The sequence below is a fragment of the Macrosteles quadrilineatus genome, unplaced genomic scaffold (assembly GCF_028750875.1).
Source record: "Macrosteles quadrilineatus isolate MER2022 unplaced genomic scaffold, UCM_ALF_1.0 Scaffold_32__1_contigs__length_1466915, whole genome shotgun sequence".
Taxonomy (NCBI): domain Eukaryota; kingdom Metazoa; phylum Arthropoda; class Insecta; order Hemiptera; family Cicadellidae; genus Macrosteles; species Macrosteles quadrilineatus.
In genome coordinates this window covers 235073-379251 of record NW_026542625.1, presented here as the reverse complement: position 1 = coordinate 379251, position 144179 = coordinate 235073, and the positions used below count along the sequence as shown (strand labels likewise).

At 34.3% G+C, this 144179-nt stretch overlaps 2 protein-coding genes across 8 annotated transcripts; both read left to right on the top strand.

The window, feature by feature from the left end:
- Positions 1 to 81236: 81236 nt before the first annotated feature.
- Positions 81237 to 88455, top strand: LOC129005768 (uncharacterized). Its single transcript, XM_054434778.1, has 6 exons — positions 81237 to 81371; positions 82293 to 82331; positions 83274 to 83330; positions 84193 to 84225; positions 87653 to 87886; positions 88390 to 88455. The coding sequence occupies exons 2-6, from the start codon at positions 82329 to 82331 to the stop codon at positions 88453 to 88455; spliced, it is 393 nt and encodes a 130-aa protein (XP_054290753.1). The 5' UTR covers positions 81237 to 81371; positions 82293 to 82328.
- Positions 88456 to 89344: 889 nt separating this feature from the next.
- LOC129005765 (uncharacterized) lies at positions 89345 to 143290 on the top strand. 7 transcript variants are annotated; one of them, XM_054434774.1, is made up of 21 exons: positions 89345 to 89383; positions 91892 to 91960; positions 93090 to 93178; positions 93740 to 93998; positions 100494 to 100637; positions 102817 to 102885; positions 111098 to 111186; positions 112286 to 112538; positions 113163 to 113306; positions 117761 to 117829; positions 123553 to 123641; positions 124420 to 124642; positions 125195 to 125338; positions 130361 to 130429; positions 132127 to 132215; positions 136770 to 137037; positions 137624 to 137767; positions 138674 to 138700; positions 139084 to 139119; positions 139830 to 139895; positions 143130 to 143290. In XM_054434774.1, exons 1-20 carry the CDS (start codon positions 89369 to 89371, stop codon positions 139845 to 139847), a joined length of 2307 nt encoding a protein of 768 aa, XP_054290749.1. In that variant the 5' UTR covers positions 89345 to 89368; the 3' UTR covers positions 139848 to 139895; positions 143130 to 143290. The 7 variants fall into 7 exon arrangements, with proteins under 7 accessions (XP_054290749.1, XP_054290746.1, XP_054290748.1 ...); XM_054434771.1 differs by having other exon boundaries at positions 139084 to 139128; XM_054434773.1 differs by lacking the exon at positions 139830 to 139895 and having other exon boundaries at positions 143133 to 143290.
- Positions 143291 to 144179: the final 889 nt, after the last annotated feature.

The window sequence follows — 144179 nt, the reverse complement described above, 5'->3', positions numbered from 1 at the left end:
GATTAACATGGGAGGCCTGTCTTAGAATGACTGGTATAAAATTACAATTATTTCAAGATATTGACATGCATTTGTTCATAGAAAGTGCGATTAGAGGAGGAGTCAGTATGATTTCCACACATTACGCTAAAGCAAATAATAGATATATGGGTGAACACTATGATTCCAATCAAGAGAGTGTCTATTTAATATATTTAGACTGTAACTCACTATACTCTACAGCAATGTGCGAGCCACTGCCTGTGGATGGATTTTGTTGGACGAATGAGATAGACTACAAATACAATCAAAATGATGAGTTTGGATACATTTTAGAAGTTGATTTAAAATATGATAAAAGTTTACATGATTTACATAATGACTATCCATTAGCACCTGAGAAAATGAATGGCAAATTAATACCAAATTTAAATGACAAAACTAAATATATGTTACATTATAAAGCATTACAAAAATATGAGGAATTGGGTTTGATTGTTACAAAATACCACAGAATTTTAAAATTTAGACAGTCTAAATGGCTTGCGCCCTATATTGATTTTAATATTGAAAAACGCAAATGGGCTAAACATGATTTTGAAAAAGACTTTTACAAATTGTTAAATAATAGTCTCTTTGGTCGAACAATTATGAATCAACGAAAGTTTCGTGACATTTATCTCAAGGATGAGTCACTATTAACAAAATATGTCACTAATCCAAGGTTTGATTGTAGCAAAAAGTTCGATAACAATTTACATGCTATACATTTAAATAAATTAGTTGTTAAGTTTAATAAACCAATATATTTAGGCATGACAATTTTGGATATAAGTAAAGTAATAATGTATGATTTCCACTATAATTATATGTCAAAATTTAAGAACAAAAGATTTCTAATGACAGACACTGATTCTTTAATGTATTCTATAGTTACAGAGGACTTTTACAAGGAAATAGAATGTGACTTGCACTATTTTGATACCTCTGGATATAGTAAAGACCATTTCTTATACTCTGATAAAAATAAAAAAGTCACAGGCAAGTTTAAAGACGAATTAGATGGTCATATTATGTATGAATATTGTGGTTTAAGACCAAAGTTATATTCTTACATTCCTCTAAAATGGTTATATGAAGAAGACAAGCAAGCTTTAGAGGTGAAGAAAGCTAAAGGAGCTGATGGTGCCACAGTTAAACATCTCCTAAGACATCAACATTATTTGAACTGTCTTGCAACTGGGCAAGATTACTATGAGAATGTGACAAGAATTAAATCTACAAATCATCATCTTCAGACCTTAACCATGAACAAGAAAGTATTATCCTTTGACGATGACAAGAGGTTTATTCTGGAAGATGGCATCAATACTCTTGCGCTTGGTCATTATAAAATTGATCAAACATGAATTGTATGTGTAGATATATAATAAATGCAAATGTTAAAAAACTCCAGTCTTTTATTTATTTACCCTTACCATCCTCGTGATAGAATTGGTCAAACATAAATCTATATTTGCCATTATTCTTTGACCTTTCTTTGTCTATTACAAAAAAGCCATATTTTGTTTTATCCCAACATTGATGACAGAGATTTTTAAATTGGTCAAATGAAAAGTCATTACCAACATGATTGTGATATACATGTTTTAAATTTAAATCATCTTGTTTGAATAATATTAGGAAATTTACATTATCGCGTAAATGTTTGTGTACTTTGCTGTAAGATTGACACAAGTAAAAACAGTTAATATTTTTATGTCGACCCATTGAGAAAAAATTGTGTAATATTTGGACTATTTATGTCATCAAATACAACAACTGACTGTGATTTTACATCATTTGGTGTGATTTCACAGTCAGTAAACGTGTGTAATTTCACTTCATCACACAAACTAAATATTTCAATTATTTTTTTATATTTTTCTTGTTCTAATGATTTAGATATTAAATATAAGTTTGTAAATTTTAATCCTTCCTTTCTTACAATTAAGTTATAAATTACAACCGTCTTCCCACTTCCACTTGGACCACAAATAACACATCGAATATTGGTAGGAAATAGACCCAACTTCTTTGGTATATTTTCCTTAGTATGTACTATTTTAAATTTATGTTTTTGTTGAATAAAATACATTTTTTATATAATAAAAATGGTAAGAAATGATAATAAGAAAACATGTAAAAAGGGCAAAGGTTTATTCCTAAAGCCTTACAGGGGTCGAGGGTTATTGAATACTCTTATAAGTAACCTTCCATTTCCACTTCACATACCATCTTATCAGTACTGTGGACCTGGGAAGAATGTACGTGAGAATTTAGCTAAAAATGTACCTCCAAAAAATAAACTAGACTCTTATTGTAAAGAGCATGACATATTCTACATGAATAATCCCGATTCCGCTGCTCGGAACAGAGCAGACATGAGATTAGCAGACTTAGCTTGGACTAGAGTAACGGCCAAGGACGCAAGTCTTGCTGAAAGAGCAGCTGCTTATGCCGTGACAAATTTGATGAAGGCAAAAGCAAAAATGGGAATGGGATTAAAATTTAATAAAAAAGATGGACAACTACCAGCTGTTAGAGGCCGCAAAAGACGTGCCTCACTTCAGGGGAGTGTACCTAAAAAGCGAGCTAAAAAATCTAACACCAAGAGTAAAAGAGTGCGGAATAGTTAATTTAGATAGCTCATCTGGCACACATTGGACAGCATATCGTAAAAATAAAGATATTGTAATTTATTTTGACCCATTTGGAATCCAACCTCCAAAAGAAGTAATTAAATATTTTGAGGGATATAAAAACTACTATACAACCGATCAAATACAAGATTTAAATAGTTCAATTTGTGGAATTTTATGTTTATCATTCATAAAAAATATTTCTTTATAAAAATGGATTCATTTACTATAACATTTTCGGGTACAGAGCCAGAGCTAAAGTCAGTGTTCTTTCCTCCCATAGAATTAAATGATGATTATGTAATTGGATTAGTAGATTTTCAAAGTTATAATTCTATATTTAATGTTAAAAAACCTCTAAATACTTTAACATATTACAAAGTAGAGAAAAAAACATTACCAAAGGGAGAGGTCTCAGTTGATGATTTAAACCAGTTATTAAATGGTAAACTTAAAGTTATAATAGATAAAAATGGAGAAGCATTAATTAATACTAAATCCAAACTTTTATTCAAAGGGCTTATTCCAAAATTAAATCAACTTAAAGGCAACAAATTAACCATTGGAGAAGGTGATGATGTTTTCTATTATGATCACAATGCTCCAGTTACAATAGAAATTTCTGAAGGAACATATGAGGTGGTTGAGCTTGCAAAGGAAATTCAAAAGCAAATCCCAGACTTTTTCCTTACAGCTAATAATAAAACTATGAAAGCGACATTACTTTCTAGCCACGTGTTTGATTTTACAAAACCATGTTTAGGGTCTGTTTTATTGGGATTTAAAGGTATTTCTACTCCTGGTGTTCAGTTTGAATCTACAAATAAAATAAACATTAATAATGTAAATGTGATTAGAGTAAAATGTAATATTGCAAACGGGTCCTATTTAAACGGCAACAAATCACACACCATACATAGCTTTTATCCAGAAGCTCCTCCTGGCTACAAAATTATTGAAGTTCCAAGAAATATTATATATTTTCCTGTAAATAAGAGAAGTTTAGATGTTGTCAGTATTACATTTGCCGATCAACACGACAAGGCAATTGACTTTAACGGAGAAGAAACTACAATTACTTGTCATATAAAAAAGATATGAGAATTTATAACAATTTATCTATAAGTGTACAAAATGCTAGGTTCCTAAAATCAATAGGACTAAAGTTAAAATTTTCTATTAATAAAAATGGAAAATTTTTAGACGTTACAGGGAAATCCCAATTCAACGATAGTGTGGTTAAAATTACAAATCACTCCTATGTTCCCCACAACACTTTAGCAATAAATAATTCTGATGAAATTCGAATATGTATTAATAATCAAGATTTGCTAACTCTCCCATGTAGAAGTTATCTGTATATTAAGGGAGAAATTGAGAATCATGATAAAGGTCATTTTATAAATAATGCATTTGCGTTCTTATTTGATGAAATTAGATACGAAGTCGCAGGTAAAGAAATAGACATTGTAAGAAACCCAGGAATTTCTAGTCTTATGAAAATATTGAGCTCTTACAATAAAACAACTAAATTGTCAAATGTAGCATTTGATTCTGACACAAATTTAAAAGAGTTCCATAAAGGTGGCAAGTTTAGTACATGTTTGCCATTAGAGCTGTTAATGGGTGTATTCGAGGATTTTAATAAGGTATTAGTAAATGTCAAACAAGAATTGGTATTGAAAAGATCCAAAAATGATTTAAATTGTATATTAACAACCACTAGTGCTCCAGCTAGTGGCACTGCTGATATGATTCCCAAAATTACTCAATTCAATGGGTGATGCCACACGTAATACCATCAGATGGGGAGAAGTTACAATTACAAAAGATGTTATTGCAAAATAAAAATTTGCAAATTGCATTTAGAAGTTTAGAGCTGCATGAACTTCCATCATATCCCAATACCACAAGACATACATGGTCAGTAAAGACATCTTCAAGTTTAGAGAAGCCTAGGTATATTATATTTGGTTTCCAAACAGCTAGGGATAATAGTGCACGAAAAAGAACTGATGAATTTGATCACTGTAAATTAAAAAATCTCAAAGTACTTCTTAACTCTGAATATTATCCTTATAGTGATTTAAATCTCGACTTTGAAAATGGAGATGTCTCTAAAGCTTATGAGATGTTTATGAGGTTTAGAGAGACTTACTATAATACTATCCCAGATCCTATGATTAGTAGGGCTGAGTTTATGAAGAAATATCCACTAATTGTAATAGACTGTTCTAGACAGAACGAAACAGTGAAGGAAGGAATTGTTGATATTAAATTAGAGATTGAAACTGCAGAAAATGTGCCAGCAAATACATCTGCATATTGTTTGATAATACATGATAAAGTGTTTGAGTACAATCCTTTGTCAAATGAGATAAATAAAATGTAAATAAAAGATGAAAAACATTCAACAAGAATTAGTTGACTCTGCAAATCAAATACGAGAGAAATATAGAGCTTTAAAACGTGGCAAGTTTCTAGAGGCTGAAGAGAGGTTCCAAACATTCCAACCTTTAATAGAGCCATTACAAGAATTAAAGAAAATCACATCAGAGAGGCCTCGAATGGAGATACTCCCAATGACTCCATCTAGAATATCAATGATACCAAGATTACAACCATTACAGCAATCCACTCCACAGAAATTAGATTTTGGTCTTTTAGCATCAGACTATTTAGGAAATTACCTCAGTAAAAGTAGTATGACAGACACTACATATGGTATTAGACGAGAAGCAAATAAATTTTTTATTGGAAATAAGGAAGTTGATATTGCCAATGATGATGTTACAGTTGCAAATAAAACCTACAAGGGGACAAAAGGCTTGTGGCAGTTGTTAACTTTAAAAGAACCTGATGATTATACTCAGGCTGATTTGCAAAATTATAAAGACATTTTGGAAGCTACAAATGGGCATTTAAAGAGTTACAAAGACGGTGCACCAATTTCAAGTAATAGACATATTAAATATCTTAATATAATTAAACCTCTATTTAAATCTGTTGGTGAAGGTTTGAGACAAGTGACTGGCAATAAAATAGACTATATTTATTGGGATGATCCTAATGAGCTTGTAGATAGGTTAAGACTTCTTTGGCTAAGTCGCCAAGCCGGTAACTCAGGAGTGGATAATGAAATAGATTCCATTATTGAGGAATTGAGAGAAAGTGGTATTATTTATTAAATAAAAATATGTTTATAGATAAATTTTATCGTTTATATAATCCATATAATAAGCCTGCAGAACCCAGGGCTAGTCATGAACCTACTTTAAATTTAAAAGACGATAGTTGGAATTGTTTAAACCGTAAAATTGGTAATGTTAAAGATGGGGAGTTTGTAGATGATGTATCAACTTTGGGTCAGACATTAACTAGAAAAGGTGATGTATTTTTACAAGGTAAAACTAAATATGAATTTTTAGAATCTAAGAATAAAAATTGGAATGCTAAAAAACAGAAAATTACTAGTGTGGAAAAGGGTGAAAGTTTAGATGATGTGCCCACTTTACAACAGACTTTAATACGAAAAGAAGATGGTAAATTTGTACAAGACAATAATAATTATGAATTTTTAGAATCAGAAAATGGTGTTTGGAATGCTAAGAAACGGAAAATTACTAATGTGGAAAAGGGTGAAAGTTTAAATGATGTGCCCACTTTACAACAGACTTTAATACGAAAAGAAGATGGTAAATTTGTACAAGACGATAATAATTATGAATTTTTAGAATCAGAGAATGGTGTTTGGAATGCTAAGAAACAGAAACTTAGCGATTTGATGGAAGGTACAGATAGTAAAGATGCTGTGAATGTTTCACAAGTTCCAAAAATGGAAGCAGGCTATTGGGATTTTAATAATAAAAGGTTAGTATGTGTTAAACCTGCCATTGATGACACTGACTGTGTTACAAAAGAACAGACTATAACTTTTGATAATAAAGAAAAATGTTGGGATGCCAAAAAACAATATATAAGAAATCTACCAATGGGGGAATATTTAGATGATATTTGTTTAATGTCACAAGCTATGTATTATGATGGATCAAAATTTGTATATGCAGGAAGAAAATTTAATTTGATGGAATACAATCCTGATTTATTAGTTGCCGACCCTACATCTTTGAGCGGATTTAAGTATATAGATAATAGACCATATATACCAGAAAACTATGTATTTAAAAGAATGGAAGATAATCTATTGATTGGGGCTAATGGTAATATATTTACAGTACAAGGAAAGAGTGATGTTATAAAAAATGAATGAAATTGCATACGAACTTCATAAGCCTGCAAGAAAGAATTTCATTAGAAGGTCTTTTAAAGTATTAGGTATAAACGAAACTGTACAAATAGATTTAATTGATATGCAAAACTATGCTAGAGAGAATTCTGGCAATAAATATATTTTAACTTTAATAGATACATTTTCTAAAAAAAGCTTATGCTGCTCCACTAAAGAATAAGACGGGTTTGGTGGTTACAGAAGCCATTAAAACCATTCTACCAAAGGGGGTTAAAAACATTCAATCTGACAATGGAAAAGAATTTTTTAATCAATATTTTAGCAAACTAATGAAACAATTAAATATTAATCACTATCACACATTTTCTACAACTAAGGTTGCAATTGTGGAGAGGTTTCAAAGAACTTTAAAGAATTGGTTATATAGAGAATTTAGTGCTCAGGGGAGTTATAAATGGTTGGATTTACTCCCAAAGTTAATTCAAAAATATAATAATAAAGTGCATAGATCTATAGGAATGAAGCCTAACCAAGTGAATATTAAGAACAGTAAATATGTGCATGAGAGGTTGACTTCTAAAGTAGTGCAAGTTAAAAAGCCAAGATATAAGGTAGGTGATAGTGTGAGAATTTCCAAGTATAAACATGTTTTTAGTAAAGGATATACCCCGAATTGGACAGGGGAGCTATTTACAATAGCAGAAGTAAAGAATACAAAGCCTGTGACTTATATCTTGAAAGATGAAAATAGTAATATAATCAGGGGAGGCTTCTATACAGAGGAATTGTTAAAGACCAAATATAAAGACATGTATTTGATAGAAAAGGTTATTAGGAGAAAAGGTGATTTATTATATGTCAAATGGCTTGGGTTCCCAAGTAGCCAGAATTCATGGATTTCCACTAAGGATGTCCAAGGGAGCGCGCCATGAGTCGGGAGCGCGCACAAGTTCGCGTGCAAACCTCGCTCGATTTTGTGAATGGATGTGGATTTGAAATTGTAATAGTGTTATACAATGGTATTGAACATTTATATAGGCTTGTATAGGCCGAGAGCTGGATTTTTTAAAAAGTGGCTAAAAAAAGCTCACCATGTTATTCTTATGGGGAAAACGTGCCTAAAGTGTCATAGGACCCGTATATTGCCACTATGAAGTATACTTAGAAGTTGATCATATTTAGATGTGTTCACTAAGGATATATCTCAATGGTAAACCAGACATAATTGAACAACTTATTTCCATATTTTCGATTACAAGGCAAAACGCAAACAAAAACAAACACCACAAGACCACTAATTAATACTGAGGCAAAATGAGCCATTTTGAGTTACATCTGAGGAATCACATGCAACTCAAGAATGCTCGTTTTGCCTCATTTGGATATTGTAAAAAAAGGCATTTACCACTAGAATCGTAAAGGGAAAGTTCTAGAAAGTGAAAAAGAAAGTAATTTGGTTTTATTGAGACTATCGTCTTTGTTATAGGCCTCTGTAACTGCGTTTATGTCTGAAATAAAGAAGGACGCGATTCTTAAACGAGTTGTTTAGAAATGTACCAGCACGTCAATGAGTATTTTGTCCCTACAAAGTGTTTAGATTTTTTATTTAATATAATGTGATATAATTGTAGGTTAAAATATACTATGAGATTAAACTAAGTAGTGAACAAAATAGGTTTCAAAGGTGATAAATATATTTTTTGAAATAACTATTTTTTTTAGACAACCACCAAAAAATCAAATTTTGGAAAAATAAATGAATTTAATTCAGTTTTCAACGAAAAACAAACTGTCCTTTTATTTATGTTATGGATGAAGCTTTCTTGCAGAATTTTTTAGATGCTTAGCAGGCTACAATCTTATGAAGGAGTTAATCTGCTGCCATCTGATAATAATAAGAATAAGAAATATACATATGAACAACTCTTCGAACTCAGTGCTTTATCCATATGTAACATGTAAATTTACGAAAAAGTCAAGAAACTCATCTTTGTTTACAATATTTAACAATGTTTTTCTTGATCAAGCTAAATGCACTACTCAAGTATTACTTTAGTACTTGGAAGGTAATTTCTTTGTTTGAAAACTAGAACAGGTATCTGATCTACAACATCTAGGGTTCTGATGTTTACTGTACACCTAGAGAGAGGTAATCTAAAAATAATATTTTATCAATAGACCAAACGACCGCACTTTTTTACTTCTCAGCTCTAAAAAACACATAATGGTAATAATGTAAAGGTTTGTTAAACTTATGACAAATTGGATCCATTCTAGCCTATTCAAACCAAAATGGTTGTAATAAATTATGTAAACGCATGTCTTATGTTTTTTTACATTAGCCTGAACTAATTCATGTTTTTACATTTTTCTAAATATTTTTAATGCAAAGGTACCTGAGGATGAATGATTTCTAATTAAAAGGGCGATTTAAGAGGTGAATTTATATTGAGCTTAACCCTTTCTCTGGATAAATAAAGTTAACATTTTTTAAATTCTTTAATTAGGTCAATATTAGGACCAAGAATTTAAACGGATTTATAAGATCGGCTGAGTCTGACTGTATTTTTCAAAGTTATATTTGAATGTTGGTGATCATCTCTCCTCAATCTAGGCGCTTCACTGTAGTACAAGTGTACAAGCCACACAGTTTGTGGAAGTTACTTGAAAATCAATTGTGTTGTCACCTCTTCTGTCAGTCACTGTGTTTGGTTTGGATTAAAACATTAATTGCTACAGTAAACTAAGGCATTACCACAATAAATTAACCTTCATTTACACTAGACAGTATTAAACATAAAGCAAACGGGGGTTTTAAGGGAAGGCTTTTAAACGTTGATTTATAATGATTTACATAAACGAAGTATAATAACCAAACCTATCAACCTTAACCAAACTTACATACAAGCGTGTATTAATTTTTTAATTCACTGTTTGGACAGGTCAGGTAATGAAAACATTATTTAATTAACTAATTTATGTTCAAATAGAGTGAATTAATCCACTATTTACCGTTAACAATTATAATTAATTGAATTTTAAATATGAATTTATTATTGTTTACTTCTACGTTTTATTTAATTTAATGGTTTTTAACACCAATACCAAACGAATTCATTCAATAATATAAATTTTGAAAATAGTGTAGGTACCATAACATTGTTTTACTTAATACTAAGATATTTTATATATATTTTCTGAAAAATGTTGGTTGGTATTTTTCTAAAGTAATTTATGGCATAGCCACAAAATATATATCAAACCCGTGAAATGTTTCAATAGCTTTTTGCTGTTCTTAAAGACAGTCAATACATAAACAAAACTTTTAAGTGAAGTATTTCCATTCGAGTAATTATCTAATTTCCACTTTACTTTGTACATTTCCTGTCCACACTTGTTATAAACTTGGCTTTTTGTTTTCTATTGATACAAGCTTGATAACCTTAATATGGGTTTGCATCAGGCAAATCTATTTTCAATTAGTAGTTGAAACAATTAATACTCTTTCGTTTCTATTAGATTTTTATTTCAAATCATTTCATTCTCGAATATAAATAGGTTTACAAACTACATGAATGTGATAAAATTGAGTTATATTTAATTGGCATTGTTGTTAATAATACAGCTTGTGTATAATTCTCTATTAAACTATACAGAAATCATTCTAGCTTTAATGATTTGTGTTAAATATTTTTTGTGAATGGAGCCAATGTATTATCTCTTTAATAACCGTGTCTGGAATTTCAGATATTAAAATAATTGCCATGAAACTATACAATAAAAGATTACCGGAACTGTCAACAATAGGCTTTTCGCCTTTTGTTTATACGCACGCGATCCACCACGCACACGCTTTTACAAAACAAAGTAGTAGCAGTTGCATGGACTTAAACTAATCAAATTTCATTTGTTTGTTTTCGTACAGCAAATGCTTTGTCAATGAGGTTATGATTACTTGTTCCGTATATTTCATACACAAAGAGTCCTTTGTTATTGGTTCCCTAGCTACAGTTTGTATTATTCAGACAATTAATGTATAAAGATATTTTGTTTTTGGAAAGCCTTACTGTACGTATTGATTGAATTTTAATAAACTGTCATGCGCCCAGTTTGAACGAATAATTTACAACAAATAAAATGTTCAATAATTAAAATTACGAATAAAAACAAAAAGTAAAGATTGTTTGTTTCTTTAAATATTGTAATAATTCTCAAAAGGTCATGTTGGGACTTGAGGTGGATTCAGATGGACCGGAGTAAAGGTAAGTTATGAAAAATAGAAGAAAGGAAATCATGATTACCAAATTGGACCAGTCGCACATAGAGCAAGAATAAACTATAATAATTTTACTGTACAGTGCAGTTAAATTGTATTGGGAATATGAATTGAATATTAAAATGATCATAATGAATTATTTTATTTTTTGATGATAACTTTGTGATTCAAATATTTCCGTCTTAAATAATACAATAATTGGATTTTACATGCCTCCGTACAATTCTCCGTCAATTTGCTTACAGCTTAACGTTTGGTTGCGAAGAAAACATTTTCAAAACTTGAAACTCGTCAAAAACAAATGACAAGATTTACTATTAATATATACTATATTAATAGTCAATGCTAATACAGTACAGGTTTAATGTTTGTAACTTGACCAAAACTTTAAATCGTGTCCATGGCTAAAGAATACTTATTTCCAAATAAAGAATCTGTTATGACCCTCTCAATTATCATTGAAATATGAATGTTAAAATAAACACTTACCTACAATGCGCTGACATTTGTCTCTATATAAATATTTAACTAAATAACAAAGAGAACTTAACAATGCATGAACGCAAAACTGTCATTATTAAATACATAAGATAAATAGGAAATGTTTTGAATAGATGCATTCGCTTGGTTTATGACCGTCATGAACACGTACATCATGGCAGTCATAAACGTGCTGTGTTTAAGTACAATGACTTCCCCGAGAAATTATGTACTGATATTATCTGAGATGCAATCAAATAAATGATGAGCCATATATTAGTGCGATTAATATCTCAGTTATGCATAGTATATCATAGCAGAGCGTGTTATTGTTTTTTCTTTGTAAGTTTCGGGGACTAAAGAAAAATACCTTCAGCCTAAATCAGAGAAACACGTTATATTATTTTTGAATATATATAAGATCTACAATATTTACTTATTTTACTGTTTAAATTTGATAGGCTAACTTCTAATAATATTTCTAAGGATTTCACTTCTTGAAATTTAATTTGTATATATATTTTTAGTGGTCAACATTGAAGAAGTCACAGAAACTAGCAAAACATATATTTGAATTCAACGTATTTGAAACTTCTATTGAAGCAGTTCAAGTTTTTTACGGATGAAACTTATTCACTTTGCAATCCAGTTGGCAAAGTCGAGGAAATCAAATTAGACTAATGGCTTGCACAAGGATTGCCACTAACTTAGCTTATCTCCAAGGTTGACATTATCTGCATAATCAAGGTCGTCTAGGCCTTATATGGGATACGTAATTGGTTGATTGGGTACTGAGTGATCAACTGATACAATTATATATACCTAATTGATTTTGAGTGTTAAAATTGAGGTAACATTCAAGAAAGAAAACATATTAGTAGGCCTACACTATACAAATACTTTATTACACAGGATTGTTTGTCCTTATAAGCAAAATATTGAATAAGAAAAATATGTGTGAATGTAATGAAATTAAATTAAACCATACATTAAATGCTTTATTTCGCGGTGATGTAATGTTTACGGTTTAAATATTTTGCAGTATAATTTCTTTTACTGAGGAATAACACCAGCTGAGTTGGTATACAAATCATAAAAAACCTGCATTGTAATAACTATTTTGTTGATCAATATATTTGATACGTACCATATTAAATATACGCCAGCTTAATTAAATACATTGCTCGTATAATATAATTCACTGTCCATTTAGGATATCTTCTGAAATATGAATCCTAAATCGTACTCACTTTCTACGTAGCTAATGAATAATGTGTAAGCCCGTATTGAAACCAAACGGGAATCCAAATATTCAATTATATTGCCAATGCCAAATCAGTTTAATGATGCACAACATTTTTTATAACGATTTCAATAGCAAGTAATCCTGAAAGAATTGTGATAACTATATTCAATACAGAGATATTAGTATTCATATATTACATTATTGGAACATTAGCATTATCCATATAATTAATACACTACATGAAACTTTGTCGGTTGAACTCCTTCGCAATTTCTCAACCGATTTTATCCATTGACGTCTCATTGGAAAGAGCGTGTCGCGTAGATTTGCAAACTGACCTTAAATTTTTGGAAAGTATCTCTGCCCCAGTGGCTGTTAAAGTTCCCATGTTATCTTTATGAAGAACATGATTGTTTACATTTTGATCAGCTGTATATTTAAGTTGCTGTTATTTTTCATTTCAAAGTCTTTTAAACACTTAGAAATTATGATGACTTTTATTTGTTTTTAAATAGCTACTTTACTTCTTTGCAATTGCTCGATTTCGAACAACGTGTTTACTAGTGTCGTATTACCACACGACGTACCTATATAACTTATTGTTGTGATACAACCACATTTAATCTGTTAAGTCGATCCCGCTATTTCATACTTACCGTCAGCAAAACTACTGAAACTTTGAATTTAAGATGGATAAACGTGTATCAGGACTTTAGTGAGAATTCTGTTTATAAATATTCCAACGAGGTTTACTCTAAAACTAAATAGTTTAAAAGTGTCTTTTGCATTAGATTTACATCAAAAACCTAAACAAATCGTCTCACTATGATTCGTTTATGAATTACATAGTGTAAATTAGCTGAGGTATATTTTGTTTCAACAGTTGAAGGTCATTCATTACAGTTTGCAAACGAAAGGGGCAAGGAAGTAACATGTTATACATTATAAGGGTTAATTGGCAATCAAGAGGAACCCACAGTCGGGTCACTTCCTCTCTTGACATCTTTGCCTCCAGCAGAAACTTATCGATTTTATCCCTCTTAATGACTTTAAAATTAGCTGGACATTTGTGAAAATTCTTTAAAAACAAATATCTTCACCGCAGCAAGCCTGCAGACTAAGTAAATGCACATTTACATGGTTAAACTTCAAACAAAAATATTCTCTTAAAAGTGTCAGATCTTTTATGTTTGACATTACTTTTAATGAGTACTTAGGTTTGCTGCTACGGGAAAGCTAATACAGTGATTTATAGCTTAGTATGAAATTAACGATTTTGCCGAATTCGGTCAAAGTATTCAACTAAACTAGACCAACTTATTTATTCTTAATATCATGCAGATTTTGAATTTACAGTATTTTGAATTGTTCCCATAACCATTAGTCATACAATAACACTTCAATATTCTGAATTATTTATTTTTAAGACCTCCAAAATAGATTGTTGGAAAGAAATTACAAACAAAATGTTATGTTTATGGAATTAAAATGTGGAAAGACCCTTTTCCCTTAGTCCCCCCCCCCCCATATACCGCCTGTTAGAAGTTCTCTCTGAATGCCTTGTCTGAATACTATATACTGCCTGCCTTTTGTGCATAAATCATATGTTTTATTATATTGTTAATACTCTATTTACATTTTGATCAGTTCTTAGAAAATTATGTTCATTAAACCATCTCTTGAATTTTATCTTTTTTATTGTATCAATTTTACTATCTATCATTAACACCGCCATTACCATAGTCCGTTTACACGTCTGTGTCGGATGGTGTTTTTTTACATTAGGGAATTTAAAACGAAAACTGAAATAGGTCCCGGATCTGTCTTTCTATAAGACCTATGTTAATGATATATTATGCATTTAATAAATTCACTAAAATATAGACTTTGGTAAAAGAATATCAATTTGCATTTTCTTGCGAGTGAATCCCTGATTCGTTTCTCCTATCACGTTATTTTGTGTATTTTTAGACAAGAAACTTGTAGAGTATTATTTTATACTGGTTTGATTCACAATTTGGGACACGTAATGTAAATCTTAATTATTAATTAAGAAATATAAAATATTTTAAAACTTAAAAGTAATTTAAACTATATAGTATAATCCGTGAAAGCTTTTGCAGAGTTATTTATCTGCCGTTCAATATAAAGCGTTGCATCTATTGTTTGAGAATAAATAATACACACTTTTAAACCTCTTTGATAATTTATCATCAAATAATTATAGAACACAAAACGGTTATGACTACGATGTTTATATTCTATATGCATGCACTGATACAGTCCCAGTAATTAGGCTATTCAACACTATGAGCTTCATTTGCATCATATGAAGGTGATATGTTGAATTTAATCTCCATATTGTACCTGTTTGTTGTACAGGCACAGTTTAAGTTATAGTGTACAAACAGTATTTAAAAATAAAATTTTGAATTACGTTTCGTACAATATCAGGTTGTGAGTAGGTAAGCAGCAAATTGAAATGTTTTCCCCTCCAAATGACGCAGTGAAATACTTTGAAATTTTTATGTTTACGTTTGTAAATTAGAATTTGCCAGATTAAATATTGATATAAATAATTTTATATCATGACTAAAAATTATTTGAAACTGTTATTAAAATATCTAAACAGTACATTAAAACAATATTTTCAGATTCTTCTCTAATTGTTGTTATTTGAATTATTTGGTAAACGGATTAATTAGTTTTTTGAAATAACTAGTTCGCAAGAGTACTATTTAAGATGCATGAATTAGTCATAATGGAAATGAAACTGGATAAGCTAATCTCTATGGGACTTACAACTAAACTAATTTCAGTCTAAACAATGTTTTACTCACAGTCAGTGAAATATTTGGCAGCTTTCGTCAACAGTAATCGATCTTCGTTGAAGAAAGAAACAGAAAGATAGAATAAAGTGTTGCCTTAGAATTTCTTGACAGTGTGAATAATGATAGAAGAGCCAAGGCTTAAGTTATAAGCAACTGGATTAAACAGAAAATCCCCTTCTGGTAATTAAATATTATATGAACGACCTTTCTTTTTACATTTAACGAGGTGTTAGCCCGTCCTACGTACGGGAATTCAGAAGTCAGTTAAAACCGTGTACAATTCAGATCAGCTAGTTTACACATATAAAGACAACGATTCTTGCAGTTGTGAACAATCATCTTGTAAACAAATGTTGTGTGACCAAATATGTTTTTATTCCATCATAGGCCTATACGATATGCATTTTAAATCCGATAATTTTACAATAAAACAGCAATTCTGCAATTTTTACGATGTGAAAAGCGTTGAAGTGAGATTTGCAGCCGATTCGCACAGACCAACGATCACAGACGCACACTGATTATAAGTAGCCTGCAGTAGAGAGAGTAATAGTCAATTGAGAAGTGTATAGACCTAGTCAACGATACCACCTTCCATAGCATACCTGCCTCTTCCATAATTATAATCACCACAATACAACTACTATACACAATTTCCAGTAGGTATGAATAGAAACGACCTAAAATAAAACGATAATATCCAATAAAATTCACAGTACACATAATTTAACTTTGGTGTCCTAACATCAAAACTAATCGTCACACCTATCCTTTATATCAATTTCACTGCATTAGTTGCTAAGTAAATAAGTGTAAACAAAGAAAAGTAAAAACAATAACAGTTTGTTTTGAAACATCTGTTTGATTAAAATAACATCCATTTGAAAAAAAGAACTGGTCACATGTAGCAGTAATATAAAAAGTAAACACGCTAGTAAAGCTAATGACGTAATTGTCAATGTTTATTATCCATACCGTTATCAGTTCTATCCTTGATAATTACCCACCCTCATTGAATAAATGTACATCGTAATTTTCATATTAGTTAATTTAAACTACGATATATTCATAGTTGAAATAAAGTGATATTTTCACGTTTGGGGTGCCTATATGAGCGCCCCCAAACGTAACCACAACTGAACACGATTTCATAAAAGGATGGTTTGTCTAATTGCAGTATTCTAGGTCAATGTTGACGTTGTGTTCAATCTATGTCATCCATCCGTCTATCGTTGTATAAAACCCGGCTGAGGTTGTGGTGGTAATTTAAAATCGTGATTCCTGATTATTCTTGATCTTCTTTTTATGACATCAATATTTCCGGGCCTAATCCAAACAAAGTTAAAGCAGACAAACATTAATTGTAAACAAAAAGCTACCATGAAGAATTAAAACATGTAAACATTGTTATTTTTCTAATCTTTCCTTGAAAAGTGGAGCAGTAAAATAATTTGCATTTATCCCTTTTTATTAAGACTCGTGTACAGAGCCTCGATTTGTACTGTGGTTTAACTAATTTTGGTTAAAACTGTGGTCTAATTATCTCTACTAATCTTACTTTCCCTATAATCAATGGCAAAAATAAAATAACCTCATAGTTCCATAGTTCATATTTAACCAGCTGTTAGTTAAAACAAATTATAAAGCTCTAAAACAAATCGAAGATTACAAAGATTGCTTTAAAAAATAATTTGAACATCCTAGTATTGTACTATGTATATTTAATTAATCTGTCATCCTCTTACAGAAGAATTTAACGTATCAATGATTAGCATTACACATAGTATAAATAAGTCAACCCTAAGTATGTCTTTACATTTTTATTCAAATGCTGAATTTGTAACACAAAAGCTGAATGTTTACAACTGTTATGTTAAGCAAATTATTTTATGCCAAAAGCTAGTTTAGAATCTTAGCGTCGGCTGCTAGACTTTAAAAAAATTAAAACTTAACTTGTAAAAAACTGGGACCCTAAACTAAAATTATGGCTTCGACATTCCCTAGTTCTCAAAATTATCTTTCTTTCAACACAAAAATCATGAAAATCCGTCGAGTGGTTGATTCAGAATCGTGAAATAAAAAAACACTGTTTCGTTTTAATATTATAGATTGTGTCCTTTAGGTTTGAGTGGTATGTAAATATCAAATAGGTTTTCATTAGGACACACAGTTGTGAAATATAATATTTATCCACCAGGTGTACTAATTTGTTTTCTACCAAGCTTATTTTATCATCAGCATTTGAGAACCGAAATAAATAATAGTTCATAATGAAAATAAAACAATTAATTAATCTTCACAGGACGTAAACATTTTTGGAGATTTTTTTTCAAAATTGAATTAATAGAACCCAACATGCTAAATGTTTGGTGAAACCAGTAAATTAAATTAATTAGTCTTTGTCTCAGGGGTTGGATCCACCCTTAATAATACGTAAATTTCAACTCATGATCAAAAAGCCTAATTAGTACTAACTATTAGATTCGGTCTGGTCAAACTAAAACTGTTGTCATAAACAAACATGTTCCACGCTTTCCTTGAATTCCCATAATAGATTCCATCTTCAATTTTAAATGAAAACCTACTTGCGTATACCAGAAGGTTTCACGTGTAGTTAGTTTCTTTCATGCTGTACATTTTAAGCTTATTACAACTCATCTTGAGAAGCATGCATTAAACTCGAAACATGTACAGCATGAAAAATTTGACACCTCCTGGCATACATAAGTAGATTTTAATGTATAATTGAATATTTAGGGTGTCAAGGCTTTTAAATTTGAGATTCCATCTTGTAAATTACCCTATACAATACTTCATGCATAAGTGGTAGATGAAAATAGTACATTGGTAATGAGAACCATTTAAAGGGCGATTCCGTATTAAGGTCTGTGAGTTTAACCCTTAACTATTCATCCAGGGTGGATTTTTAAAAACTTGCTTCTTTATTTATGTGAAAAACAGCAATAGATCAAAATATGCAGTTTATGATAATCGTCTATTGACGTAGGGACCCCAATAGGTATCTATGACGATCTGTAAATACAGTAATACGATCTGTATTACTGTTCGCTGTAGTTTGCGGGTTACTTCTAGAAAAACAATTACTTCGTAGGTAAGAACTTTTAATAATGAACAGTACAGTTGAAACGCACTGCATATTTCTATCTATTGCAGTTTTTACATAAATAAGGAAGTAAGTAAAAAAAAAAACAAAAAAAAAAACACTCTGAATATTAAAATTGGATACCGGTATGTATTGTTTTTCGTGTATTTTTCGTATTTTTCCAATCTGTATATACGTAGGTGATTATTTCCCTTCAATTACTCTGTGCCTGCGCTCCACCGAACAAGCAACAGGAAATGATGTGTTTACATTGATTGTGGAAATCACTGAAGATATTTTGCTGTTACCTATTCAGTCCAATAGCATGTTCAATTGAGATTCAAACTATTATTGCTACAGTAAACCAAATAACCATCTCATTAAATTGAGCTAGCTATACAATACAAACTGTTAGACAGGAAATGTGTGCTTTTAAAAGATATCTATTTAAGGATTTAAATAAAAAAATCTAAAATGTATTAGTTCGAGAATCCCTACTGTAACAATATATTTAAAAACATCCTTTTACATATACATTTAATATTACTTTAGCAATTATTGTATCTTTGTACACGTCAGAGAAATGAGAGAAAATAAAAAAATAATTCATATTAAAATGGCGCCAGTAAATCTAATACAGTATATGTTAGTTACAATAATAACTGAATTGTAAGTATTTACGTATACTGTAAATATTTTTAATTCATATACTAAAACAACCATGTTTAAATTCGTAATAATCTATAATATTAAAACGTAACAGGGTTTTTTTATTTCACGATTCTGAATCAACCATTTAACGGAATTCATGATTTTTGTGTTTAAAAAAAGATAATTTTGAGAACTAGGGAATGTCGAAGCCATAATTTTAGTTTAGGGTTTCAGTTTTTCAGAAAATAGCCTAAGTTTAAAATTTTGTAAAGTCAAGCAGCCGACGCTATCATATTACACTAGCTTTTGGTATAAAATCATTTGCTTAACGTAACAGCTGTAAACATTAAGCGTGTATGTGACACAAATTCAGCATTTGGATAAAATTAAAAGACATACTAAGGGTTGACCTATTTATAATATGTGTAATGCTAATCATTGATAAGTAGATATAAGAGGATGACAGTTAAATATACATAGTAAAATACTAGAATGTTCCAAGGATTCTTAAAATAAATCTTTGTAATCTTCGGTTTGTTTTAGTGTAATATAATTTTCTTTTAACTAACAGCTGGTTAAATATAAAAGTGCTCTCTAGAATTATGAGGTTATTTTATTTACTCTGATTTTGTCATTGATTATAGGAAATAAGTAAGATTAATAGACCACCGAGATAAGTAACACAATCGATGTATCATACAAGTCGAGGCTCTGTACACGAGTCTTAAAAAAAGGATATGCAAATTATTTTACTGCTCAACCTTTTTAGGAAACGGTAGGAAAATCCATTTTTACAAGTTTTAATTCATCTTGGTAGCTTTTTGTTTACAATCAATGTTTTTGAATGCTTAAACTTTATAAGAATAAGAATAAGAATATATTTATTGTCATTAAATACAAACAAAAGTACAATAGACAACGTCAAAATAAATACAAACTTTCTATGGATTAGGTAAATTGTGTGAAAGAAAATAAGTTACAGCAGGAATTGAAAAGGGGAAAAACAATGAACTATATATTATGTATTTGGTATTCTAAAAATTCTTTTACTGAAAAAAAAAAAAACTTCTGTCAAGAAGCCAAACAGCCAATTTATTTTAAAATTTATTAAAGCTAAGCTTTTGAAACGATACAGGTAGCTTATTAAAGAGCTGTATTTGGAGGAATTTGTGGCTATTAGTTGATTTTGATAATCTTACTATCGGAATATCTAGGTGGTTACTTTTTCTAGTATTATAACTGTGAAATTCATTACGTTTTGGGAATGATAAAAGATTTTCTTTAACAAATAGCAAATTTTGAAAAATAAATATACACGGTAGAGTCATTATTCTGTGTTTGCTAAAAAAAGGTTTGCTGGTCGTTCTGCGTGGTATTTCAAAAATTATTCTCAGTGCTTTTTTCTGCCATGAGAAAACCTTTCTGGCTCCAGCGCTATTACCCCACAGAATGTTTCCGTACAGAAGATGAGAGTGGAAGAAACTATAATAAGCAGTAATGAGCATAGGCCTACTATCCGAGACGCAACTCGTAAGTCTTCTCAACAAAAAGCAGACTCGGGAGATCTTAGACACAACATGCGTAGTGTGGCGTTGCTAGGTAAGCTTTGCATCCAAATGTATGCCTACAAGTTTCACTGTTGACGGGATAGTTGAACCTTCTAAGTGTTTTAGCGAAAAGCAAATCCGCTCAGTTTTACCATGATTTAAGGTAAGAGAGTTTGCATTAAACCAATTAGAAGATAAAGTAATTGCGTTATTGACTGTAGCTTCAGACTCAGTAAAACTACAACTTGAGGAAAAGAAAGTGGTATCATCGGCATATAAGAGTGATCGGCAAGATAGGTTACTAGGTAAGTCGTTAATCATTAACAGAAACAGAATAGGCCCTAACACTGACCCTTGAGGGACTCCCGCTAGAATTTCCTCAAACTTTGTTTGGATTAGGCCCGGAAATAGTGATGTCATAAAGAAGGAGATCAAGAACCCTCAGGCATACGATTTTAAATTACCACCACAACCTCAGACGGGTTTTATCCAAAGATATACAGATGAATGACATTTTTAGATTGAGCACAACATCATCATTGACCTATACTGCAATTAGACTAACAATCTTTTTATGAAATCTAAAAAGTTGTTTGGCGTGTGTTTAGTTGTGGTTACGTCTGGTGGCTCTGTTGAATATTTTATAGTTTAAATAAATGAATATGGGAATTAAGGTGTACATTGATTCAATGAGGGTGGTTTAATTATTAAGGATATTAGAACTGACAACGGAATGGATAATAAACATAGACAATTAATTACGTCACTAGCTTTACTAGCGTGTTTACGGTTTAAGTTCCTTCAACATGTAACAAGTTCTTTTGTTCAAATGAATATTATTTTGTTTTTGACTCAGCTGTTTACCAAAACAAACTATATGTTGTTGTTTTTACTTTTCTTTGTTTACACTTATTTATTTAGCAATTGATGCAGTGAAATTGATATAAAGGATATCTGTGGACGATTCGTTTAATGATGTCAGGACACCAAAGTTATAATTATGTGTACTGTGAATTTTATTGAATGTTTTCGTTTTATTTTAGGGAGTTTCTATTCAGACCTACTGGAAATTGTGTATAGTATGAGTTATTGTTTTGTGGTGATATTGATTATGGAAGAGGCAGGTATGCGATGGAATTTGAAGGTGATATCGTTGACTAGGCCTATACACTTAATTCTCAATTGATAATTACTCTTTCTACCGTAGGCTGCAATAAAATTTGTCTTCATACGTGTAAGCTAGCTGTTCTGAATTATACACAGTTTTAACTGACTACTCCCGTACGTCGGACGGGCTAACACCTCGTTATTATTATTTAAATTTAACAACATTTTGTGCTATAGTTCAGTTTTACTATATATAACAATCTACTAAAATATGCCATGGTTGTAGTCAATGGCAAACTTGTTGTGTTTCACTTAACTATGTATATTTTTATACAGTGTGTAAATTAAGTATTGAAACAAATCTGTATTTTTTAAACCGAAATAGATAGAAATATTCTGTTTTTGGCATTGATTCTTATCAAAGGTTCCGCAATTTTTTTTTACCAAAAAAGATGTTTCGCCCCTTTAACAGGGTAGGGGGTAGGGGGTGACTTTTTTTTTCAAATAGCAACCCCTATTGAGTGACCCCTCATTTTGAAGGGCTTGTCAAAAGAAACACAATGACGCAAACCTGAAAGTAATATCTCACCCCTAGCCAAAATGGCAGGTATTCCAAAATGGGTGCTTTTTCACATAAATCAAATTTTGGAATACCCGCCATTTAGGCTAGGGATGAAATATCTACCTCAGGTTTGCTATATACTCAATAGGGGTTGCTGTTTGAAAAAAATAAGTCACCCCCTACCCCTACCCTGTTAAAGGGGTGGAAACATTTTTTTGGTGTAAAAAATTGCGGAACCTTTGTTAAGAATCAATGCCACAAACAGAATATTTCTATCTATTTCGGTTTAAGAAATACAGATTTGTTTCAATACTTAATTTACACACTGTATTTTCACCTATAATGTTTGTTGGCAATTTCTTAAGAATAAAATTGAAGGCCTATTCGCAAAGACACAGAAGAAATATAACAGTAGTTAAAAGTGTAAATGGCTTTTTGTTGTTCTTAAGGAAGTTAATGAATCCACAAAACTTTAAAGTGGAGTATTTCCAGTCGATTAACCATCTAATTTCCACCTTACTTTGTAAGAAGCCTGCTTAAACTAGTTTTAAACTTAGCTTTTAGTTCTCTATTGATACAATATTTTACCATCAAAACTCATTGCAGAAGCAAACTAGTTTTAAATACACAAGTGACTAAGACAAGTCTGTGGTACCAATACGTTACTACCTAATATTTATTTCTATTGATTATAATTGAATTACATAACTTATACCATTGACTAAATGTACACTATATAATCTCTATGAATATATGATTTCTCAAATTTGGTATCATTAGGATTGTAAGAAAATTGTGTAAATCAAACGTAAATATAAATATTTGGGTTACCTTAGTCTATTTTATGTTAGTTAAGTTTAAAGATTTTTGGCCGCCTTTTTGAAACTACACATGAAAAAGCAATATTTTACCTGACCAAGCAGGCTTCCTTGCACTGATTAAAGCACAACAAAGTAGAAAGTTTCTGAATTTACCTTTGCTGCACTTATGTCGCATTTCAGTAATACAACCCACAACACAGTAATACAACCCACAACACAGTAATACAACCCACAACACAGTAATACAACCCACACACAGTAATACAACCCACAACACAGTAATACAACCCACAACACAGTAATACAACCCACAACACAGTAATACAACCCACAACACAGTAATACAACCCACAACACAGTAATACAACCCACAACACAGTAATACAAGCCACAACACAGTAATGCAACCCACAACACAGTAATACAACCCACAACACAGTAATACAACCCACAACACAGTAATGCAACCCACAACACAGTAATACAACCCACAACACAGTAATACAACCCACAACACAGTAATACAACCCACAACACAGTAATACAACCCACAACACAGTAATACAACCCACAACACAGTAATACAACCCACAACACAGTAATACAACCCAAAACACAGTAATACAACCCACAACACAGTAATACAACCCACAACACAGTAATACAACCCAAAACACAGTAATACAACCCACAACACAGTAATACAACCCACAACACAGTAATACAACCCACCACACAGTAATACAACCCACCACACAGTAATACAACCCACAACACAGTAATGCAACCCACAACACAGTAATACAACCCACCACACAGTAATACAACCCACAACACAGTAATGCAACCCACAACACAGTAATACAACCCACAACACAGTAATACAACCCACAACACAGTAATACAACCCACAACACAAAGGAGTGTGCTTTTATGGACACGTAATACGTGTACACTTAAAAATAAGTTACACAACACCGTATACATAGTACGAATACGATCAGCTTGTGCAGCGTTTCACAGCCTTCAGATTTAATAATACAACCTAACTTGTGTGTCGTGTTAACATTCCCATTTCGTTCAACGCTCTTTAACCTAACCTAAATCGTGATGTTTAATGATTGAAAGACTAATTATTCATATACTTTATAGTAACTGTATGAAACATATAATGCCTAAAGCGAGTGTACGGTGCCTCTTCGTGCACAAGTTACACGAATAACTATTTCTCAGTCTTTGCCTATCCATCCATGCGCCTAATTTAAATTTACTAGTTTCATGAAATAGTTTAATAAAAAACTTCATCTACGCGAGTAGTTTTTGAGTTTTGGGAATTTTAATAAGGTATTTATATTTGTCTGTGCCTTTGTGGTTGAGGTGGATACCTTGAAAGGTGTTAAAAATAAAATGTATTGCTTAAATTCAAATTTCTGTGCAGAATAACTAAAAAAAAACTCTAATAAAATTATGCTCTCTAATAACATATATTACTGTAGTATAATAATCACATCATATTAAATAGTACAGATTTGGTTTTTAAATTACAGGTTTGGGTTAAATTAAGTAGAAATTACCCTAGTTTTCAAAGAGTATAGGCTAATTTTATTCGTAAGTTTACAAAACTAGATCAATGACATGAGTTTAGCCCATGTATTAACACTACAACAACTGGGTCTAGAATTTCAGAAATCAGAACAACTGTCATGCAGCTATACAATAAAGGATTACCGGAACTGTCAACAATAGGCTTTTCGACTTTTGTTTACACATTTACGCACTTAATCCACCAAACACACACGTTTTTACATGGACAAATTATTGTAGCAGTAGCATGAGTGTAAAGTAATAATAGTATAGTTCGTACCTAGGGCCGAAAATGAGGTTTTGCCGGCTCGAGATAGTTTTTAGTTTTTTTTTTTATCGATCGAGAGCTGCAAAACCATTTCGGTCCGTGGTACGAACGCTATTTTTCACCACACTATACCCTACAACACAACTAAAACTTTAAGGTTATGTGAAGAAATAATTTGAGGAATCAGCAAAAATAAAAATAAATAGTTGCTAGGCAACGGTGACAATAACACAATTCTATTGCAATGCTATGGATTTTGATTGTGTATTTAAAATGCATTCATGTTTTAAGTAAGTAAGCGGACAGCTGATTTTGCGGCCCCGGGCTGTAAAAACCTGCTGGGTCCCCAAATTACGATGACAGGTGGCATGGCCATTAAAACGTAACTTTAAGCCACCAATTAACGTATGTAATACAGCCAAAAACATCATAGTGTGGTGAAATAGTATATTTCGTACCTAGGGCCGAAAATGAGGTTTTGCCGGCTCGAGATAGTTTTTAAGTTCGAGACGAAGTCGAGAACTTAAATCGATCGAGAGCCGCAAAACCATTTCGGTCCGTGGTACGAACGCTATTTTTCACCACACTATACCCTATTACCACTATTCACCACAATAATAATGCACACTGATAGTCAACACAACTACAACTTTAAGGTTATGTGAAGAAATAATTTGAGGAATCAGCAAAAATAAAAATATATAGTTGCTAGGCAACGGTGACAATAACACAATTCTATTGAAATGCTATGGATTTTGATTATGTATTTAAAATGCATTTATGTTTTAAGTAAGTAAGCGGACAGCTGATTTTGCGGCCCCGGCCTGTAAAAACCTGCTCGGTCCCCAAATTATGGACAGCTGGCATCGCCAGCAAAACCTAACTTTCGGCCACCAATTAACGTATGTAATACAGCCAAAAACATGATAGTGTGGTGAAAAAGATTTTTTGTTGATTTTTGTGTACAAAAGTCTTTGTCTACCTGGCCATTATTATTATTACTTCCTCAGTATACAGGGTGTCATCAAACTCTCTACCAAATCGTTCAGGTATTATAAGGTAGTAAATACTCCTGAAAAAAAAAACTAAAATTTCACGAAAAATTTTCAATCCTCAAAAGTAACCTATACAGTCAGCATTATATTTTTCCGAAAAAATATTTTATATTAAATTTGGTTCCTAACTATACAGTACTACTGCAAAGACACAATTATTTTTAAAATCATAATTTTAATCATGTCTAGTTTCAAATTTTAGGTAATCTATATCTATTACTTATTTGTAATACGCAAGCAGGATTTTTGTGACAATTACTCCTCCGAAACTACTGAACCGATTGACATGTTTTTGGTGTCATTGGAAAGAGCGTAACGTGAAATTGTGCAGGAAACTTTCTTTTTAGGTAAATAATTAGAGAGTGAGGCCCTGGGGCCCTTTAAAGTTTCGTATTTCTCCATAAGATTAACATGGGAAACAAACATTGTTTTGAAACTCCAGCTGTTGTCAGAAATTAAATCTATATAATTAATACGCTACATGAAACTTTGTCGGTTGAACTCCTCCGCCATTTCTTAACCGATTTTATCCATTGACGTCTCATTGGAAAGAGCGTGTCGCGTAGATTTGCAAACTGGTCTAACATTTTTGAAAAAGTCCCTTGGGCTCTGCCCCAGTGGCTTTGAAAGTTCCCATGTTATCCTTATGAAGAACATAATTGTTTACATTTTGATCAGCTGTATAATTTAATTGCTGTTATTTATTTTTAAATTCAATGAAACATATTGAGTACATTTATTTACTATTTGAGTTTGTGTAAAGATAACCCCCAAGACGGATCATGTTAGTATGGTTGTATCTTAAATTTGTGTATTTATCGTTGTTTTGTGTCGCTATGACGGATCGTGTTAGCATGATTTTAACTTAAATTTGTGCATTTATCATTGTTTTGTGTAGCTATATTTTTTTGTATTTTCTTTTAAATGCCTCCGACGCGACGACAACGAAACAATTTGTTCCAGGATTGTTTTATTACAGGAGGCGTAATCGTGATAACGACCGCAGCTACAGAACAGTGGTGTGTAATATGCTTAACTCATCACAGTCAGCACTTGACCCTGGACAATCTCAACTATTAGGTTGCAAATGCGCCCTAACACTACCCCAAAACGACTTTTCGTTCTCAATTGGCAATCTATCAATGACCTGTGTTGCCTGTACAGCGAGGCATTTTGAGAAGGAGAAAACCGGCCGGAATGCTTTTAGGTTTATCAATAACGAAGATAAACATGGACAACCTTATATGGCTAAAAGTCAGGAAATGTTTGTAGAAAACATTACAAAGCAATACCAGGTTATGAAATACGCTACAATATTGACAGGAAATGTTGATTAGTTATATACATCGTGAGTATCTCCATGAGTTACACACCGGTAATCTTTGAGTTGACTCTTTTAAACTCATTGAAAATATGACTATTATTCAATTTGAAATAACTCCTGTAATACTTTGCAATTGCTCGAATTCGAGCAACATGTACACTAGTACTTATTTAATACGCAAGCAGGATTTTTGTGACAATTACTCCTCCGAAACTACTGAATCGATTGTCATGTTTTTGGTGTCATTGGAAAGATCATAGCGTGAAGTTGTGCAGGAAACTTTCTTTTTAGGGAAATAATGAAAGAGTGAGGCCCTGGAGCCCTTTAAAGTTTCGTATTTCTCCATAAGATTAACATTGGAAACAAAAGTTGTTATGAAACTACAGCTGTTGTCAGAAATCAAAAGTGAGAAGAAGAGCATAGGTTAATCCTAAACAGTCAATAAGTTTGCTAATATAGTATTATAATAGTTTGCTACAAATATTTACTTAGCAATTGCTCGAATTCGAGCAACAGGGACACTAGTTTAAAGTTATTATCTGAAATTGCATACGAAAAACTACTTCGATAAACAAAACTACTTTTATATTGTTTTATTGAGACATTTGTATAAACATTCCTACGGCACTAAATTTAAGATAATCTGTATATAAATAAAGGGGGAAATTCATTTTTGGATACTGTGTACCATCAACATCTGCGTTCACTGGATAACATCACTGCTAAATACCCCCGCCGCAGCAAACCTGCAGACTTAGCGAACTTCCATTTGCCTGATTGGATTTACACTAAAATGTCTCCTTAAAAATATTACATTTGTTCCCTATTTAAACAGAATTATAGTTAGCGAGTACTTAGGTTTGCTGCAACAGGGAAGGTAAACAAGTTGTTTTTAAATGTAAAATGTTAAAAGGTACTGTAGTTTAGTAAAAAATAATGTATTTTCCAAATGTTATCCAAATATGTTCATAAACAAGCAAACTAGAACAGTTGACTTATTCCCCGTAAAAATAACGTGGGAATTTTAAAATTACAATCTTTTTGAATTTTCTCCGTAACAATTAGGCGCATAATAACGCTTCAATATACTAAATTATTTGTTTTTTAAGCTCTACAAAATGGTTTGGAAAGAAATTGTGAAATGTTGTGTTTTTAGGGTCAAAAATGGGAAAACCTATTTTTACCCCATAAAACCCCCCATAAACCCCCGTTCCTATGTCCGATCCTGCTGGTTCGCGAACTCATTCAAGTTTATCCCGCCTTACACCTTCAAACCAAATTTTATCAAAATCGGACAAAAGTTACTCAAGTTATCGTGCGGATAGACACACACACACATATATATCTATATATCTATATATAGATATATACAAATTTAAACGAATGGTGTTTTTGGCCTCTGGGGACGTCAAAATGAAAATGTAAATCGGTCCCGGGCCTAGGTCATACCATGAGACCTACGGTAATAGCTACTTCCCTATAGGGAAATTCGCTAATAAAAAGAAGTTGCTGCAGTTCAAGCAATTCATTTTTCCTACGTAAAGTTAAATCGTTGGATATTCAGAGGTCAGCTCAATCTGAAAATCTCATAGGAAAAGATGACTATGTCTGTAAAGTTACCAATTCACTAGGGAGCATACAAAGTTTAACATTTAATTTGCATACCTTAAGCTAGGTTTCTTCAGAGATTGTTTACCAAGTCAATTTCCTGCTGTAAGTTTCTTAATCTCTCACCACAATCTCTTATACCCACGAAACCTTTGCACAAAAATAACTAAATAAATTATATGTATAGAGTTCGGACTACATGACGAATATCAGTATGTGTTTGACTTTAGGTATAATACCTGAAGTAACTTTTTTATTCCCTGCTAAAGCTGTGACAATTTTTGAGTAAAGAGGGATGCCTTACCAATACCAATGACGAGTTGCCCTTGTGAAGCATAGTTCTAACTTTTAAATTCTGCCAAACTTAAAGGAAACCCAGTTTTGATCGAACCATCTGTTATGACTCTCAACTATCATATATATTCTAAATCTATACAAGAGGAAGTATGTATGTATGTACCATATGGACTCTGAAATCACTCGACAGATTGCAATGGAACTTTCAGGCATTATTAAGAATTATTTTAAGGATGGTTTGTGTGAAGTTTGGTGCAGATCTGTCAAAAGGGCCCCACCCCAGTGGCTCTAGAGTTTCCCATGTTACACTTTTGAGTATTGAACTCATATTTAAATGGAACTAGAGGGAGGTCGTCTAGTGGTCGAAGACTCGACCAAAAATATCTAACGTACAGAGTTCTCTATTTGCACTTGACGCTGTAAATAAAACATGTGATTGGAATTTCTTCCAGTTGTTTTGATTTTCTGTTTATATTTCGTTGTTATTCCGTCACCAGCATGGCGAACCATAAGGCTCATGTTAGTTTTCAACAAATTAAACTCCATTTATAAAGGTATTCTGCACATCTACAGGCAAATATCTTTCTTACAGTGGGCGTAAATCTTCCCCGCGGTTCACTCACGCTGAGAAAAAGGGTTTTAAAGAAACATGCTTGCCTTTTAATATATAAATAAAAGAATCTTAACAGCTGTTTCAACCAAACAATATAATTATGTGATGATCAAAAAAATGAAGTGAAAATGAAATGAATGGTGATGAATTAAAAAGTTACAAGGTTCACCAACAGGGTTGAGCATTATAAATTGTTTAAATTTATGACAACAGCTGCTAATTTCAACTAAGCAGCTGTGATAAAAAATTATAATTGTCAAAGTAGGATTGTTTACAGTTATCTTTATGTTTTTAGTTTAATAAATAACGAGATGTTAGCCCGTCCTACGTACGGGAATTCAGTAGTCAGTTAAAACCGTGTACAATTCAGATCAGCTAGTTTACACAAAGACAAAGTTTCTTGCAGTTTTAATGAGAAATCATCTTGTAAACAAATGTTGTGTGACCAAATATGTTTTTATTCCATCATAGGCCTATACGATATGCATTTTAAATCCGATAATTTTACAATAAAACAGCAATTCTGCAATTTTTACGATGTTAAAACCGTTGAAGTGAGATTTGCAGCCGTTTCGCACAGACGCACACTGATTATAAGTAGCCTACAGTAGAGAGAGTAATAGTCAAATGAGAAGTATATAGACCTAGTCAACGATACCACCTTCCATAGCATACCTGCCTCTTCTATAATTATTATCACCACAATACAACTAATATACAAAATTTCCAGTAGGTCTGAATAGAAACTACCTAAAAAAAAAAACGATAATATCCAATAAAATTCACACTACACATAATTTAACTTTGGTGTCCTAACATCAAAACTAATCGTCACACCTATCACTGCATTTATCTATATATATAAAAGGCAAAGCCCTCACTGACTGACTGACTGACTGACTCACTCACTCATCACTAATTCTCCCACTTCCCACTTACCTAGGAGGCTGAAATTTGGTACACTGATTCTTTAGGCATTAAATAGGAAAACTAAGTGGTTTTTATTCTGATCGGACTCTCGGGCTCCGCCCCAGTGGCTCTGGAGTTTCCCATGTTAACCTAATGAGTACTCATATTTAAATGGAATTAATGAATCATAACAGCTGCTTCAATTAAACAAGTTGGTTCTGTTCTGTGATGTTCAATAGCATTAAAATTACAAGGATTACCAACAGAGTGCAGCACTATTATTTTTTTAATTTATGACAACAGTTAATTTGCAACCAAAAGGTGAGTGAGCGTAGCGAACGAACTTCAACCTGGAGGCGAGTTAGCGTAGCGAACGAGCTAACCTGAAGGCAAGTGAGCGCAGCGAACGAGCTAACCTGAAGGCAAGTGAGCGCAGCGAACGAGCTCCAACCGTAAAGGTGAGTGAGCGTAGCGAACGAACTTCAACCAGGACGTGTGAGCGCAGCGTACGAGCTCCAACCTAAAGGTGAGTGAGCGTAGCGAACGAACTTCAACCAGGACGTGATTGAGCCATGCGAACGAGCTCACATATGAAGCTAAACGGGGCAAAGCCCGCGGGTACAGCTAGTTGCTAAATAAATAAGCGTAAACAAAGAAAAATAAAACAATAACAGTTTGTTTTGAAACAGCTGTTTGGTTCAAATAACATCAATTGAAAAAAGAACTGGTCACATGTAGCAGGAATATAAAAAGTAAACACGCTAGTAAAGCTAATGACGAAATTGTCAATGATTATTATCCATACCGTTATCAGTTCTGTCCTTGATAATTACCCACCCTCATTGAATAAATGTACATAGTAATTTCCCATATTAGTTAATTTAAACTACAATATATTCATCGTTGAAATAAAAGTGATATTTTCACGTTTGGGGGCGCTGATATAGGCGCCCCAAACGTAACCACAACTGAACACGATTTCATAAAAGGATGGTTTGTCTAATTGCAGTATCCTAGGTCAATGTTGACGTTTGTTCAATCTATGTCATCCATCTATTTATCTTTGTATAAAACCCGGCTGAGGTTGTGGTGGTATTTTAAAATCGTGATTCCTGATTATTCTTGATCTTCTTTTTATGACATCAATATTTCCGTGCCTAATCCAAACAAAGTTAAACCAGACAAAGATTAATTGTAAACAAAAAGCGTAGCAAAAGTGCTTGAAAAGTGTAGCAGTAAATAATTTGAATTTATCCTTTTTTTATTAAGACTCGTGTGCAGAGCCTCGATTTGTACTGTGGTTTAATCAATTTTTGTTAAAACTGTGGTCTAATTATCTCTTAATCTGGTGGTGGTCTTAATCTTACTTATTTACTATAATCAATGACATAATAAGAGTAAATAAAATAACCTCATAATTCCATAGTTGATATTTAACCAGCTGTTAGTTAAAACAAATTATATTGCTCCAAAACAAATCGAAGATTACAAAGATTGCTTTTAAATATAATTTGAACATCCTAGTATTTTACTATGTATATTTAATTAATCTGTCATCCTCTTACAGAAGAATTGAACGTATCAATGATTAGCATTACACATAGTATAAATAAGTCAACCCTAAGTATGGCTTTACATTTCTATCCAAATGCTGAATTTGTGACACAAAAGCTGAATGTTTACAGCTGTTATGTTAAGCAAATTATTTTATGCCAAAAGCTAGTTTAGAATCTTAGCGTCGGCTGCTAGACTTTTTAAAAATTAAAACTTAATTTCTAAAAATCTGGGGCCCTAAACTAAAATTATGGCTTCAAAATTCCCTAGTTCTCAAAATGATCTTACTTTCAACACAAAAATCATGAAAATCCGTCGAGTGGTTGATTCAGAATCGTGAATTAAAAAAACACTGTTTCGTTTTAATATTATAGATTTTTGACAGTGTAGGAATAAGGTATTTCATTTTGTATGTGCATAGTTCTTAACTTATTGACTTCCTTTATTCACGCTTATACTGTTACTCACAAGACGGTAAATATACAAAAACGATGGTAAGTGGTGATCGATTTCGATTGGACACTCCAATCATCATCAGACCCAATAGGCGAATGACAAGAATCTTGAATGGCGTCCCTACTTATACCCTATTGGCTACCGGAAGCACCGGCCAATACATTTTTATAAGTACAACTGGAATCAAAATGTATTTGTTCATTAATCAACTTATTTCTATTTTTACATTTTTCCTTATAAATATACAATTCTTCCCAAGCATTCATTACATATCCTTTCTTACAATTCTTTAAAATATCTAGACTATCCTCCATTTTTCCTAGTGAGTGCCCATTTTGTAACAGGTGTTGTGCGACATTTGATCTTTCCGGTTTGTTGTTCCTCCACGCAGATATGTGGTTTTTGAAGCGGTTTACGAAGTTCACAGTCTGTCCAATGTAGAAGGTATCACAAGTAGTATAGTTTGTCGCCGCCGTTTTTTGTGGCGCGGGGTTTTTGGGCCAACTCCCCGCCCATGCCTAATTGCTAGTACATTTACCATTCCCCTTTCTAGTTGATGTATTATATTTCTGTCTTATCTTATCTATATATTAGACGTATGAGTTGTTTAATATTGTTAGTATAGTTTGTCGCCGCCGTTTTTTGAGGTTCGACATTTTTGGGCCAACTCCCCCCCCCCCCTCACCCCTCACCCCCTCACCACTCCCCTCTGCCCCATGCACAATTGCTAGTACATCTACCATTCCCCTTTCCAGTTGATATATTATATTTCTATTTCAAAATCATGTATGTGCGAACTCGGCTCATGGCGTGGGCGCGCTCCTGGTCGCGGGCATGCTCCCTTGGACATCCTTAGTGGAAATCCATGAATTCTGGCTACTTGGGAACCCAAGCCATTTGACATACAATAAATCACCTTTTCTCCTAATTACCTTTTCTACTAAATACATGTCTTTATATTTGGTCTTTAACAACTCCTCTGTATAGAAGCCTCCTCTGATTATATTACCATTTTCATCTTTCAAGATATAAGTCACAGGCTTTGTATTCTTAACTTCTGATATTGTAAATAGTTCCCCTGTCCAATTTGGGGTATATCCTTTACTAAAAACATGTTTATACTTGGAAATTCTCACGCTATCACCTACCTTATATCTTGGCTTTTTAACTTGCACTACTTTAGAAGTCCTTTCATGCAACCTCTCATGCACATATTTACTGTTCTTAATATTCACTTGGTTAGGCTTCATTCCTATAGATCTATGCACTTTATTATTATATTTTCGAATTAACTTTGGAAGTAAATCCAAACATTTATAACTCCCCTGAGCACTAAATTCTCTATATAACCAATTCTTTAAAGTTCTCTGAAACCTCTCCACAATTGCAGCCTTAGTTGTAGAAAATGTGTGATAGTGATTAATATTTAATTTTTTCATTAGTTTGCTAAAATATTGATTAAAAAATTCTTTTCCATTGTCGGATTGAATGTTTTTAACCCCCTTTGGTAGAATGGTTTTAATGGCTTCTGTAACCACCAACCCTGTCTTATTCTTTAGTGGAGCAGCATAAGCTTTTTTAGAAAATGTATCTATTAAAGTTAAAATATATTTATTGCTGGACTTTTAACCATTTTGCCATATCTCAAATAGTTTTCAAGATATAAGTATTTAAAATAATATTATGTACTTAGAACATTTTGAGGTGTTTAAAATGTCAAGAGTCTTGACTTTGAAATTTTCGTGATAACTGTAATTTCGCCCATATAAAATAATGCTAAATTTTTTAGGATTTTTTGATATTTTTATGTTGTAATATTGTTTAAAATAAAAAGTTGACACCCACTATGTGTGCCAGAATTTCAACCATTTTGCCGTATCTCAAGCCGTTTTCGAGATATAAGCGTTTTAACAGTTTACGGACTTAGAAAATTTCGAGGTGTGCAAAAATGTCAAAAAGTCTAGACTTTGAAGATTTTTCATAGTAACTTTTATTTGTACCCATATAAAATAATGTTAAAGTATTTTTGGAATTTTAGATTTTTTTTATGTTGTATTATTGTTTATAATCAAAAGTTGACACCCACTATGTGTGCCAGAATTTCAACAGTTTTGTCGTATCTCAAGCAGTTTTCAAGATACAAGCACTTTAAAACTATATTATGGACTTAAACAATTTTAGGTGTGCAAAAATGTTAAAAACACAATGAATAAGAAAGTACTATCTTTTGATGATAACAAGAGGCTTATTCTGGAAGATGACATCAGTACTCTTGCTCGTAGTCATTATAAAATAGATCAAACATAAATCTATATTTGTCATTATTATTTAGCCTTTCCATTTCTATTATGAAAAAACCATTTAGTTTTATTCCAACTTTAGAGGAAGAGATCACTAAATTGGTTAAATGAAACGTCATTGCCAACATGATTGTTATACACATGTTTTAAAACTTAAATCGTCTTGTCTGGATAATATTAGGAAATTTACACTATCACGTAAATGTTTGTGTACTTTGCTGCAAGATTAACACAAGTAAAAGCAGTCAATATTTTTATGTCGACCTTTTGACAAAAATGGTGTAATATTTGGACTATTCATGTTATCAAACACAACAATTGACTGCGGCCTGTGACTGTGATGTGAATTTTTGTGTACTTGTTTACTTCATCACACAAATTTCACACTATTTTCACAAATGTTACATGAATTGTGAATGTGACTGTGACTGTGATGTGAATTTACGTGTATTTCGTCACACACATTTCACACAATTTTTATAAATTTCACACAAATTTCACACAATTTGACACACATTATAAAAATTTGTGTCAAATTGTGTGAAATTTGTGTGAAATTTATAAAAATTGTGTGAAATGTGTGTGACGAAATACACGTAAATTCACATCACAGTCACAGTCACATTCACAATTCATGTAACATTTGTGAAAATAGTGTGAAATTTGTGTGATGAAGTAAACAAGTACACAAAAATTCACATCACAGTCACAGGCCGCAGTCAATTGTTGTGTTTGATAACATGAATAGTCCAAATATTACACCATTTTTGTCAAAAGGTCGACATAAAAATATTGACTGCTTTTACTTGTGTTAATCTTGCAGCAAAGTACACAAACATTTACGTGATAGTGTAAATTTCCTAATATTATCCAGACAAGACGATTTAAGTTTTAAAACATGTGTATAACAATCATGTTGGCAATGACGTTTCATTTAACCAATTTAGTGATCTCTTCCTCTAAAGTTGGAATAAAACTAAATGGTTTTTTCATAATAGAAATGGAAAGGCTAAATAATAATGACAAATATAGATTTATGTTTGATCTATTTTATAATGACTACGAGCAAGAGTACTGATGTCATCTTCCAGAATAAGCCTCTTGTTATCATCAAAAGATAGTACTTTCTTATTCATTGTGTTTTTAACATTTTTGCACACCTAAAATTGTTTAAGTCCATAATATAGTTTTAAAGTGCTTGTATCTTGAAAACTGCTTGAGATACGACAAAACTGTTGAAATTCTGGCACACATAGTGGGTGTCAACTTTTGATTATAAACAATAATACAACATAAAAAAAATCTAAAATTCCAAAAATACTTTAACATTATTTTATATGGGTACAAATAAAAGTTACTATGAAAAATCTTCAAAGTCTAGACTTTTTGACATTTTTGCACACCTCGAAATTTTCTAAGTCCGTAAACTGTTAAAACGCTTATATCTCGAAAACGGCTTGAGATACGGCAAAATGGTTGAAATTCTGGCACACATAGTGGGTGTCAACTTTTTATTTTAAACAATATTACAACATAAAAATATCAAAAAATCCTAAAAAATTTAGCATTATTTTATATGGGCGAAATTACAGTTATCACGAAAATTTCAAAGTCAAGACTCTTGACATTTTAAACACCTCAAAATGTTCTAAGTACATAATATTATTTTAAATACTTATATCTTGAAAACTATTTGAGATATGGCAAAATGGTTAAAAGTCCAGCAATAAATATATTTTAACTTTAATAGATACATTTTCTAAAAAAGCTTATGCTGCTCCACTAAAGAATAAGACAGGGTTGGTGGTTACAGAAGCCATTAAAACCATTCTACCAAAGGGGGTTAAAAACATTCAATCCGACAATGGAAAAGAATTTTTTAATCAATATTTTAGCAAACTAATGAAAAAATTAAATATTAATCACTATCACACATTTTCTACAACTAAGGCTGCAATTGTGGAGAGGTTTCAGAGAACTTTAAAGAATTGGTTATATAGAGAATTTAGTGCTCAGGGGAGTTATAAATGGTTGGATTTACTTCCAAAGTTAATTCGAAAATATAATAATAAAGTGCATAGATCTATAGGAATGAAGCCTAACCAAGTGAATATTAAGAACAGTAAATATGTGCATGAGAGGTTGCATGAAAGGACTTCTAAAGTAGTGCAAGTTAAAAAGCCAAGATATAAGGTAGGTGATAGCGTGAGAATTTCCAAGTATAAACATGTTTTTAGTAAAGGATATACCCCAAATTGGACAGGGGAACTATTTACAATATCAGAAGTTAAGAATACAAAGCCTGTGACTTATATCTTGAAAGATGAAAATGGTAATATAATCAGAGGAGGCTTCTATACAGAGGAGTTGTTAAAGACCAAATATAAAGACATGTATTTAGTAGAAAAGGTAATTAGGAGAAAAGGTGATTTATTGTATGTCAAATGGCTTGGGTTCCCAAGTAGCCAGAATTCATGGATTTCCACTAAGGATGTCCAAGGGAGCATGCCCGCGACCAGGAGCGCGCCCACGCCATGAGCCGAGTTCGCACATACATGATTTTGAAATAGAAATATAATATATCAACTGGAAAGGGGAATGGTAGATGTACTAGCAATTGTGCATGGGGCAGAGGGGAGTGGTGAGGGGGTGAGGGGTGAGGGGGGGGGGGGGGAGTTGGCCCAAAAATGTCGAACCTCAAAAAACGGCGGCGACAAACTATACTAACAATATTAAACAACTCATACGTCTAATATATAGATAAGATAAGACAGAAATATAATACATCAACTAGAAAGGGGAATGGTAAATGTACTAGCAATTAGGCATGGGCGGGGAGTTGGCCCAAAAACCCCGCGCCACAAAAAACGGCGGCGACAAACTATACTACTAATTAGTATTAGTATAGTAGTATAGTTTGTCGCCGCCGTTTTTTGTGGCGCGGGGTTTTTGGGCCAACTCCCCGCCCATGCCTAATTGCTAGTACATTTACCATTCCCCTTTCTAGTTGATGTATTATATTTCTGTCTTATCTTATCTATATATTAGACGTATGAGTTGTTTAATATTGTTAGTATAGTTTGTCGCCGCCGTTTTTTGAGGTTCGACATTTTTGGGCCAACTCCCCCCCCCCCCTCACCCCTCACCCCCTCACCACTCCCCTCTGCCCCATGCACAATTGCTAGTACATCTACCATTCCCCTTTCCAGTTGATATATTATATTTCTATTTCAAAATCATGTATGTGCGAACTCGGCTCATGGCGTGGGCGCGCTCCTGGTCGCGGGCATGCTCCCTTGGACATCCTTAGTGGAAATCCATGAATTCTGGCTACTTGGGAACCCAAGCCATTTGACATACAATAAATCACCTTTTCTCCTAATTACCTTTTCTACTAAATACATGTCTTTATATTTGGTCTTTAACAACTCCTCTGTATAGAAGCCTCCTCTGATTATATTACCATTTTCATCTTTCAAGATATAAGTCACAGGCTTTGTATTCTTAACTTCTGATATTGTAAATAGTTCCCCTGTCCAATTTGGGGTATATCCTTTACTAAAAACATGTTTATACTTGGAAATTCTCACGCTATCACCTACCTTATATCTTGGCTTTTTAACTTGCACTACTTTAGAAGTCCTTTCATGCAACCTCTCATGCACATATTTACTGTTCTTAATATTCACTTGGTTAGGCTTCATTCCTATAGATCTATGCACTTTATTATTATATTTTCGAATTAACTTTGGAAGTAAATCCAACCATTTATAACTCCCCTGAGCACTAAATTCTCTATATAACCAATTCTTTAAAGTTCTCTGAAACCTCTCCACAATTGCAGCCTTAGTTGTAGAAAATGTGTGATAGTGATTAATATTTAATTTTTTCATTAGTTTGCTAAAATATTGATTAAAAAATTCTTTTCCATTGTCGGATTGAATGTTTTTAACCCCCTTTGGTAGAATGGTTTTAATGGCTTCTGTAACCACCAACCCTGTCTTATTCTTTAGTGGAGCAGCATAAGCTTTTTTAGAAAATGTATCTATTAAAGTTAAAATATATTTATTGCTGGACTTTTAACCATTTTGCCATATCTCAAATAGTTTTCAAGATATAAGTATTTAAAATAATATTATGTACTTAGAACATTTTGAGGTGTTTAAAATGTCAAGAGTCTTGACTTTGAAATTTTCGTGATAACTGTAATTTCGCCCATATAAAATAATGCTAAATTTTTTAGGATTTTTTGATATTTTTATGTTGTAATATTGTTTAAAATAAAAAGTTGACACCCACTATGTGTGCCAGAATTTCAACCATTTTGCCGTATCTCAAGCCGTTTTCGAGATATAAGCGTTTTAACAGTTTACGGACTTAGAAAATTTCGAGGTGTGCAAAAATGTCAAAAAGTCTAGACTTTGAAGATTTTTCATAGTAACTTTTATTTGTACCCATATAAAATAATGTTAAAGTATTTTTGGAATTTTAGATTTTTTTTATGTTGTATTATTGTTTATAATCAAAAGTTGACACCCACTATGTGTGCCAGAATTTCAACAGTTTTGTCGTATCTCAAGCAGTTTTCAAGATACAAGCACTTTAAAACTATATTATGGACTTAAACAATTTTAGGTGTGCAAAAATGTTAAAAACACAATGAATAAGAAAGTACTATCTTTTGATGATAACAAGAGGCTTATTCTGGAAGATGACATCAGTACTCTTGCTCGTAGTCATTATAAAATAGATCAAACATAAATCTATATTTGTCATTATTATTTAGCCTTTCCATTTCTATTATGAAAAAACCATTTAGTTTTATTCCAACTTTAGAGGAAGAGATCACTAAATTGGTTAAATGAAACGTCATTGCCAACATGATTGTTATACACATGTTTTAAAACTTAAATCGTCTTGTCTGGATAATATTAGGAAATTTACACTATCACGTAAATGTTTGTGTACTTTGCTGCAAGATTAACACAAGTAAAAGCAGTCAATATTTTTATGTCGACCTTTTGACAAAAATGGTGTAATATTTGGACTATTCATGTTATCAAACACAACAATTGACTGCGGCCTGTGACTGTGATGTGAATTTTTGTGTACTTGTTTACTTCATCACACAAATTTCACACTATTTTCACAAATGTTACATGAATTGTGAATGTGACTGTGACTGTGATGTGAATTTACGTGTATTTCGTCACACACATTTCACACAATTTTTATAAATTTCACACAAATTTCACACAATTTGACACACATTATAAAAATTTGTGTCAAATTGTGTGAAATTTGTGTGAAATTTATAAAAATTGTGTGAAATGTGTGTGACGAAATACACGTAAATTCACATCACAGTCACAGTCACATTCACAATTCATGTAACATTTGTGAAAATAGTGTGAAATTTGTGTGATGAAGTAAACAAGTACACAAAAATTCACATCACAGTCACAGGCCGCAGTCAATTGTTGTGTTTGATAACATGAATAGTCCAAATATTACACCATTTTTGTCAAAAGGTCGACATAAAAATATTGACTGCTTTTACTTGTGTTAATCTTGCAGCAAAGTACACAAACATTTACGTGATAGTGTAAATTTCCTAATATTATCCAGACAAGACGATTTAAGTTTTAAAACATGTGTATAACAATCATGTTGGCAATGACGTTTCATTTAACCAATTTAGTGATCTCTTCCTCTAAAGTTGGAATAAAACTAAATGGTTTTTTCATAATAGAAATGGAAAGGCTAAATAATAATGACAAATATAGATTTATGTTTGATCTATTTTATAATGACTACGAGCAAGAGTACTGATGTCATCTTCCAGAATAAGCCTCTTGTTATCATCAAAAGATAGTACTTTCTTATTCATTGTGTTTTTAACATTTTTGCACACCTAAAATTGTTTAAGTCCATAATATAGTTTTAAAGTGCTTGTATCTTGAAAACTGCTTGAGATACGACAAAACTGTTGAAATTCTGGCACACATAGTGGGTGTCAACTTTTGATTATAAACAATAATACAACATAAAAAAAATCTAAAATTCCAAAAATACTTTAACATTATTTTATATGGGTACAAATAAAAGTTACTATGAAAAATCTTCAAAGTCTAGACTTTTTGACATTTTTGCACACCTCGAAATTTTCTAAGTCCGTAAACTGTTAAAACGCTTATATCTCGAAAACGGCTTGAGATACGGCAAAATGGTTGAAATTCTGGCACACATAGTGGGTGTCAACTTTTTATTTTAAACAATATTACAACATAAAAATATCAAAAAATCCTAAAAAATTTAGCATTATTTTATATGGGCGAAATTACAGTTATCACGAAAATTTCAAAGTCAAGACTCTTGACATTTTAAACACCTCAAAATGTTCTAAGTACATAATATTATTTTAAATACTTATATCTTGAAAACTATTTGAGATATGGCAAAATGGTTAAAAGTCCAGCAATAAATATATTTTAACTTTAATAGATACATTTTCTAAAAAAGCTTATGCTGCTCCACTAAAGAATAAGACAGGGTTGGTGGTTACAGAAGCCATTAAAACCATTCTACCAAAGGGGGTTAAAAACATTCAATCCGACAATGGAAAAGAATTTTTTAATCAATATTTTAGCAAACTAATGAAAAAATTAAATATTAATCACTATCACACATTTTCTACAACTAAGGCTGCAATTGTGGAGAGGTTTCAGAGAACTTTAAAGAATTGGTTATATAGAGAATTTAGTGCTCAGGGGAGTTATAAATGGTTGGATTTACTTCCAAAGTTAATTCGAAAATATAATAATAAAGTGCATAGATCTATAGGAATGAAGCCTAACCAAGTGAATATTAAGAACAGTAAATATGTGCATGAGAGGTTGCATGAAAGGACTTCTAAAGTAGTGCAAGTTAAAAAGCCAAGATATAAGGTAGGTGATAGCGTGAGAATTTCCAAGTATAAACATGTTTTTAGTAAAGGATATACCCCAAATTGGACAGGGGAACTATTTACAATATCAGAAGTTAAGAATACAAAGCCTGTGACTTATATCTTGAAAGATGAAAATGGTAATATAATCAGAGGAGGCTTCTATACAGAGGAGTTGTTAAAGACCAAATATAAAGACATGTATTTAGTAGAAAAGGTAATTAGGAGAAAAGGTGATTTATTGTATGTCAAATGGCTTGGGTTCCCAAGTAGCCAGAATTCATGGATTTCCACTAAGGATGTCCAAGGGAGCATGCCCGCGACCAGGAGCGCGCCCACGCCATGAGCCGAGTTCGCACATACATGATTTTGAAATAGAAATATAATATATCAACTGGAAAGGGGAATGGTAGATGTACTAGCAATTGTGCATGGGGCAGAGGGGAGTGGTGAGGGGGTGAGGGGTGAGGGGGGGGGGGGAGTTGGCCCAAAAATGTCGAACCTCAAAAAACGGCGGCGACAAACTATACTAACAATATTAAACAACTCATACGTCTAATATATAGATAAGATAAGACAGAAATATAATACATCAACTAGAAAGGGGAATGGTAAATGTACTAGCAATTAGGCATGGGCGGGGAGTTGGCCCAAAAACCCCGCGCCACAAAAAACGGCGGCGACAAACTATACTACTATCACAGTCGTTACAATTGATTTTATAGATGCCCGAAGTGTCAAATTCAAGATTCTTGTCATTCGCCTATTGGGTCTAATGATGATTGGAGTGTCCAATCGAAATCGATCACCACTTACCATCGTGTTTGTATATTTACCGTCTTGTGAGTAACAGTATAAGCGTAAATATATGTTTTAAGTGTTATAAGACGTTTCTTTTATTTACTTTCCGTAAATTTAATAATACGTACAATGCTGATCAAGAAGTTATTCCTTTATTCCAAAATGTTTATAAAAACCTATTGTGTTTGAATGGTTTATTCTCCCAAAAATAATGTCAGGGAAAGTAAGTAGCCAGTTAATACTTTTAGTGGATTGCTAAAAGTTTATCTACATACAGCAGACTATGGAATGATAATTATTTTCTGAAGCGTTCTCTTCCCGTTGCAAAGCACGGGTATGGTGGCTAGTATAATATGGAACATAAACCTCAATTCCACCCAACAGAAATTTTGATGATAAATAAACCTTTACTTAGCAATGGACTTACAGCTGGTTCACATATTAAAAGATGCAATTGAATTATGAACAGAAATCATTCATAACAATGCATGGTCGTATTGCTATCATATGTTAGATATGACAATAATATGGAATAATCTGAATAGCTTCCATTCATGCTTGGTTTATGTTTGTCATTTACACGTACATCATGGCTATCATTAACGTGCTTCTGTTGTTTAAGTACAATGACTTCCACGAGAAATGATGTACTGATATTGTCTGAGGTGCAATCAAATAAATGATGAGCCATATCTGGACATTAGAGCTAAATGTACCCCAGTTATGCATAGTATATTATCGTAGTGCTCTTGTTTATTGTTTTTTGTTTGTATGTATAAATTAAAGAGTGAAGGAAGATGAATTTAAGCTACAAAATCGGTTATTGCAAAGTTTTATTGTCAACCAAATAATTGGATCTGTACATAATTGGATCCAATAATTGGATCTGGTATACCGGTAATTGGATCTGGTTTACCGGTAATTGGATCTGGTATACCGGTAATTCATGATAAAAATATTGTAATCATTGTAACATTGCATCAACAACAGTGTGAGACAAAGAAGCTTAATTATAAATGTGAAAGTTTGGGTGATTGTTTGTTTGTTAATTTGTTTGTTTGAAGATCAATCACACATTAACTACTGGTCGGATTGGGCTGAATTTTTATGGTGATAGCTTACATTCCCGATTATAGACAAATTCTTATCTAGAAAATCCTTTCGGGCTCAAACCCAGTGGCTCTGGAGTTTCCCATGTTAACCTTAAGAGTATTTATGTTTAAAAGGAATTAAAGAATTATGCCAGCTGTTTCAACTACACAAGTTGTTATAAATAGGTATTTACCTTCGTCTAAATTTGAGTTGTAGACGAAGGTAAATACCTATTTTAATTACAAACACAGCTTAGGGGCTAAAAATGGATTTTAATACACGAGTTGTTTCTATGCTACTAAATATCATTAAAAAGATATAAGGTTTACCCACAGGACACAGCACTATGATTATTTTTGCATTCATGACAAAAGCTAATTTGAACCAACTAGCGACAAAAAGATGTGATATACAGACATTAATTTACTTTTTTCTATTGTTTAGGTGCAGTGGTAGAACATTATGGCTATGGTAGATGTGCTATAATAGAGCATACCATAAATTAAAAGAACCAATATTTTTTAACCGTGTTCTCTCCCATTGTAAACGCAAAGCACTAAGCATTTTATACTTACACGCCAACCCTGTACGAAGGACGAGTACTCTGCTACGATTCAATATATGTTCACATTTAAACAACATCCATATCATTTGATATAGTTACACACCGGGTGGAATAGACTCGCAATCGCAATATACTTCGTATTTCATTAAACCTTTATTACTCCAAACCATTAACCACATTCCCTTCATATTGCGCCGTTCTGGACGTATAAACTATTTATGTGGCAACAAAAGAGGGAATTATTTATGAATGCACACTTTTATTGTGAAACTATTGTGGAGATGTTTACAATGATTATACCAGAAGAAGTTTGTAGGAAAGAAACTCAAAGGAAAGTTGGTCGAACATCTGAAGCCTTTGTGAAAATGACGTGAATCGATCCAAACAATTACACAAAAATAACGCTAACAAGGACTGAAATAAATCTCTTATTTATTCAGCAATCCTAAGACTTAACCGAATTTATATTTAATTTCAATAATGTTCATCTTATGACGTACAACAATGAACTAATCTGTAAAATAGAATATAATAAGTATAAAAAAAACATGTACATGTTTTTTACGCCTTTTGACGACCTTCGCAAGAAGAGAGAAAATGTTTTGACATCCTGATCGGCCTGATGATGATCCCTATTGTGGATTGAAACCGGTTGCCGTGAGCAACATTGTGGATAACTTTTATGCAGGTATTTAAACCACTTTATTGAAATATTGGTTATCCGGAGGCTAAATCACAATGAAAAAAAAAAACTGATTAAATTAGATGCATGGAAAGAAGTTTACTGTCATTATACTTGTAAAACCGTAGTCTGAACAGCGTCTGAATTACAACAATGGATGAACGGATTGGGGGGTTTTCAGATGGATTGCAAAAAGTCGGTGATTTATATGAACGAGAGCACGCCCCGTGGTCGAAAAATCGACCAAAAGTATGTTTTGTGCAAACTTTTCTCTATTTTCACCCCACACTGTAAATAAAACGTGTGATTGGAATGTCTTCCATTTGTTTTGATTTTCTGTTTATATTTTGTTGTTATTTCGTCATCACCATAGCAACCCATAAGACCCGTGTTAATTTTTTAAAATTTCTAATTCATTTTTTGTGCTTATTTTTGAGCCTATTTTAATTTATAAAGGGATTCTGCACACCTACAGGAAAATAGCTTTCTAACGGTATGCGTAGATTTTCCCTACGATACACACGAGCTGAGAAAAAAGGTTTTAAAGAAACATGCTTGCCTATTAATATATAGATAGATACTAGGTGAAACCCGTCGAAATCGACGGTTATTTTCAAGGATTACACTAATTCATCTAACTGCGATAAATTGAGTGAAATCGTACATATTTTGAGCATTTATTATTGTTTAAAGATTAATAAGTGTAAAAACAATAATGATAGTTACCAAATATGGTTGATCATTCAATGAATAAAATATCTCCCATACTGTACGTCATCGGAGTTATTAGTATATTATCTGGTATCTCATCGTTTGGATTAAACTTTAAATAGTATTAAAATCGTATTGGTGGATCTTTTGTAGTTAAACACTTGCGTGATTTCATCAGTGTAATGCAGATTAATCTATGATTTTATTTGAAAAAATATCTTGTTTGTTGGGAAGACAGGTTCTAACTTCAAAGGGAGATATCCATTACAGTGTAAGTTTGATTTTTCCTTCGTCACGTCGCGTCAGTTCATATCGTACTTCTGTGCTAATAGTCTGGGCGTCGACCCATTGTAATTAACGATGACCTGGAAATTTGGGTGGACAAAGGTTTTTTGACTGATTCTGACTCAGTTTTTTGCGCTGATTACGAATATGCCGGGTGCCACCTTGGCACCCTTGGGCAAACGCCGCCATATTGGAAAAATGGCGGCCAAAACTGGTTTTTCGATAAATACTCGATAACGGTTAGTTTTAGAGATATTTATGTGGAGACATAAAATGTAGAGCGTAAAAAACTACACAGAAATGATACCAACACGTTTTTTGGTAAACCTCACGGTTTTAGCACAATTTTGTGAAATTGAAGTTATTTTTAACATAAAGTTGTAATTTAGTGCCAATACCTATGACATGTTACATTCATTCTTCAAAAAACATAATTATATTATGCATTACACATTTGTACAAGTAACCTTTGATTAAAATAATTGTTAGTTTCATCTAACATCCCTCAGTTACCCACCCCGTGGCCATTATGCTATTTCTGTATGCGAGTCTTTGGCGGGCTCGGTGGCGCGCTCAGCCTTCAATAAAGTTTCAAATACAGTTGTGATAGTTGCTTGTAAGTGGTGTACAAGTGATAACGGTATGTAGTTGGATACTTTGGTTGGAAATTACTAAGGTAAATTATCTAAAAATTAGATTTTTAAGTTATTTCATTTATTTCATTTATTTATTTCCCAACGGATTGCACCTTTTTACAAAATATGTGTATACAATTTAGATGGCATTTGCAATATTACTATCTAGAAAAGTAATAACAATGGTAATAACAAAGTGATAATAAATAGTAATGGCAAGTAATAACAAATAGTGATAACAATAGTAATAACAAATAGTGATAACAATAGTAGTAACAAAGTAATAACAAATATTAATAACAGAAGAATAAACTAAAAAGAGTATCAACAAAGAACATGAACAGCAAGTTTCAGCGATGAGAAGACAAATGTGCAGATGTGCTGGAGTGTGGTTGCTCAAGTGATCAGGGAGACCTTCTTTTTGAACCGGAGGGGCTTCTCGCCGAAGAAATCCAGTTGAGCAGCCGCCGTGCTACCAGCCTTGAGTAGACGGCTAATTCCGCTGTTGTAAGAGTAGTAGGCTGGGAGAAAGCGTCTGCTGAATATAGTCCTGGAGCGGGTGCCTCTGGGCGTGGTAATGTCGATACCACTCAGGATGTTGGGACAATCGACAAACCCGTTAACCAGCTTGTAGAGCATGAATATGTCGGCATGATGACGTCGGAGTGACAAAGGCAGAAGATCGAAGGACTTCTCCACATCGTCAACCGGGGTAGTGCGGTAGGTAAAACCAAGTCTCGGTCCAAGCATCCAAGCATAATGCATTATTGCATTATGTCATTGATTTAACCTGCTTATAAATACCTGCCAACTACATATGCTATTCTAGCTATATAGGACTAGATAAATACGATGATACTATTACATAATTTTTACTCTGTTGGGTATTTAATTGACAAGCTGTAATACTAGTTAGTACAACGTTCTATTATAATATATTATGTATCAATATAGGCCTATACATTAAATTGGCAAATAAAAATGTATCGAATATTAGAACGAATGATTTTCTATTTAAAAGTTTACATTGAAAAAAAATATATATACATGGTGTGGCATAACTTTACCTAGCTCTTCCCCCCAAATACCACCCCCCCGACGAAAAAAAAACCAGATCCGGCACAGTATATGTTTGTGGAACGTCTTTATAAAGTTAATGAAGATTCCAATTGATGTGTTTTGTTCTAGATTGGAACAATGAATTGAATACGATAATGACGGAAAATAGAAGTGTATTAGAGGATGAAAACTTACCTCAAAGGGAAGGGAATATTCTTGCTTTTTAACTGAGGAAAAAATGGAGAGTTAATAAGTGGAGGCCCTGTAAGAGTCTGATCAATTAAATCAGCAAGTATTGAACTACAAGATGAGTTGTTCATATACCTGGATGAAAATTTACTCGATTATTTTCATAAATCTTGTGTGTCCTCTTCCTCATAGATATCAAAGACCCACATTCAGCGTGCATTTAAAACATTAGCCCGCCCGTATTTCCTCCACCTCCCAAGCGTTTGAAAAGATCAGATATAAAGAGCTTTGATTTTAGACTATATTGCCTGTACTGTGGAGAAAAATGTTTGAAAATTTATCTGAAACATCCCGACCAATGGCAACTATATTCCCGAATCCGAACTGTTGGTAGACCGGAGAAGCCCACTCTAAAACAATTAGTTTTAGAAAAATGTGAGTTAAGGCAAGATGAGTTTTCTATTAAATTAAAGTTAGAATCAATGGGGTAATTGGAGATTGAAAACAAAGACCTATTCACAAACACAAATCTTGGTAGTGAAGATACTATTTTGAAATCAATTATTAATATAATGAAAGAAGACCCATCACGCGTTTGGAACTCAATAGAGCTGTTTGAGTTTTCTAAATCCCAGGGGGGGGAGGTCAATTATAACACGCAAAATTCTGGTAAAAACAAAAACACAGACATCGTAGGACCTAGCTTGATTGTGTTATCTTCTCCTGGAAATACTATCATCATCTATTATCATTAAGTTACTGCTAAATAAGAAGAAACTGATCAATGAACTACAAAATTTGGTGTAACCTGTACATACAGTGAGGCTCGGCGGTTTAAAGCATCAGCGGCTGTTGCAGCTAGTAAAAATCCAATGTTAAGGGGTTTAAAAGACCGCAAACATGGATTTATACACGCTGTAGATGACAAGTTCGATACATTCTTATCTACAAATAATTGCTTACGCCAAACCCACAGCATGCCTTTACTAATGACTCAAGCTAAAACCTCAAGTGACTTCTCAGTTATATGTATTAACTCCATTATTTACATTACTTAAATTTAAATCTGTAACTGTACCTGTATTTTTCTTTTACCATCACACCAATAAGTGCTATTGTTGCTTAAAATAAACCAGGAGATTCTCACTGTACCTGCAGATTGGGGGAATACAAGAATTTACAGTGGAATTGTTTAGGGGCGAGTGTGATTTGGAGGGGGGGGGCGGGGGTGGTCTTTGAAGGCACTAATAACAATTATTTTTAACAAAGGTTACTTGTGTATTGCTTATATAATTAAGTTTTTTGAAGAATGGATGTAATATCTCATAGGTATTTGCACTAAATTACAACTTTATGTTAATAATAACTTATTTCACAAAATTGTGCTAAAACCGTGAGGTTTACAAAAAAAGTGTAGATATAATTTCTGTGTAATTTTTTACGCTCTAGATTTTATGTCTCTACATAAATATCTCTAAAACTAACCGTTTTCGAGTATTTATCGAAAAACCAGTTTTGGCCGCCATTTTTCCAATATGGCGGCGTTTGCCCAAGGGTGCCAAGGTGGCACCCGGCATATTCGTAATCAACGCAAAAAACTGAGTCAGAATCAGTCAAAAAACCTTTGTCCACCCAAATTTCCAGGTTCCCCTAGCTGACGCCCAGACTATAATGAATAACCCTCTATCATAGTTTTGAGAAATTTGTTGTGGGGTTACTGTTAAAGCTGGAATTCCTTGACATGGGGGATGTCAGTTATACAATAAAAGGTTAAATTACCTGTGTCCGCCAGTCGATCCTTGTGCTGTGTCCTATTACAGGATATGCATTTCGGCAGAATAAACTGCCATCATCAGTCCTAATATAAGTCCTTGTTCTTCCCCATTGGGTGCGTCTTGAAGTTTTGAAACACGTACACGAACGATATTACACTTAGATACATTACGAATAAAACATAAAACACGGTAGGCCTACTTTTATTTGAGCTATTACGGACATGTAGACGCGCGTCGGTCGTGTGTCAAGTCTCGACACACGACCGACGCGCGTCTACATGTCCGTAATAGCTCAAATAAAAGTAGGCCTACCGTGTTTTATGTTTTATTCGTAATGTATCTAAGTGTAATATCGTTCGTGTACGTGTTTCAAAACTTCAAGACGCACCCAATGGGGAAGAACAAGGACTTATATTAGGACTGATGATGGCAGTTTATTCTGCCGAAATGCATATCCTGTAATAGGACACAGCACAAGGATCGACTGGCGGACACAGGTAATTTAACCTTTTATTGTATGTCTTACCGATCCGGAACAACAACAACATAAAATGAAGATGTCAGTTAGTTGTGTCAGCCATATCAATTACATAAAGTTGTCAATATAATCTCTCTACGGAATGTGAGGTGTAGTGGAATATACTTGAAGTGAAGTTGGCTTTTATTCTTAAACTGTTAGGGGCCTCCTCATTTATATGCGGCTTCATTGACAACAAATAATGCAAATGACATAGCAATGGGACATTTCCAAAAAGCAAAAATACTGTAAATTTGCTGTTACGTAAATATTGACGTTTACATGCATTATTAATCAACGTATCTTATAAAGGATGATGTGATCTAGTTTAAAAGGAATATGACCTTTCTGTCATGACAGTAGCTGCTTAAATATTATTTACTCATTGGGCCATATTTACAGCCAAAATGTTGTGTTATTTTCAATAACATATGAGCAAGTTACATAGATTTTTTTGCTGCTGATCAGTGCACTTTAAGAATATATATTTTGGAGATAAATTAAATGGTTTTTGTTGCAGAGTAGCGCTAGTAAACATGCACAACCCTTTTCGTTAGTCTAATAACATTCAAAGGCTCTCTAAGAATTCAAGTTCTTATTTGTCCTATATATCTATATTATGTTTTCACTAAGCTGAATGAATACATCGAAGTAACCTCTCTGAAAAGTCTGCAGTATATTGCAGTTTTCCAGCTTAATGACTTTATTTATCATGCAAATATTTCTACATAAATATTGTAAAATGTTTTATCCAGTTGCTGTAAACTACTATTAATTTAACAAAATATGGACACGGCTCAAATAGGCACCATGCCCTTCTGCACTTGTAGGCTATTATTTTGTATTGTATTACACAATTTAATATTTTTCCAATGATTGAAAACATGTATGACAATAATCTCATGAACCTATGATGATCTGTCTAGAGCAATATGATAAAAATAAAGAAAAAAATTGTGAAAAGGGCAGTCACCAACCCGTAAAATAGATATAAGGTCAATAAGAAATAATTTTAAGAGTTACTGTTGATAAAAGGATTTTCCACTGATTTCGTCATGGTATATATTGCAAAACATAACATGATACAGAAAAAAAAATAATTTTAAAATCAGAAAATAACATTTTTAGTAACTCCCAATTAATGTGTCTTGTTTAAAATACAACAAGTCATTGATAGAGGGCCAATTGACAACGAAAAGTCGTTTTGGGATGGTTAGGGCGCATTTGTAGCCTAATAGTTGAGATTGTCCAGGGTCAGGTGCTGACTGTGATGAGTTAAGTCTATTACGCGCCCCTGTTCTGTAGCTGCGGTCGTTATCACGATTACGCCTCCTGTCTATGTTTCGTTGTAGTCGCGTCGGAGGCATTTAAAATAAAAAAAAAACAACAAATAAACAAATTATTGCTACACAAAACAACGATAAATGCCCAAATTTAAGTTACCATCATGCTAACACGATCCGTCATAGCGACACAAAACAACGATAAATACACAAATTTAAGATACAACCATACTAACACGATCCGTCTTGGAGGTTATGTTTACACAAACTCAAATAGTAAATAAATGTACTCAATGCGTTTCATTGAATTGAATAATAAATAACAGCAATTAAATTATACAGCTGATCCAAATGTAAACAATTATGTTCTTCATAAGGATAACATGGGAACTTTCAAAGCCACTGGGGCAGAGCCCAGGGGACCTTTTCAAAAATGTAAGGCCAGTTTGCAAATCTACGCGACACGATCTTTCCAATGAGACGTCAATGGATAAAATCGGTTAAGAAATGGTGGAGGAGTTCAACCGACAAAGTTTCATGTAGCGTATTAATTATATAGATTTACAAATTAACAGCTGTTTCATTAAAAAGTATTATCCACATGGCCAAAATGTAAACAAATCTGTAGAGGGATCTTTAAAGGCTTCTGGGGCAGAGCCCTAAGGGAATTTACTTCGTTTTTCTTTTGATAACCCATCTACAGACCAAGACCTTTCTTTTGACACCCCTACCAAGTTTCTACGCCCAGCCGTTCTCTCAAATTAGTTGAGACAAAGTTTCCAAATAAATTTTTAGATTCCCCCATGTTAATCTTATGGGAGAAAATCCAACTTTGATGGAAGATCCTGCCCAAACTAATAAAGAGATCAAAAAACGAAAAACACTTTGCAAAACTACAGATCAGGGCAATTCTTTTGACGTTTTAATCATCAAAATCGGTTTCAAAAATGAGGGAGGAGTTCTGTTCACAAAAATCGGCTTAGCGTATTATATACAGGGTGTTTTTTTAAAAACTTGCATCTTTATTTATGTAAAAACCGCAATAGATAGAAATATGCAGTTTGCGGGAATCATCTATTGACGTAGGGGGCCCAATTGCTTTGAATTCAACGTTACATTCACATTCCCCCCCTTTGCCCCCCTGCCCCCAACTTATTTTTTTTAAATAGCAAGGTCCCGCTTGTAACATATCAAATGAAAGAGCATAAAAAAAGAAAATGTTTGATGAAAAAAAATTAAAAATCGGTTCATAAATTTGCGAGATATTTCCCCCCCCCTTCCCCGGAACTTGATTTTTTTTTTAAAGCAAAGTACCCCTTGTGACATATCAAATGAAAGAGCATGAAAAAAGAAGATTTTTGGTGAAATTTATTTTTCATTTGATATGTCACAAGGGCGGGTACCTTGCTATTAAAAAACAAGTTATGGGTAGGGGAAAAAGGGGGGGATTACCTCACAAATTCATGAGCCGATTTTAAATTTTTTTCCACCAAAAATTTTCTTTTTTCATGCTCTTTAATTTGATATGTCACAAGGGGTACTTTGCTATTAAAAAAATAATCAAGTTCCGGGCAAGGGGGGGGAAATATTTTGCAAATTTATTAACCGATTTTTAATTTTTTTTCATCAAACATTTTCTTTTTTCATGCTCTTTCATTTGATATGTCACAAGGGGTACCTTGCTATTTAAAAAAATAATTTGGGGGCAGGGGGGGAAAAGGGGGGAATGTGAATGTAACGTTGAATTCAAAACAATTGGGCCCCCTACTTCAATAGATGATTCCCGCAAACTGCATATTTCTATCTATTGCGGTTTTTACATAAATAAAGATGCAAGTTTTTAAAAAAACACCCTGTATATAGAAGATAGATTGATCACTAACAAGTATACAATGTTTGTGTGAAGAAATTATTACAAATTTGTAAAATTTGCAGAACAATGTGTAGCCTACATGATTTTAATATTTTTAATGTGTATGTTAACAATGCGTTGTTAAGTACAAGGAAACATTCTACTTTATATTAAAAATATTTACTGACTACTGTAAGGTGGACAAGGTGGTTAGGTGTAACTCAAAGTGAGGAGACTGTCTTCTGATAGCTAATTTGACGTTTTATTAGTTTTTATTGATCATTCATTTAAAATTACCTTCTAACTACACGCTCTCCTACAAAAACAAATAGTGTAGGGCTGAAAACAGTCAAAAAACGCACAGAGAATCGACGTCCATTTAAACTGACTAATGATGTTTCGGTGTAACACATCGGTTTGTTACAGATTCTCAAGACAGTGACACAATTTATCATTGCACAGAATCCGGTAAAGGGGTCGTTTGTAGGTCTAGCTGCTGCTGTCGTTTTTCTATTGATTGATAATGCTTGCTTACAACAAGGCGAAGTCAGTCACCAACCAGATCGGAAGACAAGAGCTCGCGTTAATCATGTAAACACTTATTCATGTTGAACAAGTTAATTCTGGGTCGAATATGTAGAAAGGTGTCCTTCAAAAATCCATTGACCTCTCCTCTTTTAAGAAAAGCGAAAGAATAGAGCAGTTTAAAAAACTGTTAATTATCTTACACTCGTAACACGTATCGAACGATTTATAAATAGAATGTGTTCATTTACATACTCGTATGTTGGTTAAGGTTTCAGCAAGAGTAAATAGCTCGAACCTCTAACGTTATTAGGGATGTAAAACTTATATATTTATTTTTGCCTAATGATTTCCTTACTCTTTCAACATTTTATTTTTAAGGTAACAGTAAAAATTCGAATTTTGTGACATAATCGATATTTATCCCAGATACATTTAAGTATGTTTTAGTTGTTGGTAAGTATAATTAATTCATTTTGCTGTCTTAACTGCTCCTCATTACTATCACATTTTAACGTATTTTGTTCTGGGGCAAACACAAAGATACTTTCAAATAACATTAATTGGTCACTCCGGTTGTCTTAAAGAGAATCCACATACAAACTTGAGTGCACAAATTGGTTTACTCACAATGTGGAGGTGCACTCAGTAAAAATGATAAAATTACTATATTTTACCAAATTTTCTCGTATTTTTTTTTGGCAAAATGAAATTTAAACATGATTATACAGTATTTTATTTCTTGCATGGATGTAAAAATTCCGCACACGAAAATGCTTTTAATTTAAATTGAATTTAAATTTTTTGTTATACATTTTTGTGTAAAAATAATGTTGTACAGTGAAACTGTGTTGTTTGTACCTGAGAGAGTTTTATAGAACATTGCCAAACCTTCAGTTGAACCCGCACAATATTATTAGATTATCTTGAACAAAATCTGAAGAACAACGTAAACCTTGGTCTGTTTCCAGGCTGTATAAATCTTGTTTTCTTGCCAAACAATCTAAATAGAATAACACGGAATATTATTTCGGAATGTATTGCAGCTAAGCTGATAAAAAAGTGGTAAGATAATGATACAAAATATTTACAAGACGTTTTGTTAATAAGGAAAGAATAACAGACAATGTTAAAATAATGTCTTATTATAGCAAACATTGAGTTACTTGTGTTGTTTTATCTGCATCGTTATAGATTCTTAAGGCACGGTTAAACAACATATTTTTCTAAAAGCAGACGTTTAAAAGAATTTGCAATTCGTCCCTCCGCCACATGAAAAGTTTTAAAATGACACCTCAAGGATAAAGATTTGGTTATGTAAAATAACTGGAAAAGTGATAATACAAAAACCCCTTTTTTTATTTAGTATACGTGGATTTCCTACTCCAGTTTGCTGGTGAAAATAGTATAAATAGGAAAAATTTGGAAATTAGTGAGTAGCAAGATGAAACGTGTCTTTAGTTGCCGAATTTTAACGAAAATAATCGTATTACAGTGGTTTAGTTACCTTTACTTTCACTCCAGTTCAAAGTTTTCCTAGACTCGAAAGAGGAGCGCGGAGAGCGGAGAGCGGAGGGCGGAAAAATAGTTAACATAGCGTTCCGCTTCGCTTCTAGGAAAACAGTAACATTAAATTGCCTAAGACAAGAGGAGTCTGCTCTCCGCGTTCCGCTCTCCGCGTTCCGCTCTCCGCGTTCCGCTCTCCGCGTTCCGCTCTCCGCGTTCCGCTCTCCGCGTTCCGCTCTTCGCGCTCCGCTTCCGTGCCTAGGAATACCCAGCTACCTTTGCCATACAAGTTAATTCGGTTAAATGATTAAAGTGAAGTCATTACAATTTATCCTACTTGGTGGCGTTTGAACATAAGTTAACCAGAGTCGTTTTAAAATACAAACAACGTTTATATTCTACCCTTTAGTGTGAAGAGTGTTTGAGGATAAGTTTTCATGAATTAAATCTGAAAAAGCATTAACACTTTGCCCGAGAACGTTTTGTCTGTACGTTGATTCAACTTTCATTAACTTACTTACGTATATTGCCATTAGCTGTATGGGCTATTAATTAACAGCTGTGACTATGGAAAATGTCAGCCTTGGTCGGTAACAAGACTACAGTCATCCTACAATCATCTCCATTCATAATTGCCTTAAAATGCCTACATTCGTACGGTTGCTTTTTCAAAGTTAAGTATAAAGAATTATTCACCCATCTCATTGGCTTATACACAGTTGGGTAACGTTAAAACTATCTTTGATGCGAAGATTTTAAAAATATATTTTTAAATCAAATTCCCAACTAAAAAGTATATATCAGCACATTTAATGCAAATTTAACTAGGCGCAACTGACTGATGAAAACAGGAGAGTGGTTTAGGCAAATTCATCTATGACTCTAGTACCTCATCCATTTATTACACACATTTATTTATGAGTGGTTCATTTATAACACTGCTTCCTGACTGGTATTTGAGATACATTCGACTTTTATATTGAAGCGATCCTTTTGATTTTGAAAACGTAATAAATAAAGTGATTATATGAGACATACAAAGTACAATTTACCGTCAATATCATAAATATAGACTAAAAATGGCTGATTAAGTCTTTTACTAGTGTCCCTGTTGCTCGAATTCGAGCAATTGCTAAGTATGACAGGTGTTATTTTAAAACGAATAACAGTCATAATTTCTCATGATTCGACTCAAAGATTATGGTAATACGGTAATACTCAAGATGTACATAACAGATTATATCAATTTATCCAGGCTCCCTGGCTTTTTTCCATTGTAATATTTTCGCCAACCCGAATTCAAATAGTAAATATTCCATTTCAACCAATTCAGTAAATGTTTATAGCAAACTGTTAAATTAGCAAACTTATTGACTGTTTACAATTAACATATGTTCTTCTTCTCACTTTTAATTTCTGACAACAGCTGGAGTTTCATAACAATTTTTGTTTCCCATGTTAATCTTATGGAGAAATACGAAACTTTAAAGGGCCCCAGGGCCTCACTCTCTAATTATTTCCCTAAAAAGAAAGTTTCCTGCACAACTTCACGTTACGCTCTATCCAATGACACCAAAAACATGTCAATCGGTTCAGTAGTTTCGGAGGAGTAATTGTCACAAAAAACCTGCTTGCGTATTAAATAAGTACTAGTGTCCCTGTTGCTCGAATTCGAGCAATTGCTAAGTATTACAGGCGTTGTTTTAAAACAAATTTCGACCAAGTCAGAAAATATTGGTAGCAAACTGTTAAATTGGCAAACTTATTGACTGTTTACAATTAACATATGCTCTTCTTCTCACTTTTGATTTCTGACAATAGCTGGAGTTTCATAACAATTTTTGTTTCCAATGTTAATCTTATCGAGAAATACGAAACTTTAAAGGGCTCCAGGGCCTTACTCTCTCATTATTTCCCTAAAAAGAAAGTTTCCTGCACAACTTCACGTTACGCTCTTTCCAAAGACACAAAAAACATGACAATCGGTTCAGTAGTTTCGGAGGAGTAATTGTCACAAAAAATCTGCTTGCGTATTATTGATGTGTCCATTCCAAATGTACTGGCTTATACTATATTTGTTAATTTACATATGTTCTGTTCAGTTGTTATTGTTTATATGAGGATTGTGATTAAATAAAGAAAACTTGAGTTACTGCATTAAAATGTTACATTACTAAAATATCTATCATAAGTCCTAGTGTCCCTGTTGCTCGAATTCGAGCAATCGCTAAGTATTACAGGCGTTATTTTAAAACGAATAACAGTCATAATTTCTGATGACTTTAAAAGACTCAACTCAAAGATTATGGAAATATTCAAGATGTACATAACCATAGCCGTCTCTAGAGACGGCTATGACATAACAGGTCGATATAATCAAAATTTCTTGTAAATATTATATCATTTTTCAAAAGCTGATCTTGCTTTTTAGTGTTTTCTACGAATAGCCTTACTCATAGCCGCATTATGTTGTCCATAATAACGATTATAAACTCGAAAAAAAAATGTTTTTATTTCTTCTCCTTGGTAATGTTCTATGACTTTCCTATGTTTCCATAGTTTGCAAATCGGCTTCTTTCTATGATTACTAAGGAATACAGCACAGTTTTAATTCAGTTTTCTTTTTAGTAATCAATCTATCCAGGCTCTTTTGCTTTTTTCCTTTGTAGATGATTTGTTTGATTTGTCGATCAGCTGTTTAGTTTCAAATGAATTAACAATGTCAAAGATTTGTGATTTAAATACATAAATTATTATAGTAAAGTTTTCTAAATCATGGTAACTTGTTCTCCACTAAATTTTACTATTCCCAGCATTAAAATAAAGTAGTAAGATCCATTATGGGTAAACTTTAAGGTACACAATTATTGATTGAAATGTAGTAGGTATACATTAAGAGTCATAATACACAGCAATTATTATGTAGTAGACTTTGACTATTTTCAAGTAACAAACATATGTTTCTGTAAATAAAAATTATCTCCCATGTTATCCTTATGGAGAAATACGAAACTTTAAATGGCTCCAGGGCCTCAATTTCTCGTTATTTCCCTAAAAAGAAAGTTTCCTGCACAACTTCACGTTACCCTCTTTCCAATGACACCAAAAACATGTTAATCGGTTCAGTAGTTTCAGAGGAGTAATTGTCACAAAAAACCTGCTTGCGTATTAAATAAGTACTAGTGTACATTTTGCTCGAAATCGAGCAATTGCAAAGAAGTACAAGAGTTATTTATAAACAAATTACTTGTTTAAAAACTAAGAATAGTCATAATGACTAATGATCCAATGATTTTAAAAGATCCAACTAAAAGATTATTAATCAATGGAAATACTCACAATTTACATAAGAGTCCTATTCCAGTTTAAAGGGTAAATTTTTAACAATCAAACTGCCCATGGACGGGAATCGCTTACAATTTAAGTCAACGTAAAAAAGCTGTCAGCTTTTATAAAGTACCAATTAAGTAAAAATTTAACTAATAACTTATATCATTAAACAGAAGCCAACATCCAAAACTATACACATTTTTAATACAACGTAGATATACACATTGACCGTTTACAATTAACGTATGTTTTTCTTCTTACTATTAATTTTTCCTTCGCAATGGGAAAAATCTGTTTCATAATCATTGAAATAGATTTATAATAAATAATCTATCATAAAGTTTAAGATTAAATAAACCTACCACATAGTTGTTTTAATTTTTTTTATCAGCTGTCTAAAATTGTGAAATAGGCATTTGACAGTTCTGGTTGTTTACATTTAAATGTCAAAGCAAATGTAAACATTGTGAATTTTCTCACGCTTCCATGGAGACCAATTATTAATATTTAATTTCTTACAACAGCTGGAGTTCCATAACAAATTTTGTTTCCAATTATTATCAATTATCAATTATTTAAGATGGGGACGCCACTATGTGCGTATTTTAACCCAAATATGAGTGAAGGATGAGTGTAGGATGAGTGGCGCGATCTTGTAGTCTTGTTAGTGACTAAGGCCGACATGTTCCTTAGACACAGCTGTTAATTAATAGCCCATACAGCTAATGGCAACTAAGGGACCTACAGTTTATTGTGGAATCCGAACCACATTTTTTCCTCGTAATTAACGAATTGGTCTAATTATTTAGGATAGTACATGTTATCCTTATGGAGGAATACGAAACTTTAAAGGGCTCCAGGGCCTCACTCTCTCACTATTTCCCTAAAAAGAAAGTTTCCTGCACAACTTCACGTTACGTTCTATCCAATGACACCAAAAACATGTCAATCGGTTTAGTAGTTTCGGAGGTGTAATTGTCACAAAAAACCTGCTTGCGTATTAAATAAGTACTAGTGTACATTTTGCTCGAATTCGAGCAATTGTAAAGTATTACAGGATTTGCAAACCAATAACAATCATACTAAGCTATCAACATTTCAACAAAAACACACCTACCTTCCCTGTAGCAGCAAACCTAAGTACTCATATTAAAATTAACTTAATGACATCATCTGAATGACACCAAAAACATGTCAATCGGTTCAGTAGTTTCGGAGGAGTAATTGTCACAAAAAACCTGCTTGCGTATTAAATAAGTATAGATATATATTTCCTTTTTGTGATCATATGTTTAAGGTTCAATTATAAGATCTCATGCTATTTACTCGCGAGGGTCAGCCGATACATCGTCGTCTTTATATTTAATATTAGAATTAATACTAGCCTCAGGCTTCACAAGTCTGTGTAAATTTATATCTGTATTAAATTGATCCTTGACGTCAAAATTCAATATTCACACTTGACAAAAATATAGCATTTCAAACCATGAAAAAAACCTGGTTAACTTGGTAGGAAACCTTTGGAACGATGTTGGTAGATTAATCCTATCAAACTATCTCCGGTGTTAAATTGAACGCTTTTATCACACTGCAACATACTACTCTTGGGGTTTCACCATCTTTGTCAATTACTTTTATACTTTATAACAAAATTAACTGACGTTACTTCATATAATTTAGGCTGTTTTAAAATAGACTACCAAATCTTTTGTAGATTGAGCATTTGAAGGTTGTCATTAAACATTTTAAACAGCTGTGAAATCATTCTTTACAAATTACAAACGTACTTATCTTAAAAAAACCTATACAAATAAACAGTAAACTGTATGATGAATTAGATTCAAACAAACGCAACATGTTTGAAACAACACACAGTTGCTTAAGTATTTTCTGAAATAAATTCTAATTACTGAACCTCACAAAGCTATTTGGTCATGTTGTAGTACTACAGTATGATGTTGATCAGGTGTCGCCTTCAAAGGAAGGACACTACATTGAATGCTACACTGGATGTTACACTACTGTTACTGTGGTGGATGTTACTGTGCTACTGTGTGTGTGTGTTGGATGTTACACTGGATCATTGTAGGGATCTGATGATCCACAATAGGAGACGACCTCTTTATCTCCATCCTTTGATGTATTAAGCAACAATAAGTTAAATAAAAACAGCAAACGCCAACAAACATTAAAATGTCCCTCTCTTTATACAATTCTCCTAGTTTTATTATTATAATTAACTAGTGTACCTGTTGCTCGAATTTGAACAATTATACAGGCGTTATTTTAAAATGAATAACCATAATAATTTCTGATGACTCATGACATAAAGTATTCGACTCAAAGATTATGGAAATACTCAAGTTGTACATAACAGATCGATATAATCAACATTTATTGTGTATAGTGTTTTCTACAGATAGCCTTACTCATAGCCTCATTAGGTTTCCAGACACATTATGTGTCCAAATGCCTAACAGAACGACTCCCTTCCCCATACTGCCCTGAGCGATAGGGATCATTGAGATTCGCTCCAACCTTTCCTCTCCCCTTCATGGGAAAATTTTCATTCCTTTCGTTTCTTAGTTTTTTTTTTTTTTTTTTTTTTTTTTTTTTTTTTACGCCTGTATGTATTCCTGGTTTTTCCTATTTCCCTAGCTACTTTTCTAAACGTCTCAATTGTTTCCTTGTCACTCATTATGTTTTATTTTCTAATCTCTAGACCTATCTTAACCGAGACTTATTCCTATTCTCTCCTTTTCTCTCCTGAAGTGAACAATTTATAAATACGTGACTCGTGGTTTTTATTTCTTCACATCTACATACTTCCTCTTCTACCATGTGAAATCTTCACAAATTCGCCTTGAAAATTTCCATGTCCTGTTACAAGCTGCGTTTCATAATGGCCCATCTCCCAATCTTGTTCCAGCCTCTTTCTGATGTTAGGTATACATGTATATCCGAACGTTTACATTTAAAACGTTAACATAAAACACTCTACCCCCAACGCATTTGCCACTTATCTATCTCCTGTCTCTTCTGTTTCCGATGTAGTCCTACCCACCTCATTGTCTTCCAAAATCAACAGCTTATGCAGCGATTATCCAACAGTCCTAAATTGAATGTGAAATCTTCAGGCTGCTGTTGGAAAGCACACTTAAACCCAACACGGAAGGGTTCTTGCTGTATTCGGCTATCTATCAACGACAAGAGTATTATTTGTATTTCGTTCGCGTCTACCAGTTTAAGTTCGTCGGCCTCCTCCTATTGGCCGTCCTGGTTAACGTCAAAGTCTCCATTATGTCAAATGATTTTTTGGCTATATTTTGATTTTGTGCAACATTTTAGTATAACCAGCTGTTTCAAATTTAGAGTCAATTTCAAAGTTTTCATCTGTTCAAATGTAAACAAATATTTTCTCCCTAAGAATGACATAGGAACTTTGAAGGCCACTGGGGCAGAGCCCTGATGGAATTCCAAAGTTATTTTGTTTAATGGCAAAACTAAATGCCATTTAATTACTTTTTCAATTTTAGAAAGTACCTTTCTAACGACACCTTGGACATGGTGATCGGTAGCACCAACACTCCGAAACAATTATGACAAAAATATGCCAAGCGTATTAAATATATAGATAAACTTCGTCCTGGCATAACTGTTTTAAATATCTGCTGCTACGATTATAACACTTTATACTTTTAGTACTGTAATTGTCTTAATTGATAAGGACGTTTCTTATCCGTGAATGATGTCAAAATGTGTAGCGCACCTATTTTACCAACATAATGTAACAATTCATTAATTTTATTAGCTTAAATCCAATCACTCAAAATGACAGCAAATCTTCAGTGCAAAATGTATGTACATGAACCCAATGACAACGCGTATCCCAAATAATGATCTATTTTGTTACATTGGAAACCCATTAGTATTCATGCACGGATGCCAGGATACATAATATTATGCACGTACAACAATGCTTATAGACACACACAAATTACGATTTACATAATCAGAACACTTCCAACAAACCTGATCCCAAACTAAATATTTCGTGTTTAATTACCATAATTATCCATGTTATGAAATTTATTATGTTATAAAATTGTATTGATTTAAACTCCATGTGGGTTTAAACCTTTACTTTAGACAATGTTTTTTTATTAAATTAACTAGCTGGCCCGACAGACGTCGTCCTGTCCTATTGTGGTTTTATGTCACATGCTCGTTCATTTTCAAGATGAGCTCGTTCGCATGGCTCAATCACGTCCTAGGTTGAAGTTCGTTCGCTACGCTCACTCATCTTTAGGTTGAAGCTCGTTCGCTGCGCTCACTTGCCTTCAGGTTAGCTCGTTCGCTACGCTAACTCGCCTCCAGGTTGAAGTTCGTTCGCTACGCTCACTCACCTTTTGGTTGCAAATTAGCTATTCTCATAACTTAAAAAATATAGTGCTGCACCCTGTTGGTAAGCCTATTAACTTTTTAATGTTATTGAACATCACAGAATCAGATAGTTTAGTTGAACCAGCTGTTGATTCTTTAATTCCATTGAAATATGAGTACTCATAAGGTTAACATGGGAAACTCCAGAGCCACTGGGGCGGAGCCCTTTTGACGGATCTGCACCAAACTTCACACAAACCATCCTTGAATAATGCTTAATAATGCCTGAAATCTTCATTACAATCTGTCGAGCGGTTTTGGAGTCCATTAAGGACAAACATACAAACAAACATACATTGGATTTTATAGATATAGACTAGCTGGCCCGACAGACGTCGTCCTGTCCTATGCTTTTATGTCAAATGCTTGTTCATTTTCAAGATCCTGGTTGAAGTTCGTTCGCTACGCTCACTCACCTTTAGGTTGGAGCTCGTTCGCTGTGCTCACTTGCCTTCAGGTTGAAGTTCGTTCGCTACGCTCACTCCCCTTTTGGTTGCAAATTAGCTGTTTTCATAAATTTAAAAAAATATAATTGTGCTGCACCCTGTTGGTAAACTTATTAACTTTTAATGCTATTGAACATCACAGAATCAAATTGCTTAGTTAAACCAGCTGTTAATTTTCTTAATTCCATTTAAATATGAGTACTCATAAGGTTAACATGGGAAACTCCAGAGCCACTGGGGCGGAGCCCTTTTGACCGATCTGCACCAAACTTTACACAAACCATCATTGGATAATGCTTAATATTGCCTGAAAGTTTCATTACAATCTGTCGAGCGGTTTCGGAGTCCATAAAGGACAAACATACATTGGATTTTATATATATAGACTAGCTGGCCCGACAGACGTCGTCCTGTCCTATTGTGGTTTTATGTCACATGCTTGTTCATTTTCAAGATGAGCTCGTTCGCATGGCTCAATCACGTCCTGGTTGAAGTTCGTTCGCTACGCTCACTCACCTTTAGGTTGGAGCTCGTTCGCTGCGCTCACTTGCCTTCAGGTTAGCTCGTTCGCTACGCTAACTCGCCTCCAGGTTGAAGTTCGTTCGCTACGCTCACTCACCTTTTGGTTGCAAATTAGCTATTCTCATAACTTAAAAAATATAGTGCTGCACCCTGTTGGTAAGCCTATTAACTTTTTAATGTTATTGAACATCACAGAATCAGATAGTTTAGTTGAACCAGCTGTTGATTCTTTAATTCCATTGAAATATGAGTACTCATAAGGTTAACATGGGAAACTCCAGAGCCACTGGGGCGGAGCCCTTTTGACGGATCTGCACCAAACTTCACACAAACCATCCTTGAATAATGCTTAATAATGCCTGAAATCTTCATTACAATCTGTCGAGCGGTTTTGGAGTCCATTAAGGACAAACATACAAACAAACATACATTGGATTTTATAGATATAGACTAGCTGGCCCGACAGACGTCGTCCTGTCCTATGCTTTTATGTCAAATGCTTGTTCATTTTCAAGATCCTGGTTGAAGTTCGTTCGCTACGCTCACTCACCTTTAGGTTGGAGCTCGTTCGCTGTGCTCACTTGCCTTCAGGTTGAAGTTCGTTCGCTACGCTCACTCCCCTTTTGGTTGCAAATTAGCTGTTTTCATAAATTTAAAAAAATATAATTGTGCTGCACCCTGTTGGTAAACTTATTAACTTTTAATGCTATTGAACATCACAGAATCAAATTGCTTAGTTAAACCAGCTGTTAATTTTCTTAATTCCATTTAAATATGAGTACTCATAAGGTTAACATGGGAAACTCCAGAGCCACTGGGGCGGAGCCCTTTTGACCGATCTGCACCAAACTTTACACAAACCATCATTGGATAATGCTTAATATTGCCTGAAAGTTTCATTACAATCTGTCGAGCGGTTTCGGAGTCCATAAAGGACAAACATACATTGGATTTTATATATATAGACTAGCTGGCCCGACAGACGTCGTCCTGTCCTATTGTGGTTTTATGTCACATGCTTGTTCATTTTCAAGATGAGCTCGTTCGCATGGCTCAATCACGTCCTGGTTGAAGTTCGTTCGCTACGCTCACTCACCTTTAGGTTGGAGCTCGTTCGCTGCGCTCACTTGCCTTCAGGTTAGCTCGTTCGCTACGCTAACTCGCCTCCAGGTTGAAGTTCGTTCGCTACGCTCACTCACATTTTGGTTGCAAATTAGCTATTCTCATAACTTAAAAAATATAGTGCTGCACCCTGTTGGTAAACCTATTAACTTTTTAATGTTATTGAACATCACAGAATCAGATAGTTTAGTTGAACCAGCTGTTAAGATTCTTTAATTCCATGTAAATATGAGTACTCATAAGGTTAACATGGGAAACTCCAGATCCACTGGGGCGGAGCCCTATTGACGGATCTGCACCAAACTTCACACAAACCATCCTTGAATAATGCTTAATAATGCCTGAAAGTTTCATTACAATCTGTCGAGCGGTTTTGGAGTCCATAAAGGACAAACATACAAATATACAAACATACATTGGATTTTATATATATAGATTAGCAGTCTCGTGCTTTGTATGAAATGTTCAAAGTATTTAAAACGATTTGAATTTACTAGTAATAAAGGAAATCTACGACGTGTTTACATGATTGTGGTAATTTTCGCTTGGCGATATGAAATATTACAATATGCCCATATCAATGACAGTTACATTTAATTTAATCTATATCCAATTTAGTTTAATTTTTAGAAATCTATCAATATCACGAATTGATTGGCCCTCAAGATCCTGTGATCCCACACCATTTATTTCAAAAGATTTCCTCTAATTGAACTTAAACATTCTTTATAAACATTCCATTACAGGGATTTCTAGAAACCAATATTAATTTTCCCCCAAAAACGTTTCATGTAACATATTATTTCAAATCATTGGTGGCCTACGCATAATACTCATTACAACTTCCGACTTTCGTTGCCCCCCTCTAGCCTACTTCACCCCATAACTCCGGGACCTGACTAGCCTTCCATGATTCATCCCACGTCCCACGTCCCACGTCCCACGTCCCACGCACCACGTCCCACGCACCACGTCCCACGCACCACGTCCCACGTCCCACGCCCTAAGTCACATGTTCAATCCCTCTCTCCCCCAATCCCCTTCTTCAATCCCCTTCACTCCTCTCTAACCTACATTTGTAATTTCCACTCCCCGGCTAGCCTAAGCCTAGCATATTCCCCACCCTGTCGTAGTCGGTAGTTCTAAAGAATTGTGCACTACCTTTCAGAGGATAACCCACAAATCCTTCTGGTATTTTCTGTTCATTCAGCAAAAGTGATTAATTGTTTACATTGATCTATAACCTCCTCAATATTACAAACATCAATACACTCCAAAAAACGTTCAGATTTGCTTCTTATAAACGGATGGTTTTTGTTTTAAAATTAGTTTTATGTAATTCTTATGGGAAAAGATCCACCTTTGAGGAAGCGTCGTACCCTTAATGGTAGTGTGTGTCAAAGGCGAGTGTGTCTGAGTACCCCTGATGTAGTATGTGAAAACAAGTTTGATGTGCTCACTGTAAACAATCCTGTTATTTAATGTGACCAGGATAATCTTCAGTATGATTTGAGTAGTGACTCTGAGAGTGAGTCTAGTGTTAATTTAAGTAGGCATAGGCTTAAAGCTAAGAAAAGAGTGTAACATTTGAAAGCTGGGACCACGCCGTCAAGCTGTCCCTCGGAGGTTCGTGAAAGCATGGATGATGAAATGAGTCAGAAGAATAAACAATCCGATTGTTCAGAATCCAAAATAAAATCTAGTTTCAGTAATGTTTTAGTTATAGGTGATTCTATGATCCGTCACGTAGGGCCTGATTTTTTAAATAAAGGAGCCAATATAGAACGTTGTCCAGTTGCTAGCATACAGAGTTCAAAAAAGTTCTGTTGAAATATGTTAACCACAAAGATCTAGATGTAATTCATATCCATGTTTGCACGAACAATCTGAGGAGGGGCTACAGGGGAGGCCCAGGGTACAATGGGGGCCAGGGCAAGCGCGAGGCTCTCCATGACATGGCTGTTTACTGTAAGAACAACATTTCCAAATTCAAAAGTTTATGCCAACAGCATAATAATTCGATCCGACCTTGGGTATAAAGCACTTCATGATTTTAACACACAACTCGATCTTATGTGTAAAAATTTCGGAGTCATGTATGTGGAGGCCAACTGCTGGGTCGCGCGTGGCCATCCTGCCCGTGATGGAAGGCATCTCAATCGAAGGGGTGTGTTGCGTCTTGCTTCCTTGTATGGTGTGGTGATCTCTGGGGCACTACGTATGATAGGGAGGACGTCACAATGCATTCCCCAGCCGGATCCCGTGGCTCTCAAGGCGGATCCGGTGCCGAGCTCTCAATTTTCCCAGGACGAGAGATCAAGGCCGGCCGTCCCTGGGGTTTCGGGAAACGAGCTGGCAGGGGCCTGTGCGTTGCACATTTGAACATGCGCTCGCTCAACACAGGTTTTGAAGAGATGTCTGCACTGACAACTGATTTTGACTTTGATGAACTTGGCGTCACTGAGACTTGGCTTGAGTCAACTACCCCCTCCGATCACTTTGAGATACCTGGCTATACACTCCTTAGAGCCGATCGCACGGTTGGAACTGGTGGTGGTGTCGCTGCCTATATGAAATGTGGTATAGTCTTTGAACAGGTCCCTTTGGCGAGTGTTGATCCAGGCGTTGAATCTATCTCATTGATCCTCAGGGTGAGGGGTGTCAAGCTCTGTGTAGCCTTTGTGTATAGACCCCCGCATGTGAGCTACACCTGTCTTGGCTCCTTGCTTCGGGCATTGTTTGTGGATGTAGCAGTTCAGGTGGACTATGTGGTATGTTTGGGAGACTTTAATATAGATTTATTATCTAACATCTGCCCTCAAGCTAAATTTCTTCGACGACACCTAAGCTTCCATAACAGTATACAGCACATCACTGAACCGACTAGGGTCACTGGCATCTCAAGTACTTTGATTGATCATGTTATTACAAATAAATCATTGGAGTTAAAGAGATGTGACGTTATTGATACTTCAGCTATACTTGACTATAGAAATAAGAATATCACTGACCATAAACTAGTTTATTGTGAATTAGAAGTAAAAAAAGATATGGGGGGTAAACTTCGATATGGTGGACTGTATAAAAAATGAGGGATGTGAGATATATTATGTTAAGATCAGCTTTAGAGACACACTGTGAGCACAAAATAATAAACTTTTAAATAGGAAGAAATGTGATTTGGTACCTTCCTTTTTACTGAAGTGATGTCTAGTAGACCGTTGACGCACTTGATGTTTGCTGGCCAGCTTTCGCGTACGCGACCGGTAGTTGCACCAAGAACATTTTGAATACAGTTTTTAACTATTCAGTTCACTTTTTTGTTAGGTGTGTCACAAATAAATACATAAGATAAACATACGATAATATAAGTTCAATTTATATGCCACAAATAGAGTAGGGGAATATTATAATACAAAACTAGGGAAAATGGCGAGAACATGATGCCGGGTTGAAGAGTACATGAGGAATGGAGGAAATTGCCAGACATCACGTGACAGGGCAAGGGTCAGAACAAAATATGAATGAAGTCTGGATTCACCTAGGTTGCGTAGATGCTTGAATACGGAACATGCCGCCCGCCTTGAACCATACATGGTTCAACAGATTCATAAATTGATTCATTGACTCATAAATGGGCACAAGTAATACAATGTAGATATATATACACAATAGATAATGATGACACACCTAATTATAAGATATGATAAATATGATAATTATAAATATAAATAAACATGAAATAGGACATTGAATAGAAATGTTTTGTGATTAGGGGAGCGGGTACACCTTGGTAGCAGGGCGACAGAAGATTCCTCTCGAAGTCTTGATGGAGACAACTCGAACGATGCCATCTGCTCCAGGTGATGTCTTCACAATGCGACCAAGAGGCCAGAGAAGTGGTGGTGTTTTTGGGTCATGGATAATGACTAAATCGCCTACTTCAAGATTCTTGTTTGGCTTTATCCACTTTTTCCTTTGTTGAAGCTGGTGCAAATACTCTTGGTGCCACCTTCTCCAGAAGCGTTGATGTAGAGCCTGAACTGTTTGCCAATGCTTTAGTCGATTGTCAGGAATATCGGATACATTTACTTCAGGTACTGCAACAAGAGATGTCCCGATGAGAAAATGACCTGGGGTGAGTGCTGTGATGTCAGATGGATCTGCTGATAGAGCTGTTAGTGGACGAGAGTTCAATACTGCTTCCACCTGCGTGACAAGAGTTATCAGCTCCATTAGTGTTAGAATTTGATCTCCAATTACTCTCTTGAGATGGTACTTTGAGCTCTTTATGGCACTCTCCCAAAGGCCTCCTTGGTGAGGCGCGGCTGGTGGTTGGAAATGAAAATTAATTGAATGATCGAGGGCGAAGTTAGTGAGAGCATCTTGAGTATTCCTTTCATCAATGAAATTCTGGAAGGTCTTATTCAGTTGCTTGGAGGCACCGACATAGTTCGTTCCACAATCAGAGTATAGGTGAGCACAAAGTCCACGACGAGAAACAAATCTTTTAAGAGCAGCAATGAATGAGTCCACTGAGAGATCAGTTACAACTTCCAAGTGCACCGCTTTTGTGGTAAAGCAAACAAATAGGCAGAGGTATGACTTAAGCTTTTGAGAATTCCTAGTGGTGTGTACTTTCACTTCAAAGTGACCGCTATAATCCATGCCAGTATGATAGAATGGTCTTACAGGCCGTAGTCGAGTTTCGGGTAAGTCTCCCATAAGTGGAGGTTGATTTGTAGGTTTCAACTTAAAACATCTTTGACATTTAAAGATTACAGATCTGATTACACTACGAGCAGATAATATCCATACTTCTTGAGTGAGGATCGATTGCAGCAACTGAGGGCCTGCGTGTAAATATTTGAGATGATAGTGCATGACCAACAGTTTTACAACATTATGAGATTTAGGTAACAGGATTGGGTATTTGGCATCTTGAGTAAGGTTTGAATGTTTCAACCTACCGCCTACTCTTACCAAACCGTTATCGTCAATGTAAGGTGATAACCGAGCCAGTCTTAAGCTGCACTGAGTGCCCTTTTTCAGAGCTGTGATGTCATCCTTGAAAGATGAAATTTGAATGAGTTTGAAGAGATTCATTTTAGCAGAAGAGATCTCTTTATAACTAAGTTGTCCAGCTAGTCGGGCGTTCCCACAAATATTATGGATGAATCGTAGAACATAAGCAGTGACATTTACAAGTTTTCTAAAGCATGAGAATTTTTCAAGTAAATCAAATCTGTAATTTTCTAACTTTTCAACGTTAACTAGGACATTCAAGGGATTTGGTTTGACTTCAAGAGTGTCTTGATCAGTGATTAAACTGAATTCGGGCTTTGGCCAAAGATCTGATGACAAGTATAACCATTCAGGTCCCTTCCACCACAATTGGTGGCTTAAGAGTTGAGATGGGGAGAGTCCTCGGGTTGCACAATCTGCTGGGTTGTCTAGGGACTTGACGTAATGCCATGATTCAGGAGAAATTAATTCTTGTAGTTCTGAGACACGGTTGGCCACATAGACTTTTAAGCGATAGGGGTGAGTGCGTATCCATGTAAGAACAATGGTAGAGTCACACCAAGCATACATCGAGTCAATCTTAATGTGGGACGAAAGAAGATTTGAACAGTATTGCAGGAGCTTTCCAAGTAGGTGAGCACCGCACAGTTCGAGACGAGGCAGAGATACTCTTTTTAGTGGGGCGACTTTAGATTTGGCCATTATCAGATTAATTTTAACATCATTCGATAAGTTGATCACACGGAGGTAGACTACTGCAGCATATCCTTTCTCCGAAGCATCGCTGAAACCATGAAGTTCTGCAAGCTTATGAGTTGAGGTAAAGATGTAACGTGGGATCCTTAGGTTTTGGATCACGGGTAGTTCTTCTAAAAAGGAAATCCATTTTGTTCTTATCTCATCTTGAATTGGATCATCCCATTTTAGACCTGTGGTCCAAAGATATTGAATGAGTGTTTTAGCCCAAAATATTACAGGTGTGAGAAATCCTGGGAGATCATAGAGTTTAGCGATTGTTGAGAGAATCATTCTCTTGGTTAGCAAGTGGCCTACTTCAACATTCTTCACTTTGTATGAGAGCATGTCTGTCTCTGGGGTCCATCTTAAACCCAATACACTGTAGAAGGCCTCACTACCATCAGTCAACTCCACTGGTGATTCTTTGTGTTCGACTGGAATCTGATCCAAGAGTTGGGGTGCATTACTGATCCACTTACGGAGTTCAAAACCGCCTTTAGACAGCAATGTTTTCAGTTCATTTTGAGCTGACATAGCTTTATCAAGATCTTCAGCTCCAGCTATAATATCATCATAGAAGATAGACTTGGTCAAGATATCAGAAGCTTGTGGGTATGGTTGACCTTCGTCCAAAACTAGCTGGTGCAAGGTTTTGATTGCAATAAAAGGGGAACAATTAAGCCCATATGTAACTGTATTGAGTTTGTACGTTTGGAGTGGATCATCTGGACTAGCACGCCAGTATATCATTTGATAACTTTTGTCCTTATCAGAAACCAAGATCTGACGATACATTTGACGTATGTCACAGGTGAATACAATTTTATGACATCTAAAATACAATAAAACATCACTGATATCATTTTGAAGTTTGGGACCAGGCATGAGAATGTCGTTCAATGATATGCCATTAGTAGTTTTAGCGCTGCCGTCAAAAACAACACGTATTTTTGAATTCGGGGGATTCTCCTTGAAGACACCGTGGTGAGGCAAATAATAGTATTCAGAGGTGGGAGGTTCTTTACAAATAGTCATATGACCTGATTCAATGTAGTCATCCATAAATTCAGAATAGAGCCTTTGTAACTCGGGTTGATTAGAGAATTTCCTTTCCATCGAGCTAAGTCTCAATTGTGCTTTGGTACAAGATTCACCAAGAGGGGAATGATTTGGTTTCTTGGGCAGCTCGATTATGTAACGACCTGAGTCATCACGTCTATGGGTGTTTTCAAAATGTTGTAAACAGAGGGTATCTTCCTCAGTCTGAGCCTTGATCCGTATTGGGGGTTCTTCTAGCGTCCAGAATTTTTGAAGTGAATTATGAAGGTCCAAATCATGAGTTGTCAAGAGTGAGATGGGAAATGTGTTTGATGAGTTTCCTGCTACAGAGGCTACAGGAGCGAGGCCCATCACAACAAAACCAAAAATGGTTCCAAGAGCTTGAGGTAAATTTTGTCCTAATCTATGCTGTTCGCCTGTGAGGGTTAGGGCAAATAAGTCTGCACCGATAAGTAAATCTATCTCTCCAGGCTGATCGAAACAGGGATCGGCTAGGATAAAATGTTTCAAAGATTCCTTAACCTGGTGTGAAACTGGTATCTGAGGCAGGGGTGATGTGATACTACTCAAAACCATACAAGGATGGTTTTTAGCCAAAGGATTTCCATTGATCGCAGACATGTTGACATGTACGATACCTCTAGAATTAATAACTGCACCAGAGATTCCTTTTATTTCATCATGGAGTCGAGTACGTGGGGCGTTGATGAGTTGAATAGCTTTCTCTGATATAAGGGTAAGTTGGGCAGCGGAGTCGAGCACAGCACGGAGTACAGTATGTTGACCATGTTGTGAAGAGACATGAACTAAACATGTACCAAGAAGGATTGTGGTTTTAGTTGGATTGAGTTGACTAGACAATCCTACAAAAGCGTTAACGTTTGTAGAAGCAGTAGGATTAATAGTTGTTGTATTCTTTGAAGATGAATTAGGTGTGTAGGTCTTATTTTGAGGAGACAGCTTAGTTTGATAGCTTGACTGTGCCTGAAGTGAACTACGTGTGGGCTCATGCAATAGAGTATGGTGATGTTTGGAACAAATCTGACACACTTTACTTGAGGGGCAGTTGAGTGTGTTATGAAGATAACCGAGGCAGTTTGTACAAATCCTATTCTTGCGAATAAACTCAGATCTTTCACTCACACTTCTAGCTAGGAAAGCTTGACACTTGTATATGTTGTGATCTGCAGCTTGACAAAATCTACAAGAGTTGGTTGTGGCGACAAGAGCAGTTTTTGTATGGTTGGTGAAATGTGGCTTACTTTCACGCGTAAACTTATTAGGCCTAGTTATGTTTGTAGGACACTTTAGGCCAGTGGAATACTTTGAGGTAGATGGTGAACTGAGACAAATACTAGCACCTTCTAAACGTTTGAATTCCATTTCGAGAAAGGTCATTAAATCATTAACAAGAGGGATCTCGTTGTTTAAGGCGCGAGAGTCTTCAAAAGATTTTCTAATATCAGCTGGGATCTTCTTTAAAAGTGTTAAGACTAACAGGGTGTTTTCAGTTGTAATGTCATGATTTAAGTTTTTCAAGGCTTGAGTATTTTCCTTATATACAGTGAGAAATGATTGTAAGCTCTTAAGCGAACCACTAGTAATGGGCGACAAATCCAGAATTTTTGTAACGAGCTGAGTGACAATACGTCTCTTGTTTTCATAGCGATCCTTGAGAAGTCGAAGGGCTACCACATAGTTTTCAGGAGTAATATTAAGACTCTTAACCAAGTCTAAGGGCTCACCACTCAGGGCACTAAGCAAATACTGAAACTTATTCACTGGGGAGACAGAATTATTCGCATTGACAGAGGCTTCAAAAATATTATAGAAACTAACCCACTCTTCATAGTTACCACTAAATTTAGGCAACTCAAATTTAGGCAGGCGCAGAGAAGCTGGAGGTGGAGTAGGTGTTACAACAGGTTCAACTGGCAAAAGAACTTTAATGTCACTTATAAGGGCTACATACAAGTCAGAAAGTTCATCATGCATTGAAAATGATTCCTCCTCATCACAATCAGAAGCAGGGTCATCAGTCACAACTCTATTAAATAAAGTTTTAAAGTCAGTAAATAGATCTCTGACCTCCTCATTATAATTGTGTAAACGCTGTATATTAGCAGGAGTCAATTCTTGACCTTCAGTTCGAGGAAGTTGGTTTGACAAATATTTATTTATTTTCTGAAACCTGTTTTTAACAAGTTTTGCTTTTCTTTGTAGGGTAGTGAATCTCATCATGAACAAACAAATTAAATAACACACAACAAGAATAGATGAGTTTTCATAAAATAGCCCAATATCTTAAATTAATAATGATCTCATAAATCTAGGCCTACTGAAGTGCATAAATCAATTTGCAATTCAACTTCAATAGTAAAGTGAAGTCGATTATCAATTTGTTATTATCACCAATAATCTCTGTTGACAATAATATTTACAATAATGAATAAAGAGAGTATAGCAATAACAATAATTACCAGTTTTCTCCAGTTCAAGACCCTTTTCGATTAGTATTTGATTAAATAAATAATGTCTTCATTTTTCAACAACATAAACAAACTTGCAGGTTATGTTGATATGTTTCAATTCAATATCGGGTTATATTTAAACAAACAGCTGATGTAGATGAACAGAGTTTTGATGAGTTGAGTTTTCAGTTTAATAGCAGACAGGTGATTGGTTCGTCCTCAGTTCCACCGTTTCACTAATCTTGCAGGTTATTGGTTGCCATGTAGCGCAGAGCGATCTGTTGGCGAAGTTGAGAACTACCAACTACCAAGGTGTATCGCAAAGGACAGAACGTTGTTACAAAATGGCGGACAATGGGATAGAATATTTCAGGGAAATAACTACTAACTAACTTTGCAGTTTTATTTATAAACCCAAATAATAAGACTGAATTGATTGTGAGACCTTATTATTTAAAAGGATTTTATGGATGAGATGTGAATAAATATTCAATCCTACAAATTTTCTACGCTTGATTTATTTCAAGACAAACTAGGTAGGCCTAACTTGACGTGATTTAGGTGGCAGTGACAAAATTGAACATGAAAATAATTGTCTGGTATGAAACAGGAATGGACATTAAAATTGTTCGTAATAATGTTTCACAAGACAAAATATTACCAGTTAGGGATGTGACACTGATCATAAACATTCATTTGAGAAATAAATTATTGTACTGTAGCAATTATATTTTAATTGGCAAATGTAGTCCGGGTCGACAGGACCAGCGAATGGGGGGTAAACTTCGATATGGTGGACTGTATAAAAAATGAGGGATGTGAGATATATTATGTTAAGATCAGCTTTAGAGACACACTGTGAGCACAAAATAATAAACTTTTAAATAGGAAGAAATGTGATTTGGTACCTTCCTTTTTACTGAAGTGATGTCTAGTAGACCGTTGACGCACTTGATGTTTGCTGGCCAGCTTTCGCGTACGCGACCGGTAGTTGCACCAAGAACATTTTGAATACAGTTTTTAACTATTCAGTTCACTTTTTTGTTAGGTGTGTCACAAATAAATACATAAGATAAACATACGATAATATAAGTTCAATTTATATGCCACAAATAGAGTAGGGGAATATTATAATACAAAACTAGGGAAAATGGCGAGAACATGATGCCGGGTTGAAGAGTACATGAGGAATGGAGGAAATTGCCAGACATCACGTGACAGGGCAAGGGTCAGAACAAAATATGAATGAAGTCTGGATTCACCTAGGTTGCGTAGATGCTTGAATACGGAACAAGATAAATCTATGATTAAGTTCGTAACATACAGAGACTTTTCAAATTTTAACACAGAAGACGCAATTTCAATGTTACAGACTATCGAATCGGAAGTAGTAATGAACATGACCAACGCTAGTCAAATAAATTCTTTCATTTGCTCTGCTATAAAAAATATTTATGATAAACATGCGCCGCTAGTAACAAAGAGAGTGACAAAGAAAAAAGCACCTTTAAGAAATAATGAAATCATTATGTTAACAAAAATGAAAAATAAATTAAGGAGGAAATTTTCAAACTTGGGACAGAATGTAGACTGGGTAGATTATAAAAAGTTAGAAACAAACTGAATGGAAAGCAAAAATAATTTTTTTCTCAGAAAAACTGGCAGACTGTAAAGATACGAGAACTTTTTGGAAATGCCTTAAAAAGAGTGATATAATAGCAGGAAAGAGCAGAAATAATTTAACATAAGTCCCTAAAAAGCTCAAATGTAAAACAACTTTTTGCAATACCGGCATTTAAACAAACTCAGAATAACATTATCTATGTGTCAGAATAGGCATCCCTACACCATATCTTTTGTGTAAAAACTAGTTTGTTGTTCTTCTTTGTTTGCTTTTGTTGATGTCATTTTCAATAAATAATTTGAATCACTCCAGTCAGTGGTTTAACATGAAAAGGCAGCAAACATGTAATTGTTTGTGAATAAATACTGGTTTACTAAGGTAGCTTTGGTCTTGTGGTTAATGAGGATAAATAAAAGCTTCCCTGTTTGGAATTTTAAAAATTCATTGGAGGTTCGCCTTCAGATGAATTGAAAACGCCTGCAATTTCATCTGCAGTAGGCTTATTATACCTACGACGACCCATATTTATCCTGTCTACAAACCTAAGTTCTAATTCACTGTCACATTGTACAACCATTTCTTCCGAAGCTCTTTTGTAAATTTGTGCAAATGGATTTTCTAATAGAATTTCAGCTAGTTTTGACAATATTTCAGGTTTTAAGTCACTATTTTCTCGACGCCTTTGACGAATTTCTGTTGCTGTTGATGTGTCAATAATGTACAATTGGCCATACACGGGGTCTTCATCATGTTGAGGCAGCAAATCTGAGATTGAACGATAAATCTGTCCTTGAATTTTAAACAGTATGGTCCTTTTCCTGGAATATCTTTCTTACTGGCTGAAAAATAAGCAAAAGCCATCGCACTGTTGCATTGTCGAATGAGTTTATACAGTTGTGGGCTCTCTTCAAACAAACTTTTAAGTTCTACATTAGTTTTTGACTGAGGAAGGTTAATAAGTCCATTATGGCAACATGTCATAAAATGATTATTCGTTAGTTCTTCTCTAAAATGAAGAGCACTGCATTGAATGCACTCTTGGTCCAATAATCCTGCATCATGGATCTTTACATTTCTCTCGTCTACCATGGGTCTCATAAAAAGGGGTTATAACATATCTTGATTAAGTTCGTCATTATCTACTCTTGCTCTCCTACGCGCACTGTCATTCCTATGAACAGTTCTCCGCCTTTGTGGTATTCCCCTGGCGTTCATATTAATTACAGTACTTATAATGAAAAGAATATATATTCAGCAGCCTACATACCAAAACATCTTGAATCCCTGGTGATTTTATAAAAGTATGATCGAATATGATTACTCTGCGTTGTATATTCACTACACTAAAAAAATTTACTTACGAAGGAATACAAATACACCATTTTAGAACCAATAACATTTATAGGTTATTTTAGTTGTATATATTTACACAACCTTAACCTTAAAATGTGTAGAAATATAAAGAAAACAACATAAACTTGAACATATGATTTAAAAATAAAAACAAAACAGAAGTTAGATTTAATTTCGACTCTTTGATTATTTATACAGAATATTTATTCTATGTCGTTTATTCCTTTAACACGACAATAACGTAAAAGCATGAAAAAATGAAACTTGAGTATATGATTTAAATATAAACAAAGAATGCAGACGTTTTTCCGACTAATCTTCAATATTTCAGTTTTATTATAGTATACATTTCATAGTTGACTGGCTAAAAGTAAACCAAATGTGTGTATTGATCACTGTTTTCAAATCTGTGGCACAGCTGTTTTAATTTCAAAAGATGTAAACAAATTAAACCCCATGTTGTTTTAATGGGAAAAGTTTTATTCTGTTGCGAATTTATGGTAAAAAAAATAAGAAAAAAATGAATAGTTTTCCCTCAAAATTCACGTCAAGACCTTTAAAATAAGACCCCTCCCATCCTTCTACGGCCATCCAGTCACTCACAATTTCTTTACAAAAATTTGACTTACAGAATTATATATATAGAAGATACACGTGATATAAATAAATTCCAGTTTAGAAAAATATCAGTATCAGAAGTGAGAGAAGCTATTAATAAAATTACCTCTAGAGCTGTCGGTGTTGATGACATAAGTATTGCAATGATAAAAGCCGTCAGCCCTTATGCCATTGGTGCAATAACTCACCTTATGAATATGTCTCTTGTAAACAGTGAATTTCCACACGCTTGGAAGAAAAGTATGGTACATCCATTGCCCAAAAAACAGATTCCTTCAAACTTTAATGATTTAAGGCCATTATCAGTCTTGCCTGCTATGTCCAAAGTGCTGGAAAAATTAGTAATACGCCAAATAACAGAATTTTTAGATACAGAGAATCTGCTTCCCAAACTGCAATCATGGTTCAGAAAGAACCATAGCACTTGTACTGCATTGATGAATATGTTTGCAGACTTCTTTGGGGCGAGGAGCGAGGGCAGGTGTAGTTCTGTAGTCATGCTTGATTTTTCACAGGCCTTTGATTCCATAAGCCATGGTTTGCTCCTAGCAAAATTGAAACATTTTGGTTTTCATTGCAATGCTATTGCTTGGTTTAGATCTTACCTGGAAAACAGACTGCAAGTGACCAGGGTGGGTACCGATATCTCACCTTCCCTAGAGAAATCAAGGGGAGTGCCTCAGGGGAGCTGTCTGGGGCCCATTTTGTTTACCCTGTACACTGCAGATCTGTCCAGATGTGTGAGTCACTGCAATGTGCATTCATATGCCGACGACTGCCAATTGCATTTCTCCTATGAGATTCAGGCCGCCGATCAAGCTTTTGCAGGAGTGAACTCTGATCTGGTGAGAATAAGTGAGTGGTCACGCAAACATGGTTTAAAATTGAAATCTGAAAAATTCATGATTCTTCATATTGCTACACCCACTACTCTTCACAGAGTTTCAAATGGAGACATGCACGTTCAATTCGCAGGAAAACCTCTAATGGCGAGGGATACTGTCAAGACCTTGGGTTTGGTACTTGACAGTGGCTTCACTTTCTCGGACCACATCACTTATGTTTCCCAGGTAGGGAAACTTTGGGAAGGCTGCGTGGTCTGTACCGGTACAAAAACATCCTGCCAGAGACAGCTAAGCTGCAGCTGGTGCAGTCACTAGTGTTGTCAGTGCTCCATTACTGTTTTCCTGCATACGACAACAGCATCTCAAGGGAAGAGATATCCCGATTGCAAAAAGTGCAGAACTCCGCAATTCGTTTCGTTTATGGTATCCGTAAGCGTGAACACGTATCCTCATTCCGGGATGCTGTCAATGGGTGCCGTGAGCAGGGCGCAGACTTGTATTTGACTGAGAAATGTTAAGCTACATTCTGGAAACATGTGATTGAATTTTCAGGTTTCAGAAGGTTCGCTGCAAAGGGAGCGAACCCGGTTAACGGTTAATTTTCTACATTTTCAATAGTCGGGCGAGCCAGAAGGGCTCCCCGCTTGCTTCCTGACTTAGCCAACCATAGTTTGTACTTATATCCTACATAATTATAACTAATTGTAACTTATCCATATGCTGGACTGGACACCCTGAAAACCGGCTGTTTGCTCTTCGAAGGATCGTTGACCAAGACTGAGGACAAGAGTAGGAAGGTGGGGATAGAGCGTTGATGTAGTCGGGACAGGCTAGAAGTTGGCCATGCAGCCCGGCTTCGCGAAATGCACACACTATATATTATATATAGCGTGCCGCGATACGTTACACTATTTTAATTTATAAAGGGATTCTGCACACCTACACGAAAATATCTTTCTGGCGGTATGCATAGATTTTCCCTGGGGGAATAGTATTCCGCATCGCCTTTAAAACAATAGTTCTATATGAGCGGTGCCTTGGAAGATCATGTGGGTTTGAAGAATAGTTTAACCAGACATATTGATTAGTTTCTATTTTTTTCAGTATAAATTGATAATTCGATCAGTTTGTTTAGCAAATTTCCTATTCAAGAAATAAACTATTACCTCAACACTCTTTGATGTGCCCAAGGCATTGCAAAATCCCCTCAGGAAGCTAGACATAACATGGTAAAATAGTTACTTCATGAAACATTTAAATTTGCACCGTCGAAAATGTTTCCAATTACTTTTGCAAATGCAGGTAAGATATAAAGATTAGGCAATAATTCTCTGAAATTCCTTTGCAACCATATTCTTAAAAAGAGGTTTGGTTTCAGAAAATGTTTATTTGCAGGGGAAAATACTACTCTGTAGGTATTGTTTTATTATTTGTAGTCAAATAGTTTTATTGTTTTGTGTATTTGTACTGGGCAATAGTTTTAAATGTTCATTATGCATTGCAAACTTTTACTTTTCCAATAGGCAACTAAAATTACTTTTCAACTTTTGTTTTAAATCAGGACAGTAAAAGTATAACTAGTGGTAGTACGGAATATAAAGTAAATGCTTAAACTAAGTTGTTATAATCTATGGTTTCACTTTTTCCAATTGTTTTGTAATTTTTCTCATTACCATATGATTTCTCAACAAATAAATATAAAAGCACAACATTTCATTAACATCAAAACAAAAAATTAGAGTCAAGGTACAAATTCAAAGTATAGTTGTTCCACAAGATCCAAAATTATCAAGAAAGAGTTCAAAATTTAAGTTAGCATCGCCATTTTGGAGTTTTATCTTCAATTGATAGGTAAGTATTTTTTTTTCCCTACCCATGTATATATACTTATTTCTTTGACTCAATACAATAGTAGTTGGAATATAGTATGTTGCTATGATGACAGTAGACTTCCAAGATAAAAACTATTCAAATGCAAGCTAAACCACTAAGCCCCAATCAAAATAACAGCTAGTAAAGTTACACCAGCAACTTTCTTATAGTTCTCATAGCAGTGAGTGGTCTAGAAATGTCAAGTCCGCACAGGGTGCCTCGTAAGCCTTATGCATCTACCTCTTTGTAAGCTAAGTTCTTAAACTGTTTTAAGGAGGCTGTGTTACTTATAATACTGTAAAGGTCAATCTGTCTTTTAAATATTGATTATAACCAGTAGGCTAGAGCTAAAACTTGCCCAGTTTTTCCAAAAACGGAACATGTCAGGCTGAAAAGAATTAAATAGGTCCTGAATTAGGATTTCAACAGTTCGTAACTACTGTTTACCTGTTAAATAGATACTTCTATACAGGGAAATTCGCTAAAAACTAGGATGCAATCAGAATAAGACAGGTACTAAAGGCTTGCAAGCATCCACCTGCCGCAAAAGACAACCCTCCAAAAGAACTCCTATTTATTTACTCCCAATGGTATAGCAACTTTACAATAAGAAAATGAGTAGCCTAATTTCTCAATTTTCCCCGAGATGAAGGAGAACAAAAGTGTAAAGTCATGGTTATACTGTACCTACAACAAAATCAATAAGGTTTAATAACTTGGTGAAATGTATGGAATACTGATGTGCAACCAATGGCCGTTAAATGTATACGTAGCCACAGCGTAAATATTAAACTTCATTAAAGGTTGGTTGAAAAAATTAACATGTTTATGTGAAAGAAACTCGATTTTGTAATAGTTTTGTTCTTATAAAAACTTAATTATTTGATTTTCTTGTTGCAGTGTGATTCAAAATTCACATAATATTTACTTGACAAAATGGTAAGTTTACTTAAGTAGCCTATTAAAATACTTACATGTAGATGAATAATACGGGGTGTTTTTTTTACCCAACTTAAATAACTAGAGTACTACAAGACACTTTTTACGACAAAACAAAAAGTGCTTGAAATATACGTACATAATATACCATACCAATATTATTATGTAATATACCAATGTATTATAATGGTATTCCTGATTTTCTTATGTCCTTGCCGATCAGCTAGTATGCATTGTGGCATAGTTAGTTATCTATGAGGTTTTGTGATTTTAGGAGTTAATAAAACCCATTATGGAGTTTCGCAAGGCCTGAAGAGTAGGTATTATTGTGAATACTTTAACAGCGAAAAAGATTGATTTAGTGTCAAGAAAGGTTTGAATAAAGTTTCCAGTTAGTTGTGATCCCAGTACCTAATAAATCAACTCTTTATTGGCTTGTCAAAAAGTTTAGAAAATTGTATCTAAAAAAAACAAAACAAAAATAAAACGTAAACCTGAAACACTTATCATACCCTATTTTTGAGTTTTTGAAAAGGCAACCAGGGATGCCAACATTAAATAAGCTTGTCTTGTCATGAAGCAGGGCCTCACACTGCTTCTAAATAGAGGTCCGTTTGAAAAGAATACCCTAAATACCCTAAATAATAATATAAAAAAATAAATAAAATTTTAATTATGTTTCAAATTGGATGAAGACATTAATGGAAAAAAGGCCATTCCTCATAAGGCCCAGGACATTTTGGAAGAGCAACATTTTGGGGAGGCCACTATAAAGTTTTGGCTGAAATATGGGAATTGCTGTCAAACGAGTTTTTAAAGAGAAAGTTAGTTTTTTAACTCTGTGTTTTCCAATTGAAATCATCTTTGTATAGTGTATAGCCTAATATTATTCCATATTTTGTGTAAAACACCTGTTTTAGTATGATTAATATTGACTTGTAGCAGGACAGATCTAGCGAGTGGGTAGCTCCAGTAGAGGACACTTCAAACGTTGACAAAGTAAGTGGACTTTACACTATGTTCAATATCAAATCCTCCTCTTTTTCATTTTATTAACTGAATGAAATAGTAGTCCCCTATCATCTTAACATAGTAATACTCAAAGAAAAAGCCAGAAAATCTTCCAACCGTCATAAAGTTTTAAGTTTTGGGGATGGAAAATTGTTTAACGCGTACTAAGTACATTCAGACCAAAATTATGTTTATACTAGTGCAGTGTTATTGTTTTTTAACCATTGTAACAAGTCTAACAAATCAACATTTAATCATTGTAAATTTAAACTATTTTAATCTCATGCATGAAATTTCTAGTATAAAAGGCAAATACCACTGACCGAAAAATGATGACTATTATATCTCTCAAAATATACAACCTAAAATAGTTGTCAAATTTGCATAGGGGGTCCTTTGATAAAAATTTGAAATTTGAGGGCGGTTTAAGGGGGAAGCTATTTACAGTAAAATTAGACTTTTTATCTTAAATCTGATGGGAACTCGTTTAAAACCTACAAGTGCACAAGTACAAGTGCTTTAAGTACAAACTTGGTGACATTTGAGAAATTGTTGATCATGCTCTTACTTCCGAAATATGTACCTTAATAAAACCTGTAACCTCAAAAAACTGGAAATGTTCTATTCTAAGACTTAATTTTAACAAAAGCTGTTACAATTAGCCTAACTGTTGTAGAGCAAAAAGCTTTTTGTTAAAAGTTACAGGTGTACATTATTTCAAACCTGAGTACTCAACTTATTACGAAACGATTTGGACAAGATAAAATCATAAGAAAACTATCTATTTAATCTATAAAAATGCTAGTTTTTAAATAATAAAATCTAACCTTGTCACCTATTGTGTTTACAGCAAACAATGGCAATGGTGACTCAACCACAAACGGTAAGGATACGTTTTTCAAATACTTTACAACAAAAATGCAGTATGTATTAAGGATATTACTTGAATTATACATTTGACATTTAAAAATAAACTAGGTGAACCCCTGCGAATTCGCACAAATAACAAATTAGGATATCATAGCAACGTCGTTAGTAGTTGCGTTTATGCATTCTAAGTTCTTTTTGCTGTTCAGTCGGAGCATTTTGCACACGCATTTTGCAGGACGGGATGGAGCTCATCATGCTGAAAACTTGCGCGTATGGATTGATATCAACCAAATGTTGAGTCAAAATGTGCATGAGTTCAGTGCTGCAAGAGCTATTAGCTTTGTTTAGCACTCTTTCTTGAACATCGGTTTCGACGTCTTAGATATAAATTTAGGCATATGTCGGATGCTCCCCTTCTGACGGTTGAAAGGTGCCAATTGAGTAATTAATTGTGTCGTGCACCTTATACATGAAAGACCCTCCACCGTTATATTCTTCAATTTTAGCACGAGTGCTGACCATTGCGAGCGCAGAGTTGTACGATCTAAGGTTCTCTTTGTAGTTTCTGCTCAAATGATTTTCTCCATTTAGTAGGCTCTGAATATATTAGCTTTCTCGGTATGGTGGTAGATTCACTTTTCCTTTATGGCAGCAGGATGAAAATCCTTCGTCTCGTCCTCTTTGTTCTTCTTTAAAATGTAGCACACCACATTTCTGACATTTTAATGCCATCTTGCCAAGTGAATGCTGCTGAGTTCTTGTATTTGTCAGTGTTATTGAGCGTAGCTCTTTGGGATCAACCTCAATGCAACAAATAAAGCAACATCACTCAATAACGGCAGAACACATTTCAGCTAAACTTAACAAGATTACTTAGACTAATAGTGAGATGGTTAATAAACAAACAAATTTCAATTAGATAATGCTAATGCAATTTAAAACGAACTTAAAATTTCCAATTTTTAACATTAGGCTTATGGGACTAAAGTAGCCATATGACAGTTTTTTGTTTACAAGAAAAATGAAAAATGGTTTACAAAACCATGAACCTATTTGTGTTGCCAGCTGATTAGAAACAGCCAATGTTAGAAATCAGGATTTAATAAGCGATATATTGAACCGAATCGAAAACGATATTTAATCCGATAATACATCACAGGTTATATTATGTTGAATTACATCGACGGTGCAGTAAGTTATTACACTTATTAATAAAACGCAGATTGAACACTGATCTAATTTAGGCATGTGGGGAAGGTAGGTCGGGGTTTATGAGTATTCGTGACTACATTAAGTGTTTTGAAGTAAGGTTAGATTAGGAAGGTAAAGTGTAGGTTATAGGTAATTGATCAAGTTGTTTATTTGTGTTGCACCAAATTAACTGATAATATTTTCCTGGTCAAAACTACCATAATGTACTTTTGGAAGAGGTATCTGAATAACAAGATGTAGTAAAAACAAATCTGAATTATCATAATTTTAAACAATAAAACCAGCATTAGTACATCTATTGACTTTTTTACATTTAGTTACTTATACAAATATCAAATCACGTTTGTTCCGCTCAACTGGCTTTCACCTCTCTGAAAGCAACCCTAGTTTAGTAAGTACACGTTACCACTTTTGTTCCAGCTCATCGTCTGGGCTCCTTACACGTTTTGCATTGCTTGCCGTATTGACTCGCCGTGTCCAACTGGCAATATTTCTTCGTCGTCAGGGAAAATAAAATGTAAAATTTTTCCTCCACATTTCTTTGCCGGGTTTCTAATTATTTTTAAAAACATGCAAACTGTTTACATTTCAAAACCAAACAACACAGCTGGGATTTTTTTTTAACTAACTAGCTGTAACCCGCGGGCTTTGCCCAGTTTAACTTCTTAATTTTCAAGATTATCTCGTTCGCATGGCTCAATCACGTCCTGGTTGAAGTTTGTTCGCTACGCTCACTCACCTTTAGGTTGGAGCTCGTTCGCTGCGCTCACTTGCCTTCAGGTTAGCTCGTTCGCTATGCTAACTCGCCTCTAGGTTGAAGTTCGTTCGCTACGCTCACTCACCTTTTGGTTGCAAATTAGCTGTTGTCATAAATGTAAAAGAAATAATAGTGCTGCACCCTGTTGGTAATCCTTGTAACTTTAATGCTATTGAACATCATAGAACAGAACCAACTTGTTTAATTGAAACAGCTGTTAAGATTCAATAATTCCATTTCTCATAAGGTTAACATGGGAAACTCCAGAGCCACTGGGGCGGAGCCCGAAAGGATTTTTGAAATAAGAATATGCCTATATGTTAATCGGGAATGTGAGCTATCATCATGCCAAATTTCAGCCCAATCCGACCAGTATTTTTCGAGTTTACTTTTCCCATACAAACTCCAGAGCCACTGGGGCGGAGCCCGAAAGGATTTTTGAAATAAGAATATGCCTATATGTTAATCGGGAATGTGAGCTATCATCATGCTAAATTTCAGCCCAATCCGACCAGTATTTTTCGAGTTTACTTTTCCCATACACACATACACACATACAGCAACCACCTCTTTTTTATAATAGTATAGATAGATGTATTGACATCTGTTTTAGAAAATGATAACATTCAAATCAATCACAATGTTATCCTTATGGAAGGAACTTTGAGGGCTGCCCACGCCCTTAAAAAGATATATTTCAAAAATCTAAAGCCAGTTTGCACATCTACACACCCAGACGAACATTTTGGTATATAATATATGGGGTTAAATCTTAAAACAAAAAAGCCTTATTGTTCACAAAGTTTCATGTCGCGTATTAAATATATAGATAGATAGCTGTAGGCCTACATAATGTCAAAGATTTAAAAATGTGGTAAATATACCAATCAAAACAGCTGTTAAAAAAAATTAGTACAGTGGTTTCTTACGGTTTCTTATCGAAAATTTTGTAGACAGTTCTAAACAACTTTAAGTCAAAAGTGTGCTTTCACTTTGGATGAACGGGTGAACCCCCTTTATTTGCTAACTGCACTGTACTAAATATTTTTTAGATTTTGTCTTAAATCCTATTTTTGTAAAAAAGCTTTTTTGATTGTATAAATTATCCTAGTATATTTACCAAATTTTGATATCTTTGATATCAAGTAGTTGGGCGTCAGGTTTGGGTAAGGGGGTAGCAATACAAGTTGGAAACATTAGAATTTTTGTGTGTATTGAATATCTCATAAACTACGCATGCTAACGCAAAATACGTCATTTACGAAAATAATCTACACAAGAATAGTCTTCTCAATTATCTTGTTAAAGTGAGCAAGAAATAATATTATGTTCAGTACAGTAATTAGCATTGAGCATGTGCAATCTGGCTTATATACTTGAGATACATTGCTGCGGATGCACTGCTATGTTATATAAATATAGACATTTCAGATATAAAGGTTCTACTGTAAATTTAACTATACGTTTTCAGTCCCGAGGTTACCAAATGCCACTTAAGTCTGGTGTCTTATTGAAGAGAAGAATTGTAAGAGTTACTCTTCCTGGCGATGGAATGGGACCTTCCATTGAAGATGGGCATGGTCCATTCCTGGACCTAAAAAAGGGCAATTTGCCTAATCCAGAACAAATTCAAGGAATAATCAGAGGTCTAAAAGAAAAGATGTGGCTCATCCAGGAGGAATTACATGGTGGCCACATGTTGAAGGTAAGTTTTAAGATTTTTCAATATTGCTTAGCATAGGTATTAATCTGCTCTTATAAAATGTTGGTGACATGTTGTGGATTTTATAGTTTTTAGTTTTGGCACCTTTACAAAAATAAATTACAATTGAGCAGCATAATCTAAATTTTCTGTTACTAATCTCCAAATAAAAAAATTATAACGAATTTGTTTAACTATATTATGATCAATGGGTTTCATATTGATTTTGAATTTGAAAAAAATTGTTTCTTGTTTATAAACATTAAGGACAAACCAATTTGATATAGAAGAAAACTGGACAGTTTGATTATTAACTATAATGTCTGGAATACTCGTTAATTCATAATAACTAGAGGTTAAAATACCTTAATCCGTTAATGTCGTAGTCGAAAGCCATTAAAATGCCGTTACTGAGTGGAAACATCGATTGTAGGCTATCGTAGCCTAAGGCTTAAAAATTAAGTTTCTCAGTCCTAAGCATCACTGATTCACAGCCTTTTCTCCAGTTATCAAAACTTAAGTACAATTTGTTACACGCAGAATCTCCGGTTCCCGACTTGGATGATGCCTAATTATTTATTTTCATTAACAGTTACTTATTATTGTACTTGTTATTAATTAACTCCGTTATAAAAAGTCACAAGGTTATTAATTTCACTCAGTATGTTTATGGATTCGCTGACAAAACGTAATCAGAGATCGTTGCAGTGTTTTGTAAACAACATAACAGCTGTTCGATATTTTGTAGATGACGTATTCTCTGAACAGATAATAAGTAATTAATAAATGACGTAAGAAGTAAACATAAAAAGAAAAGTTGACAAAATAGGGTTTTTGAACGTCCACGTGAGTGGAATTTTTTTCCGAAGTAGTGAGGCCATATTTAAATAGCTAATGTCATTCTTGCCAATTCTGTGAATACAATTAAACTATTAAAATCATGATCGGTACTGTACTCCAGTTTTCTCGGAGTACCCTTGTAAATTATAATCCTAGCCGGTCAGACATAATGACAGACAGACAAACAGACTGACAGAAATTGAGGTAAGACCTTTTCCATCTTTTGGGGGGTATAATGACCAAAAGTTTATGATTCTAACCAATGTACCGGCGAAATTGTAATTTATTAGTTAACATTTTTGTTAATAACTAAACATGTACGTTAACAAATGAGGTATATAATAATTGAAAATTCATGTATTAAAATGAAACAATCTGTCATCAGAATTCTAGAGTATGCCTCACACTACTCCTATTTTGTATTAAAAAGGTTACTCTGAGGTTAAAGTCTGATTCTTAGTTTCTTCCCTTTCATGAACATAGTTTCTTCCCTTTCATGAACATTCATTTAGATTAGGATTTCACCAAATTATCAATTAACACATAGATTTTTACGAAACAAAAACAACAAATTTTTTTGTAGAACAATAATAATTAACAAACACATTTTTTTGTTTAAAGGCTTTGGGACCAGGGCAAACTAAGATGTCTCAAAATCAAGTAAGTATCAAGTAATTAAGTAGGATATCTCTTGTAACTATCCAAAAAAGTCTACGTAGCTAATAGATGATCAAGAATACATTATCTAAATCGCAACTAATAAATTGCACACAATTTTATGAATAGGACATAGATTCTCTACAAATTTATATTTTTGACAATTTTGCAAGTCAAAATTCAAAACAAAAAGTAATAAAGTATAAGTATATACTTATTACTTATACTTTATTACTTTTTGTTTTGAATTTTGACTTGCAAAATTGTCAAAAATATAAATTTGTAGAGAATCTATGTCCTATTCATAAAATTGTGTGCAATTTATTAGTTGAATAAATTCACAATTTTATGAATAGGACATAGATTCTCTACAAATTTATATTTTTGACAATTTTGCAAGTCAAAATTCAAAACAAAAAGTAATAAAGTATAAGTAATAAGTATAAGTATAAGAAATAAGTATCACGCGTAAGCATATTCTTATAATAATTATTTCTAGTTTAGTTAAAAATAATTGTTTTAAAGAGAGATTCTGTAACACTGCTTCACTGCATTCTGTTTCAAGTCAAGCCTAGCTGATTTATAAATACTAATTTGCTGCCCGTGCTTTGCAAGTTGATGAGAATGTAAAAGATAAGGCGGTCCTTTAATGCTACTGTAAAAACTGTTGAAACACACCCTAATTGATTATGATTATAGGAAGCAAATCTCAATTGTACCATACTGTTTATTTTTTATATATTTTCACCCCACGCTGTAAACAAAACATTGGAATTGCTTCTGTTTGCTTCGAGTTTCTGTTAATATTTCGTTCTTATTTCATCACTAGCATGTTAATGTTTTAACATTTTTAAATAAATGTTTGCCTTTATATTTTAGCGTGTTTTAATTTACTAAGGGATTCTGTACATCTACGGACGAATATATTCTTTTTTACAGTATACGTAGATTTTCTCTGCGATGCACACGAGCTGAGAAAAAAAGTTTCAAAGATACACGCTTGCCCCAATATTTAGATATCCACTAATTCAAATTGAATGTTAGTAATAAAGGTTATGAACATACTACTATGTAAAGAATATTTGATATATCAACACCCTTGTTGTTGAACTTAGTTCTAACTTTTGTTAGTACAAGCTAGAACTTGTTCAATTTATAACTTTTGTTTGTTCTAAGGTTAGAACAAACAAAAGTTAGAACTAAGATCATATATAAGTTTTTTGAACTATTTTGTTGCTAATTGTGGACAGCAATGCCAACTAATTGTTGTAGGACAGCCCTATAATGATCAAAAACAGAAATGGTGAAACAGTCAGATAGGAGACCCTCCCAAATGTAATATATCATAGTAAGAACTGATGTGTGAGATCGGATGTAGTTTAGAGGTGTTACCGTGGAGTTCAAAAAGGAAAAGTTTCCCATTAAACCCTTTGTGAGGCTATAAGTTGCAAGAAGGTTTTCAAGGAGTTTGTTCCATATGTGAAATAGAGTGAGTGGCTAAAAGTTTGTCAGGTAAGGACAATCATTATAGCCATACAGAGTGACTGGTTGATGTCTTTGTCCGTGTGTGTACAGAGCTAGAATCAAAATCAGTGGCTGATGTACTGAAATTTGATATCGTAAGCTCTTTATGTCTTAACTAATTTTATGAGTGGTTAAGAAAATATGTAAAACCATGTTAATACTTAGAATCTAACAATTATATATTATAGAAGCAACTCGGAGGATTCTGTAAACATGTGTGTTAAAATTTAAAGTCTAATGTGACAATATTCGTTCCACGATTTCAAAACATATGATCAAAGCTATTAGCATAGGATTCGGGCCAACAACGACATTTGTTTATGTTTATGATCCATACCGGTATGTTTCTAGTATTCTCGATTCGTTCTATATTTTATTGTTCTGTTTGAAATATGTAAAACACTGAACTGTCTAGGTTGAGCCGTGACTACATGCCACCGACGAGTGTCACGACTCATTTTTTGTTTCAAGATGTTTTTGTAAAGTATGTGTTTTAGAAATGTCGATGTTCTGTCACCGCCAGTGGACAGCTGTCCGCTATGCTTGGTGTCAACGAGACGATTTATAGGATACATGGCTGGTAATGAGGTAACATCGTTGTGATTGCCAACCTTGGTGAATCTTAATCAATGTGCTATACATTTTATTTTTATTTTGTCGTGTATTTCCGCAAGACAGATTTTTACTGGGGTCGTCAGAACATCAACATTTACAAAACACGTACTCTACAAAAACTTGAATCAAAAAATGAGTCGTGACACTCGTCGGTGGAATGTAGTCACGGCTCAACCTAGAGAGTTCAGTGTTTTACACATTTACTATAAGAAACTTGAAAGACTTGAAGAAAAAAATTAGTCATGACATTTAACATAGGTGGTACGTAGTCATTGATCTGAGTTAAGGCTAAGATAAAGAGTTTATTTTCGTATATTCTAAAACAAATAATCTTAACCTGGGTTTATTTGATCCAATATATCTGATTTTTAGACAAAACCTTTGGAAGGAGGGCAGACAGACGTTGGACATCCTATGATGGAGATCGACTGCGAATATGAGGTAATATACTGGTATATGAGAATCTCCCACAGTCGTGGACATAGACATTTTCTGTGTTCGTGTGGCCATTATCGTTGTTTTCCGCGATCGTCGCAATATTCTAATCGTCTTCCCCGGTTGTATGGACATCACTAGATATTGTCTACCTCGATCACGGCCTAATCCTGAATATCCCTGCAGTAACGGACAAATCATCGCCGTCCTCCACGATTACGACACAATCTCCCTCGGTCATTTAGACATCATCGGCCCCCTTGTTCACAGGAAATGTATGATAAGCACCCGCGGTATCAGGTGTGTCCCCCCGCGGTCGTGTTTACATTACTATCGTCTCCTGCGGTCACTTCAAACTCCTGATTATCTCTGCCGTAATGGAATAATCATCATCAATAATACTAAATTTAGAACGCTTAGAAAAAGACAAATTACTTCCTAAACTGCACTGCGATGACAAATAGGTTTGCAGACTTGTTTGTGCATATTATTCATTATATAGACCCTATATCGGGGTCGCCACATTTTTATCCCCCTGGAATTTTACCCCCGGGCAAATCTGACGTCACTAAGACGTAGTAACCTGAGCGCTCAAAAGTTTGTTCGCGGGCGGAATTTTACCCCCGCGGATTTGGAAGTATTATGAAAATAAACAGAGCGTGATTAATTAGATTAGCGATAAAAACCGAAATTTTACCCCCTGTCCATATAACTAGCGTTTAGACAACTGAAGATATACGGGACGGATTTTTATCCCCGGAATTTTACCTCCAGTTTTTTACCCCCCCAGGAATTTTACCCCCTGACGGATATATAAATTATTAAAAATGATTGATTTTCCTATTTCTGTTTTTATTTAATTGTAAACATTTTATTATTAATTAGCCAGAGTCACTGGCATGCTCATGCACTACAATAATATAATTGTAGTAGCCCGCAGCGAATGTGTTAATATTTTTTAGGCTACACCTATGTACTTTTTCGTCATATACGTAGTACCTCGTAACTTGAACAATTTGCATGTTCAGTGATGAAAAATTGAAAGTAAATACCAGGTAAATGGAATAGAAGGACTTTATGGGTTTCATACTATTAAGAATCTTTTACACTGTATTAACAAAGTAATTGTTTTTAGAGAATACATAGGATTTACAAGCTGACGTCTCAACTTCCTGAACAGTCTTCTATTATAGTTGAAGGGTCGATGAATGATAATGCTAAATGGTAAGATAAACTTTTCAGTATATTTATACACAAGTTCTATCATCAAATAAGCAATACTTAATTATTTGATCACTTTGTCCACAGGTGAAATATCATTATGGATTTTATAATATCATTATAAGATCAATTATAATTTTTAACAAATATAGTATAATTAACAAATTATTTGTTTTTAGACAAACCTGCATAAAAAATGAATTCAAACAAAATATCGTATACATTCTTTTCATTTGTAGTGGGCTTTAGTTAGTCTACATTCTGAAATTAACATTTTTATGTAAATTTTTTGACAAACTGTATAGATTTTCCTAGCCAACTTCGGCCAAAATGGTTACCATAATTTAAATTAGGCCTATTGCCACCTCTAATTTTTCAATCTTGTTTTCATGTAAAACTTGTATGCATGGTATTGGAGTTTAAACTTTTTATTTATGTTCGTGGTTTAATGTTGTTGTGGTGCAAGATAAATGAAGATTTTAAAGTCTTAATCAAGAAAATCCGAATTCACTAAGTTGTTCTGAATAAATAGGCATTAGCCAAACTAACCTCCAATCATTTCAGGTTTGAAGTGACCTTCTTGGTTGGAGAAATAAAAGAAGATTGCTATTATGACTTAGACAAATATCCTGAAATTGCATTACTGTTTCATCCAATGACTGGTAGCACTCGCATCAATATCTACACATACCGTAATCACCGCTCGAAATATAGGAAATACGATGGTTGGGGTTATTCTTACGGTTCAGTTGATGAAAAGTTTCCGTTCCGTCCAGGACAGCCGTTCTACATAGAATTCTACATCACCAAAGACCAGTTTCAGGTTAGTTTCGGATAAGTCTAAAATAGCTTTTAAAATCAGCAATTCATCTTTATCAAATTTAGAAAATCATTTTTCTGATACTTTAAATATACTAAATACTTTTTTAAATTCTCATCAGCTCTTGTTAAATTTAAGCAAAAGCAATGTTATGGTTTTTACAACAGGAAAAAGAAAACAAATTGTACAGCTTGAATTCAATTTCAAAATAATAAATTGGAAGAAATCACCACAACAAGGTTTTTAGGATTAATTGTAGACAAAAATCTTACATGGAATAAGCATGTTGACAAAAGGCAAAGCCCTCACTGACACACTCACTCACTCACTCATCACTAATTCTCCCACTTCCCATTTACCTAGGAGGCTGAAATTTGGCACATTGATTCTTTAGGCATTAAATAGGAAAACTAAGTTGTTTTTATTCTGATCGGACTCTCGGGCTCCGCCCCAGTAGCTCTGGAGTTTCCCATGTTAACCTTATGATTTTTCATATTTAAAAGGAATTAATGAATCTTAACAGCTGTTTCAATTAAACAAGTTGGTTCTGTTCTATGATGTTCAATAGCATTAAAGTTACAAGGATTACCAACAGGGTGCGGCACTATTATTATTTTTTTATTTATGACAAGAGCTAATTTGCAACTAAAAGGTGAGTGAGCGTAGCAAACGAACTTCAACCTGGAGGCGAGTTATCGTAGCGAACGAGCTAATATAAAGGCAAGTGAGCGCAGCGAACGAGCTCCAACCTAAAGGTGAGTGAGCGTAGCGAACGAACTTCAACCAGGACGTGATTGAGCCATGCGAACGAGATCATCTTGAAAATTAAGAAGTTAAACGGGGCAAAGCCCGCGGGTACAGCTAGTATCATATAATTTTCATATTTCCCTTGGGCTATACATTTACTTTTTGTTTTAAAAAAGATTTGTATTTATAAATTATTTAAGTTCAGTTATAATCGATTCACCCACAAATTTAATTATTGTATATGGACAATTGTTGCAATAATTGACGTGTCTTCTAAAATGTCCAACAACATTATTGTTTTATAGAAATTACAAGTGTTATGACTTTGTAATATATGTGATTTTAAAGCCATATTATTTTCATAGATGAAATCACAAACTTTGCACAGTTTCACCATCATTTGATGTATTAACTTGTAGTGGCGAATGAGGTTGCTTTTGTTGGAGATCGACACGGAGCAGTGTTGACATGACGGCTTCGTGTTAAGGAATGAGGTCTCGGGCTGATGTCACCTCTACATACAGGGTGAGTTTTAATTGTCCCCCCCCCCAACTTTTTTCTTCATTTTTTCAAATATCAATCCCAGACCACTTCCAAACAATGTTGGGTAGTAAGTACTTAATTTTGACAAGGTGGTCATTTCCGGCCGCCATCTTGGATCCGCCATATTGGATGCAAAATATTTTTTTTCAAATGTAAAGGTGGGGTTGTGACCCATTATTTTGAACTACATTTCTACCCTGATTACAATGCCGCAAACCTTTTTTAAAAATCTTGATTCCTTCCAAAGTTATGAGGGTTTTTTAAAACTTTATTTTTAACCCATTTTAACATCGTGCATTTACAAACTAAGACCACAATCTCAAAATAGTGCTAGATAAAGATAAGTATACACTACCAGTCATTGTCCACCTATTTTCACTTGGTTATTACAGATGTATTTTATTCGGCCGCCATTTTGAAATGTGATAAATTATTTTAAATATGAAGGGGGTGTTGTGACCCATCATTTCAGATTTTGTTTTAAGCTGAACTCAATTCCATGATCCGTTTTTCATCTTTATTTTTTTATTTTGAAATATTGATATTTTTAACAAAAAATTTGCAATATATCATAAATAAAGCTTGATAACAAAAAATGGATTGCGGCATTGAGTTTAGCCTAAAAAAGCAGTTCGAAATGATGGGTCACAACACACCCTTCATATTTAAAATAAATTATCACATTTCAAAATGGCGGATCCAAGATGGCGGCCGAAAAAATACATCTGTAATAACCAAGTGAAAATCGGTCGACAATGACTGGTAGTGTATACTTATCTTTATCTATCACTATTTTGAGATTATGGTCTTAGCTTGTAAATGCACAATGTTAAAATGGGTTAAAAATAAAGTTTTAAAAAACCCTCATAACTTTGGAAGGAATCAATATTTCTAAAAACGGTTTGCGGCATTGTAATCAAGGTAGAAATGTAGTTCGAAATAATGGGTCACAACCCCACCTTTATATTTGAAAAAAATATTTTGCATCCAATATGGCGGATCCAAGATGGCGGCCGGAAATGACCACCTTGTCAAAATTAAGTACTTACTACCCAACAATGTTTGGAAGTGGTCTGGGATTGATATTTGAAAAAATGTAGAAAAAAGTTGGGGGGGGGGACAATTAAAACTCACCCATAGACTTTTGGAAAATTAAAAAAATTTTTAACTAGAAATTATGAAATTTTATAATAGTAAAAAAATACTATAAATTAAGAAATTTTAACATAATTAAAGAAAATTTAACTAGAAATTACTTCAAGAAGATAAGGCTGTTCAATAAGGCTGTTACATATATATTGACGTTTACATATTGTTAATCAACTTATCTTATAAATAATTATGTGATCTAGTTTAAAAGGAATATGACCTTTCTGACATGACAGTAGCTGCTTAAAACGTATTTTCTCTTTGTACGATCTTTTACAGCCAAAATGTCGTGTTATTTTCAATAACGTTACCAAACCGCGCCAAAGTCCGTAATATAGGCTGGTGCAAATAATTTGTCAAGAGGGGTAACATTTTAGACAAAGTTTCTATGTTTGGATTTTATTAGACACGATAAGAGCAGATACTTCTTCATAAATATTTCATATTATGTGTTGAATAATATTGTAGGCAAAAGTGGTGAAAAGGCAGACACCAACCCGTACAATAGATATAAGATAGTTCAATAAGAAATAATTAAAGAATTGTTGTGATAAAAGGATTTTCCACGTTATATTGCAAAACATGACATGATAAAGAAGAAAATCAATTTTACAATCAGAAAATAACATTGCAAATACTTATTTGGTAGAATTCAGTAACTCCCAATAAATGTGTGTTGTTTGAAATACAATTTAAAAACGAACAGCTGTTTCATTAAAAAGTATTATTCACATGGCCAAAATGTAACAACTCTGTGGAGGGATCTTTAAAGGCTTCCGGGGCAGAGTCCTAAAGCTATGGTTCCACAGGATGCGGAATCTCCGCCGTGCGGTGCGATTTTTTTCCGCTGCGGAATTAAAACGACACTGTTTTAATGGAGTTTCCATGTGTGCGGTTCCACTGACTTGCGATTCCGCATCCCGAATTTTCGGTTCCGCATGGCGGAGAAATCATACTGGTCTGAGAGCAGTAGCAGTGCGGATTCCGCCAGCGGAGAAGAGCCATCAAATATTGTGACCGTGCAGTTTCATTATGTCTTATGCTGTAAAAAGAGTTATAGATGAACGATTATAAAGTAACACCTGTAATCGTAATGCCGATTTTCAACAAACTAACTGTTAAAATAAATTATTATAATACATTTAACATAAACTGTCGAAAATGGTAGACCTGACTAACAAATATCCTGAGATGTTTGGGTATCAAGTGTTAAACGGGACCTCGTGATTGAAACCCCTTAAGTTTTGTTAAATAAATAGCAAAAATAGGCCCCTTCACTGTCTCGATTCTTAAATATGTCACTTCGATCACTGTGACTTGACACGAACAAAGATAAAAGATCGACAACATCATCATCAATGTCATCATATAGCATCAAAGCCAAAAGGGCTTTCCTCTTTCTATCCATACTCGTCGCTAGTTTGGACAGAACTGAATCTCCGCAACGTTATTTTCGCAGTCTGTAGAACCACCCCTCTAGATATTTCGCTGCGTAATTTTCCGCTGCGAAAAATTACGCACCGCATGGCGGAGATTCCGCATCCTGTAGATCCATAGCTTAAGGGATTTTGATTAGTTTTTCTTTTGATAACTCATCTACAGACCAAGACCTTTCTTTGGACACCTCTACCAAGTTTCTACGCCCAGCCGTTCTCTCAAATAAGTGGGGACAAGGTTTCCAATTAAATATTTGGATTCCCCCATGTTAATCTTATGGGAGAAACTCCAACTTTGATGGCCTGTGGGGCAAAGCCCGAGGACTTGTATTACAGGAATTGGTGAAAGGGGGCGTCTACACAAAAAATACTTAATTTTGACACATTGTTTTTAAAAATCCGTCCATTATTAACGGAGGAGTAGTGTTTCGTAGGAATCGCCTACACTATTATATATAAGGATAATCTTTTCTCAACAGTAATAAGTGATGCTTTTGCTTTTGTACTGTATTTTGTAATTTGATAGTATTCCGTGGGTAAATGCCTTTATGAACACATGCTACAACTTACAAGTCTTTTGTTTACTTTTCCTTGTGTTATTTAATTCATCCAACATGGTTACTTAGCAACCCATAAATAATGTTAAAAAAATGTGACTTTCAATTTCATTTTTTTACGTAATTATATTTTTGAAGGCAGATCTAACTGCAGTAAACTCGTTTTAGGCCAGAAATAAACTATTTACAACATTTGAAGAAAATCGTCGGAGCCGTTTTCGAGATCTTTCTGCAAGCAAGCAAGCATACATACATACATACAAGCAAACGTTGCTCATATTAGAGTATAGGATTATATGTGGGAATAAATCTTAAATAAAATTAAAGTTTTTCTGTACATTGCTCAGAATTATATATTTTTTGGTTATTATTACGTTTTATAGATTAAAGAAGCCGAAACAGGTATAATATCAATTTCTGTCTGTTTGTCTATCTGTCACGGCCCAGAAGACATTTTACGCGGCCTTCTCCTGAAAACAAAGAGTACCTATGCAAATTAAAATCATTTTAATGTAGTCACTGGATTGGCAGGAGTGTCCTTAGCCATTGAAAAATTGGCCTCCTTACTTTGTAAATAAAATGACGGACGTCCAAAACCCAAATTGTGTGTGATTTTTGTCAAGTTTTCTCCCATTGTTTACCACATACATGAAATAACGAATAGCTGTTTGGATCAAGATTTTTTTTCTAGCTGTCACTGATATGTTGACATGAAATCTTTTTGACAAATACTGCAACCATTTACGATCACGTTTTGAAAGCAAAACCAAACCAAGTGTGGTTTAAAACGTTGTTCCTTACATAACAGATTTAATTAGTGCAATAATGTGTAACGGTAAATGAAATTAAATAACTAGGCATCCAAGTCAGGAACCGGAGATTCTTTGTATATCAAATTGTTCTTTAGTTTTGACAACCGGAAAAAGACCTTGAATCAATGTTGTACAACTTAAATGTTTTTATTATCGTCGCCAAAAGCTTACGAAAAAGGTTTCTACTCATTGATGGCACTTCAATGGCGGTTGTGTAAAGTGTAAAGGAAATAATCACAACTGCAGTGGCTGATTGTAACAGAGGTTTAAGGATTATGTTTAACTCGCTTTTCCAATGTCCCTACGTAGGCCTAACAAATTATTCACAACCAAATTTTGACGACGATCCTTGATACCGGTGCTTTTCCCTAAAATGCATGTCCTACCTACTTAGGAAATAAAATTACAAACGTTCAAGAACCCAACCAGTCCTTTTTTTCAGTGTTCCACGGAAAAGACAAGAGCACCTTTATTAATGAAAATGTCACTTGGTATAAAGTGTTCAATGGTGAGGTTTGAGGTAGTATTTAGACTACTTTTAACCAGTGTGGAAAGTAACTTTCAATTATACGCCTACCTCAAGGATATGCCTCATTGATCTATATAGCAATTTTTTAATCGTTGGATATAACGTGTACCGACACGATTCGGGTGACATTTAATTGTGCAGCTTTTTTTCTTTTTTTTTGCTCGAAACTGTCAGATATTGTATTTGCGAAGGTTTATCAAATGTCCTATAATTGTTTTGCCAGCATATAGTATATTTGGAAATATGCAATCCAACTGCAGATCTGAATATAATAAGCTTTTAACTGACTACAAGATCCCCGTGCGTAGAATGGGCGCACAGCAATAATATAGATATATACATGAATGGGTTGTCCAAAAAACATACTTTCTCATCTTAATACAGGCTTTTTGTTTGTTAACTTACTTCACTTACTATACATACCAGACTATACTTCCTATAAGTAAACTTTCTCTGGGCTCAAAACATTCAAAACTTTAACCACTTATCTTTTGTTGTTTGAATTCTTATGTAGATTATAGAAGGTAGCGAAATTTAATAGTTCCCACTTAATATTTAAGAGTTTCTAAAGCATTTATAATGCTATAGCCTTGTTTATTGGCTGGGTAGGTTAACAGTCAGTCCTGAGAAAGGGTAATATTATTTAGACTTTATAAACTGAACTCAGCTGTTCTTGGATTGTTGGGCCTTTTAAAACTAATCTTCCCCTGGTGTGTTTCTGTCAGGTGGCTGTGGATGGTCAGCACTACATCTCCTACTCTCATCAATTATCTTTTAAGGATATTAACAGGATTCAGGTTCGTGGACATATAACTCTGGCTAACGTCGACTTCCAGAACACCCCCAAGTACCCTTCCCCTCTGCCACAGGTGGGTGAATTTGCTGTGTGTAGATAATTGATGATATTCAAGCGTAAAGCCCAGAAATTGAAAAGTACCACTATCATTAATAACATAATCTATATATTGAAAAATCCTATTGAGTCAATGTCATTCATTTTAATATGTCAGTATAAAATAAAATTTAGAATACTGTAATCTTATTCAAAAAAATACCTTGTTTGGGAGACATTTTATTATCGCTTCTTTGTGTTTCACGAAAACTATTCAAGACATACAGTTTTATAAAGGCAAAATATATTTTAGAAAGAGCAATCAATAAAAATCTGGTTTGATTTTAAGATGGCAGGTATTATAATTTTTAAATCTTAAATTGCAAAGAAATTCTGTTTTTTTTTTTATTTGTAAAAAGGTGCCAGATTTTTGTCGGTTCGAAGATGTTGAACATTTTATTTGTACGATATAATTGAATTACTAAAAAATGTCTGCTTTTATGAAAAGGTGCCAGATACACTTTGATTAAGAATTTGAAATTTCCTGTAAAATGACACCAAGTTCAATAAGATCGAATAATGAATACCTGTCAAATCAAAGGGTTTAGGCACAAAAGAATGGATTTATTTTTCTGTTTGAAATATATATAATAACAAACTGTCTACGTTGAGCCATGATTACGTTCCACCGAAGAGTGTCGCGACTCATTTTTTCTTTCAAGTTGTTCGAATTATTAAGTACTACGTGTCTTGGAAATTTTGATCTTCAGTAGACAGCTTTACTTACCCGACGACCACCCTTCTGATTAGGAGTGAACCTCGCAACTGCAACCAAGCAAACAACATTGGAAGCGTGTTCCCAGATACGAGGGGTGGCTCACTCCTACCTAACAACAAGAAAACCATTGAGGAATTAAAATACAATCCATGGTTTGAGAAGAATAGCCATAATAAAAAAAATCATCAATCCTTGTTATCAATCATTTGCCAAAATAATAAGCCGTATTAAAATAAATCACTTTAAATATAAAACATATCGCTCAAATACAATATAGTACATATACAATAAAAAAGAGATCATCTATGAGAGAGGGAATGTAGGACTAACTTTACATAAAAATAGAGTCAATAAAAAATACTTATGTTCAGTATTTAAAAGGCCAGCTGATCAAATGTTTGAGAGAGAGAAAGAGCATATTAAAAAATCCCCACATGGCCACAACAATTCAACAATCCAATTTATAAAAAATGAAAACATTCTGGTTTCAAGTGCAATTTTCTCTCTCGTAATATCGTTTCTTTGTGTAACATCGTTCATTTCTCTCTCCTTTTATTTTGACTTGCTTCATTTACCTTTTCCTTTTGTGTGCATTTAATAAACCCTTTTTAATTTGACTCTAAATTCTGTGTACCGTGAGAACATTGGACATTCACCAAGCATATTTTCTCGACTAGACAACATTCGACCAGATCTTCTTTCAAGACTTTTAGAACTTTTATACATAATTTGCCTCTAGGATTGATCTATTGACATAAAATGAGGTTACTAACCTGTCGTCAATCAATCCTCTATTGTCTTGGATGACTAGTTTCGGGGTTAAAACCCCATTTTCAAATCTCTTCAGTCTTCAAAAGTCAAACATATTTTCTTGCATAAGCCGACTTTTAGAACGTCATAGTGGTAACATAACTATACTTCAGTGTTAAAAATTAAACCAAAAGTCCATAATTATTTTCTGTTGTTATCAAGATTAAATTAATAACCCATATACAGTCAAGTTTTATTATAGGAAAAAAGCCTTTTGAATACTCTACAACTTATATTTATATTACTTGGCTCCTTAACTTTATCCATCGTTGAAAAGCGGAACACAACAAAAATAAAATTTCATGTATAGCATCGATTAAGATTGGCCAGTGTTGACAATTACAACGATGTTTACTTATTACCAGCCATAGAACCTCTAATTGCCTCCTTGACAGGCAGGAGCTCGAATTCGCCTAATCTAGCGGACATCTGTCCACTATGGGGGCGTTAGAACATCGACCGTTTTAAAACACGTACTATACAAAAACTTGAACAACTTGAAAGAAAAATGAGTCATGACACTTCTCTGTGGAACGTAGTCACGGCTAAATGTTTAGAATAAGAAAAAGAGTTTATGTACTTTCAAAAACAATTCATCCTAACCTGGTTTTAATTTGTTGCTTTTTAGACCAAACCTGCGGAAGAATGGCAGACGGACTTTTTACATCCCATGTTGGAGATCGACCGCGTGTTACAGGTAATATACTGTTCATCTCCTACAGTCGTGGAGACATCTTATAATACGGTGCAATTAGACCTAAACCGGGACATCCAAAAAAAAAGTTTCAAACCAGCGCCAAATTGTTGAATACACTTCCCTCAATATGTAAAAAAAGTTACACTGATTTGAGTGTCGGGTTTGGGGGGAAGGGGGTAAAAATGGGGTGAAAATAGGACTTTTTTACTTTTTTGCAAATACCTCAAAAACGGTGAGTTTTTCTTAAAATACAATGAATTACAAAAATAATCTACATTAAATTGTGAACAAAATGATACCATACAATACCTATCTACAATGAACGGTTCAGGAGATATTGAGGGGTAAATGTGATTTTTACTTAAAATTCTAAAAAAAAATTTTTTAAATGGAGAAAACCCATGGACACCCATAAAAAAAGTTTCTATTGAGTGCCAAATTGTTCAATATACCTCCCTTAATATGTGTAAAAAAGTTACACTGATTTGAGTGTCGGATTTGGGAAGTAGGGTTTAAAGAAAATGGGGTGAAAATAGGACTTTTTTACTTTTTTGCAAATACCTAAAAACGGCGAGTTTTTCTTAAAATACAATGAATTACAAAAATAATCTACATTAAATTTCAAACAAAATGATACCATACAATTACCTATCTACTATGAACGGTTCAGGAAATTTTGGGGGGTAAATGTGATTTTTTCTTAAAATTCTAAAAAAAAAATTTTTTTAATGGATAAAAACCATGGACACCCATAGAAAAGGTTTCTAATGAGTGCCAAATTGTTCAATAGACCTCCCTTAATATGTGTAAAAAAGTTACACTGATTTGAGTGACGGATTTGGGAAGTAGGGTTTAAAGAAAATGGGGTGAAAATAGGACTTTTTTTACTTTTTTGCAAATACCTCAAAAACGGAAAGTTTTTCTTAAAATGCAATGAATTACAAAAATAATCTACATTAAACTTCGAACAAAATGATACCATACAATACCTATCTACAATAATTGGTTCAGGAGATATTGAGGGGTAAATGTGATTTTTTCCACAAAATACAATTCTACAAAAATTGTTTTTTAAATGGAGAAAACCCATGGACACCCATAAATTATCTTAATCCAATAAAGAATTTTAAAATGGTGGCCATATAAATATTTTAAATTTAAATTGCAAAAAAGGCTATTTTTATTAACAATTTAATGAAAACTTTTATTTAGGTTTTAAAATTCCCTATCAAACGACACCAAGCTCAATAAGATTGAATAAAAATGTAAAATTATTAAGATCAATGCTTCGCTATTCAGGTTTGCCTCATTTTACAACTAAAAATCGTGATATTTCATTTATTTCTTCTTATTATTTTCATCATTTTAAAAGCTAAATGAAGTTCATAAAAGTCTCATAAAATTAGTAATTTTTTAATTTCAATTTTAAAAAATTTAAATGGCCGCCATTTTGAAATTTTTTATTGGATTAAGATCATTCTTTTTCTAACGAGAGTCTATTTTACCTCAACATACATACCAAGTTACATAATGATCGGTTAAAAAATTCAAAGATAAAATACTGTTTATGTGTAAAAAAACAAAATGACAAATATCTGGTTAACGAAGTGATTTTGGGAAATAATTTATTCTTGATTTTTTTATTATTTTGACCCATAGAACTATTTTCTGGAGTTTGGCTGTTCTTACGGGTCACCCTGTAGGATGTCTCACGTAAAGTGAACCAATAGCGTTGAAACTCACCTTTTTTTATTATGAGTTATAGAGTTGACTTCTTATGGAGCACTCCCCTTTACTTTTTAGATGTTTTTTGGGATGATTTTCAATTTTAAAAATATGTTTGCCATTTTCCAATATGGCTGACAACTTTGTTATTTCTTATGGAACACCCTGTGGTTTATGATTGTTTTATAATTCAAATGCAATTTTAAGTCATTTTTAATTTTGACATTTTCTCTTAAAAACTACTCATTTAGGAGTTACAACGTAACGTGTTACACTTATGTTTTTTTTACAATTTTTTTTACAAGGAAATCAATATTTTTATCGTATTTTATTATTTTATTAGAATGTAGTTGGAATTTTTACAACCGTTCATAGTTGATAGGTATTGTAAATATGATTGTGTTTGAAATTCAATAAAGATTTTTTTTGTAATTCATTGTATAAAAAAGCACCCTTTATGAGCCTCCCTTTTTGAAAAGCCCTCCTACCAAATCAGAGACTCAAATCAGTGTAACTTTATTGCACATATTAAGGGAGGTCTATTGAATAAATTAGCACTCATTAGGAGATTTTTATGGGTATCCATAGTTTTCATAAATTTAAAAAAACAACTTTTTTAGAATTAAAAGAAGAAAATCACATTTACCCCTCAATATCTCCTTACCCGTAAATGGTAGATAGGTATTGAATGGTATCATCTTTTTCTAAATTTAATTTAGATTATTTTGGTAATTCATTGTATTTTAAGAAAAACGCACCATTTTTTAGGTATTTGCGAAAAAGTAAAAAAAGTCCTATTTTCACCCCATTTTCTTTAAACCCTACTTCCCAAATCCGACACTCAAATCAGTGTAACTTTTTTACACATATTAAGGGAGGAATATTGAACAATTTGGCACTCATTAGAAACTTTTTTTATGAGTGTCCATGGTTTTTCTCCATTTAAAAACAATTTTTTTTAGAATTTTTAGAAAAAATAACATTTACCCCCCAATATTTCCGGAACCGTTCATAGTAGATAGGTATTGCATGGTATCATTTTGTTCGAAATTTAATGTAGATTATTTTTGTAATTCATTGTATTTTAAGAAAAACTCACCGTTTTTGAGGTATTTGCAAAAAAGTAAAAAAAGTCCTATTTTCATCCAATTTCACCCCCTCCCCCCCAAACCCGACACTCAAAACAGTGTAACTTTTTTTACATATTGAGGGAAGTGTATTCAACAATTTGGCACTGGTTTGAAACTTTTTTTTGGATGTCCCGGTTTGCTGTTTTTTTAAGCTAATTGCACTGTACTATTAATCTTCTTCCACAATCACTGCGAAATCGCGAATATCCTCCACAGTCACGGAAACATAATCACTGTCCGTGGTCACGTAAAAATCCTGAATAACCCTGCAATGACGGAAAAATAGATCATCGTCCTCATCGATCCTTATAACCCTGATTATCTCCCGCGGTCGTGTAGACCTCGTCATCGTCTCTTGTAGTCACTGCAAAATCCTGAATATCCCTGCAACAACGGAAAAATACATTATCGTTCTCCTTGATCACGACATAATCCAAATTGTTGTGTAACCCATTTTGAGGATGGATGGGTAAAACCAGCCTTTTTATTTGTCTAGTGTTACCATAGGCATAGCCTACAAGCCCTAACTAAGGTTATAGGTTAGAAAGTTAGGCCTAACTTATGATAAGGGCAAGAGTTAGGAAAAGCATGATACACGTTTGTTTTGGTAAATACGAGCAAGTGAACTATGATGGTGTGTTAACCCATAGATGAGTTAATATTACCATGCCAGTTAACTTTCATTCATTTTGAATATGCCTAAACAATTTAATCTTGTCATGAAAACAAATTCAGTAGAAGTCAGCATACTATGATAAGATGTGCAAGTTTAGCACGAACCAACTGGCACAGGAGGCATGTTGAGCATTTGCCTGAGTACGATCGTACGATGTTTAAACGTGTTTGCCATAAGAATTTGAAATTATTGTCGGGACCACATAAGTTTGCAGTTGAGGGAGGAGCCTATTTACCATATGGTTTTCAATGAACCAATGAGAACGGTGTGGTGTTGCCAAATCTAACAATACCAGCTGATTTGAAAATATAGCTTTGTATATTTTTATTAGTGTTGTCAATGGGTGATGTGGCAACGTCGCACTAGCCTCGTCTTGTGATTGGCTGCCACCAACTGCAAACTTACGTGGTCCCGACAATAATGTAAACCAGAAATGTATAAATCTTTGTCGTCTAGTCTACTTGGGTTCTACTAATAGTGGAGTTTGTTTACTAGAGTTGGAATGCCTCTAAATTTAACTTTTTTCGTAAAAAGTAACAAGGCGTTTTATATTCATTCAGTCTGGTAATCTATGTTTATTTACCAATTTTGTGTTAACCTTGAGAGATAATCCTTGACTAACTGTGAGAATTGTATTTCATGTTTTATGATATGTGTGGATGTTATATGTTTTTGATGAGATCGTTTTGGTGCGGATTTGGACAGCTAGTAGCTTTGGTAAACAGCCTATAATAGTGAGAAACCATTACGTGTAATGTGCACGAGGGACTGGTGAGTCGGCGTAGACTCAGCGTGTGAATGAATCGTTGTGGTAGATCTTGGTGAACAATTAATCCAAGGACTGTCTACTCAGGGTTGGCAAATAGCAAATAATGTAAACGGGCGGCCACCACGTGACTCACCATGGTGGACGGGCCAACGTTACGTGTCCGCGTGTCCGTGTGATAAGCCGCAAACCAAGGTTGTCAGCTACGGTAAACGGATAAGACGCCACCCGGGCTGTAGCGCCGACATGGGTTCCTTCCACTACAATGCTACACTACAGTTATTATTGTTATCCTATTCTATATCACCAAATCCAATAAAAAAAAAAAAAACACACAAATTACACTAGTTTTTCAAAATCACTGACACAGTAAGATACAGAAGTGACCGATCTGAAAACAAATTGGACTAAAATTAAGTAATAAACCGGTGCTATAACAATATTCCCCGCCGAATGCTGAACACACGCCGAGTAGTTGTTGGTGCGTTTCAGGCGTTTATTACTCGTATTCATTTTCTACAAATATCAGGCATTTTTCTTTTCAAAATGCATTCTGATATTTTCCTTAACATGACACTATTATGCAAGTTAGGTAGTTTCTCACGATAATGCAAATAAATACTTTATCCTACTAGAGGAATATTACTTTATAGCTTGGGGTATCCAAGTCGTAGCCTACATAACAACCAATACAACAAGTGTGTTGACAGCACGAAGATATAATTAAAAACTATTTCAAAGCAAATAATAAGATACCCCCACCACAGCAAACCTGCAGACTAAGATCTCCATTTCCCTGATTGGATTTACACTCAAATGTCTCCTTAAAAATATCACATTTATTCATTTAAATATCATTAGTTTAACGAGTACTTAGGTTTGCTGCAACAGGGAGGGTAAAATTTTAATAGTTTAGTATAAAATTAATGCATTTTCCAAATTTGAATAAAATATGCTCATAAACAAGCAAACTACAACTGTTTAAAATTTTCCCCATGAAGAACATGGGAATTAAAAATTACACTTTTTTAATTTTCTCCTTAACCATAAGGTATAAAACCATGCTTAAATATACTAAATTATATCTTTTTGTAAGCTCTACAAAATGGTTGGGAAAGAAATTCCAAAATGCGATGTTTATTGGATCAAAAATGGGGAAAACTAGTTTTACCCCATAAAACCGGATAAACCCCTGTTCCCATAGTCCGATCATGCGAGTTCGCGAACTCAGAACGTAGATTTACACGTTTGTACTAAATTTTATCAAAATTGGATGATTTTTGCTCGAGTTATCGCGCTAACGGACACACATATAAATATATATATGAATTTGAATGGATGTTGTTTTTGGCCTCTAGGGACCTCAGAACGAAAAATTAAATCGGTACCGGGTCTGGGTCTTACCATGAGTACTACGGTAATAGCTTATTTCCTGTATGGGAAATTCGCTAAAAGAATGTTCATAATAGCCTATTTAGATAAAAAAATGAGGATTTGAGAATACCTAGTTATTTAAAACTGCAGAATCATGTACTTGTTTAAACCCCAATAAAATAAGATACGTATTATTTGTTATAATCTTATTTAGCTAAGAAAATCATATATGTAAACTACTTTACCTATTTTATCAGCGGCAAATGTAAACTATTTAAGACTTTCTTGTTTTCAGTATTATTTGGTCAGTGGTCATAATCCCAAATGTTTCCTTTGTATTGTGTAAGGTAACGCAAAATTTTAAAACATGATTTATTTTAAAATTATACAGGCACTGTCGAAAATTTAAATTGGTTTCGTCTAAACCTTCCAAACATTTGACAAAACAACCTTTGTATTTTTGGCTATAATATGTTCAGCCAATTTTGAGCTAATGTGTTAGAAAATTTGCATTGAAGTCGATCCCAAATAGCTTTGCTTCACTCCTCTCAATAGTAGCCCGCAGCGAATGTGTTGATAATTTCTTAGGTTACGCCTAGGTAATTTTATGTCGTACTAGCCATCGACCCTTCGCAACAGGAAGAGAAAACTTAGGAAAATGTGTAGATACACTTTTAGTAATCCACTAAAAGTATTTACTTTAAATATTAACTGGCTACTTTTGTTTCCCAGACATTATTTTTTGGGAAATAAACCATGCAAATACAATTGGTTTTTATTAACATTTTGGAAAAAAGAAAGTCAGTAAGTTAATGAATTACGCACTTAATAAATAAAACTCCTTATTCACACAATACAAAATTATTTATTAAATTAAAAACATAAACATAACTGTAAACAATCCTACTTCGACAGTTCTAATTTTTTATCACAGCTGCTGGGTTGAAATCTATATATTAATTTGAAACTGTTTTTCTTTGTCATAGCTAAATTAAAAGAACGGCTGGGCGTAGAAACTCGGTAGAGGTGTCTAAAGAAAGGTCTTGGTCTGTAGATGAGCCACCAAAAGAGAAACGTGGTAAATTCCCTTGGGGCTCTGCCCCAGTGGCCTTTGAATTCCCATCCCATGTTATTCTTATGGAGGAAAAACTGGGTTTTTGTCCCAGCTAATTTCAGGGAACGGCTGGGCGTAAAAACTTGGTAGGGATCTCTAAAGAAAGGTCTTGGTCTATAGATGAGCCATCAAAAGAGGAACGAGGTAAATTCCCTTGGGGCTCTGCCCCAGAAGCCTTTAAAGTTGCCTCTTCAAATTTGTTTACCATATGCATAATTCTACACTACTTTTTTAATGAAACAGCTGTTAATATTTAAATTGTGATTTATTGAATTTTCAAAATGAAGTACAGTATTTGCAATGGGTTTTTCTGATTTTAAAATCAATTTTATTCTGCATCGTGTCATGTTTTGCAATATAATGTTCTATTGCCAAATCAGTGGAAAATCCTAATATCACAGTAACTCTTAAAATTCTTCTTATGGAGTTAACTTATATCTATTGTGTAGCTTGGTTTCTGCCTTTTTTTTACCACTTCTTGGAGATTGTACGTAGGTGATATTCTTTGGCGTATTGCATCTGTAGACGAAACTTGGGTTGGTGAAATTATTACAATGGAAAAACGCGAGAAATCCTAGACAATTTGATATAGGCTAAAAATAAAACTGAATTAACAATATGCTACATTTCTTGAGCAATCATTGAAATAACCGATTTGCAAACAATGGAAACATAGAAAAAGTCATAGAACACAACCAAGTAGAAGAAAATAAATAATGTTTTTTTTTTTCATTTATAGTCGTTATTATAGACAACCTAATGCGGCTATGAGAGGGAAAAATTTGTAGAAACACTAAAAAACAAGATCAGCTTTTTGAGAAAAGACAAGATATTTACAAAAGATTTTGATTATATCTAACTGTTGTGTAGATCGTGAGTATTTCCATAATCTTCGTGAGTCGCCTGTAATGCTTCGCAATTGCTCGAATTCGAGCAACAGGTACACTAGTTATTAATTGTTTTCATAAATTTAGACAACTAATAGTGCTGCACCCTGTTGGTACATCTTGTAACCTTTTAATGCTATTGATCATCACAGAATCAAATCGTTTAGTTGAAATGAGTGTTAAGATTCTTTAATTCCATTTAAATATGAGTACTCATAAAGTTAAATTGGGAAACTCCAGAGCATCTGGGGCGGAGCGCTTTTGATGGATCTGCACCAATGCTTAATAATGCCTGAAAGTTTCATTACAATCTGTCGAGCTGTTTCGGAGTCCATTATGTTCAAATATATATATATACAAACTTCCTCTTTTATAAATATAGATAAGTAGGAACTCAATAACTCTAACAATTTGTAGGTTCAGTGATGTAGTCTTCAAAATAAATATTAGGAAAATGGAATAGTAGCAACTTATAGGTTTTATTCTATAAACAATCTTGTTGTTAATGTTATACTGTATTAATAAAGTAATCGTTTTTAGAGAATGTACGTGGTATACAAGCTGACGTCTCAACTTTATGAACAGTCTTCTATTATAGCTGAAGGGTTTGTGAATGAAGATGCTAGATGGTAAGATCAACTTTTCTTTCTTTTCAGTATATTTATACATAAGTTATATTCATCGAATAATCAGTACTTAATTACTTGATCACTTTGCCCACTGGTAAAATATCATTATGGATGGACTTGATTGTCTGAGCAGCTGAGTAGTTACAGTACTTGCTTTCAAATCTGAATGTTACTTGTTTTATCCTTAGCGAGGTCAATGCTGGACCCAGGTGGCAATTTGGCACTTGGATGCTAACTATTGATGCATACTACAAGTAGGTTTGGAAAGGTGGATTGTTACAAGATCAAGGTTTACATTTTCCCTTAAAAAAAACACAAAAAATACTAATGGTGTAAAACGCAATGAATCGGAAGTTATATTTAGTCATTACGGTAGGTTTTTTGGGCAGTATGTCTGGTTTTCCCCACAAGATTCACCATTCATCACATTATGACAATATGTGATTTTTTGTCCAATATATATATATATATATATATATATATATATATATATATATTTATATTTATATTAAACTGTATTTGTTTTAAGAGGTTGGTGGCCTCTTTTAATCTTGCATTTGCCCGTCCACATAAACTACATGTCTTTACGTGAAGAAAATGCTAGAAGTGTTATCCACATTACAGTGTTGGTTCATTATAAGATGGATCTGTCAAATATAGAATAATTTAATAAATTCATTGCTTTTTAGACAAACCTGCATATAACGAGTTTTAATTCAACCAAAATATCTTGTAATTCCTCTTCATATGATGTAGGCATAAGTTAGTTAACATTCTTAATTTAACATGTTTCATGTAAATTGTTTGACAAACTAAATTCATGAGTCTGCCAGCATGGATATTTCTTGCAAACTATGTCCAAATTGGGTACTTGATTAATATCATTGCAGAGCCTATTTTAAATATGTTTTGCATTTTGACAATGTAGGCATGTTGTTTGAGTTTATACTTTTTATTTATGTTCGTGGTTCATTGTTGTTTCGATGCAGAATAGTTGCAGATTTTAAAGATTTGTTCACGAGAAGCCTAATTTACAATTCAATTCAATAAGTTGGTCTGAATCAAAATCATTAGACAAATTAACCTCCAGGCATTCCAGGTTTGAAGTGAACTTCTTGGTTGGAAGTAAAGATGACGATGATTGGCATTACTTTGATCGCGTTTCGCATGAGAAGCCTGACAACGCATTCCAATTTCGACCATTGTTTACTAGTAAGATCTACACATACCGTAACTATTGGACGGCTTACAAAGGTTGGGGTTATTCTGAGGGTTCAGAATCTGAACAGTTTCCGTTCCGTCGAGGACAGCCGTTCTACATAGAATTCTACATCACCAAAGCCGAGTTTAAGGTTAGTTTCAGAAGAGTCAAAAGTACCAAGCATTCTTAACAATAAATACATTTGACAATAACACAGTTTTATTGATAATATGTATTGCTTTTATTGCTCTAAAATATAAAATGTTATTTCCAAAATATATATTTAGCAAAGAAGGAAGGAAGGGTTTTGTGGTATGTTATACTAAATTAAATATTATACAAGAATGGGTTGTCCAAGCAACGTACTTCCTCCTCTTAATAAAGGCTTCTTGTTTGTTTAGTTACTCAACTTACTATACATACAAGACTATACTTCCTATAGGTACACTTTCTATGGGTTCAAAACTCTTACCACTAATCTTTTGTTGTTTGAATGCTTATATAACATGTAGATTGTAGAAGGTAGCGAAATGTAATAGTTCCCACTTTATACTTAGATTCTCTAAAGCATAGCAAAATTTAATATTTTCCATGTAATTATTAGAGTCTCTAAAGTATTTATAATGTTGTAGCCTTGTTTATAGGCTGGGGAGCTGAGTGGTTAACAGTCAGTCCTGAGAAAGGGCATATCATTTAGACTTTATAAACTGAACTCAGCTGTTCTTGGTTTGTTGGGCCTTTTAAAACTAATCCTCCCCTGGTGTGTTTCTGTCAGGTGGCTGTGGATGGTCAGCACTATGTCACCTACACACACAGATTATCTTTAAAGGATATTAACAGGATCCAGTTTCTCGGACATATAACTCTGACCAACGTTCACTTCCAGAACACCCCCAAGTACCCTTCCCCTCTGCCACAGGTGGGTGAATTTGTTGTTTGAATTGATCACATTTAAGTGAAAAAGCCAGCAACTAAAACGTGCCATTATAATAAAATACATAAGTTACATGTTGAAAAGTCCCATTGAGTCAATATCATTTATTCTAAAGGGCCAAACTAAAATAAAAATCTAGAATTACATTATTTTCCCGAATACTACATTGTTTGCGAGGTATTTTATTTTCGCTTCTTTTTGTCACGAAAACTATTCAAGGAAGCCTGCCTTTATGAAATTTATAATACATTTTTATTAAGGCTTAATATATTTTAGAAAGAAAAATCAATACAAAATCTGGGTTGTTTTCAATATGGCAGGTATATAAATTGGTATAACTTAAATTTATAATAAAAATTGCTGCTTTTGTGCCAAATCTGTGTAGGTTCTAAAAAAGCGATTATTGAAAATTGGATTACATAAATGTCAAAAATTGGCTGCTTATGTGAAAAGGTACCAAAAACACTTTTATTTAGCATTTGAAATTTCCTGTTAAACGACACCCTGATAAGATTGAATAATACATATTTTAGAGACAGTTTCTGCAAAAAAAAAAAAAAAAAAAAACAGAATGAATTTATTTTTTTTACGGAAAGTAAATAAAGATACGACTTATACCACTTAAAACACTTATTTATGCTCATACTGTTACTCACAAGACGGTAAATATACAAAGGATGGTAAGTGGTGATCGATTTCGATTGGACACACCTATCATCATCAGACCCAATAGGCGAATCTAAGTCTAAGCGAATCTAATTTCGCCTATTTTGGGTCTGATGATGATTGGAGTGTCCAATCAAAATCGATCACCACTTACCATCTTTTGTATATTTACCGTCTTGTGAGTAAGAGTATAAGCGTAAATATATGTTTTAAGTGTTATAAGACGTATCTTTATTTACTTTCCGTAAATTTAATAACACGTACAATGCTGATCAAGAAGTTATTTTTTTTTTTAAATAACACAGTGTATTTCAGTACTCTCTACCAATATTTTAAGGCATTGTTCCTTTGTAACGAAATTGGAACTTAGCACAAACATTTGGGACAACTAGTCAAATGTAAAAAAAGAGTTAGTACACTAACTTTTACATACTACTAACTTTTTACACTCACTTTTACTCAGTGTAAAACTGACTACTAAAACTGTACTGACTACCCCTAGTAGCACAAATATGTATTTTATAAATATTTTATATATTTAAAGTTGTATTTGATAGAACCTCGAATAAAATATAAATATAATATATCTTTAATAATAGTTTGATATATTCAAATATATATTTAAAATATTACCAAAAAGCAATGCAAAATATAAATTAAATATAAGTTTTGAATATATAAAATATATTCATAATATATATTGATAAAACAAGTATAGAATCTATAATATACATATTTTATATGTATATTTTTCCTATTAAATATTTAAAAAAAATTATGTGTTGAGAATATTTTAAATATATATATAAAATATTTTTGAAACTATATTATATATTTAAATTATTTATAAATATATTTTGAAACACGTCAGATATTTTTTATTAATAAAATAATATTATATTTGTAGAATATATATCCTACAATCTTTTATAATTAACAAAAAAATAATTTGCATCTTTTTGTTTTTCATAGTGTCTATCAATTTATACATGCATTTTTTGTACGATAATTGCTATTGTAAAAGCGTTAAAATTAAGTTAATAATAATAAGTACTCTGAATGGTGTCACTCTATCATACACGTAAAGAAAAAAATAGCATATAGTTAAGAGGCAGTATACATGTTTGACAGCTACATTCGGGTCAAACGAAAAAAGCGTTGATGGGGGTTTTTTTATTGCAATATGTGACAATGAATGTGATCATAGAAATCTCGAATGATTGGCTAGAAAAGGGTGCTAGTGACTGGCGACCTTTTAAGAAACTAATTACGGTTGTAGATGACGTTCTAAAAATAATTATTTGATTTACATATGCCATAAATTACATAATATTTGTCATAGTATTTAAATTAATTTTTGTAGTTTACTGTATTTGTATTCGTGTAGACTACTCACTATTCACTACAGCACTATTCAACTCAACTACTTGATGCCAAAACATATTAACAGAATCATATTATACTGTAGTATCAAAAATATTTCAAGTATTGCAACCATTACAACTGAGGGCCACTCTTTCACCATTTGAAAACTAAGGCTAACAACAGTCACAAGTAGCACAGAGGTAAGGGAGGAGGCTCATAAGTCGGAGGATCCAGGTTCGAGACCCACCCGGGATGAAAAATTTTATCCAGTAATTTTTTCAAAATTTGTTTTTATGAACTATTTAATCAATTTACTCAACTGATAATTGTGTTTTTCATACTAAATCTTTATTCTTTTGTGTTTTTATGTTTAGGCCCCATGGGATGTTTGGAAGAGATATTAAATACATTTTTTATTTAAATATTATTCACTAAAATATATTATTGGAACATATTTTTTTTATATTTAATAGATTCAAAAACATATTTTTTATATCTAATATATAAAATTCTCGTGTCACAGTGTTTGTCTGCAAACTCCTCCGGAACGACTTCACCGATCGTTATGAAATTTGGTGTGTAAATTCTGTAGGTATGCGAATAGGAAGTAAACTATTTCCCGTTTCGAAATTCTTAAAAGGGCTCCGCCCCAGTGGCTCTGGAGTTTCCCATGTTAACCTTATGAGAAATGGAATTAATGAATCTTAACAGCTGTTTCAATTAAATAGCATTAAAGTTACAAGGATTACCAACAGGGTGCAGCACTATTATTTCTTTTACATTTATGACAACAGCTAATTTGCAACCAAATGGTGAGTGAGCGTAGCGAACGAGCTCCAACCCAAAGGTGAGTGAGCGTAGCGAACGAACTTCAACCAGGACGTGATTGAGCGATGCGAACGAGATCATCTTGAAAATTAAACGTAACGGTACTTTCTTTCCATCGGTCTGTCTTAGGGGAAACCTATAACTTAGGCGATACGAAGTTCGCCGGGTCAGCTAGTATTTAATATATTTTAAATATTATATAAAATTGACATTAATACACACTTGAGATATATAAAATAGATTTTAAATACATTTATTCATATGTATTTAATATATATTTGTGCTACTAGGGACCTACATTGAAAAAAATATAATTTTCAAGCAACAAAAATTGAGCTGATTAGTTTGTCAACAAGTATGTTGACTTTTACAGCTGATACAAAAGGTTTGGGTATTTTTGTAAGTATTTGAGACATTTAAAATGTGTGATATTTTTAAACCCTAATAATGATAGATAATTGGCAAAAAGTACTTTTAGGGTTAAGCAATATATTATTATTGTTTATGGTTAGTAATAGAAGCAGCAAGTTTAAATGGAAAGTTTTAAGGAAAAGCAGTTGTCTTGCCACGTACTCCAGTGATCCCTACAGAATTCAAACGAATAGGTACGGTTCATTGTGCGTTTCACATATATGTGCAATTAATTGCAATAAAAAAATGTTAAGGGAAATCACCGCAGGTGTGTGAATTAAACTTAACAAATGCGTGTTTCTCACATGGACAACTTTATGTGACCTGCTCTCACGTTGGAAAACCAAACATTCAACCGAATCGGTTAATTAATGCACCAAACGAAAAAAGAAAAAAAATATTGTTCTCAAAAAAGCACTTGATTAAAGGTTTTGAAGCAAAATGACGTTTTACTAATTAATTAGATATAAATAATAACTATGTATAAAAAAAACAAAAAATGGAATTCTCTAAAAATGTAAGGATTCTCCAGAGGTTCAAAATAGAACTGTTAACTTCATTGAAATCGCACCAACGCTCGACGGGTGAACTAGTTAGAAATAAATTAGTAATAAAAATAAAAACACGGTAGCTGTGTGTCTAAGGACTTCCGGACAGTTTAAATATGATATTTAGATATGTTTCTTAGCTAGGAACAATGCCTTAAAAATATTGGTAGGGAGATCCCAAACATTCTGTATAACAACAAATTGTCTACTTTGAGCCATGACTAAGTTCAAAAAACGAGTGTCACGAATCATTTTTTGATTCAAATTGTTCAAGTTTTTGTAAATTACGTGTATTGGAATGTCGATGTTCTGACACTCCCAGCGGACAGATGTCTGAGCTATGTTTGGCAAGTTCTTCTTACTATTGCCTGTCAATGAGACGATTTATAGGATCTAAGGTTAGTTATGAGTAAACATCTTTGTGGCGTCAGAACATATACAGTTACAAAACACAATAAAAAACTTGAACAACTTGATACAGAATATGAGTCATGACCTTCGTTGGTGGAACGTAGTCACGGCTTAACGTTTAAGCAAAGAAAAAGGGTTCATTTTCGTCTATTTGAAAACAATTGATCCTAACATAGTTTTATTTCACCACCCAATATATCTGAATTTTAGATAAAACCTGTGGAAGGGGAGCAGACAGACACTGGAACTTCCATGTTGGAGATCGACCGCGAGTTTGAGGTAATATGTTGATCATATCCCACACTCATGGAGACATCCTCATCTTCTTCCACAATAACAGCAATAGTCTAATCTCCTTACGGTCGTGTAGATATCACCATCGTAAAGCGTGGTCATGGAAAATTGCTGAATTTCCCCCGCAATAACCGAAACATCATCATCGTATTTTGCCGCATTTTTGTATATTCGTAAATAATACATATTTCCTGTGGTCGTGTGGACATTATCGTTATTTCCATGATCTTCGCAACAATTCTGATCGTCTCCCTCGGTTGTATGGACATCACTAGATATCGTCCCCATCGGTCAATGAAAAATTCTTAATAACAGAAACATCATAGTTATCTTTGGCAATCACAGCTAAATTCTAACTATCCCCCCCCCCCCCCGGTCGTGTTAACATAACTATCGTCTCCTGCGTTTACTTCAAATTCATGAATATCTCCGCCGTAATGGAATAATCATCATCGTCTCTTGCGATCACGGCAAAAATCTGATTGTCTCCCGTGGTTGTGTAGACATCTTTATCGTTTCCCACAATCACAGCAACATTTTAATTAGGTATCGCCCACGGTTAGGTAGATATCATAATAGTCTCCATTGGCCACGGTGATATCCTAGGTAATCCCGCAGTAACTAAAACATCATCATTGTCTTCTGCGATCGTGGCAAAACTCCCTCGGCTTCCCTCGGTCACTGGAAAATCCTTGTGTAGCGTGCCTTTTTTGTGGGGTGATGGTTACAACCCCATTTATTCTGAGTTATTTATTATTATTTATTATTATCATTTATTAGAGTTATTTATTCTGTATTAGCGTGAAATAAACCTTATACAGAGTTAGCTCATTAACTCACAAGCAATGTGTTAATAGCTGTTGTGTCAACGCAAAGCAACCAACTCGGCTTAGTACTTTGGCAACACTTTCCACACGTGGTAAACCCGCAAATCGCAGCCTTGGGCCGATAATCAATCTCAAAGGAAATGCGGTTTGAGTAATATAAAAAGAAAAAGAAAAATCATTGCCACGTGATCCAAATAATCTCCAGTCTACACCACATCAACAAGCTCTAGCGTCTGACGATTTGTCGCAAAATCCTAAATATATCTCGCTCGCAGAAAAACGTCAATAACGTCTTCCACAATTCGGCAAAATATTGAACGTCTCCTGTGGCCACGGAGACGGGGTAGCGGATTTTTATCCCCCTGGAATTTTACCCCCTGGGCAAACGTGACGTCACAAACCAGGGGGTAAAATTCCGGCCGCGAACTTTTGAGTTTCGCGACATCAGCTCGATGGATTAAACGCGGAATTAAACATATATTTTCACGGTTGTGAGTTTAATCAGAATACATCAAATTATAAAAACCTAGAATGTACGGCCCGGATTTTTACCCCCGGAATTTTACCCCCCGGATTTTTACCCCCGGAATTTTACCCCCGGAATTTTACCCCCCGGAATTTAACCCCCCGGAATTTTACCCCCTGGCCAGATGTAAATTAGTGAGTATGATTAATTATCGTCATTCAGGTTTAATTTAATGGTAAACAGTTTATTATTAAGTAGCTTATCTTAATTTATATGTAACATTAACTAATCGAACAGGGTTTTAATATTAATTTTGAGATTCGAGTGTCAGGATTCGATCTTTGAAGCCAACTGTTGGTTAATATGATCAAAATAAAACAACGAATTCTGTTTACTTAGTTGAGATTACAAAATAAATAAATAAAGATAGGCTACTAAATAATGAAATGTTTACAATTAATTAAAAACAGAAATAAGTAAATCAATAATTCAATTTCTAAAATCAGCCAGGGGGTAAAATTCCGGGGGGTAAAATTCCGGGGGGTAAAATTCCGGGGGTAAAATTCCGGGGGGTAAAAATCCAGCCCGTACATCTTCAGTTGCCTAAACGCTAGTTATATGGACAGGGGGTAAAATTCCGGTTTTATCGCTAATCTAATTAATCACGCTCTGACTATTTTCATTAGACTTCCAAATCCGCGGGGGTAAAATTCCGGCCGCGAACAAACTTTTGGCCACTCAGGTTACTACGTCATAGTGACGTCAGCTTTGCCCAGGGGGTAAAATTCCAGGGGGATAAAATTCCGGCGACCCACGGAGACATCGTCATCGTCACCCGCGGGGAAATGTTCTCGTCGATATCCGCGATCGCGGGAAAAACGTAGGCCTAATCTTTCAATTTCGTGAGCGTGATCCTTGCGGACATAAAAGTTTTAATTTTAATTGGACATGATTGTACTGAGAAAATCGGCTTGAGCTTGATTTTCTGACTTTGTGCTTGATCTCTCAAGCTTATATACAGGCTCTGAGTGCTCGGCTCGAAAATCGACATTATATAAAAATCAACAGTTTCGAAAGCAAACCGATTTTGAACCGCTCTGATTTGGCCCGAGGCCTATAAGTAAGTACAATTTTTTACCTGACTCGAAGTAAACAAATCTAAAGTGCAGCCTCCTAATAGTAAGAAATGAAGTGAAATGAAAATCCTTCTTTGGCGTCAATGAAAGAATGAAATTATTTATTAGCTAGTGCATCAGGCACCTAGGTTAATTCGCCGATTTGATCGTAAAAATTGTCAAGTTCATTAAGTTAAAACAGCATTGAGGGCCCTCTCTGGTGTGCCCCACCGGGGCCTAGGAGGATTAACAATAATGTTTAATCCTCCTAGGCCGGGGACACATTGGTTCAAAATACGGCCCTATTATAAATAGCGCCTTCACGCAGTCCATGAGGACTGTTGATGCAACCTGCATGACTGATGAAAATTCTTTTACTTAAGTTGGAAGAGAGTTTATATCGATCGGCCAAATAATAGTGTCAGTTAAGCTGTTGTAAACTACTTGTCCTAATGCTCTTACTGGGTTTAACAAATTTTCGGCATAAAAAAACTTATGGTCATTTCATATAAATATTGTTATGATAGGGGCCCGTGTGGCTGAGCCAGTCACACAATTGCGGGCCCGTGTCCCGGTAAAATATCCCGAAAAATCCCAGTCAGGGCTCACGGGCCCCCATAGCTCGTGCCCCCCCCGCACCACCGCCACCACTGGTGGTTTTGTTATTTAAATGATTGCCTTCATATTTTGAGTACTGTTTTTAACAATCAACAAGATGGGTGATGAAAATTTGATAGAATATAGGGTTTAGTTTTTTTCAAAAAACCTTTACATCACTGTAGCCTAAATATTAGAGACTGAAGACTAAATGAAACAAACTGACGGTAAGTTACCTAAGGAATTGCTGATGCAACTGAGACTAAAGTGTGAATGGACTGTTACGGAACTATGAATGGACTGATATGTGTGAATCGACCTTTAACTAGAATTTTTGGGTCAGCAAAAGTAAACGGCAAGTATCAGCTAAGCCTTCAACTTGGGAAGAGAGGGGAGTGAGAGGGATTAGGTTCGCCACACACTGCGTCCGGTCCGGTAAAATCGGATCAGCATGCCGGATCAGGTAAATTTGAAAACCATTAATTCAAATGGGAGTGTCCACACTGCATTAGGTCCGGTGCGTCAGGTGCTCTCCGGTAAAATTATTTCGGTCGAGAAGCGATAGGCGAAGGCCGAAGGCAAGCTTCCGGCGCCGGAGACCTCGCGCATGCGCAGACGACTTCTACTCACCACTTAGGGTGCGTTCACAAAGAAAGCTGGTTACAAGCGCTTGTTGGCAAGCGCTTACAAGCTCGAACCGGCGTGAGTAAAGTTAACATAGTATCAAGTGTGTGCGTTCACAGACAAAGCTTGTGCCGGCTAGCAAGCGCTTGTTACAAGCTCTGACAAGCACGCAAGAACGTTTCGTACTTGTTTTCCGGCGCTTGTTGACCGAACCAGTCAGTTACAAACAACTAACAGTGCAGTATGGATGTCGAGGAGTTGATGGCTCAAGTATTTAGAGCTTCCAATTTCCAAAAAAACATAGATTACCCACATATTGTGGTTTTTTTCCTAGAATGTTCAATAACGTAACCAATAGGACAAATATAACATATATTTATTAAGATGATAGACAAACACAATTAATTCAATATTAATTAAGTGTTGTGTTGGATTTTTCATAGATGAAACTTGTATACTTTTACTTTATTTACCTAGAAAATTAAAACATTTGAATATATCTCACAATATTTTTTGCATCATAATTAATCAGCTACATAGGGTGTTTAAAACTCCCTTCAAGTATTTTTTAGGTTTTATTATTGGTACAAAATTCGTTCTGGTGCATGGATAGGTTGCTTAATGCCAATCCCCCCAAAACTTCACTAAATCACTTTCAATTTTCTTGAGGATGTAATTAAACGTGATTAACTTCCACGGTTAATTGCATGAACACCTTCCTAATTCTACATCCTTTTAATTCTACATTTTCAATAAAAAATAACTCTTCATCACTTTAGGAAGATATTGTCTCAACCAGAGCTGAGACTACACTGAGCTTGAAATGCAAGCGTTTGTTGTGAACACACAACAGCATTCTTAAGCGCTTGGAACAAGCGCTGAAAGTAAGTTACTTGTAACCAGCTTTCTTTGTGAACGCACCCTTAGCAGCAGACGTGTTTTTTTGGCGATTGTTTACTTATTGTTTACGCTGTACGTTTTGTTACAAAATGTAATTAGAAGAGAAATTGATCATGCAAGTGCAGGAGTACCCTGTGCTATACGACCTGGGCCACAAGGGCTACTACAACTTAGTTAGTACAGAAAATATTTGGGAATAAATGAGTGATCAATTAGATACTACCAGCCCGACTATGATCTCTTCTTCAATGTCTCTGTCATTTATTGTTTAAATTAAATTTTGTTATAACTAGTAGTTGATTAAACACTTTTTTAACTGACATAGAAACTGGAACGCCTGATGCAGTGTGTGGGAATTTGCTGGATCTGGAGAAAAACACCTGATCAGAATTAACCGGACCGAAGTCAGTGTGTGACGAGCCTTTTCACCAAATTCTGGGGGGGGGGGGGGAGGGCAACACTTGGTTGATCGTACAGAACCAAACAGAAAAAGTAAATAAATAACAAAACTACTAATTTATGTAAACTCTAATAATGTGCTACTGAGACACTAACAAATAATAATATTTTTGTTTCATATTATTGTAGAAGAATGACAGATTGTTTTCTGCCGTGCTTTTTAGGATTCGACAGGAGAAAATATTTGTATATACGAGTAAGCTAGTACAGCATATTTTTTACCCTAGCTTAGGAACCAGGGGGGCAAATGCCCCCCCTGCCCCCCCAAACGACGCCCCTGCTTTTTCATGTGTTCTAATGTACACGTACAGTTGGTCTCGACGAGGCCTTCTACACCACATTTTCAATATATAGAACGCATACTGTGGCCAGAGGTTTGTAATTTTTAGGCAATTAACTTTTATCAGAGTGTCATCATTGATCAATTTACGTTTGATGGTGTCCAAACATGGGACTGTAGGTACATTGGAGAATAGATTACTTACATCAAAGCTGACCATTATCGACCGGCGAAACTACAAACTAAAGTCTAGCATTTATTATTATTTTTTTACATTAAATGTGTGTTAGTGTGTGGTGACAAGGACTGAGTTCTCCTGTTTCTAAAAAGTGAGTGACGGCTATCTATCATCCATCTTAATTGATATTTATCTATCATCTATTGAAATATAAAATCTTGTTGTTATTGTTATACTGTATTAATGAAGTAATCGTTTTTAGACAATACATAGGATTTACAAGCTGACGTCTCAACCTTATGTCCAGTCTTCTCTTATAGTTAAAGGGTCGTTGGATGATAATTCTACATGGTAAGATTAACTTTTCTTACTTTTCAGTATATTTATACACAAGTTATATTTCCAAATAATCAGTAGTTAATTACTTGAACACTTTGCCCAAGTTTTGAATTACTTGATAACTTTGCCCACAGGTAAAATATAATTATGGATGGACTTGATTGTCTGAGCAGCTGAGTAGTTACAATACTTGCCTTCAAATCTGAATGTTACTTGTTTTATCCTAACTGAGTTAAATTCTGGACTCAGGTGCCTTTATGTCACTTTGCTGCTAACTATTGATGCAAAAAAATTATATCTACATTCCAGTGTTGGTTTATTATAAAATAATTTATAATGCCCAACAAATATAGCAAGTTTAAACAAATTCTTTGGTCTTTAGACAAACCTTCATAAAAAAATTAAGATATTTTACAATTCCTCTGTTGTTGAGGAGGCATAATTTAGTCATTATGAATTTAACATGTTTTATGTCAATTGTTTGACAAACTAAATTGATAAGTCTATTACTGTAGTATAGATTTTTCTTGTGAATATATGGCAAAGTTGAGTATGTATTCATCCATTGTTCATCCATGTATTCATCATTCAATGAGTATTCATCAAATTCTTTTTCGCTAAAAAAATGTAGGCATGTTATTGGAGTTTATACTTTTAATTTATGTTCGTGGCGTTGTTGTTATGCAAAATAATTGAACATTTCAAGCCTTAATCGAGGATCCTAATTGATAAATCACTAAGTTTGTTCTAAATAAAAGGCACTAGACGAACTAACCTCCAGCCATTCCAGGTTTGAAGTGAATTTCTTGGCTGGAAATAAAGAAGACTACGATTCGCCTGACATTGTATTCCAATTTAATCCAATTATTGGTAAAAAGCATATCTACACATACCGTAATACCTACATGAATGGCAAGTGGGGCGATGTAGAGGGATCAGTTGCTGAATGGTTTCCGTTCCGTCGAGGAAAGCCGTTCTACCTCGAGTTCTACATCACCAAAGCCGAATTTATGGTTAGTTTTGGATAAGTCAAAAGTAGTAATCATTCCTGAAAATAAAAAAATGAGAAAATGTCACAGTTTAATGATAATATGTTTTACTGCTCTAAATTTAAAAATGGTAATTATAAAATATGCACTGTATTTAGCAAAGTCGAATGGGTCATAGAATGGGTTGTCCAAGCAACATACTTGCTCTCTTTATACAGGCTTATTGTTTGTTTGCTACTCAACTTACTATACATACAAGACTATACTACCTATAGGTACACTTTCTCTAAGTTCAAAATTGTCAAAAATTATGCACTTATCTTTTGTTGTTTGAATGCTTATAAAAAATGTAGAAGTTAGCGAAGTTTATTAGTTTCCACATAATTCTTATAGGCTCTAAAGTATTTACAATGCCGTAGCCTTGTTTATAGGCTGGGTAGCTGAGTAGTTAACAGTCAATCCTGTTCCATTCCTGGGAAAAGGCATATAATTATTTAGACGTTCGAAACTGAACCCAGATTTCTTTTGATTGTTGCGCCTTTTAACACTAATCTTCCCCTGGTGTGCTTCTGTCAGGTGGCTGTGGATGGTAGGCATTACGTCTCCTACAAACACAGAGTACCTTTCAGGGGTGTCACCAAGATCCAGTTTCGCGGACATATAACTCTGACCAACGTTCACTTCCAGAACACCCCTAAGTACCCTTCTCCTCTGCCAAAGGTGGGCGAATTTACTGTTTGTAGATAATTGATCACATTTAAGTGTAAGAGCCAGCAGCTTAAAAGTGTCACTTTCATAAAAAGCACAAGTTACATGTTGAAAAATCCTATTTGAGTCAATGTTTTTCTTTATGGGTAAAAAACAATCTAAAATAACATTGTTTTTTTTAATACCTTGTTTGCGAGATACCTTCTTTGTTTTTCATGAAAACTATTCAAGGTAACATAATTTACGAAACTTGGTATACAGTTTTATTAAAAGCATGGTATATTTTAAAAATAACGATCAATAAAAAATCTGGTTTGTTTTAAAAATGACAGGTACTTAAATTTGTATAACTTAAATTTTAAAAAAATCAGCTTTTGTGAAAAAATGCCAAATCTGTGATGGTTCTAAAATGGCAATTACTTTAATCTGGATTACTTAAATCGCAAAAAAATGGCTGCTTTAATGAAAAGGTGCCAAACACTTTTATTTATCATTGAACTGACTGATTACCATTACCATTGACTGATTATCATTGATCTGACTGTTTATTGTAAAGCGACACCAAGTTCAATAAGATCGAATATTGAATACCTTAGATATCAAAGATTTCAGGCACAAAAAGATAGAATTTATTTTCCTGTTTATAATACACATAACAAATTGTCCACTTTGAGCCGTGCCTACGTTCCGCCAACTAGTGTCATGAGTCATTTATTTTTCAAATTGTTCATGTTTTATATAGTACGTGTTGGAAACTTCGATATTCTAACACCCCCAGTGGGTAGTATAGAAGTGGTATAGAAGGTAGTATAGTATAGAAGTGGGTAGTATAGCGAATATTTCTGTAAGATTTCTGAAAGATTTTCTGATATCTGATTTCTGATATACAGTTGTCCACTATGCACGGCGAGTTCTTTTTATACCTGATTGTCAACGAGATGATTTGGAGGCCTAGGCTCTATGGCTGGCAATGAGTAATGCATATGTTTTCATTGCATTTTTTCATTTTTTTAAATTGTGTTTCATGCACTGTTGGGTTTCAGTGCCAACGTCGTACTTATATACCAGTGTGTGTTCAGGACCATGACCTTCCTTGAGTTTTATAAGACCTACTCAGTGGTAGAACGTGTCATAGATCATGACATTTTAGATCTCATGTGTGGTCATCTCATCTAAATTATCTTTAGAGCTGACCATGGCAAAGGCGGAATTGAATCGACAAATTTTATCCAAATAATTATAGTAATTAAGTCTCATAGCCCTTTTTTAGATTGGGAGTTTCCAATAAGTTTCTGAAAGTATCGTGAATTCCACAAATGAGGTAAACGGACCTTTAATTTATGGCAACAGAGAGTAAAAATTGAACTGTCTCGGACAGTCGTTTCTTGCTTAAAATGTAAGCCACCACAATGTAAACATTTTATGTTTATTTGTCCGAGATTGTGCGGTACTTCCACTCTGTATTCGTCAAATGATCAATTGGGTGGTTGATGCAAGCGGTCACATTTACGTTCCTTCCAGCTACTCACAGTTCTTCGTGTTATTGGTGGCATTTAATTTTAAATTTAGATAAAAACGAAAGTTAACCAAACAACAGACACTGTATGGCGTCATTACTGTCACCAGTACCCAGTGCATTGCTCATCATGAACGTTGTTGGGGCCGTCTTTAAATGCTCTTACCCAATTGTGTACCATTACATCACTCATTATGTTCTCGCCATACACTTCACTAATCTTTCGAAGAATTTCAATGGCTTTCACACCTCTAGCAGTTAAAAATATAATTACAGCACGCACTTCACAGTTGGTGGCAGTCTCAATTGGCGGCACCATTTTGAATGCTCAAAACCGGATGTAAATACGGCCAATTTTCGCCAAATTTACGGTGCAGACTTGCCAATAGATGCACATACACATCGCACACGTTCAAAATGCGAATCGCAGCGCTGGAACGGAGAAATTAAAAAACGGAACTTACTTAAAACATGCCTCGTATTTTCAAAATCAAGGTTAAAAAGCTGATTCTTTCTTTTTTTGACCCATGCAGGTGTAAATGTTAAGTGGGGACAATATAGTAAAGAGACGGCACTTGAGCGTTTTTTCCCATAAGAATAACATGGTGGGTTTTTAGCCACTTAAAAAAAATCCTGCCCACGGCCTTTATACCCTTAAATAAATATTCTATACTATTGTCCAACTCCATAAACATTAGAATTACATACCCATTCTCAATTATATTTTCAAATTCACGCAACATTTGTACGGGAACTAGGGTGCGCTCCCGGCCGCGGGCATGGACAATGGGTATGCTCGCGTGCCCGCTCCATGGTGGGGCTTCTCGTTTCTCGTCGCTAGTGGTGACGCGGTGAAATGCCACTCCCTTAGGCTTGCTTGTTGTCTCTTGATCAAGTGGGCAACCTATCCAAATTCATTTAACAAACTTAATATCTTGTTGAAGTAATTTCTAATTTAGTAAATTACTGCTAAAATTTTTAATGTATGCATTTCTCATCTTCAACAGCAAATACAAAAGCACCTATATCATTTTATCTTACAAATTTATCTATACCAGATATTTTTAAGGGATATTTTATATTTGTAATATTCAACTGACTTTCATACGGCACATTATTGGAGACCCTTTCAGCATTTTTTTAATTCCTTGGATGTAAAGCTACTATAATTGACCAAAGGAAGCATTTATTATTAGCATTTTTATGTTTTAAACTGCAAATTTTAATTGAATACTTTTTGGTGTGGGGATATATGACTTTGGAGTTAGGGGCTTACACTTGTAAATATGCAACAGCCAATATTTAGTATGGTCATATATCCATCCACTGCCTTGTGCTTGATATTTGTGTAATGATGCGTCAATCTTTAAAAGAGTATTATTAATTTGAGGTATTAAATCTCTTTTCTCAATGGTTAGGATGGGATATTTGAGGCTTCTAAAGTCTGCAATACATTGTTTTTTCAGTTATTAATTTTTCATTTTGATCTATTGTATATTTTATAAATTTGATTCTCCTTACTAAAGTCCATTTTATCGGTAGAGGACAAGACTGAAAAGTATTTTTAGGTTCAGTTCCAATCGATTTACCAACAAATTTAATCATTGTATATGGACAATTGTTGCAAGAATACTCATTAAAAGTCTTATTACTTTGTAGTATATGTGATTTTAGAGCCATTTTTTTCCATCACAGATCAAATCACAAACTTTGCACAGTTTCGCCTTTATTTAATGTATTAACTTGTAGTGGCGAATCAGGTTGCTTTTGATGGTGAGCGACACGGAGTAGTGTTGGCATGATAGCTTCATGTTTAGGAATGAGGTCTTGGGTCGATGTCTCCTCTATGTATAGCCTTTTTGAAAAAAAAAAATTAAAAAGAAATTAACATATTTAGAAATTACTTCAACAAGAGATGAAGATTGTAAAATGAATTTTTGGAGGTTGCCCACCCAGGACTAGATCAAGAGCTACCACTGGAGACAACAAGCAAGCCTAAGGCCGGTTTTATGCACCGCGACAGTCGCGTGTCGCGTGTCGTGGCGCGACTCAAGTTCTATTGAGTTAAATGGGAGCATTTATGCACCGCGACAGCGACAAACTGCCGCGGAGCGACTCTAAATACCCGCGACAGGTTTTAGAATCGCAGCTTCAAAAAATGTGTCGCGTGCGGTTCAAGTTCTATTGGATCAAATGGGCACGTTTATGCACCGCGACAGTCGCGGCGCGACAGTAGTATTTTTCATACTCCACGTGGTATATTCTCCATATATTTATATTGATTAATGTGAATAATTAGTATATAAATGAGTTCTTTACTCTTTATTTGTAATATAAATTACACAATTATATTATGTAATGACATTTTTAAGAGGGTTGACGCAATTCCAACTGTAAATTGTATGTGTTGTTTAAATAACTGGGGTTTTGTCATTAACGTGTACAACACTACAGGGTCTATATTTAAACAACTTAATAATCACTTCTACATCAAAACACAACACACAACATTGGATTGAGAACAGACTGATTTCTTTAATTCCCCCACCACCGGATGTGAGTTTACGCGACAAAAAAGTGTCGCTGTCGCGTGACATTTTTGTCAGCCGCAAGACGTGGCGCGACTCGCGACTCGCGACTGTCGCGGTGCATAAAACCAGCCTAAGGGAGCGGCATTTCACCGCGTCGCGTCACCACTAGAGACGAGAAGCGAGAAGCCCCACCATGGGTCGGAGCATGCCCATACCCGCGGCCGGGAGCGCACTCGAGTTCTCGCACAAATCTCGCATGATTTCATAAATATACGTGGGAATGGATATGGATTGCTAATGTTTATGGAGTTGTACAATATTATAGAACATTTATATAGGGGTATATTGGCCATGGGCAGAATTTAAAAAAGTGCCTAAAACCCCACCTTGTTATTCTTATGGGAAAAAAGCCCCACGTACCGTATCTTTGCTTTACTGTCCCTACTTTACATTTACACCTGCATGGGTCTATAAATGAAAGAATTAGCTTTTTTAGCTAGATTTTGAAAATACGAGGCATGGTTTAAGTAAGTTCTGTTTTTTAATTTCTCCGTTCCAGCGCTGCGATCGGCATTTTGAACGTTTGCGATGTGTATGTGCATCTATTAGCAAGTCTACACCGTAAATTTGGTGAAAATTGGCCGTATTTACATCCGGTTTTAAGCATTCATTGGGGGATAAGTGAGGATTAGTAATATTTTTAGAGTTGGACAATTATATAGGGACATGAAAGCAATGATCGGGATTTTTCCGTCACAAAAAATAATACCTATGTTATTCTTATGGGGAAAAAAGCTTAAAGTGAGGGATCCTTGCCATATTTCCCCCACTTAAAATTTGAACAATTTGAAACACAAAACAGCCATGACACTAGTTGGTGGAAGGTAGGCACGGCTCAACGTTTAGAATAAGAAAAATAGTTTATTTTCGTTTATTCTAAAACTATTAATCCAGCCCGAAATTTGATCCAATATATCTGAATTTTAGATCAAACCTGTGGAAGGAGGGCAGACAGTCGTTGGACATCCTAAGTTGAAGATCGACCGCGTGTTTGAGGTAATATGTTGATCATCTCCTACAGTCGTGAAGACATATTATTCATCTTCTTCCACAATCACTGTGAAATCGTGAATATCTTCCTCGGTCACGGTAACAGAATCCCTGTCTTCCTCGGCCACGGCAAAATTCTGAATACCATTCAGTGGAAACGAAACCGATTCCTCCTGCATACGTGTGGAAATCATCGTCTCCCACGTTCGTGGAAACGTTATCATCGTCTCCCACGTTCGTGGACACGTTATCATCGTCTCCCACGTTCGTGGACACGTTATCATCGTCTTCCACGACCAATGCAATATCATAATAACCTTCCATGGTCGTGTAGATATCATCATCGTCCTCTTGTTCGCGGCAAAATTCTATATTCCCACGTTCACTTACGGAAACACCATCGTTGTCATCTGCAATCATAGTTGAAATCTGACTATTCCCGACGGTCGTGTAGACACGAGAGAAATGTTAACGCATGAACCACAGCCTACTGTGGAAATTTCTTGAGTGCAACAAAGGCAATTTCCAGTCGTTCCAATTACGCATTATATTTTTCCTATAGTTATACTATAAGAGATCATATAGTTTTTATATAGTTTATATATTAATATATTTATTATATATTAGTATTATATAGTTATAATAGCATAGAAATAATTATTCTTTTAAAAACCAATCAACATTTTTATACGCAAATACTTGAGGGCGGCAAAAAGAGAGCGGGAAAAGTAAGAAAATGCGGCAATTAGCAATTTTCTATAGGTACTATAATCAGTACAAGGAAGCTCACTTTGTCAAGTGACTGTCAGGTTCTATTTAAACAAAAACACAATAAAAATATAAAAGAATAACACGAAATATGTGTTGAACAATTACCATATGTACTATACATTATTAACTACTACTGTCCAAAAGTTAGATTGAAGATGAATATGCATCCGCATAAGAAGGATTTGATGACGTCATTTCCGGTACTATAAGTAGACCATGACTTTTGCCGGTCAGTGTACTGGTGCCGTTCTTTTTTTGTCACAAACCCCGCAGATACGTGTAAAATAATTCTTTGCAGATATGATGTCTTAAAAATTGAGAATGTATGAAAAATATATTTACACTTACCCCAAAACTGAAAACTACAGATAGCAGCACTATACAAAAGTGCTAACAGGCCCTCAGTATTGTCAAATGAAGGTAAAATCAGGTGCAAAGTAACCGGGATACTCCGCAAAATACCGCAAAAAAGGCATCAAGCACAGTTTTAAGGTTAGGTTCCTTCCAGAATGCCATATTACAGTCTTTTATATAATCATATTCCATATCAATAAACCTAATCCAAAACCACACACAACACTAGTTGTTCAAAATCACTAACACAGTAAGATACAAAAGTAACCGATGCGAAAATGAATTGCACTAAAATTAAGTACGAAACCAGCGCTATAACAATGTGCCCCGCCGAATACTCACGCCGAGGCAATAAGGTATCGGAGCGAAGTACTACATATTATAGTGCTTAGGTACTAAAATAATTATTGTAGTAGCCCGCTGCTAATGTTTCAATAATTCACCAAAAATAATTCGAACTATTTGCATGTTCAGTGATGTAATCTTAAAAGTACTAGGTTAATGGAATAGTAGTGTTTTACGCTGTCAACAATCTTATTGTTAAGGTTATACTGCATTAATAAAGTAATTGTTTTTAGACAACTCATATGGTATACAAGCTGAGGACACAACTTTATGAACAGTCTTCTATTATAGCTGATGGGTTTGTGAATGAAGATGCTAAATGGTAAGATCAACCTTTATGCAGTATATTTATATTTAAGTTCTATTTTTTTATAATCAGTACATAAATACGTGATCACTTTACCTACAGGTGAAATATCATTATGGATGGACTTTGTTGTCTGATCAGCTGAGTTACAGTACTTGCCTTCAAATCTGAACGTGATTTTTTTTATCCTTAGCGAGGTCAATTCTGGACAAAGGTGGCTTCTTGTCACTTGGCTGCTAACTATTGATGCAAACTACAAGTAGGCTAGGAAAGTTGGATAGTTACAAGATCACAGTTTACATTTTCCCTTAACAAAACATGAAAAATACTAATGGTGCAAAAAAATGTCAATCTGAAATTATCTTTAATCATTACGATAAGTTTTTGGATACCTGGTTTTCAACACAAAATTTACAATCCATCACATTATGATTTGTGAGTGTCTGTCTTAAAATATGCTAGAAGTGTAAAAGTGTTATCTACATTCTAGTGTTGGTTCATTATAAGATACGGTAATTTAAATTGTCTATCAAATTAGCATTGAAGGAAATTAATAACTAGACAGATTATTAATTCCAAGTAGATTTGATGTGACTATTTTTTATTTATAAAACAGAATAAAAGTCACTTGGCAACCAAAATCCAAATAATCAAAACATAAAACAAAAACAAATCACCTGTACTTCTACAGTGAACTTCTTCAGTTACATCAGACAGACAGATTAGTTACATCTTCTCCCCCACCGCATAAAACCGCTACCTCGGTAAGGGGCGATTTCCCATTTGTAACAGTGGGTAACGTCAACTATTCAGCATTGTCCATCTTTTCCTGGGTCTACCTCTGATATTCGTCCGAGAGGCCAAGTATTCCTTGGATTGTTTTCGTCTCCTATGATAGCCAAGTCACCAACTTTTGATGGTTCAGCTCTCATATGCCACTTGCATCGCTTGGTTGTACATGGAATATATTCATCGTCTCCAAAAACTGTCAAGGCGGGTTTTCTCTCTTGCAAGTAATTTCTTACAAAGGTTGTCTTCAATAATAGGGAACTCAAATATCTCCCCGAGGAAGTGGTTGGGTGTTGACGGCTTGGGGTCTCCAGAACCCCATCTGAATCCGTTTCTTGAGACGGTGCGTTGGGGTTGAGCATTGTTGAGGTTAGCGACCATCTTGGATAATTTCAAACCGCTGCTAAAGAGTTATTTACTCTCCAAAAATATTTTTTCAAACACCAAAGTGATCATAGTTTAAACGAGAGCTCGCCTTATGGTCGAAAACTCAACCAAAAGTATGTATTGTGCAAAATATTTTCAACCCACGCTGTAAATAAAACATTCAATTTTAATTTATTTAATTTCTTTTGATTTTCTGTTTATATTTTGTTGTTATTCCGTCGCCAACATGACAACCCATAAGGCCCATGTTATTGTTTTTAAAAATTTAAAATTCATTTTTGTTTTTATATTTTGGCCTATTTTAATTTTTAAAGGAATTCTGCACATCTACAGGAAAACATCTTCATTTGATACCAACCACGTGCAATTTGGTCTTGTAGTATGGTCAGGCTAGCTGTCATAAGCTTTGCAAAAGTTTTTTTAGTATATTTACATCTAGTATTAATACTATAGGATTAGAAATGTTCTTTGCAGTGTTGAATTGTTCTCCAAGGGAGTCCATGAAAGCTGTCGACCATCTTGGATTAGTCCACCATAAGAGCAATGTTAAATTTGTTAATTTTAAACCACCACTGAAGAGTTATTAACCATCTCAAAATATTTTTTCAAACATCAGAGTAATTTTAATTTTAATATTTGGAATACTGTGAGACGAGAAATTGTCTTTGTAGTTTTTTAATTGCTCATTGAGTTAAAACGTCCAGGCTTCAAGGACTCTTAAGGGTCTTAACTGCGTTACGTAGCTCTTTTTCTGCGGCCACATAAATTAGTTCCGTTCTCAAAATACATCTTGGAAGGACAAGGTATTCGACTGATACATGCTTAAGAACCACAAAAACAACTTTATGTATTCAATGAGTGGGCTACTTCTAGGTGTGTACGGCACGTGTGGTTAGGTAAGTGCAGATGACGCCGTAGCGTTTTTCGTGACGTCTTCCATAGTCATCTCTATTGGTCCAAAATAATCAACACCGGTAAAGAAGAAAGGGTGTTTGGCTTCCGAGACTCTAGATTATGGTATAGGAGCCATTTGGGGAGGTGTTGGTTAGGCACTATTAATTTGGCACTTCATGCAAGTATTTTTCACCTTTTTTACTGCACATCGTAGATAAGTTATCCAGAATCTCTTTTCACTACGTTAATAACTGTTTCTATTCCTTAGTGGAAACAATCTGCATCAATCATTCTTATAATCAGTTTAGAAATATGATTTTACCCATCTAGTAGAATTGGTTGTCTTTTATCCGGTCCGAAAGCTGGGGCATTGCTTGTTCTTGTTGAAATTTGAATTAGACCTGTCGATTCTTCAAGAAAGGCAACCAATGCATAGATATGACTAGATTTAGTTAAGGGTCGCTTGCGGGTCAACAAGTATTTTTCATCACTGAAGCTTTGGTCTTGAGCTTTCTCCAAAAATACTTGTTCCGCTGCATTTTTCTCATTTGGGTGAAGCTCAAGTATGACGTCATATTCAATGTGTAGTTGAAGATCTTCCATGTTATCTAATTTGGTTCGCTGTCTCAGAGCCTCAATATATTTTACAACCCACCCCAGTGTTCGGGTCAGCTTTTCCCAAGAAGAAAATGTGTAGACATAAATAAGTGATTGGACTTCTTCGTGGATACCAACGTATTGTTACTTCATTTCCAAGTCTCCCTTAGATTCCAGGGTAGACGGTTGTTATGGCCAGTTGTCTACTTCACTGGTTAGGAAGCTTGGTCCATGGATCCATTCTTGCTACAACGTAGAGTTGAATCTCCTGCTTGACCTCGTTGCAAAGTCTGCCGCGTTTTGTTTTGCAAGGACCCATCTCCACTCTTCAGGCTGTGGTAGACGCTGGATGTCTCCGATCCTATTTGAAACAAACAGTTTATATGTCTTTGGGGCCTCCTTAATCCAGTGTAGGTCCGTAACCGAGTCAGACCAAAATTATTGTTGGTCAATGTGAATTCTAAAGTCATTTTCAATTCTGTTAGCTAGCCTGCATTCAGGAATCGTCGATCTGTTGGACAAGATAAATGACCGCTGCGAACGTCTCCTGACTTGCATCTACAAACGAGTGTGGACTGATTTTCTTAGACTTGCGATTGTTCTTGAAGTAACAACTTGGAATACTAAAGATTTGAAGGTCTTGAACTTCTTCTAGCCAACATTTCCACTTCTCAACTTCCACTTCTTGTAATGTGGTACTACTTACTGTAGTCTCAAGTTGTCTTGATCTGCCAGACTTCCTGAACAAGAAGCCTTCTTTTAATGTTCGTCGGTCAAACTAGGCATAAAGGGTCGAAAATAGACATGACTGCCCTTAATATCTCTCTTTTTGTCGGATACAAAGCCTTTTCTAACTTTTCAGCACTATGTTGATAGTCAAAACTGTCTGATTCCGCAATCCATCACATACCCAATTCAATTATGTCGCCTACTGTGATTAACTTATTTTATACTTAATTACTAGTGCATATATTTTTAGTCAGTCTGTCTGTATTATTTATAATTTTACCTAACCCTCCATGTTAAACTTCCCTATCCCAAGCATGATGTATACAACTTCTTTACTTTACGAGTGATGTTAAGTTGAAAAATATTGTTCGTAATCTCCTGTATATTGTCGGGTCAGGTAAAATCTTGTACGTTACACGTTACGCAAGAGCTTGGATACATCAATTAGGAGAATTATGCATTACATTATGCACAACATTCATCTGCGTGATGTAAAAACGCTCTTACTACACTTGTAATGTAAATAGCTATCTTATAGGTACTTATTTATCGTGCATGTAAACCTTTAATTGATTTCATGTATCTCTCGGTTTACCTTGCTTACTATTTATTGACATGATATATTAAATTTTATGTATAATGTTTAATGATCAAATAAATCTATCCATCTATCTATCTACCATGGACTCTTCTGTGGGCAAATTGGTGTCAGATATCAATTGTCTTTGTAGATTTTGCTTTAAGGTATTCAAGAACATATTGTAAGACTTTTTCGAGTTTCATAGCCAATTACACATTTTTAAATCGTCCGGCCTTGTGTATTTCAGAAATTTCTCGTATTCGAGAACGAGCCTCCTCTTCAGAGGTGGTAGAGTCTAGGTAGGAGGTTGTCCATGTATTATTTTGCTGCAGGGTAGATAGACTCAAACTGCTTTGAATTGTGGTTAATTACGTAGAGTGCAGAACATGGCAAACAAGTAGAACCGAATGTCATGGCTTTCATAAGGTACGTGACTGGTTCTTGATGCGGATTTCAAACGTTTGTTCGTGGTTTAATGTTGTTTTAAGATAATTAAAGATTTGTTCAGTCTCAATCAAGAGAATCGTAGTGAAATATTCACTACGTTGATCCGTATCAAAGACACCAGACAAACTAACCTCCAGGCATTCCAGGTTTGAAGTGAACTTCTTGGTTGGATATAAAGATGACGATGATTGGTCTCAAATTGAAAAGCCTCGCATTCTAAAAAAAGAAGACGATGGTCGGCCTGACATTGCATTCCAATTTAATCCAATGTTTGCTAAGAATATCAACACATACCGTAATACCTACATCAATGGCACGTGGGGCGTTAAGGAGGGATCAATTGCTGAAAGGTTTCCGTTCCGTCGAGGACAGCCGTTCTTTCTCGAGTTCTACATCACCAAAGCCGAGTTTATGGTTAGTTTCAGAAGTGTCAAAAGTAGTAAGCATTCCTAAAAATAAATAAATGTGATAATTTCACAGTTCAGATGATAATATGTATTGCTTTTACTGCTCTAAATGTGATCATGGTAATTCCAAAATATGTATTTATCAAAGTAGGAACGGAGGGCTTTCTTTGAGGTATGTAAGACTTAATTAAATAGTATATATACATGAGCGGGTTGTTTAAGCAACATACTTGCTCCTCTTAATACAGGCTTCTTGTTCGTTTACTTACTCAACTTATTAGACATACAAGACTATACTTCCTATAGGTCCACTTTTTCTAGGTTTAAAATTATAACCAGTTATCTTTTATTGTTTTGAATGCTTATATAACATGTAGAAAGTATCAAAATATTATATTTCCCACTTAATACTTAGAGTATCTAAAGTATTTGTCTAAAGTATTCTGTAGCCTTGTTTATAGTCTGGGTAGCTGAGTGGTTAACAGTAAATCCTGAGAAAAAAGCATATCATTAAGACTTTCTAAACTAGACCTTGCTGTCCTTGGATTGTTAGGTCTTTTAAAACTCATCTTTCCCTGGTGTGTTTTTATCAGGTGGCTGTAGATGGTCGGCACTTCATCTCCTACAAACACAGAGAACCTTTCAGGTCTGTCACCAGGATCCAGTTTCGTGGAGATATAACTCTGGCCAACGTCGACTTCCAGGACACTCCCAAGTACCCTTCCCCTCAGCCACAGGTGGGTGAATTTGCTGTTTTGTAGATAATTTGATCACATTCAAGTGTAGGAGCCAGCAACTGAAAAGTGCACCATAAACAAAAGCATAACTTAAATATTGAGGAGTGTTAGGGTAAGTATTATTTAATGGTGTAAAATTAGAAAAAATATTCATCCGACTAAATATAAACAAATCTTTTATCCTTAAGGATAAATTAAGGACTTCCAAGGCCAGCTGGGCAAAGGGAGCCTGATGGCATTTCTTGAAAATGATTTTTATTGAACACCTAGAGCTTAATTAGAACCTCTATTTTAATTCCCGAGTACCTATGGTTTGTATTTTTTGGTTAAATTGATCAGTGAGTGAGTGAGTGGTATTGCCTTTAATAAGTATATATTTTGATGACTCTTGAAATATTCTTTTGCATGCTACAATTACATTGGCGTATGCTGTTTTGTATCATTGTTATAAAAATAAATAAATAAATTACCTAAAAAGTTGTGATTTTATGATAAAGTGTTATGTACTCTTTTATTTAGCATTTAAAAATTCCTAATAAACAACATCAAGCTCAAAAATACCAAATAGAAAAAGGGGAAATATCATGATTTATTGTTGTAAACTAAGTAGATGGTCTTAATTATCAATTATTTAAGATGGGGACCAATAATATGACTAATAATAATATTAATATGGGGATCGCTGAATATGTCCTATTAAGAATTGGATTTAGAACTGGAAATCCACCTAGTCAGTAGGTTTGCTGGTTGTGGGCGTATTATAGAGCAATATTTACATGTTTTTAAATTGTAAAGGTTTTTTTGTTTAACAGGGCAAATGAAAATGTTAGAAATATAATCATTGTTTTGAATTTACTTTTACTAGTGTGTAGTGTTCTTTTAAATGCATTCTAAGTTTTTTTGCAGGGAGTGTGGATACCTGCAGAAGATTATGTAAGTAGAATTTGAGTTGGTTATTATTATACGTTGAAATTAATAACCCAAAAGTAGTGGTTATAGAATAGAAGAAAGTCTTATAAAAGTAAACATTATTAATAGCTAAATACTCCAATGCAAGTTTATGAAAACGAATACTTGATAAAAAAAAGTATTCTTGATATCACTGATCAACACTTTATTATGAATAATTCAGATTACGATTAAATTTATTTTCATTATTGTGTTACAAAAAGTGCAATTTATGTCCAAAAAAGTACAAACTGACAACAAAGTCCAATAAATTTATTTATAATGCATTTTTATTTTTTGTATCTTTATATAATATAGAAATTAAGGTTCAACAGGTTTACTATTACATTTAATCTTTAATTATGCAGAATGAGGAGGAGCATGGCGTACAAATTACTACCTCTGTAAGTACGGTATGTTGAGAATATCATTTTTATATTTTTGATGTAAAGATAATTTTTTAAATTAATATATATGTTTTAGCTCTTGACCTGGGATATAACTAACAATAGGTTTTATTTTTTGTCAACAGCTCAATAAGTTGTAACCTGAGTTAGAGCCGTTTCGGGATTAACATGCCATCATCAGACATCTTCAGCTGAAGCAGCGTCGTCACATTGGAAACACATAACATGGACACATTTTACAATTACAAAAAATACTAACATAAAATTAACAGGCCTGTCACTAACGCGGTACCAGTTGACATGATCTGAACTCAGGTTATAACTGATTGAGCTGTTGACGAAAGTAAAACATATTTTAGTAACATTTTTGACCTGCTGAAGTAAACAAGTCTGGCCCGTAGACCACAAATACTATTATTTGATAATAAAATGGAACGATCCATTCTAGAGGGTCAAGATTCATAGGTTTATTCGCTGATCTAATCGTTGAAAACTTAACACAGCATAGAGAGGGGCCTGGCCTTTCTGGTGACGTCTGGTTTACTACCGTGGTTTTACTGTGCAATGTCTATTTGCAGTATTCACTACCACATTAAAGCAGGGATATATATAGAGATGATGAATATAACATTTAAATTAAGGGGCTTGCCATCATTAGATGACAGATGTTTTAATACCTCTTGTGACCCTTGACATTTTCTTATTAGGACGTTTGTTTACGATAAAGCATGGAAGAAATTGCCATTCTAATTTGTTTTGGAAAACCTGAAAAGGTCAGTAGTTTTTTAATATTTAAGGTAGATGAACATGCACTATCCAATGTGTAGGGTTTTAATGTAAAGTGTAATCTGAAGTTTATATAAGAATATTTTAAAGTGACAGAAGATCGTTTAACTGCCAAACCTAATTTTCCTTTATTTTATTTTTTTATTTGATTTTCAACTTGCAGATTCTCTTGCAGAGTTTGAAATTAAATGAAATGATGAAATGAAATAATATTTTATTCGTCTATAGACATATAAATGCATGAGACACAGTAAAATTATATAAATACATGTTGGAAGAGGCACAAGTCAAGTTCAGTCAACTAATAATAATAGTAAGCATAGACAGATATAAAATAATAAAATAATAAAATAAAATATTATTTTATATTTGTCTTACCAGTTCAGGGGCAAGCCACAACAATGAGTAAGTAAAGCATAGACAGGCTGAAAAGAAATTCAAGGCTGGAATTATATAATCATATGTGGTTATGTCTTTGGTTGTAAAGCAAAAAAATCATCAATCTTTTACAGAGGGTTTCTGACAAGCCATTCATAAATTGCATTCTTAAAACTATTGTAGGGGAGGTGAATTAATCTTGGCGATAGTTAATTCCACAACTTTCTACCCATAATAATATGGCTTCTTTTAATATTTTCCAGTCTTGTAAAAGGAGTGTCAAGGTTTTCTCTTTTCCTAGTGTCAAAGCTATCCCAAAGGATTATCCCGTAGCTTAGAATTGACTATACAGGTCCAAAATTAACATTTTTGAGATGATTTAGAGGCAGTAGGTTCCTTAATTTTCTAAATAAATAAGTAAGCCTACTTAGTCTTGTGCATATATGTTGTACCTGGGAGTTCCAAGTCAGTTGGGGATCAACAATTACTCCAAGAAACTTTACATTTGAATTGCTAGTTTCCTCCATTTGAGGTGTAGGCCGCAAGCTAAAAAGCATAGACTGTGTTTTGTCCTCGTTGATAAGGAATTTATTTGCTGCAAACCATTCAGTGGTCAAACTTAGGCTACTTTCCACTGCAGCTACAAGCTGCGTTACATCTGAACCCTTACTTAGAATGGTGGTATCGTCTTCATAAAAATATGGATCACAATTCAGGCTGAAGGGCAGGTCATTGATGGCAATGAGAAACAGGAGAGGACCCAATACTGAGCCCTGAGGTACTCCACAGTTAGTGGATAGAACAGAGGACCAGGTATTGCCTATGCAAACTGCCTGTCTTCGATCAGCAAGGTATGTCCTAAAAAGGCTGAGGCTCCCACCACGGATACCATAATACTCCAGCTTTTGGAAGAGGATACCATGGTCAACACAGTCAAAGGCCTTCTTGCTTAGGTCAATAAAAGTAGCCCAAGCAGCCTCTCGACTTTCAAAACAATTGAAGACTGTGCGGACCATGGCATCGATGGCCCCCGTAGTAGAGCGTCCAGCCCTGAAACCATATTATTGTTCGTTGAACAGAGCATGATACTCAAAAAGATTACTCACCTGGTTACCTGGTTACATGTTCGACTACCTTAGCCAAAGTCGGGACCAGACTGATAAGCCGATAGCTCTGAGGACTAGCTTTATCCCCCTTTTTGAAAATCGGACAGATCTTTGACAATTTTAAAAATTCAGGAAAATAGTCCTTCCTGAAGACAGGCTTTTATGCATACTGTGAGAGGGAAAAAAACACAGGAGAAGGTCTCTTTGATGAACCAGTTGGAAATGTCATAAATATATTTAGTTTTTGAGTTTTTCATCTTCCTAATTACCGATAGGACTTAATCACAAGTTACGTAACTAATCCTGAATGATGCATTTGTTTGAGAGGCATTCTTTAGAAAAACGTCAAAAGAAGTATTTACACTACTTATCTCAGATCTAATACTAATTACTGAGTCAATAAAAACTTTATTGAGATCATTGGGATGTATGGGGATGTCAACTTGTTTTGTACTACTACCAGAGTTCTCTTTTCTTTTACAATTTTCCAAGCAGTTTTGCATTTGTTTTGCGAGTTCTCTATCACCTTGGCATTGTGTTTTAGCTTGGCATCATTGATCGCTTTTCTATAGAACTTTTAGAATTTTGATATTCTAACTTAAGAGTAGGAAAATTATTACTAGACTTAAGGTTAAGGTATTTAAGATGAAGTTGTTCCTTGAGCCTGAGTAAATTATCATCAAACCAGCTATGTTTAAGTGTGTTTTTGTTATTCTGAGGCTTAGATCTAATAAGTGGAAAACACAACAAACTCATGCATAAAAGTCTCAAAAAAGTTTTGAGAAATGTTACCTGGTTGTAGTGTTCCAAGGGGAGTAAATTCCTTTGTCCAATCAGTGTTGAGCATTTTTGATTTGAAAAGTGTGAGATTGTGTTCAGAGGAAAACCTTATAAAGGTCTTCTCGTCTGTATTTACAGGCTCAAGGTTTTTACAAACAATTGCAAACAGAGCGAGTCCATCATGGTCCGAAAAGTGACACGGAGCAACAGAGGTGGAGAGGTTATCGCTGCCACAGTTTGTGAACACGTTGTCAAGGCAGGCGTTGTATCTTGTTCGTTGGTCGTTGTGGTGATACAGGTTATGTTGTCTTAATAGGTTCAGGAGTCTGATGACCGGGGTACTTGGCTTGGTGACGTCAAACTGGGCATTAACATCACCACTAATTATAGTTTTGTAATTGGGCCATTTTGAGATAAGGTGGAGGATTTTTTCCAGGTTTTCAAGAAACAACCATACACTGCTATCTGGTGTGCGGTAGATAGACATAAGAATAAGCTTGTGCTTACTTATAAATACAGCACACGCTTCAATAGGCTTTTCAATGTAAATGTCTGAAAGGTTAATTTTACAGCACTGAAATTCACTTTTGGAAAAAATAAGAGTTCCACCTCTGCTAGAGCTATCAGTTTTAAAATTATACCAATAATGTAATACCCCCAACGTAGCAGATATGCAGACTAAGCGAATGCTCAGCTGCCTGATTATATTTTAGCTCAAATATCTCCCTTAAAATGTCAGATTAATTCCCTGTAAAAAAAAACATTAGTTTAACGAATTCATAGGTTTTCTGCTACAGGAAAGGTAAGAGTGTTTTACGTGTGAAACATTAATAGTTTAATAGTTTTAAGTCTTTTTAAGCAACTTAAAGATTGAGATTGACGTAGTACCATAAATAAGCTTGATATACTCTTGCCAAATAAGAAATTGAACTTATAATTTGTCTTGTATGGTTACAGCAGACAGAAAACCAGAAACCATGATGATGTTATGATGTGAGACAAACAACAAACCCATGGAGAGAAAATATACAAGAGAGAAAATGTCAAACTTACATTGTACACCGTAATTAGGATGCAGTACTAAATATAAAAAGCAGTATTAAAAATGTCTTCCACTATTGAGATCTATTTCGATCTATTTGATAAAAACATATCTTTAGTTCTTTAGATTTTCACTCATGGTGTCATTCTCAAGCCTTAAAGACGTTTTGTCACTCCTAGGAGGTCGTCATTAAGTCTTGAAAACAAATACACGAGACACGCACAAACATATTTACAAATAAATAAGACAGTATAGCCATACAAACACTAATTTTCACGACACGGCTGCGGGTTCAGGGTGTAGGTCTAGACTGACCGTCACCGTGTCCGTTCCCTCCCCCCTTCCATCACATTGTTATCAGCGTCTTTGTCTTCTGATAATCCTTCTATCATTGCGGCTGTTTCATAATTATGTCAGATTCAAACGACATTTTTTCGTTAAGAATGTGTTGGGGGATTTTTGGAATTGAACATCTCATATTCTTCAATAGTGTCGATGATACGGCCTCTTTTTTGTGTAAAAATGTAGCACATCGATGGTTTTGTTTCTCAAAACACCTGAATGTTTATGGAATAGCATTGTTATTTGAAATTTTTTTCTTCAATGTGCTATTTAAGTAAGTGCCGAACTCGGTTGATATATATATTGGATTGTTGGATCTTTTGACAGTGTAAACGTTTTTATCTTTGTGTTTCTTAATCAGTTTGTCAATAATATTACTATTGTACCCATTGGACACTGCGATGTGTTTTTGTGTGTTGACCTCCTCCTTGTAATCTTCTTTAGACAATGGAATTGACAACAATCTATTGACGAAACTATGATAAGTGGCTAATTTCTGATTTTGAGGATGGTGTGAGGTATTGTGTATCGTCTGGTTTGTGGTCGTAGGTTTACGGTAAATTTGGAATTTCAGTTTGTTTTCGTCACAGCATTTTGAAATGTTTAAGTCCAGAAAATTTAAT

Excerpts from the sequence above, each read along its gene's own strand:
- LOC129005768 (XM_054434778.1), top strand. Across the intron at positions 83,331-84,192 it reads ACACTTCAAACGTTGACAAA|CAAACAATGGCAATGGTGAC; the intron begins GTAAGTGGACTT and ends TTGTGTTTACAG. Across the intron at positions 87,887-88,389 it reads ATGGTGGCCACATGTTGAAG|TTATCAAAACTTAAGTACAA; the intron begins GTAAGTTTTAAG and ends CCTTTTCTCCAG.
- LOC129005765 (XM_054434768.1), top strand. Across the intron at positions 130,430-132,126 it reads AGATCGACCGCGTGTTTGAG|ACAACTCATATGGTATACAA; the intron begins GTAATATGTTGA and ends AATTGTTTTTAG. Across the intron at positions 132,216-136,769 it reads GTGAATGAAGATGCTAAATG|GTTTGAAGTGAACTTCTTGG; the intron begins GTAAGATCAACC and ends CAGGCATTCCAG.